The 116215-nt window shown below is 44.4% G+C and overlaps 2 protein-coding genes across 3 annotated transcripts; one reads left to right on the top strand and one right to left on the bottom strand.

Moving 5' to 3' along the window:
- Positions 1 to 4490: 4490 nt before the first annotated feature.
- Positions 4491 to 19742, bottom strand: MFSD9 (major facilitator superfamily domain containing 9). Of its 2 annotated transcripts, none has more exons than XM_074983259.1 (6): positions 19629 to 19742; positions 13882 to 13969; positions 12047 to 12090; positions 10655 to 10784; positions 9110 to 9319; positions 4491 to 7668 (listed from the first exon to the last, which is right to left on the bottom strand). In XM_074983259.1, the coding sequence occupies exons 1-6, from the start codon at positions 19728 to 19730 to the stop codon at positions 6881 to 6883; spliced, it is 1362 nt and encodes a 453-aa protein (XP_074839360.1). In that variant the 5' UTR covers positions 19731 to 19742; the 3' UTR covers positions 4491 to 6880. The 2 variants fall into 2 exon arrangements, with proteins under 2 accessions (XP_074839360.1, XP_074839361.1); XM_074983260.1 differs by lacking the exon at positions 19629 to 19742 and adding an exon at positions 11786 to 11867 and having other exon boundaries at positions 13882 to 13970.
- An 11935-nt stretch (positions 19743 to 31677) lies between these two features.
- On the top strand, positions 31678 to 77662 carry TMEM182 (transmembrane protein 182). Its single transcript, XM_074991370.1, has 5 exons — positions 31678 to 32025; positions 32431 to 32527; positions 33278 to 33376; positions 53956 to 54093; positions 76330 to 77662. The coding sequence occupies exons 1-5, from the start codon at positions 31885 to 31887 to the stop codon at positions 76557 to 76559; spliced, it is 705 nt and encodes a 234-aa protein (XP_074847471.1). The 5' UTR covers positions 31678 to 31884; the 3' UTR covers positions 76560 to 77662.
- Positions 77663 to 116215: the final 38553 nt, after the last annotated feature.

Here is a 116215-nt window from a genome sequence, read left to right as displayed (position 1 = left end):
CTATTGCTGCAGGCTGTACATGGGGCCTGGTGGGTGGCCGTGTAGACGGCTGAGAGTAAACCCTGCCTATAGCTTCCGCTTCAGTGTTCCAGATAGGCAGGAAAGTCTCCCACCTTGATTCACATCTGTTGTGCAAAATAGAGCACACTGCAGTAGAGGTGGGCACGTTAGCTTTAGAAACATCCAAATCGGTCAATAAACATCTGAACCTCACTTTCAAACATCCAAAGGAGCATTCCATGATCAGTCTGCACTTGCTCAGTCTGTAATTAAAGTTTTCCTTGCTGGGGTCCAGGGCTCCTGCAAGGGGTTCCATCAGGCAGGGAAGCAGAGCATAAGCAGAGTGGCCCAATATAACAACAGACATCTCCATGTCGCCAATACTGATTTTCCGATGAGGGGAAAAAAGTCGCATCCAGGAGCTTTTGGTACAGTCCCGAATTTCGGAATGTGTGTGCATCATGAATGCTCCCTGAGCAACCAATGCTAATGTCGGTAAAATGACCTTTGTGATCTACCAATCCCTGCATGACCATGCAGAAGTACCCCTTTCAATTAATACACTCTGAGTCCAGGTGGCCTGGGGCCATGATGGGGATGTGCGTGCCATCTATTGCCCCACCGCAGTTAGGGAAGCCCTGGGCAGCTGAGCTATCCACTGTGGCCTGTACATCTCCCAGGGTCACAGTCTTCCTGAGGAGACGCCGACAGATTGCATGGGCCACCTCCATCACCATGAACCCCACCGTAGATCTGCCCACCCAAAACTGATCTGCCGCTGACCAGTAACTGTCAGGGGTTGCAAACTTCCATGGTGCAATTGCCACTTGCTTCTGTACCGTTAAAGGTTGTCTCATTTTGGAGTTGCTGTGCTTCAGGGCAGGGGTCAGCACATCACAAAGTTCCATACAAGTGGACTTGTGTACGCGAAAGTTCTTCACCAACCGCTGGTCGTCCCAGGACTTGAGAACAATGTGATCCCACCAGTGTGTGCCTATCTCTCGAGTCCAAAAATGCTGCTTCACTGTCATCAGTGCATACATGGCAGCCACCAGCTCTGCGTCCTTGGACTGCAACTGGCACAACTGCTGTTCAAAATACCAGCCTCGTCATCACCATCAGCAGCACCACCACTAGGATAGACGAGCATAACTGAGCTTTGGAATTGAAGGACAAATTGCGTGACAGCTGCTGTGGTTGTTGAAATGTTCTGTCCTATGAGTTAGAGCATTCGGGGTTCCATGCTGGCACTGGAATGCTGCAGCAGGAAATGGCGTGATCTCCAGTTTTTTTTTTTTTTTTGCATGGTTAGTGATGCAGTGAATTCTGGAATAGTGCTTGGAATTCTGGGATTTCTAACATGAAACACCCACAAGCAACTGGGGCAAAGGCACTGTGGGATAGGTACCCCCAATACAGCGCTCACGCTGTCAAACTTGCATGGGGCAATGGGGGCGCAGAGATTCAACATGGAGAAAAGGTGGGTAGAATTTCAAGAAGCTTTGTGGACCCTATTTGAATTCATAATATCAGGATTAAGAATTCAAATTTATTATATATTGATTTTTATCTCATAGTGTAGATTAACCCTTACTCAAGTAACTTTTTGGGTACTTTTTCCATCTCTGCCTATGGGTATTAAGAAACGAGAAGCCAGATACACATAAGATTGCCACCTAGCACCATCTATTGGTGGTAACGCTGTACTGCCTACACATCATTCCTTTAAAACAAATCAACCAACCAAAAAGTAAAAACAAACCAACAAAAAAAGCCAAAAAACCCCCACAACTCTGCAGTGACCAGTAATTTCTGTCACAAAGTAGCAAGGGGAGACCTCTAGGGAGACAGAATTAAACTGGCTAGGATGGTGAAATTAACACACTGGCCTTGTGAAGAATATTGTGGGATCTAAACTGACCGTGATGAAGAGAATACTTCTTGCTTGTGCCCACTTAGCACATAACTGGGCACTAAAGGTAAGTGGAGTCCTGGGTTGGGGCTGCCACTCCCCACACTAGAGAGCAGTGGTCAGATTTGGAGCTGTCTGGCCCCGCACAATAAGTTCTGGGGTCAGGGTAACTGCCTGGCCTTGTCTGGCGGGGTTGGCGTTGAGCCTGCCACTTGGCACCATACAACAGAGGCTGGGATCCCTGCTGCCTAGTTCCACCATTGGGGAACTATTCCTGGCCCCACTCTGTGAAAGGGTCTCTGGGCTGGGAGCCCTGGGCACAGGAGTGTGGGTAGGGGGGAGGGATGGGGCGTGCTGTGGTTCTCAACCTGTAAGCTAGGTAACACCAAGGCTCTAATAGGACAGCGCATTGGGGCATTAACTCTGGAAGTGCATAGATTGGAGCCAGAAAACAGAAGAGCTGGAATGGCAGTGGAAGGTGGCTGACAGGGCTGCCTGGTCACTCTCAACAAAACAGCCAACCAGAAACACAGCAGACAGGGCTGCCTTGTGTCCCGGACACCCTGTCTGTTCACAGAAAGTCCCCCAGAATGTCTAGACTGACTTTGTCGACAGAATCTGTTGATAGAGGCATTTTGCCTCATTGAGGAGTGACAGAAGCCTGTCAAAAGAAGTGCTGCATTCTGTTGATTTACTGTTGACAAAACACCTTGGGATTATGGACACTCTAATGTAAACATAGCCATAGGGTAAGACATAGCCATAAATGGCAAGTTTTCAGAATGGAGAGAAGTAACTAGTAGAGCCCTGCAAGGGTCTGTACTGGGACCAATGCTATTCAACCTATTTATAAATGATCTGGAAAAAGGGGTAAACAGTGAGGTGGCAAAATATGTTGATAATACTAAACTGGTCAAGACAGTTCAGAACAAAACAGACTGAAGAGCTTCAAAAAGATCTCACAAAAGTAAGTGACTGGGCAACAATATGGCAAATTAATTTTAATGTTGATAAACGTAAAGTAATACACATTGGAAGAAATAATCCCAACTGTACATACAAAATGATGGGGACTAATTTAGCTATAACCACGTGAGAGAGATCTTGGAGCCATTGTGGATAGTTTTCTGGAAACATCAACTCAATGTGCTGCAGCAGTCAAAAAAGCAAACAGAATGCTAGGAATCATTAAAAAAGGATGGAGAATGAGACAGAGAATATTTTGCTCCCGCTATATAAATCCATGATACATCCACATCTTGAATACTGTGTAAAGATGTGGTCGCCTCAGCTCAGAACAGATATATAAGCATTGGAAAAGCTTTAGAAAAGGGCACCAAAATGATTAGAGGTTTGGAACAGGTGCCATAGGAAACAAGATTTAAAAGACTGGGACTTTTCAGCTTAGATAAAAAGAGACTGAGGGGTGACATGACAGAGGTCTATAAAATCATGACTGGTGTGGAAAAAAGTGAGTAAGGAGAAGTTATTTACTTGTTCCCATAACAAAAGAGCTAGGGATCACCAAATGAAAACAATGGATAGTCCGTATAAAACCTACAAAAGATCATATTTCATCATGCAGCGCACCGTAGGTCTGAAGAAGTGGGTCTATCCCACGAAAGCTCACCTAATAAACTATTTTGCTAGTCTTTAAAGTGCTACTTGACTGCTTTTTGTTTTGATACCATAGGTCTGTGGAACTCTTTGCCAGAGGAGGTTGTGAAGACCAAGACTTTAACAGGGTTCAAAAACAAAACAGATAAATTCATGGAGGTTAAGTCCAGCAATGGCTATTAGCCAGGATAGGTAGGAATGTCTCTAGCCTTTGTTTGTCAGAGACTGGAACCAGATGACAGGAAAGGGATCACTTTGAGTTGCTTAACTTTAAGTACATGGAGAAGGCAGTGGAACTAACACATGCATTTCAAGTTAAATTTCATGTTTAAATGATGTCCTGAAAAGAGATGTTTTCCTGAACGGGTTCCTAGCTACCCGGCATCTGGATGCAAGAATCAGGTAGGCAGAGGAAGACTGAAGAACTGGGAGAAGGCAATCACAGAAACTAAATACTGTATGAGATGTCTATTTCATCTAACTCTATTGACTTGGCCACCAGTATTCTGAAATGCACTGGAAGGAACACTATGCAGTAAACCCTTGATTTAATGGACACTGATATAATGAACTTGAAGGCTGCTGCCCACTGGCAGACTGGGACTGGCCACGCTCTACCTTCATGCAGGCGCCTCAGAGCTGGGGGCTGGAGATGTTGCAGCAGAAGCTGAGAGCTGCAGGAGGTGGAAGGATCCAGGCCGGCATCCAGCTCCTTTCCTGGTAATTGGGAGAGGGAGATGGAGGTATGAGGGGAAGAACGGGGAAGAAGGCGGGGGGGAAGAGAAGTGGGGCAGAGGACAGTAGTGAGTGATGGGCTGGGAAGGTCAGTGCAGCATCAGACGGTATAATCATTCGGCTATAATGGATTTTCGGCATTAACGGACACCCCTTCCCCCCATTAATCTGTTAAACTGAGGGTTTACTGTATACAGTTAACAGAAAACAATTACTGAAACAGGAATAAAAATGGAATGTCATTTCACTTTATTATCTTTAGAAATCAATCATAGTGCAATTTTTGTAACTAACACCACAGAGAGTAATTCTTTCTGATGTACTTCAAAACCAGCGTTCACTATAAGGTGCCACAAGACTTCTTGTTGTTCTATAAGTAAAAGCCACTTTGTCCAAGAGCATCTGCTAGAGTATATCCCTGAGACTACATCTTCAAAAGGCTTCTCACACCAAATATTAGTTTTCCATAGTACACATTTAGACAACAAGACAAATACAGTTTTCCAAGCCAAAAGTCACATATTAAAGCAAAAACAAAAATGGTCATGGATAGTACAAAGTGTTTCAACTTGTGCATAAACATAAAAAGTGAAGTGTTGAGTCCTATTGCCAAAGACTACCAAAGTAGTTAAATCCTTTACACCAAGTAGAAGTACACTATGTTTTATTTCCACTTCATTCCAGGTGACAGCAGCAAATTAAAGTTACCTGTTCTGGGGAATTATGGGTTTTTTCACCCTCATTAGATGAAAAAGGGCAAGATATTTACTGAGCGCGATGTTTTGAGGCTGTTACCTAAATGGTCACCAGATATGAAATTTTAAAATGTCTTAGGTGCCTAAGTCTCAAGTGAAAACCAATAGAACTTGGGCTTCTAAGTAATCAAGTCACTTAGAAAACTTTACCCCAATTCATAAAAATGCAGTCGACAGTACATTGAAAATAAGATTGTACTTTCTGAACGAAGTGTACCTCTCACACAGAACTCAAAGGAAACTCCTAAAAACAAGTGGAAACAGACAGACAGACAGACAGACACAGAGTGCATGCACATAACATTTCAAGTAATTAAAATATTTGTAAGAGTTCCCACTATGGTACCATTGAGATCAAGGAATTTGCCAGCAACTGCAAATAGGAACAGGTACTCTAAGTGAAGACACCTGACTGAAAAAACAGCAAAAGTTGATTTAAAAACAAAATTACAAAGCACCATCTGGATTACTATGAAGTAACATTTGAAGATCTGTGCACTTAATACATATTAAATTTCAATAAAAAAAATCTACAGAGAGACTTTGAATGCAACATCAACTAATTAAAGAGGAAATGCTGTGAAACTTTCAGATAAATGGCATTACAGAAACACATTTTTAAAGAGGATCAAATGCAATGATCATAAAAATGAACTCATAACAGTAACATAAATCTGTCAAAGTATGGACCAGTGCTATGGAAACCACCCCCCTAAACCTCTCAGGGCATTTCAGTCTTTAACTGCAATCTTCACCTGAATAGACTCCATTAGCTTTAGCCCTCTAAAATGGATGCAGACAAATGAAGACTAAGATACTAAACACACACATTTTCCCATATTTCCTATACTGGCATTTATATTAAGTCTCCACAGATGAAAAATAATGGATTAAACCTACAAGAAACAAAAGATTGATGACATTAAAAAAACATTTAAAGAACCAGAAAGGAGTGGTTATTCTTAAAACAAATGTAGAGAAAAATTGCACAGGAAGTTCTGGAGGTACTTTAAAATACCTAATGAACACAGAAGGTTGCCAGAAAGATATGCTTGAGATGTTCAATAGTGGAGCTAACACTAGAGCAAATTTCACTATAGTTTACACTGTCCCATCTTCGCTCATCCTAATTCTGCAGGATGGTATTTTCTCTTAAAATATGCAGTATATGGTATATAAAAGAAACACAAGCACTAGTGTATACACAGCTCTGTTTACTAGACATGTTAAGATAGAAGAGTGAGAGGAGAATGAACCAACCAGTTGAGGGTAGGTTATTATCCTATTTGGGAAAGCTTCTAGTCAAAGTATATTCTACAAGTTATATAGTTACCTCTGATTTATCAACATGCCACTGTCACTGGTCAGCCTTAATTTCTCATACTGGTAATGTGCACATACCAAATTTTACTTGTTTAAATTTAAAAAAAAAAAAAAATCACCCATCTCTCTCAAAGAGCCTATCAACCTGTCATGCTTTGATGTGGGACTGCAAACTGGATTATTCAGCAGCCATTTCTTTATAGTCAGAGTGACAATTTTCTTTTGCAGTGATTTCCACCTTATTAACACAAGAAAATACATATTATTTTACACAAGGTTTTACATGGTACCTACACCTTTGAAGAAGAATTTCTCTCTGGACTACAGCCTTGAGCATTCATCTCTTGATGTAGGATCCTGCAGCAGACAAGTCTGCATGAATCAGAGGGCTCAGTTAGGCTGCTGTTCTTTATAAAGTAGCCTTTTGTTACTATTCAGGCTTCTGTCATGTTCACTGCTCTTCAGTACAACATAACCTCACCTATTAGAATTACTTTGCATTTCATTGACAGCACACCAGCCTGTCCAAAATTAGGGGTTAGTCACTTTTTAATTTAGGATTTCTACCATTGCAATATCGCGGTGTGTTCATGAGCATTATCAGAATAGCCACCAGCGCCAACCCTGCCCCAAAACTTGGAGGGCCACAGGGACTGAACTCCTGTGCAATTCCTGAGAGAAGAGGGGCAATTATACGTCCCACAGACGTCACAGATTGACCAACTCCTATTAGCGTGCCACTAGCCTGCTTCCCACCCAGGCTCAACTCAAGGTCAGTGATGCAAGTACGCCCTACAGTAGTTGAAAACGCCAAAAATGTTGATGATAAAACGACTGCCCATATGCTGAGGGCTGTGGAATACAGCATTATTAACACACAGGTGAGAACAGTGGAATGTAATAAAAGTGCATGAGTGTTATGTTGATAAAGTCTTGTTATTGGTCCAACCAGAAAACCAGCAAGTGCTCCAAGGGTGCTACCATAGCTTATGAGGTACCCTGTGAGTTTAGGTTTCACCCCAAATCTCTCTTCAAGTGCCAGAACAAAATTGCTATAATACAGCATGACAGCTACAGACATTAGTAACCGTACTAAAAATATATCCCACAGATCAGAACATGCAATGATTTTAATCCTCATCAGCACGGACACAACTTGAATCCACAGGGATGAGAGGGGAGTATCATAATTCATTGCTGCCCTGGCTAGTGATGTGGCCTGAAGGTCATCATTTGCCTTTGCTGTCACTTGGCTGTTACCGGTGGGCCGCTCATTTTCGTTATTATCTGTGTATTCTTCAGTCCATGGTAGCATCCAGACAACACCTGTGTAGGTAATGCAATGTGATCAGTTAATTGCAGAGTTACACTTTTTTACCCCACAAGTTATTTTAATGATTTCTCAACTCCTGCCCAGAAATCAATGACACGAATGAAAGTATTTTGGACTTTGTTGGCAACGGTTTATCTTCAAATAATCACAAAACAGTTTACAAAAACTAAATCATAATACAACCAGTGTAGTTTACTTAAAATGCAGTTCTATAACAAGCAAGAGAAAAGTCAAATGATGTGCTTCATGCCACATATAGGCCATGTCTATACTAGCCAAAAACTTCAAAATGGCCATGCAAATGGCCATTTCAAAGTTTACTAATGAAGCACTGAAATACACATTCAGTGCCTCATTAGCATGTGGGTGGCCGTGGCACTTCAAAATTGACACGGCTCATCCAGATGGGGCTCCTTTTCGAAAGGACCCTGGCTACTTCGAAGTCCCCTTACTCCTAAGAGCAGATAGGAATAAGGGGGCTTCGAAGTAGCCGGGATCCTTTCGAAAAGGAGCCCCATCTGGACGAGCCGCGCGGCGGCAAGCCACGTCAATTTCGAAGTGCCGCGGCTGCCCGCATGCTAATGAGGCGCTGAATATGTATTTCAGCACTTCATTAGAAAACTTTAAAATGGCTATTTGCATGACAATTTCAAAGTTTTTGGCTAGTGTAGACCTAGCCATACAGAGCAGATCTGAGAAATGAACCCTTTTGAGTACCATTTTCTGTCTCTAGACACAAAAACAATGCTCCCTCTTGTATTTGGATGTTAAAAAAAATACATAACAAGGGAGAGAACTGTCTTAAATGAACTATATTCAAAAAGTCTTGGGCGGGTAGAAATGTTAATCTGTAACTTCACAAATAAGCAGTCCCTGTGGCACCTTAAAGACTAACAAATTTTTAATGTCATAAGCTTTTGTGGATAAAACCCACTTCATCAAATAGAGTGGAAAAACAGGATTTATATAGCAGGAGTACCCGTTGCTAGTAGGACCAGTTAGTGAAGCAAATTAAGTCGGGTGTGTTTCATTCCAGCGAATAGCAAAGGTGGGGAGGTTAAGATCTTTAGTCTATCCTTGGCCTGAATAGAGATCTTAACTTGCTTATGCATCACAAGGGCAATCTTCCCACCTTTCCTATTCCCAACGTACTATCCTAGTAATGACACGTACGTCCTTACTCCCCAGTCCCCGCTCCCTGCTATATAAACCCTGGATTCTATTTTTCCCACTCCATTTCCATCTGACAAAGTGGGCTTTACACATGAAAGCTCATGATCTAACAAATTTGTTAGTCTCAAAGGTGCCACAGGACTGCTTGTTATATTTAAAATTTTTGAGAAGTTCAAAGATAAATTTGAATGCTCAGAAGCAGATTATAGTTAAATCACTGTCCAAACATGAACACAAAGCATTTCAAATGCTACAACTTACCAGCATTTAGAATGAAGATGGAGGAACAGATGAAAGATGTCAGGAAAAAGCCATTCTCCAGCTCTGTAAGGTAGCCCCCAACCATGGGACCCAGAATGAAACCAACACTGGAGGCTGCACTGAAGTGTCCTATCACAAGTGGTCGCTCTTTCTCAGAAACCAAATCAGAAAGTAGAGCTTTTGAAATGGACAGGGTGTGTTTGAATATACCTGCAAGTTATCACAAAAAACATTTGTCTTATCATATTTATTTACCATCTGATCTTATTTATTAGGTTGTGTGTAATTATTATTTGAAAATTCCATAAGTTACAAATCATGTGACACCAGAACTACAGAGGCTGTATTATGCTAGGGTAAGGTGGGCATGTGACAAGTTTGGCAGCAACCAATACCTCATCTTGTTGAGAGCTAGGAATTATATTAAACAGATCTGAACTGAGTGCGTGGACCAGCTCCAATAAAACAGAAGCAGCAGATCTGAATGGTGGATCCCATTAGATGTGAGGCAGCTGCCAGAGACATAGCATCTTGTGGTCAGTCTTGGGGAAAAATGATACTGTTAACTACAGACGCTTGCATTTGGCACAGTATATTACCAGATTGTTAGATGAACAGCAGGTGTTGGTGTATTGAGAGAAGTAATGATGTGCGACTTTTGGAGCATTCTAGAAATGCTACATATGTTCAGTGAAATATCTTTCTCTGCCCCTTCCTTAGAAAAGGATGATATTACATGTCAGTCCACAACCACTGGCACTACATGACCATTACAGAGGTAGCTAAAATTATAAAGCTTTATCAAACAAATCACTGAAGTTCCTTTACCATAAACACAAAACAAATAATTTGAGGAAGCCATTTTTTTTTTGGAATGAGGCTAAATAACCAGTATTCTCAACGCCTATGATCAGAGTTTTATAATAGAGATACGCTGACAGAAATTTAGCTTTAGTGGCACAAACAAATATGCTTATATACAACATATATATTCAATTAAAAAGTGAGTCAAGCTTTTTGATGATATCCTATTTGGAGTCATAGGTTTGGTATGATGACAATGTACTAAGATGCTATATCACATTATGTGGTACACACTGACTAACATTTTTAGAATTTACTAGTGATTTTGGGAAGTCAACTTGAGAAACACTAAAGTGGCCTGAATTTCAAGAAGTACTAAGCACCCACCTTCTGGGAGTGGAGGGGGGGAGTAGTTTCTACTTTAACGTAGCTGAAGTCTTATACATCTTCTCACCCTCAAAAAAATCAATAACTGAAAAAAATCACTTGTCACATTCTTCTCATTGTTTTTAAAAAAAAGCAGTTAAAAATTAAATAAAAAGATCAGCTTAGAGATCATTGCGTAAGAGGGATTTAGTGGATACCAAAGAACCACTGCACCTGTGATGATAAAATGTGGTAAAACAGTACAAAGCTGCTGCCCAGCTTGCTCCCCTGTCCAAATACCATGATTTTCCCAGCAATACTTCTCTAAACAACATTAGACTAAATATAAACCCAAGAACAAAATCATTTACTCACCTACAGTGACCCTAGCAATGGCAAACACACACATATTGGTGGACATGCCAAGGAGAAGATAACCCAGTGCACTGAAGAGGATACAGACAAGCAGGGAATATTGTCTTCCTATGACATCACTCCAGCAGCCCTGGTAAAGCAATAAATGAGTGTTTTTATAATACTAAACTACCCATTATGAACAATATGCATGTCTGAATTAAACAGATTACCCCCTCTTCTCAAAGGATAGGTCCCTGAGGGACCATCAGTGGAAATATTTGTGAACAGATTGGACACCATTCATAATAGCCCTATGTCTAGATGTCAGAGGCTGAACATGGACTGAATTCAATCCTGAGGTCAGTGGGAGAAGCAACAGTTTGCACCAGGAATTAATTTTACTAAATGAGGTTTGAAACCCAAGCTTCATTTAATTTAATCTCTCATTTTAGTTTTATACAAACCTACGACAAAATGTAGTGAAATATTACTGGCAAGTTTCTAATGAAAACGCCACTACACCAACACTGAACATTTACTATTAATTTATGATAGCAGCTACTATGTGCTAGATGCTGGGCAAACATTTAGAATGGGCAGTCCTTGCTTGAGGGAGCTATCAGTCTCAGGGCAAGCAAACAGAAAGAGGTTATGTGAAGGGGAAAACTAACAGATAGTCTATGTACAACAAGCCAACTTGATTCACAACGTGCAGCATGGTAGAACTGAATCTTTAAGCAGGAGAGGGTAGGAGCCATACACAAGTCCAGGGAAGGTGCAACAGCAGAGGAAAAGATGACTTTGTGCCAGACCAGTGGATGAAACCTAGAAGCACAGATTGGAAGTGTTGGTGGGTACAGAATGCACTTCTGAACTAGGGCTTTTGGGCTGTGTGTTTGTGCCTAGCTGCTCTGAGAAAAGGGTGGGAGTAGAATAACCTATGCAGGGGGAAAAAAGTTTGAGAGGTGATGCTTGACTTAAAGTCAATTGGCAAATTGCAACAGACTTCATATTAACCAGAGAACGGGAAACAGCTTTGGAGGTCTAGTCCATGACATTATTTCTTGTATGCAAACTACTGCATTGAAGAAAACCGGTCTAATAGCAACAACGTTAAATGGAACCATGCATGACTGACATTTGACTTACTAAATCACTACTTTTGAAGGTAGACATTTGCTTCTCAGCTAAAAATACCATCTGGGGTAGCAGTCACCTGAAGGATTAGATCCTACAATTGCAACAAAAAGTTCAACATAGATAAGCCCTTGAAGTTAGTGAAGTTATTCTTACGTGAATACTAGCAAGTATAGTTTCACATTCCCCAAAATGCTACCATTAATGTTACCATTTTCTCACCACATTAATAGAAACACCAATACATTTTACAATATGGTATTCAAAACTTACCACAAATGTGCTGGAAAAGAGCTGCAGCAAACCATAAAAAGATCCTAAAATGAAAAGAGACATTCAGAATTAAACATGAAGGCTATGTTTGCATGAGAGGGCTTTTTCAGCAAAACTGGGCTTTTGTTGCAAAAACTGGTGGCATATTGACAGTTTGTTGACAAAACTCAGCACACCCATCAGCAGCATTATACCTCTCCATGTTCAGGAATAATGCCTTTCTTGACAGTTTCCTGTAAACAAAACAGCTGTGTAGACGCTCCAGGGCCCTTGTGTTGAAATAAAGGACTTCCAATTCACCAGGCAGCCCTGTTTGCAGAGCTTCCGATCAGCCATTCTACCGAGAGAGGGCCAGGCAGTCTGGCTGCTCTGTGTCAACAGAGCAGATTGCTCTTTCAGTTTCCTTTTATGTGTAGATGCAATCTGTTGACAGAAGTTTTGCTGGGAAATCCCTTTCAAAAGTCACTTCTGTTGACAGATGCTTCTTGTATAGACATAGTTGAACAGATTTGTGAAACTGACTTAAAAGTGGTTATGCAAAATGGGGAAATTAACAGAAAAATTCATTAGACTGAGGAGAGGTATAAAGGGGAAGTAGGAGTCCAGCATGAACTATAGCAACAAGAGTTTCATCATTTAGATGAATGAATGTTCCTCCTTTTCTGTGTGTCTCAAAATTGCTACACTATGGCCGTGTCTACACGAGCCCCAAACTTCGAAATGGCCATGCAAATGGCCATTTCAAAGTTTACTAATGAAGCGCTGAAATACATATTCAGCGCCTCATTAGCATGTGGGCGGTCGCGACACTTGGAAATTGACGCGGCGCACCGCCACGCGGCTCATTCAGACGGGGCTCCTTTTCGAAAGGACCCCGCTTACTTTGAAGTCCCCTTATTCCTGTGAGCAGATGGGAATAAGGGGACTTCGAAGTAGGCGGGGTCCTTTCGAAAAGGAGCCCCGTCGGGATGAGCCGCGTCAATTTCGAAGTGTTGCGGCTGCCCACGTGCTAATGAGGCGCTGAATATGTATTTCAGCGCTTTATTAGTAAACTTCGAAATGGCCATTTACATGGCCATTTCGAAGTTTGGGGCTAGTGTAGACATAGCCTATAATTCAGAAGTGTGGATGTAGAAGTATGTTGGTTTGCCAGGAGAAATAACTGAAACTGGGGCAGTTGGCATACTATACCAAACATCACGGTAGGGCATTGTAGCAGCAGCCTAGGAAGAAACTGCAAAATCCTATCCTTTAAAACGAAGGGTAGTAGGAGAGAAAGAACAGAAAGGAAACAATTCCAGGATGGAGCCAACAGGACAATATTTGTCAGCTGGAAGAACACCCCAGATCCCCGCCTTTTTGTGTTATTAAGTCAATGCAGAACATTGAGGTGATAAAGTACCACAGATTAGAGTTACATTTCTGTCATCCAAACTCAGAACTGGGATAAGTTTCAGAAGGAGCTCAATTCCATGCTAACTGAAAAGGCAGGCTATTAGTAAATCTTCTAGTATGGATATAAAGAAGATATATTTACATCCTCATTATTGTTTTTAAACTGTGCATGAGACCCTATTTGTGTGGAAAGCAAATGCCTCAGAATCACTTCAGTGGAGGAGAGGAAGCTACGGCCCCAGAAGAGTCATCGGGTGGAACCCAGCATACAGTAGCTTCTGAAGACAACTATGAAGGAATACAATGACTTACTATGGGAATTATAAGAAGAATCAGCTGGGATTATATGGCTAATGAAGGTTAGTTATGCTACATATCTGACTTTTATGTCAGATCCAATATTTCATTCACATGACAATCAGTACCCAGTCCGTACTCACCTACTACTCCTGCAACTGTTGGGCTTGCTCCTAGAGACTTGATATGAAGACTTAAGAGAGGCACCACCATACTCACACCAAAGAAGTCCTGAAAGAATAGGGAGAACGAGTTTCAGTGACTGAGCAGATTTACAATGATACAGAAAGTCAAGATTCAGGAGTAAATTATTTTGTACTTTATACAAAAGGTATTATATTTATATTTTAAATGATCAGGTCTACAACTTGGAAGGCTCCAGCCCTACCAGCATACTATGCCATTCAAGTGCTTCTAACATGAACATCCCTGACTGTTGGAATATAGTTCAAGGGTTGGCAACTTGCGGCTCTTTAAGGAGTCAGTTGTGGCTCTGGACACTGTTGCCACTGACTCCTCTTGCGGCTTCCTGCCCTGCTGCTGCTGAACTAATGGAAATAAATTTAATTGGTTTAATGTCTTGCAGGGTGATGGGAGGGGTCTACCCATTAAACCAATTAAATTTAGTTCCCCTGTTTCAGAGGCGGCAGGGCAAGGAGCTGCATGCGCTGCAGGTGGGCGAAGTGCTGAGCCCACGGGAGAGCTGGGGGCAGGGCAACCGAGTCTGCTCCTGATGGAGCAGCCCCATTGAAGAAACAGTGGCTGTGGGGAGCACTGGCAGTGTGCACAGCTGTAGGGGCTTGTCAGCTGAGGCGGGTTAAATCTGGGGGTGGGGTTGGGGGCTGAAAGGGATTAATCCGAGGGATGGGAGAGCATGTTTGGGGCTGAGGGGGGTAAGACTGGGGATGGGGAGATGTAAAGCTTGGGGATAGAGGGGCAGATTTGGGGGCTGAAGTGGGTAAAGTCTGGAGATTGTAGGCAGGTTTGTGGGCCAAGGGAAGTAGAGCCTGAGAAGGGGATGGTGGTGGAGGGTTGATGCAAGCATTGCTCTGCCCTACTTAAGAGCCGATCCCCAGGAACAGTGTTTTCCTTCTCCTCGTTGGCTCTCTAGTCCAGGAGTGAAAGTAACAAACTTTCTCACTGGAACAAAGCACTGTCTGTGCACGCTTCTGAAAACAGGGTTTGCAAAAAGTATGGTTTGACATTACTTACTAAGGACTGTCTTGTATTCATGTGCATTGTGGCTCTTGCAGTAGTGATTTTGTAACTGAATTTGAAAAAAATCTCTCTTTTTGCTATTGTGGCTGCAGATCCCTGGTATAGTTTATGCAGCTGCCCTGAATGAAACAAGCTGTAATAGTAAAAGCAGTTTTGCTGGCATAACTGCATCTACACTAGTGGTTCTAGAAAACATAAGCTATGCAGTTATGCCAGCAAAACTGCTTACAAATCACATCTGACCAACCCAGTTCTACAGCCAAGTTTGCAGTGTAGACCTGACCTACAAGAAATAAAAAGTTCCGCATGACAGAGAACACGTTTGGTTGTATAATTGTTACTGGTATGTTCACAAATTATCATTTTTTAAACTTAAAGCTATGAAAGGCACTACTTATCTAAAACAAAGAATTCTATTAAATGTTTCTAAATGCATGAAAAAGAAAGGGCTATACACTTTAAGAACGCCTAGTTACAATATGTAATGCTTTTATTGTCATAGGATATATTTAAAGTTGAATAATTATTCTGAATATTTTGAAAAAGATAGGTTTGCACTAATAGCATTTTTAATTCAACAACATAAATAATCTGGTATATCATGCTAATAAGAAAAAACTCCTCTGTACAAATAATTAAGTAATGGAAACAAACACATTTAAAGCACTTTGGAAAATGCATGTAAAATGTAGTCGATCAGTGGAAGAACAGCATTTACAATGGGAAAAGAGGCTTTCAGGACACACAGGTTGAACCTCTCTAATACAGAACTCTCCTGTCCAGCAACATCTGTTATCCAACATGATTTTAGTTAGCCGGATAACAGCTCATCATGGGTGTGACCAAGTTTCCCATGGTCCTATAAGGCTTTTTTCCAGCCACCAGTCCTGGCCCTCAGTGTTCTGTGATGTCACTTAGCTATAATTTACCCCTTTATGTCTTCTAAGAGCCCAGTAAGTGGTGAAAGTGTTGGTAACGTGCTAGACCAGTGGCCTGCAACCTTTGGCCACACTTGGCTCTTTAAGGACATCTTTGTGACGCCTGACACTATAATTTCAAAGCTTAAAAAAAAAAAAAAAAAACCTGATTATTTTTGATAAATAGTGAATGTCTAAAAACCAACAACAAACAACTCATATCTAAAAAGCAGATGATATGTGATCTTGAAATGTTGCACAACTCTCACTTTCGTATGTGCAGTTCATTGTGGGATATCACACTGTATTGTGTTTTGATCGTATTGCTAATGAAGTTTTGATTCTGAAAAAGAAAAAACGAAGCTTGCAACATTCCTGCATTTTAAGAAAGAAAACTGTAATTAATGTGAAGTAAAACTGACATATTTAAAGTGGATTTGGGAGTGAAAGTCAGGAAGACAGTGGTATACACGTGTACAGTGTGAGGAAATAGAATATGTAAAAAGTTTGTGAATATCCTGCAGTAAACATATATCGCATTGCGTGCGTGCTGTTTTTAAAATAGGGGTTACAAAAAATATGGTTTCACATTACTTATTAAGGACCATTAAGTATTCAAATGTATTGCTGCTCTTGAATTACTAAATTTTTACCAACGTTGAAAAAATGACTCTTCTTGATATTTTGGTTGCTGACCCCTATGCTAGACAATACTGACTTCCTGTGGTCTGGCAAATTCTCTCATCTAGCACTGCTCAGGTCCTGAGGGTGCCAGACGACAAAGGTTCAACCTGTATCTAAAAAGTCAAGATCAGCCTATTTCTGTAAGTAGATTGCCATTGTAAAATAACTGATAAGTAACAAAATGTTATACAAGACAGTACAGCAGTAGGGCACTGCATAAGGGAAATAAAGATTTCCTCAATAGCATAAGAGAAAGGCAAGACAGTACACAGCGGGGTGCAGTTCCTCACTCTTACACTATAGAAGGATCTCCTGGAATATCCTTTCAGATTTTTGTCTTTTGTTAACTTACTACACTGACCTGCTAATTCTTTTATGGTACAATGCTGATTGCATGATGCATCTACATCAGAGTGAAACTGCTGAAGGACTACTGAAGTAGCATCGTCTTTTATCAGGGACAACTGCAGCTGGAGTGAACTAGCAGTTCACAGTCCATTCAACACTAATATAGAGATGTCGTTATAAATGCCACCGAGTCATATGAGTCTACTACCTCACTAAGCAGTCATGATGGCCAATTTATATATTTTATATATACTCACACACAAAATCAAAACTATTAAATATTTATTAGCATGACAATAATAGACATATCCAGGAGTCAGCAACCTCCGGAGCCACATGAGAACCTTTAAGGAGTCACTTGCAGCTCCAAGTGCTGCCATCCTGTTGCCGCTAACTCCTCTTGCAGCTCTGGAGGCTGCTGAGAAGTTGCGGCAGAAGGAAAGCTGGCAGGGCAGGGATCTGCCCGCACGCTCCACATGGGGGAAGCCAGCCTGCAGGAGAGGTGGGCAGAGGGGCGGCCCAAGCCTGCCCCGTCAGAGCTGCACGGTTGTGCTGAGGCGGCACCGGCGGGGGGGAGCAGCAGCAGCAGCAGAGCCGTGTGTGGAGCTGGTCAACTGAGGCAGGTCAATCCAGGGATGTGGGGTGGGTTTGGGGCTGGAGGGGTTAATCCCGGGGGTGGGCGGGTGGGTGGGTGGGTTTGCAGCTGAATTGGGTAAAGCCTGGAGATCGGGGATAACACCTTTCTAACTCACACTGTGCGTTGTTCTTACATAAGGGTGACAAAAAGCACAGTTTGACGTTGTTTATTAAGAACTGCCTTGTATTCATGCGCACTGCGGCTCCTGAAGTATAGATTTTGCAACTGAACATGAAACAACGGCTCTTCTCATTATTTTGGTTGCAGGCCCCTGCTCATAGCTGCTCCCCAGTATCCCTTAAGCCATACAATCTTTAAGCCCTGCAATTATTGCTACCACTTGCATGTCACTGAAGAACAGTAATTATAAAGAGAAAAGCGTATGTTATTCTAAACTCTTTTTGGCCACTGGAAGCTTATGTAATAGACAATATGTAATAGCTCAGTGACATCTTTCAGCTCCTATACACAGCAGTTCCCCTTAGCAATGTGCAAAATACCTTCTATGGCAGATAGTCAGAGCCATAGTTGTACTAGTCTGTAGCTTCAGAAATAGCACAGCAGTCCTGTAGCACCGTAGGCTATGGCTGTACTCAACAGTAAACCCTCGATTTAACGGACTTACGGGGTGGCGGGGTGTCCGTTAATGTCAAAAGTCCATTAAGGTCCAAATCTGCAGGACTGGAGGCTGGGAGGAGGCTGAGCACTCTCCCCCACCAGGCCAGCAGGTGGCTTGCAAGGAGGGACAGCAAAGTTCACCGCTCACCTGGGATTAGTGTAGTCATGTACGGGGCTGGGGGAAATAGAGGGGGACTGCTTGGAACAAGCCCCCGGGCCCCTCATACTGCCATCACCGCTGCTGTACAACATGGTTAGGAACAAGTGGGTGAGATGGATATGCACAGCATCCCAGTCTCACATGCAGCATGTTAGCACATGCCCCCTGCCTGTGCACACCTCCCACCTCTGGTGGGAGGAGCGCACAGTGGCTCCAGCAGGGGCCCCTCTGGCCCCAGCAGCAGCTCCAGCGGCACCAGCTGCTCCAGGATTTATCTGGGGGCGGAGGGAAGGCTGGCAGACAGCGTCTGTTATTGCCTAAGCCCATTAAATAGGGGTCCGTTAAACCAAGGGTTTACTGTAGTTGCCATTTTGTGATACAAATGTGTCCCAAAATAGCAAATCTGAGGCTAAAGACCGCACTCGAAATGCAGCGCTACTTCGAGTGTGGCATTCTGGTTGTGGTACACATGGCTCTCTTTGCATCAAACCACTGTGATACTACTTTACAAAGGCCTGCACAGGATTTGGTGTGTGCACTCCACCTCCAAAATAGTCCACTCAACAGGGGCTTGCTGCATAGCTGCATGAAACGGAAGACTTGGGAGGACAGGGCTGGAAGCTCTACAGCCAAAGCATAATCAAATCCAGAGAATTTAAGAGACTCATCCAAGGCCACACAGCAAATCGGTGACAGAGCCTGCATTAGCCTGAAGAGTTCCTGAATGCAGCTCCCTTTCTAAATTCACAGACCCACTCCTTCCCTTAAAATATGTTTTAGGCCCTGTGAAAGTAAGATATTATGAGTTAGGTCAACAGATGTAACTGACATTGTCTTCAGTATACTTAACACAAGATTTTGTTTGACAGTAATCCTGCACTGCAGTATTAGCACGCTAACTTGAAAGTGAAAGAGACTAGATTATTTCCTTAAGGGTACCTCACGGTGTTAAGTTTGGGGAACTGAGGGCCGATGGCAGCGAACTGCCTCCCTGGATGGGGGCACTGGACACTGGGGAAAGGGAGAGACCGTCCGTTCCCCAGACTCAGGCTTCTGGGAATCTCAAGCGGTTTTTGTACTGTAAGGGCCGGGGGAGGCTGAAGCATGAGATGAGGCCAAGCCCAGGCTCAGTACGGGGCCGCAGGGGAGGGGGGCAGCCGGCCGGGCCGGAATCAGGCAGCTCTGGTGGGGAAGCTGGCGGGTCACTCCCAGCGGGGCACCGATGAGATGTCACACGCCGATAACTCGCCCCGCCACCCGCAGAGACCCGCCCGGGGACAGCGGCTCCTGCGCCCCGCCCGCACTCACCAGGAAGCCCACCAGGTAAAGGCACCGCACGAAGCGGCTGGGCCGGGCCCCGCGCGGAGCAGCAGGACGGGGCGAGCCCGGCCGCAGCTCCGAGGCCCCCATGCTCCAGCCAGGCCCGGCGGCGGCCGCAGCTGGGGGAGGAGCACGCGCCGCACGGGATGGGGCGGGGCGGGGCGGGGCGGGGCCGGGCCGGAGGAGGGCTGACTGACGCCGGGAGCCGCCCAACAGGCAGCAGAGTGCGGGCTCGGCGGGGGCCCCAGCGGGAGGCGGCGCCAGCACAGGGAAAAGGGTGGGGGTGGGGGTCGGGGTCGTTGATCGGCCGTCAGGGCTTGAAGCCTTTAGGGTTCCGGTTCCCCAAGCTGTTCTCTGCACTCCCCTTCCCCGTGCAGCTGCAGCCTTGCTGGAATTGTCACCCCCATCCCGGGGCTCCAGGAGCAGGGGCTTTACCAAAAATCCGCGTTGTAGGAGCTTGGTGATATTCGTCCCCCGGGCATCAGCGCCTTCCTGCAGTGTCCAGCGCCAGGCTGCCCGTTACAGCACTTGTGCCCTCTCACTTCTGGCAGTCCCACTTTTGCATCCATGACAAACACGCAGGCTGGGGCTGTGCTGATGGGCCCCAGCCGAATAACCTTGTCATGGGGCATATGGATTTTTTTGTTGGTCAGCATAACGACCCTGGTGTAAGGGTTGTGTTGGAAAAAAAGAAAGGGCAGGAGTAACAGTGCACGCATGGTCCTTATGTGCCAAAACTCGAGACGGCTCAAAGCCACCCTTCCCTCAGTTAACACACCCATTTTTTACATCCATCCCTGATGAGAGGACTCCTACCACACAAACTAAATATCTAAGTCTGGTCCTTTTTCTTGCCCTCCCTGACCTGTCAGGTACACTGCCTGGTGTTTAAAGCAGGCTGAGATGGTTGAACAGGTGGGCACTACAGAAGTGTGCTACAGTTTTGGCTTACATTTTTGTTGTTTATTTGTGAATTTCACAGCTCTGATAGGCATTGCTTTATGCTGCCTTTCCATTCAAACCATGTTTATAAAGCACTTTGAGATCCTCAGATGAAAATTGCTCTAAGGATGCAATGCTTCATCATCTGCAACAGTGAAATAAAAAATTAGACTCCACCTTAGACTTGTGCTGTAACTGTGTTCACAAATCCCCTGGACCTCTTGGCTATCTGTTAGGATACAATCTGTCCTAGCACCTAGTGCCATCACTTTTCTAGCCATGGCCTCTCATGGATATTTCCACCCCAACTTAATAAACTGGCAAGAAGAGACAGTATTTACTCTAGCCGTTTGATAAAAATCAAGACCTGAACAATTGATGTCTGCCTACAGGCTTCAAACATCTTCATGTGTTTTGAAGAAGGCAGTTACAGAGCTGAGGTCTCGCTGAAGGCTAGGGTACACAGTAGAAGATAGAGTTGCATTTGTCTTCTGTGAAGAATCAATCTAAACTCACAGATCTCTAATCTTAATGGCAAAGGCCCAGGTGTGGGTGGAAAGATGAAGATTTCCATCCTAAGATCAGGAACTAGTGTCTCTACTGCCCTGATGGAGGCAAAGGGTTGTGACTCACTGCCATGGCACCTCCTGTGAGCCAGTCTGAATTAGCTCTTTGGCCTCAGAGCATTCTCAGCTGGCCAGTGCCCCTTCCCTCAGAGTTCTGCTCTGCAGCAGTACCCCCACACGCTGGGGTCCTCTCCTCCCGGGGAACCCCAATTCCCCTATCTCCACCTTGCCTCAATAATCCTGTACATCTCAGGTGCAAACTACAGTCTGAAGTGGCCACTTACCACTCCCAGCAGGAGGCCTCACTGCCACCTTCTACACTCGCTAGCAGTGCCAGGGAAGACATAGCAAGGTGGTTACAACTGCACCACTCCATGGGAGGGGTGGGAACACCCTGGCACTCACCAGCAGGAAGCAGCGTGGGTAGAGAGCTGGAGCCGCTTTGCAGTGCTTTCATCCTCCTGCTGCTGGCGCAGCCTCCATAGTCCCCCTGCAAGTTCATGTGCCCCACACTCACCAGCATTGGGAAGGGGAAGTACAGCAAGGCAGCCCCACACCTGTGCTCTGCTTGGCTGTGTCTACACGTGCCCCAAACTTCGAAATGGCCATGCAAATGGCCATTTCGAAGTTTACTAATGAAGCGCTGAAATGCATATTCAGCGCTTCATTAGCATGCGGGCGGCAGCCGCGCTTCGAAATTGACGCTCCTTGCCGCCGCGCGGCGCGTCCAGACGGGACTCCTTTTCGAAAGGACCCCGCCTACTTCGAAGTCCCCTTATTCCCATGAGCTCATGGGAATAAGGGGACTTCGAAGTAGGCAGCATCCTTTCGAAAAGGAGTCCCGTCTGGACGCGCCGCGCGGCGGCAAGGAGCGTCAATTTCGAAGCGCGGCTGCCGCCCGCATGCTAATGAAGCGCTGAATATGCATTTCAGCGCTTCATTAGTAAACTTCGAAATGGCCATTTGCATGGCCATTTCGAAGTTTGGGGCACGTGTAGACACAGCCCTTGTGAGCAAGGCACAGAGGCCTACTGCTGTCACCAGTACCCAACCCCCCTACTGGCTGCTCACTAGCCCCTCCCTCTTTTCAGGGAGAGGGCATGAACCCCCTCATGTCCCCACCCCACATCACCCAGGGCGAGGGGGTATGGACCTGCTACCTTCTCCTGCTCTGTCTGCCTCCCTGCAGTCCTAGTACCTCCTAAGCCTTGAAAGCAAGGCTTCAGCTTGCGAGTTTGCTTTGCCAGAGCTCCCCAGCACTGCTCTACCTCAGGTACTCTCTCTAGTTACCCAGCAGTAAGATCTTCCTTATTCCACGGCTAAAACAAGAATTACCTTCTCCTTGCCAGAAGTCCTCCTTATATGGCCTAGCCAGGCTCTGATTGGCTGTCTCTAGCCCTTTTCTGATCGGGTCCCAGCCCCAGCCTTTTCCTGGGGCTATTTTAACTTTTGGACCAGCGCCCCCCCCCCCCGCGCCCGATCAATACCCTTTCCCTGGAGGTGGGAGAAGGGCTGCTTTTGTATCCCAGAGATGCCCCTCCAGGCCCACTTGCCCCTTCTTCATCTCTTCTATCTGCTTATGTGGAGGGTTGTTCCACAACAGCCTCATATTCTCTGGCCATGTCATGATTATCTGCCTGTGCCTGGCAACATGCCTGGTCTACTGCCTCCAGCCATGCACGCAGGCTGGAATCCTCTGTACCCTCTACTCTTCAGGTCAAGGTCCCTTCTGCAACCTGTGCCACAAAGGTATTCATTCAGGCATCTTGTTGGGTTCTCTCTGTCCCCTTCCCTGCTACCACCTTGGACGGCTATCAGGCAGGTCCATTGCTGACACTGTGGTGTCCACCTGGCCTAATTTTGACCCTTTGGTCCTCAGGCACCTCTTTTTTTCCTACAATGTGCCTGCAATATGGCCCTGCTGATGGCAACTGAAGTAAGTTCCCTGCCTCTTATTGGCCTGGAGCCTCCCTTGGTCCTTCTCCAGTTCAGCCCCCTCCCTGTGGCTATCTTTGACACCAATCCCTGGGTCCAAGCAGTTTCTCGGTAGGTGCTGTTTGCACCCACCAGACCAACATGTCCATTCTGTTGTGGCCCTCTCCAGGTGTAGTCTTTTCTGGGACTTGCCCTTTTCCCTGCTCCGGATGAGGCTCCCTGCCCACATCCCAATAGCAACAATCCCTTCTATGCCCCTGCCTTCTGCAGGCATAACACGCTCTCATTTTCTCTGCCACTTGCCTCCTGGCCCTGGTGCTTGACTTCTCCCCACACTCTTGGTGGCTCCTGAATTCCCTCCTAAAGAGTTTTAGCAGGGCCTGCTGCTCCTCCACCAGCTATCCCAACTGTTCACTCAGGGCCCACTGTGCCTCCCAATGCCTGTGGTGAGTCTTCCCTATTTCGCATACCAGGCTTTCCAGCCTCTTGTGCTGCCGACCCACCACTTTCATCAGGGGAACTGACCCTGGAGCCCAGTCTGGAAGGGTGCAGTAACCCTCTGCAGAGAATACTTCTATGTATCTGGGATCCATCCTCCCTACTTCGGTTATTCAACTTCCCTCCAGGCAATAGTCCCAACTCTTCCCTTTCTGTCAGGGGAGGACCACTTATGCTAGCATTCTCCACCAGGAGTAGGAGATTGTGACTCACCTCCTGCTGGCCAGTGTGGGAATTAGATCTTCTTAGCCTCAGAATGCCCTCTGCTGCCCTTCTCCTGTCCATTACTTGCCCCCGTTAGCGTTTCCAGCACTTGTTAGGTCCCATATCCCTCCTGGCTCATGGTGCCCCTTCCCTTGCAGTGCTGTCCCACAGTAGCGCCTTCACACTCTGGCATCCGCTCCTCCCAGGGAACTCCAACCCCTATTCCTACCTTACCTCTTTATCTGTCCGCTAGTCATCATCTAGCTCCTGCCTAAGGGGCAAACCGCAGTCTGAAATTGCCACTTATCATTGGCAATGGCTATGGACCAGCTGCCCTGACTGTCTCCCTGTAGCTCTAGTACCCCCACGGCCTTGTAGCCTTGCCTTAGCCTGGCAGTTTGCCTGGCCAGAGCCCCACAGCTTTACCTGCCTTTCCCCAGCACCCCTCTGGCTTACCAGGTAGCCAAATCCTTCCTGTTCCACAGATAGAGCAAGAATGAACTTCTCTCCTTCAGGAGATCAAGTCCCAGCCCCATCCTACACCCAGGCCTGTTTTAACTACTTATGGATCAATACAGGGTAATGGGCGCATCACAGGCTGGAAGTCATGTGTGCTAACCACTGTCCAGCCCTCTAAATCCCATTACGATCACATTCTAAAGTATTTGAAAACATCATTAGTTCTTCAGCAAGAGAGACAAAATTTTAAGTCTAATAAATTTTCAGCTAAAGTTCTTATAATCATTTTTGGAGACAGATCTCAGACAACGAATACAATTTATTACTGTAAATGGAACATGCTCTTTGATTTCATCATTACAAATAGGCAGGATCAAGACCCCCAAATGTACCATTTATCATCAAACTTACCAAGTCTAATGACTTATTTCATTCTGGTTTACAACTTCCGATCGTTAGAGTGCATTTAGCAGTCATTTCAACTTTTCATATACAGATAGAGCCTAGAAGAAAGACTCGACAATCCATTGGTCCAGAAAATTTTGAGGCATTGTAAGTGAACTGGAGTTTTAAAACTGCTGATAATATTAATGGGATCCAAAGACTGATCTCTTCTAAGAGGCCTGAGATGTGAAAATAAGTCTTTTTTGTGACTGCAATCTCAAAGTGATACACTTTGGTGAATTACTGTGAGTTTCAAAAGGTAAAAGTGAGACATATGCAGTAGCTCTTTCCCTGCACCTGACCGTGCCTTTTCATAGAATCATAGAATACTAGGGCTGGAATGGACCTCAGGAGGTCATTGAGTCCAGCCCCCAGCCCAAAGCAGGACCAACCCTAACTAAATCATCCCAGCCAGGACTTTGTCAAGCTGGGACTTAAAAGCCTCTAAGGATAGAGATTCAACCACCTCTCTGGGCATCGCATTGCAGTGCTTCACCACTCTCGTGGTGAAATAGTTTTTCCTAATATCCAACCTATACCTCCCCCTCAGTAACTTGAGACCATTGCTCCTTGTTCTGCCATCCCTCATTACTGAGAACTCTTTAGAGCCCTCCCTTCAGGTAGTTGAAGGCTGCTATCACTCTTTTCTGCAATCTAAATAAGCCCAAATCCCTCAGCCTCCCCTCATAGGTCACGTGCTCCAGTCCCCTAATAATTTTCATTTCTTTCCGCTGGACCTTCTCCAATGTATCCATGTCTTTTCTATACTGGACAGCCCAGAACTGGATGTAGCACTCCATATGTAGCCTGACCAGTGTCGAATAGAGGGGAATAATAACTTCTATAGATCTGCTGGAACTGCTTCTAATACAGCCAAATATGCCATTAGCCTTCTTGGCTACAAGGGCACACTGTTGACTCATATCAAGCTTCTCATCTGCTGTAATCCTCAGGTCCTTATCTGTTGCACTGGTACTTAGCGAGTTGGTTCCCAGCCTGTAACAATGCTTGGGATTCTTCTGTCCCAAGTGCAGGACTCTACACTTGTCCTTGTTGAACCTCAGATTACTTTTGGCCCAGTCCTCCAGTTCATCTGGTATCACAGGGGTAGCTGTGTTACTCTGTATACGTGAAAACAAAAAGAAGTCCTGTGGCACTTTATAGACTGATATTTTGGAGCATAAGCTTTCCTGGGCAAAGACTCACTTCAGATGGATGAGACTATATAGTTCATATTTGTGTGGCTGAGACAAAGAAGCTGCATCTACGCTTGCATTCTTCTTTCGAAAGAGGCATGCAAATGAGGGAAATGGAAGATGCAAATGAGGTGTGGATTTACCTATCTGGTGCCTCATGTGCATATTCTCCTTTTGAAATAAGAAAAGCCGTGTAGACATGGCTTTTTCAAAAGTAAACCATCTTTGAAAGAACTCCTCTTCCTAAAAAAATAGGAAGAAAGTTTCTCTTGAAGATGGTTTACTTTTGAAAGAGCTACGTCTACACTGCTTTTCTTCTTTAGAAACAAGAATATGCGAATGAGGTGCCAGGTATGTAAATCCACACCTCATTTGCTTTTCCATTTCCCTCATTTGCATGCCTCTTTCAAAAGAAGAATGCAAGTATAGACGCAGCTTCTTTGTTTCAGCCACACAAATATAAACTAGATAGTCTCATGCATCTGACGAAGCGGGTCTTTGCCCCTGAAAGTTTATGCTCCAAAATATCTGTTAGTCTATAAGATGCTACAGGACATGTTTTTGAAGACAGTCTAACTCGGCTACTCCACTGATAGATAGGCTGTGTCATTTTGTCGATACGAATTTGTTAAGCATTTATTTAAACAGAATCTAATCCTTCAAGAAGTCAGATAGATGCAGAACCATCTTAGGACATCTCAGGATAGAGTTGTCATAATTGCAGGCCTAGATGCACTTTTGCACCTTTTCTGGTTTTGGTGAGCATATCTCAGCTGTTGGACCTTGTTCCTTTGTCTATCTTGGGGTGGAGTTCTGCAGTTCTCCCACTCCTAGACTAGGATTGCTACAGTACCCCATATGTGTGGTCTGCTTTTATTTGGGAGTCTGTACCCAGTGGTATATTGCGATCAGATAGCCTTAAACCAAAGTATTGTTTGTGTTAGTAACAGGAACAAAACATTTAGGCTATGGCTACAGGACAGCCCTATTTTAAAACACGATATTTCAGAAGATATTTCAAAATTTGAAATAAAATATTTTTATTTTAATAGCGATTTTGAATAGCATTTTTGGGTCCATAGCGCTGTTGCGAAATAGTGCCATTGGAGTCCATTATGGCCTATTTCAAAATAGGCTTTATTCCTCAGGGAGTGAGGTTCACTGCAATTGAAATAATGCACTGTTATTTTACATTTATTTCACAATAGCATGTGTGTTATTTTGACAATGCTGAAGTTATTTTGAAATAACTGCTGTTATTTCAAGATGACTTGGCCGTGGAGACATAGCTGTAGTGAGAAAGGATTTTAAATAAGTCTACATATGTCTTACCTGAAATATTACTTTTCCTTGATGGTAGCCCAGGCAGATATCCCAGCAGGTGCCTGTGTCTTAATTTGGTTCCCCCCAGACAACTTGTCCTTGACTCTTTTGAAACTGCTGTAGTCCTGTTCATCCTATGTTAATTCATTTAGCCAATAACCATACAGTACTCACAGATTATTACAGAGCAGCTCCACTTCTTTTACAGTATTAATGTCTTAATTTCTCAGACATGTTCTGTTAACATCTGCCCTGCATATGTCTGTAACACGGATTCACACTGGAAAACTTTTCACCTATCCTACCCTTCTTTCATACAGCTAGTGCCCACAGTGGCATCAGCTGGCAGCAGTGCCTATACAAAATATTAATCCACTTTAATACCTCTCTCGTATAAACACACAGGGAAGGATCATGAGTCCTACAAAGGTCACTTTATACTGTACTTCCAGACAGTGCCAAGTGACCTTAAAGATACTGCAAAGAGACAGCTGAGGATTCAGCATCCCAGCTGGGATGGGGCACCCTGAGGCGGAGTGGGGAAGGGATGGGATGGGTGCAGAGCCAAAGCGTATTGTGCTCTGCTGACCTCCTGTTGGTGCAATGATCTTGAGGGGATCATTCTAGCCGATGCATGTTAGAGCAGCTTTGACTTGTTTAGGAGGCTGGTTCTGTGCCCAGGATTGGAGGAGAATAAATGGACTTCAGGGCAACCTTTCTTTCACCCCCAGCTGAATAAGGGCATGCAATCAGTACGGCTGAGTGAGGACTGAACCACTTGCAAATCCTTGTGTGAACAGGCTTAAATTTACTCTGGTGCAGAGGGCTAGTACGCAGTTTGTGCACCACCTTGATCCTGTTTTAGACTTTCTGTGAGGACAATTCCATTTACAATAAGACGTCCTTAGGTTAGATGGTTTTGCATGCCCAGTATTCTGAATGATGTAATGTGTAACAAATAATCCATCTGGGGGTGACTGCTGTCTACCAGTTTCTGTATGAGTAAGTGAGAACTTCCAAAGTTATTTAAAATATCTTTCTTTAGCTGTTAATGGGCTATGATGTCCTTAGAGGATTCAACTATAGGAGCAATTTTCTCAGCAATTGCAATAGTAGTTTTCTTGGTATATGTTAAGACACAAACCAGTAAAATGCTGTTTTTAGATCATGTCTGTATCTGCCAGCACAGATAAGGAACGGCTTGCCAAATCTAAACATACACACAAAACACTGACTCAATCACACACAAACATAAACAAGCCAAAAACCTCCTCCCCCCCGCCCCCGCTATAAACAAATCAAGCCCTTTCTACTACACACTGGGAAGGGAAAAAAAGAGACTGAAGACTGCTACTTACAGCAGAACCATATAACACAAAACTAGACAGAAACAGTTTCAAGCCTGTTCAAAACAGATGGAATAATAAACATCTTGCCAGTTTTGTTAAATGATGTATTTGAGTTAATCCTTTGCATTAGGTCCTTCACTAAACTCTACTGCACTAAAAAACAACAAAATCAGTTAACAAAAATGAGGCTTAATGGGATAAATTGATCCGTAGAATAAACTCATTTGAGCCAGTGGAATTTTCTGTAGCAGAGATTAATTTGGCCCAGTAACTTTTATTTTTTAAACTCCTGGTCTTATAACAGGCATTTATGGGCATTAGATATTATGAATCAAGGACTGATCTTAAGAGTAAGATTCAAAAGAATAATTCTTTTATTTTGATAAGACTGATTCTCTCTTCTTTGCCTTGATTTGATTTGCTGATGATTAACCTTCAAGGTTTAATGCAATTAAAAATTACTATAAGATATTTTTCATGAATGTTCAAGTTTTGGATAACATGAATTTTCATTAGGACATAACATGGCTTCTAGTTCATTCCCAATTTAGAATGACATAATACCGAAGCTGTTAGAGTATTTGGAAGCTATCACTGCCAGAGCACATGTCATAAATAAAGAAGAGAATAATCAGATTAGACCCTTCAGAATGAACATTCTAAATTAATAACCAAAACATGACATGTACTGTATTTTAAAACTAATCACTTGAACCACACAGCAAATGATGTACAGTATCTCTCAGTTGAGTTCAACGGAAGTTACTCTCATGTGGCTGTGTGTGCAGGATCAGACAGCCATGGGTCTCTCTGCTCCTTCCTGATTCAAGTGTAAGGAATGTGCCAGCAGGAACTCAATGCTGCTGAAGGCTGGGAGGAATGTATCTCCCAAAGATCATTTGCATGAGAATGCAAAGGTGTGCATATGTGATACCTTGCAAACAAAGCCTGATGGATAGCAAGGAAGCAATAAGATTTTGTCTGTTGTAAACACATTGTTGTAAAATCACAATGTATGCTAACACTCAGTATAAGAATTGTGAAATGTCACCAATGCTCCAAGTCATTGTGGGGGACAGGGCAGGTCATCATAACTGTATAACTCATGGATTACTCACGGCTCCCCTGGTTCAAAGCATTGCAAATCAGAAGAGAGAGATGGTTAGAGCTGTTTACCTGCATGCCTTGCTTAAGCCTTGGCTATGTAGCTATAAGCCTGCTTTAATTAGTCTTCCCCACTTGTTAAAAGTTTGTATCTTGTATGGGACTCTACTTTGGTAGATGCTGTGAGCTAGAATCACAGGGTGGTGGCTATGGCCGCTAAAAGATGAAATCATAGGGTTTTGCCTCAGGCCAAACTCCCAGCAGTAGATGGATGGAGTGACTGGTGGACGGCCAGTAGGAGGAGCAGCAGCAGATGGATGGTGTGACTGATGGACGGTTGGTAAGAGGAGGAGCAGCGGCGGATGGATGGTGCGACTGTTGGACGGCTGGTAGGAGGAGCTGTGGACAGATGGATGGTGCGACCGGCTGCCAGCCTGTAGGAGCAGCAGCGGATGGACGAATGGAATGGCTGGCTGGTAGGAGCAAGCAGAAAGCCAGATCAGCGCAAAGGTGGCGTTGTCTCAGGTTCCATGAGGGAATGCATCAGCATGAGGTATCAGTGCCTGCACGGACTGGACCAAGTTGTAAACTGGGCATTTGAATTGGGGGTGCGGAGAAAGTTGGGTGTGTGGATTGGCTGTTTACAGTATTGGACTAGTGAGCCTGAGAGGCCAAGGACATTACTTAATGCATTTGAGCTGGGACATTTACTTGAGGATTGATTATGAACTCTGTGGTATTTTCCCAAACTTATGCTAACTGACCTTTCTGCCTCTTTTATTAAAAGTTCTTTTCCACACTCAGACTCTGTGCTGGCGAGCGGGGAAGCATTGCCAGGGGTGTGCGAATTTCCCAGGCTACTGGGTGGGGGCTCAAGCCAGTTCTGTGTGAGATGGATGAAAAGGAACCCCTAGATGCTGAACCCGGCCCTGGTTGCTGCCAACTCCTTCTGGCAGGAGGGTTACATAAGCATGGCCAGATTTTGGGGCAGGCAACCCATGTAATCACTTAGGGTGCCACACTTTGGGGGAGTTGGTTTAAGGTGTTGTTTTCATTGTTATCAAGAAAAAGAAAAATAGAATATTGAGGTCAATGGTAATAACATCAAGACTTGCTGAGCTGTGGGCATAAATGCTTTGTAAATTGATAGTTCCCAAGGCAAGAGAATAGGTTTGACTTCAAATAATTGTTTCTTGACACTTTCCTTGGTTCTTTTAGTAGAACACACCATTCTAATCCAGAACAAATCCCTTAATAAAAGTTACTTTAGTGTCTTTTATAACTGAACCACATTCCTGGTCTATGCCTCTTTGAAGTACAAAAAATAAATATAAGTAACTCTAAAGAAAAGAAAATATTGACAAAGAATCCCCTTGACTGAAATATTCATTTAGATGCATGTGTCTAAGTTGTCCAGTGTAAAAGGGCTATTGTAAAATAAAATCATGTGTTTTGCACTGTTTTATATATATATATATATATATATAAAAATTTGTAGTAATGATGTCTTATAACAACCTGCAAATGTGGCATTGCTTAGATATACTATATTGTGTAAAGTCTTATACAGACATTAACACATCGTTTACCACTCAGATGTGGCTTTTTTCTGCTATGGGTTTAACGTTTGTTGGCACAGGAAGCCTCTTTCACTTTCTTTCTCCAAGCAAACTGAATTTACAACAAATGTTTTCATTCAACTTGGAATTTTGTGTGTGTTCTCTTTCCTGCTAATGGCAGGAGAAATGTTCACTGCCAAATTTACACATTAAAAATGCTTATTGTAACTATGGGCTATAATCCCACCCATGCAGAGTTATGGGGGTGCTGCAGTTTCACCCCCCCCATCCACTTTTGTTGATGCAACAACTGTAATAATATTTCAAGACACTCCCTGTCTCTCTGGATAGTTAGGGGAAGGTCATCTATTTTTGACTAGCCACGCCTTGACAGAGAAACAGAGTAAAGCTCTCCCATCAATATCCTAAAATAGAAGGCCCTTTCCATCTGTTGGCTTGAATTCAGCCTTGTGGAACACAAGTCAGAAACACGTATCAAGGCACAGGGGACAGCATAAAAGCAAGGAAAGAGAAATTTCTTCAAACACAGCCTGCATTCTCTAGTCAGCATTTATTGTCGGCTGGCCTATTTTTTTTTTATTTTGAGAAAGTTGATTTTTAAAGTAATTTGAAGATATCCATATTAATTTGGAAACAATTCAACGATGAAACTGAGTGTGGGGATATTTTTTGGAGGCCTCTTTGGGGCACTGGGAGTTTTGCTCTTTTTAGTCGCCTTTGGAACAGACTACTGGCTTCTGGCCACAGAAGTTGGAGGATGTTCAGATGATCCCAACAATACGAAGGTGAGTAGTCATATTTTTTTTTAGAAGAATAGCCAGTGTTAGTTTCACAGAAGTGTTCATTCTCCTTCATGTAGGAAGAACTTACTGAATGAATACTAAGTCTGACTCTGGCATTTATGGGCCTGACCCAAAAGCCTACCGCAGTTAGCAGATTTGTATTTACTTCATTTGCATTTGATCAGGCCCTTTGTTCTCAGAACCACAAGATACGATCTGATCTTTTGCCAAAGGAACTATAATTTTACAGGTTTTATTTAAATAATCTGCATTCAGATATGCTGCAGTTTCTGATCATTTTCAACTAAAAACCAGTGCTTAATGGGATTTGATTCCGTCAGCTAGCTGAAACATGCCTTGGCTTTGCTCATATATGCAGGCTACTAAAGTTGTGTTTGTTTTGTGCAGGTGGAGATCACTTTCCATCATGAAGGTTTCTTCTGGAGGTGCTGGTTTGCTGGAGACGTAGGAGAAGAAACTAACAATATTTGGAAATTCTGGTACAGTAAGTGTAATTTATATTTTTACATTACTGTACTTTTACCATGTTGATGCCAAGGCTGAAATTTTTGTTAGGCAGTTTTAGTCATCTGGTGCTGTATATATCTCATATTGGATCGGTGCTCTTAAATATAGTACATAAATCTGAATAAATTAGTAATGCACTTGAAGACTTAATCTAGCATAATTAACTAAAGCTTCATAATTGTAAAATTACTCAATTTTAAATACAGTAGTTATTTTAAAAGTCAACCCTCTCAAAATAAAAAATTAGGCAAGCAAACAATAAGTGCTGGCTAGAAGATACAGTCTGTGTTGGAAGAAATTTCTCTTTCCTAGCTTTTTTATTTTTCCCTGAGCCTTGTGTCTTGATTTGTGTTGTATCTCATGAATAGGGATTCTCTCTCATTCACACACGTATACAGACACTTGCATCAGATCCTGACACCCACCATGCAAACGATTGTTTTACTGCTCCAACGGTGCAAGTCATCCTTGCAGCTGTCCTACCAGGGCATTCTCCCTAGGCAGAGGAATCCCCAGATGGCATGGAGATGACAGTGCTGGTATCCTTCACTCAGTCAAAACTCTCACTGTGGTTCATGGGGCTTTTGCTGGAATATGAATTTGGAGGCTGGATCTATAGAATTCAGTCTGCCACTTTAGAAAAAGTGTTGAAAGTGTTCTGCTCAGCACAATGCGATGCCCAATCATATAAATACTAGACACTAATGTTTAGACTTTTTTCCTCCAGCCAACCAATCACCATCTAAGAATTGCACACACGCCTACCTTTCTCCATTTCCTCTGATCCGAGATGAACACAACTCAACCGCCTATGACTCTGCAATAAGTAAGTACTTTCTCGGCCGTAAGTGTATACAGTCCCTGTAGTTTCAGGAAAACAATTTGGATACTTCACTATGAAGTAGCTTGATCACTTCATGTGGTTTAATTAACAGAGCTTTGAAATTTCATAGTCTAAAATTTTAAAATGTGTTTAAAAGTAAAAATGTAAGTAAAAATTCTATCATCTAATTTCACCAGGGTTGGACTGCTCATTTCTAGAAGTCATAATATTTAAGTTACTCTTTAGAAAAGACTTAAGAACATGTTTACCGCTAACCATGTGGGTAGTCTTATAGAAGTCAATGAAATTACTCACATTTTTAAAACTGTGTGCTTAAGCCCTTGCTGCATAGGGGACATAGTTTCCAAATGTGAAATTTCCTTTTTAAGAGTCTGTGTTCTTAATAAAACAAGTATCTCCTCTGACCCCCAGAACTGAATATAATATATAAAATATCATTTAGTAGTGTCTTCAAAGAGCAAATCTATCTTAAATCCAACTAATCTAGGGACCAGTCTCATAGAATTAGACTGTTCATATGATGAATTACCCTACTTTATTTATGTGTGCTTTTCTCTGATTGGTTGAGTTAGTGGTTCCCTCCAGAATAATGGTTTTTGCTCCTGTGTGTTTGTGTTGCGCTTTGTAATGGTGTTAGTTCACTGCTGGGATGCCTCCTTGTGTCTGGGTCCAGAGATCAGCTTTAGCTTGGTCTGGCTTCCCCTTCCATTGGTTCCTTGCACTGTGACCCTCCTCCCACCTCACAACTCCTCTTCCCAGACAGTTCACCATTCAGTCCTCCACTTCCAGGATTTCAACATCCCATTGGACAAGCTAGAAGGCACGCCAGACAATCTTCCAGTCAAAGTCCAGGTCCACTGGCTAGTAGGGGAACCCTGTTCTTTCCCACTTGCCCCAGTGTCTCCAGATTCCAGCCCAGAGACCCAATGCCTAACAACCAGCTCAGTCTCAAACCCTCTTGCTGTTTTCCTGGCCACCTTCCTGCAGCACTTCTTTGTCTTCTGCCCCATCTCAGGATTTACTAATGTGAGCTTCTTCTATTTGCAGTGGCTGCCCCACCCTTCTTGGCTTCTTACTTCTCTGTAGTCCATGGCTTACTCTCCCCATAAAACTCCTCCTCTCTTGCCAATTCCCTTTCTTTCTCAAGAGTAACTGTAGAGCTTCTCTCTGTAGCTCCCTCCTGCTTCCAACTTCCTGGCTTTATACAAGCTTCAGCCTGCTTCAGTCCAGCTGGGTTCATCTTCAATTAGATTTTGATCATGGTTCTTCCCCAGGTGCAGCCTAGGAGATCAATTGGCCATATTTAACCAGGGTGTATATGGTGTAGGGTAGATACTTACGAGCTTATGGGGATGGGTGTGGGGGATACCTTCTATCATGCAGTTGCTGAAGTTGGGCCTGCAGGTCATCTCACTTCAGCTTTGGGTTTCCCACCATGGGAAACTGTCTTCTCTTCCATGGTCTCTGGCACTCCTGCTTACACTCTGCCTTGTGAAACCACTTCCCTGGCTTGCTCTACAGCTACCAACTTCTCTTGTAACTCCTGCCCTTGCTTTGCACTTCTCCTGTTACCCTTTCCTCCGGGTCTGAATTCCCCACTATATATTGGGGCAAGTGCCATTTAAAACAAATTGGGCCAGTATTTGATATCAATGGCCAAATCAAGGATTTCTATGGAAATCTAAAGGAAATTATTTTTCAAATGATATACGGCCAAATGTCTCTCAGTCTCATAATGATCAGTGACACATGACTGCTGTATATCCTAGAACCTGCACTATTCCCATTAGTAAATGAGTTCTGGATCTGATTCTTATTGTATATACTGCAGACAATAACTGTATGGTCAACAATTCTGCTGACCTTTTGAAAATATTATTAACAGTCCAGAAGGAGTTCCAATCTGGCCAGTCAAGGTCGTAGGTCAAATCCATCAGCACAGCTAGAGAAATCTGTCTTTTCAATGACATATGACAGAACCTTCCTTGCCTATTAATGTACGAGGAGTTTGCATCCAACCAATCATTCGTAAATTCATAAGGAATCCACAAATTACATGATAGAAGTGGACAAAGAATACAAGGGAAAAAAAGGAACACCATCAGCTTTTCTTATTAATTGTAATTAACATTTCTCAATAGATCCATTGCTCAAAAATAATTTGTCCAGCTATATTTCATATGAGGAGATTAAAAACAGAAAAAATTGTACTGTAGGTGATAGCCCAGAAACTCAATATTCAAAGCCATCCCTACTATAAAAATAAATACAGTTGGATTGGTTTGGAGATCTTTAATGTTCTGGTAAGAAATTCTGCATTGAGTTCCTGCCACACAAGTTCATTTTCAGTATCTGAGTCTAATTTTTTTATTAGAGACAATATTTACATTCAAGAATCTTTTATAGTTATCAAAGCAACCCTCTTTGCTATTTAATGCCTTTATACATTATCATAATTTTTTTCTAGTACAGAAATTTACGCCCCATTAGTCTAGCACTGCCCTATCCACACTGCCCGAAAATTCTTCTCCATGTGCTGAAACGGCCCTACTGTTTAACTTAACTGCTGTCTCAAGGTTGCAAAACAAGTCTAACCACCCCATTTTCACATTCTTATAACAAACATTCATTCTTGATGGTAAAAATCTTCCATAGTTGGTTTCTTCCTGAAGGTGAACCTGTGGTGAATCCTGTAAGCTGTATTTTAACTATGAAATGGTGATGGGTTAAAAAAAATCACCTTTCCTTCTTAAAAAAAAAATCTAGCTACCTTTTTGGAACATGTGTATTGCAAATGACATGCTCTAAGATCAAACACAAGTTATGGGCTACATGCAGGAATTAATGGGTGCAACTCTATGTCCTGTGTCATGCATGAGGTCAGACTAGATTATTCAGGTTGTTCCTTCCAGCCTTAAAATATATGAATTTGAGTAGAAAAAACAGCAGAAGTTTTCAAGATAAAATTTGTGTAAAAATATATTCTGCATGTATGTATGTAATTTTCAAAGGTGCTTAAGTTATTCCCTAAGTTATTTTTCAAACGATTAAAGGCTCAGACTTTGGCCCTATATTTGCTCTTTGACATGTTGGGCTTTGAGTCTTATCAGAATAGTTTGGCACTAACTTTAGGCTGTGGTGAAAACACCAAGGCTATAGTTACACTGACCCAAACTGTCGGCAGCAGTAGGCAAATGGACAGTCTTGAAAATGCAAATTGCTGCTTATTTGCATATTTGCTCACTGGCAGAGGCTGCTGCTGGCAGAAAAAAGCAGTGTAAATGTAGTTTTGCTGGTGAACCACCCCTGTTTGTCAGCAGCCTCTTATGCCTGGAAAAAATCAGGCATAAGAGGCTGCCATCAAGGGGCGGGGGAGGCGTTTCACCGGCAGAACCACATTTACAGTGCTTTCTCTGCTGGCAAGCGAATATGCAAATGAGCAGCAATTTGCATTTTTGAGACCACCCCTTTGCATACTGCTACTGGCAGTTTCATTCAGTGCAACCGTAGCCTAAAAATCATGCTTTGCCTGTCCCACATGGAAATCCAGTTATTTGTGAACCAGTTTCCCCCACTAAATCTGTTCAGGAAGAGGAAAGAAAATGGATTCTCAAGGAGTAGATTTAAATAGCTCACACGGGGCCAAATTCCCTGCTGGGATAACTCTCCAAAAGTCAGTAAAAACTTGGCCCAAAGCATTTTAGGGCAACATTTCCAAAGGGCCTCAATTCACCCTCCATTTGTTTGTTCCTCCCTTTCTGTGCTCAGTTTTCAGCCTCTTATCCTTCTACACTCAGGAAACAGAGATACAAACTGTGCATGCAGGTAGAGGCCTTTGAGTCTATGTCTTTCTTTAAACACCGCTACAAACATTTACAACAGAAGTGTACAAAACATCAGGCACAGAGCTCAGTTCTTTCTGCTGCTAAAGTCAGGTTGCAGAGCCCTCTGGTTATGGGTATGCTATTGAGGTATTTCGAAATAAAATATTTCAAAACAACTATTTCAAAATATCTTATTTCAAAATAACACGGATACACACAAAATGCATTTTGAAATAGCACCCAGCCGTTTTGGACACATCGCGCAATTTTGAAATAGTGTAATTGGACACTATTATAGCTTACTTTGAAATACAGCTATTTCATGTCTCAATAGTGCCTTTTTTTGAAATACCTATTTTTAAATAGGTGTTATTCCTCCTGAAATGAGGGTTACAGATTTTGAAATAACACACCTAGCATTTTGAATTTTTTTCAAAATAGCATGTGCAGACACTAGGAAAGTTATTTCAACATAACAGCTGTTATCTCAAAAGAACTCTATAGTGTAGACATAGCCTCAGTGAGCACCTTGAGTAGAGATGGGGAGACACACACCACCCAGAATCTTGGCTTTTCTGGAGATTTAAATGTACACTGTCGTGTTCCTGCTTTCTTGTGTTGTTGCCCACACATGCACACACAGGATCTGCTTTCAACAGTTAGGCTACGTCTACACGTGCACCCAACTTCGAAATAGCTTATTTCGATGTTGCGACATCGAAATAGGCTATTTCGATGAATAACGTCTATACGTCCTCCAGGGCTGGCAACGTCGATGTTCAACTTCGACGTTGCTCAGCCCAACATCGAAATAGGCACAACGAGGGAACGTCTACACGGCAAAGTAGCACACATCGAAATAAGGGAGCCAGGCACAGCTGCAGACAGGGTCACAGGGCGGACTCAACAGCAAGCCGCTCCCTTAAAGGGCCCCTCCCAGACACACTTTCATTAAACAGTGCAAGATACACAGAGCCAACAACTAGTTGCAGACCCTGTATATGCAGCACGGACCCCCAGCTGCAGCAGCAGCAGCCAGAAGCCCTGGGCTAAGGGCTGCTGCCCACGGTGACCACAGAGCCCCGCAAGGGCTGGAGAGAGAGTATCTCTCAACCCCCCAGCTGATGGCCGCCATGGAGGACCCCGCTATTTCGATGTTGCGGGACGCGGATCGTCTACACGTCCCTACTTCGATGTTGAACGTCGAAGTAGGGCGCTATTCCCATCCGCTCATGGGGTTAGCGACTTCGACGTCTCGCCGCCTAACGTCGATTTCAACTTCGAAATAGCGCCCAACACGTGTAGACGTGACGGGCGCTATTTCGAAGTTACTGCCGCTACTTCGAAGTAGCGTGCACGTGTAGACGCAGCCTTAGAGTCGCAGTTTCAAACCTGCAATTTGTTATGCTTTATATGGTCTCCATTATTGTGTGCTACTTTGTATGTTCACTTATGCAAACACCCTGTGCCTTTCAGAGATGGAATGATAGTTTGCAATGATAGGGTGCTGATAATAGGCAGACACCTATAGACTCTAATTGTGCTGCCACTGGATCCATTTGGCACTGAATTTTGTAAAATGATAACGGTATTGCTTACAGATGAACAATGGAAAAAAAACCAAAATTATTATGTAAATAATTAAATTAAATAAAGCCAGCAAACTACATACTTTGTAAACATGTATCCTCATTTGTAGCCACAGATAACATTGCATGCTTCTTTGACAAAGTAAGGTAGCAGTAGGAAGCCTCTTCCACTCCTACATCTTGGAGCATAGGCCATTGACAACCATTTGCCAGGGTCCCCTGTACTGGGTGATCTTTTCCAGTCCTGACCAGGTATACCCTGCCTTTTTAGTGTCTGTCTTCAGGTCTCTGTGACAGATTTTTCTTGGGTGCTCTTTTTTCCTGTTTCCTTGTGGGTTCCAAATTAGCGATGGTGGCGGTTGGTTTTCTAGAGATATGTACAGTCCTTCACCATCTTCTCTTCCTAATTTCTTCTTTGACAGGAAGTTGGTGAGTCAGTTGCACAGGTCTTGACTGTAGACAGGGGTCCCGGAGGATTTTACGGAGGCAATTATTAATAAATGTCTGGATTTTTTTGACAGTCCTCTTAGTTGTTCTCCAAGTTTCTGCTCCATACAATACAATTTGACATTGGGGTTGAATAACTTCATCTTAGAATTTTAGATGTGTTTCATGAGGAGAAAAGCTGTTCTTGCTTTCCCAATCCTCACCCTCACATCAGCATTGGTGTCCCTCTCTTTATTGATGATGCTGAATTAAACTAGTAATGTATTTATATAACTATTAATAGCAACGAAGGGTCCTGTGGCACCTTATAGACTAACAGAAAAGTTTTGAGCATGAGCTTTCGTGAGCACAGACTCGCTTCATCAGATGCTGGTCTTGGAAATCTGCAGGGCCAGGTATAAATAAGCCAGAGCAAGGGTGGGGATAACAAGGTTAGCTCAGTCAGCAAGGGTGAAGCTTACTACCAGCAGTTGATCTGGAGGTGTTCTTGCTGACTGAGCTAACCGTGTTATCCCCACCCTTGCTCTGGCTTATTTATACCTGGCCCTACAGATTTCCAAGACCAGCATCTGATGAAGTGAGTCTGTGCTCACGAAAGCTCATGCTCAAAACTTTTCTGTTAGTCTATAAGGTGCCACAGGACCCTTAGTTGCTGTTACAGATCCAGACTAACGCAGCTACCCCTCCGATAATTATTAATGTATCTCATTACTTATAATAGATCATTTAACACAAGCTGCGTCTACACGTAAGCGCCCTTTCGAAAGGGCAAAAGTTGAAGTTTGGCTTTCGAAAAAGAGGCCATCGAAGGAGAGCACCGGCGTTCCGATCCGCTCTTTTGAAGCACCGCCCTGGTCTTTCGAAAGAGAGCGTCCACACGGCTCCAAGCCCTCTTTCGACAGAAGGGAGGCAGGAAATGCTGCGGACGGGGTCCCATGGCTGACAAACCCTTCTGGGGTCACAGCCAGCCGCCTCCTTTAAAGGGCCCCTCCCTCCGCCCTCCCCTCTGCACGAGCTGAGCGCTGCCCAGCCTGTTCGTGCCTGGTAGAGCCCACTCGTGCCCATGGAAGCCCAGCGACCGCTCCTGCAGGCGGATGCCCTCATCACGGACGCCCTGCTGGCCGTCTACACGTAAGCGCCCTTTCGAAAAGGCAAAAGTTGAAGTTCGGCTTTCGACATCGGGTGGCTGCAAGGTCCCCCCAGGGCCGTGGGGCTCCCCCCCCCAGGGCACTGCCGGGTGCCCCCTGGATGCCCCAGTGCCTCTGGACCCACCCCAGCAGCACTGACTGGTGGGAGCGCGTGGTGCTAGGGGAGTGGGGAGAGGAAAGGGGGCTGCAGAACTTCCGCATGTCGAAGCAGAACTTCGAGGAGATCTGCCACTGGCTCGTCCCCGCACTCCGGCACCACGACACCTGCATGCGGCCAGCCCTCACCCAGCAGAAACGGGCCGCAGTCGCCATCTGGAAGCTGGCCACCCCAGACTCCTATCGCTCTCTGGGACAGCAGTTCGGGGTGGGCAAGGCCACCGTTGGGGCTGTGCTTATGGAGGTAAGAGGGGAACGGGGCCGGGGGGGGGGAGGGCTTGGGCAAGGGGAACCCTCGCCTGCAAGGGGCTGGATGGGGCAGGGGCTGGACAGGAGGGGTCAGGGGTTGCATGGGCCAGGGGCCGGATGTGAGGGGGACAGAATGGGCCCAAGGCGGAGGGCCACGGCTGCCACACCCACATTACAGCACGTGTCCCCCTTCCCCCTCTGCAGGTCATCAGGGCCATCAACGCGATGCTGCTCCATAGGGTCGTCCGCATGGGGGATGTGGACAACACCATTGCCGGCTTCCCGAACTGCATCGGTGCTTTGCACGGCACACATATCCCCATCCACGCCCTGCCACACAGCACCGGCCAGTACATCAACCAGAAGGGCTACCATTCGGTGGTGCTGCAGGCCCTAGTGGACATGAGGGGACGGTTCACCGACTTCTACATAGGCTGGGCCGGCTGCACCCACGATGCCCGTGCCTTCCAGAACTCTGGCCTCTGCCGCCGCACGTGGACCGGCACCTTCATCCTCCAGAGGGAGATCCCCGTGGCGGAGGACTTCACCATGCCACTCTGCATGGTGGCAGATGTGGCGTACCCCCTGCAGCCGTGGATCATGAGGCCCTACACAGGACACCTTGACCCCACCCTGGAGGCATTCAGTGAGCGCCTCAACCATGCCCGCAATGTGGTGGAGCAGGCCTTCGGGCATCTAAAGGGGCGCTGGAGGTGTCTCCTCACCCAGCTGGAGGTCGGGGTCCCCAACGTGCCCAAGGTGGTGGGCGCCTGTTGCATCCTTCACAACATTGTGGAGGGAAAGGGGGACACGTATGTCCCCGGGGGGGCCCTCCGGCTGGCGCTGTCTATGAGCAGCCGGGCACCGCCCCCATCCGCCAGGCCCACCGGGACAGCCACCACATCCGGGAGGCCCTCGGGCAGGCCTTTGCCGATGGCCACCTCTGACCTGCATGCATGCCCACATCCCATGCACATCTGTCACCCACCATTCCTGCCACCCCCACCCCCACCAGCACCGCACCCGCACATCCACCACCCACCAGCCACTGAAGAGCACAGCATGGAGTGGTGAATAATAAAGAAACGTTTATATAACTTGTGCGTTTGGAATAATATGTGCAGGGGGAAACCCAACTCGGGCGCAGGGGAATCTAACTTGGAGGGGGGTGGAGGGAACCAGCTTGGAGGGGGGTGGAGGGAACCAACTTGGAGGGGTCGAGGTGCTCATTGCGGGGCAGGGGTGGTGGGCCGTGAACCCCGTTGGCCCCTGGAGCCCCTACCCCCCCCGGGCATGGGGTCCCCGGCCGGGGGGGAGGGTGCCGGTACCACCAGCAAATATTGCCAGTAGGTGGGCCTGGTGGGGGCAGAGGGGGCAGGCTCAGTGGGAGCGGCGGGGGCAGGGCCAGCAGGAGGAGTCTCCAGGGGGGCCAGGAGGCGGGCCATAGTGGCTGTGTGCTCCCGCACAGCCTGGCCAATGCCCTGGAGTGTGTTCAGCAGCCTGTCCCAGGCTGCCCTCCACCAATCCATATCCGCCTGGGCAAGCTGGAGGTGCTCCTCAGCCACCTCATTCTGACGGTGGCTGGCGTGGTCTTCCTCAGCCCGGCGCAGGGCCCTCCGGCCACGGCCCCGATGGCGCCCTGCCTGGGGTGGCATCCGGACGGCTGCAGCTGGTGGGCTCTCCAGCATGACGGATGGTGCGGGGCTCTCCCAGCCCCAGATAGTGTGGCTGTGTGGAGAGGAAGAGAGCATGTCAGTAGTGTGTCCCGGATGGAGGGAACCCGGCTGTGGCCTACCTGCCTGAGCCCACCCCATGGGGCCCCCACCCCCACAAGGGACACTGATCCCCAGGGAGCACCAACGCGTTCCCCCCGCCCCCCCAGGACCGGGCCTTCCAGCCTGGGTGTGATTCCAGGGGTCTCACCCGCAGGTGGCCCTTCCCAGCCTGTGGTATGCGGGCCCTGGGCGTCGTCCGGCACTGACCAGCCGCCACCCCTGCACGGCTTTTGGTGCTGTCCACTGAGGGCGGGTGCTGGGCATCGCTGATGTGCCACCATGGGGTGCCGCATCCCCTGTGGGGGCTGGCCTGTGTACGGTCCGGGACCACCAGTCCCATGTGCGGGCGCCTAGCCCTAGCGTCGCTCCCACCCTTGGAGTAGGTGTGCTCCCCTCCCTGTACGTACCAGAGGGTCCTTCGGCAAGGTCTGGGGATGGCTGGCCCTCGGTCGCCCAGCTGGAGGAGCGGGAGGGGATGAGGATGGTCAGCTCCCCCTCCTCGCTTGACCAGTCCATGGTCCCCTTGCCCTCCTGGGTCCCCGATGTGGGCTGCTCCTCCACCTCCTCCATCTGCAGCTCCTCCCCGGAGGTGTCCAGGGAGGCCATGGAGGGGAGCTCTCCTGGGGCCCCAGGAGGCTCTGGAGCTCCCAGTAGAAGGGGCAGGTCACTGGACCTGCCCCGGAGCATCCGGCCTGGTCCCTGGCCTGGGCATATCCCTGCCGCAGCTCCTTCACCTTGGAGCATGCCTGGTCTGGGGTAAGCTCTGGGTGACCCCTGCTGCGGAGGCCTGTTGCCAGGCAGCCAAAGGCTGCGGCATTCTGCCGCTTGACCCCCATGTGGCGTGGGACCTCCTCGTCCTGCCAGAGGCCGAGGAGGTCCCCGAGCTCCCGCTCCATCTAGGAGGGGGCTCATTTTTTTTCTCCCCCTGGGAGCCCTGGGATGCTGGAGAGGGCTTGGGGGCGGGCTGTGGGGCTCTCAGGGGGTCTGGCTGCTGGCCATGGCTGGACCGTGCGGCTGGAGCTCATGCACACACTGCTCGTAGCATGTTCTCAGCTTCCTGCCACGGGTTTTCTGTGCGCATGCAGCTTTGAGGCAGCTGAACGCAGGGACCATAGAGTCCCGCTGCTGCCGGCTAGAGCAGCCCCGCGCTCCAGCTGATCGGCGCCATGGCAGACCTGTATTTCGAAAGAGTGGGCTGTGGAGCGTTTACACATGTACTCTTTCAAGTTATTATTTTGAAAGGGAGAGATCTTCCTGATACGGGATCGGGGTTCAGATTTTGATTTCTGAGCCCCGTACTTTCAATTTTCTTTTGAAAGACGGGTTTATACGTGTAGACGCTTCTCCTGCTCTTTCGAAAAAGTGCCTCTTTTTTCGAAGTTTTTTGAACGTGTAGACGCACCTACAATGTTCAAGTAGTTTCTACTGTGTTGTTGAATAACTCTTCCTATAATATGTTTTTGAATTAAAGAAATATATATTTCCAAATCTGGGCCTGCTTGTGCAGGTCCCTCCAATGCAAATAGTCTTAATTTGCACATTGACATCTCTGGGACTATTTCCAAGAATAAGAGTTGCAAGATTTGGTCTTTAGTCAAGGCATTCATTTGATTTAAAAATTGATCTTTCCAAACTGATTTTTTTTTAAAAGCCCATTCCTTATCTGTTGTAAATCAATATAGTTCCTTTGAAGCAACTCAGAAAGCCACTACATTTCAGGAATTTAAACTGATGTATACTAGGAGAATAATCTGACCTGTAGCCCTCGGTGTTTTTTGTTCCCAACCCCATCTGACCATTTATATTCTCTGTAGTGTACCGTACTGAGCACATTTGCTAAGCAGTTAACATATAATGCATAATTATATGAATGCAGAATGTTGGGAGAGCGAGAGAGAATTTCATCTTTTCAACTATTATGTTTTAATGGCCAAATCAAAATTTTGCCAGGTCTATTTTTTTAGACCAGCCTAGTAGAACTAGCTTGCGTTTCCAGTCAGTTACTCTGTGAAATATTAGCTATGGCATCTGAAAATAATAATTTTATATGTTTGCTCCAAGGTTTCAATTTCCAAGGCGAGAATTGTTTTATATAATACAGGCACATGCTGAAGCTCAACAGCTTGCAGTGTATTATGTTGGTGAAGGAAACCTAGCTCTACAGTCAAAGTGAGAAATATTTTACAGAGAAATGGATCAACATCATGAAAATTATATGTGTTTTACTTTTGAGATTCAATGTTATTTTTAAAAAGAAGCAATTATTATTAAGGGGGTAATTACTGGTAATGGAAATCTTATGAGAAAAAAAAATACTGTCTGACAAGATTTATGGTGTTTCTAGCTGTGTCTCAGATCAGATAGGCCCAAACCAATAGGCTGCGGTTACAATAAAGAGTTTTGTAGACAAAACTCACGGAGCATGCACAAAGAAAATGTGTTTTCCCAACAGAAACTGTCTACAGAAAAGCTGTGTAGATGCTCGGGGGGGAGGAGGGGAGTGTGGCACTTTTGTTCAGAGAGCGGCTCAACAGATCGATCCAACTTGATCTGTCAACAGAAGTTTTGTTGGAATATCTCTTCCAATAGTAACTGCTGTAGACAGATTGCTGTAGTGTAACGGTAGCCATACTTACATTATGGCCCGACTGATCTCCCTTACATTGGTTTTGACCTCAGAGGGAGAGACTCCTCATTTACACTGCTATATCAGGCCCTCTACAACTAGCTTTTGTCTTATTTTTTATTTTGAGGGACGTATATTTACTTCCATCCCTGGCAGAACACAACGCAGTAAAAAAAACAAAAAACAAAAAACAAAAAAAAGATTTAGCTCAGGGTTGGAGTTTTTAGGTTAATGTTCAGGTCAATTCTTGTCCAAATCTGTTAGCATTTCTTTAACATTATTACCTACAGCTGGACCCAAACTCATGACAAAAAGAGCTTCAGCTTTGCAGGTTTAAGAGTGTTTTAATTTATCTTTTGCTTTAAATTGTTTCTTTCTATAGACTATTAGAAATGTACTTGGTAAGTTCTTTGAATGTATCAAATTTTAACATGCTTGCTGCTAGAGTAGTTGCAGAAGGATTAATAAAATAATTGGCATGGTTTCATGAAATTATTAACATCTCCAGCTTAAGATTTAGGCACTTCCTTGTTACACTTGTGTCCTCAGCTAGCCTGTGCTTAAACATCTTATTTTATAGTTTGAGGTATGCCTCACTCTTGCACATGATGTGTGTGTTGTGAATTTTTCAATCCTGATTCTCAGCTGCATAACATTTCACAACATATTACTCACCAGTGATACTTTGGATGCCCTCTTTCTTTGGAAAACCCTCTCATACCCCTTGATGAAAGCTTTAAAACAGCTGAGAGTAATGCTTAATGAAGCCACTATGAGCATGTCATATCATGTTTTTCTGTATCAGTGACACTGTTGTATTGCTATCAAAACAAAATGCAGTCAAGTAGCACTTTAAAGACTAGCAAAATAGTTTATTAGGTGAGCTTTCGTGGGACAGACCCACTTCTTCAGACCATAGCCAGACCAGAACAGACTCAATATTTAAGACACAGAGAACCAAAAACAGTAAGCAAGGAGGACAAATCAGAAAAAGATAATCAAGGTGAGCAAATCAGAGAGTGGAGGGGTGGGGGGGAAGATCAAGAATTAGATTGAGCCAAGTATGCAGACGAGCCCCTATAGTGACTCAGAAAGTTCCAATCACGATTTAAACCATGTGTTAATGTGCCGAATTTGAATATAAAAGTCAGCTCGTCCACTTCTCTTTCTAAAACGGAGCGATAATTTCTCTTCAGTAACACACATACCTTGAGGTCATTGACAGAATGTCCCATTCCATTAAAATGTTGACTAACTGGTTTGTGGATCTGGAGTGTTTCGATGTCTGTTTTGTGCCCATCGACCCTTTGTCTAAGGGAGTTAGAAGTCTGTCCAATATTGGACAAAAATAAGACAATATTGGACAGACTTCTAACTCCCTTAGACAAAGAGTCAATGGGCAAAAACCAGACATCGAAACACTCCAGATCCACAAACCAGTTAGTCAACATTTTAATGGAATGGGACATTCTGTCAATGACCTCAAGGTATGTGTGTTACTGAAGAGAAATTATCGCTCCGTTTTAGAGAGAGAAGTGGACGAGCTGACTTTTATATTCAAATTCGGCACATTAACACTCTCTGATTTGCTCACCTTGATTATCTTTTTCTGATTTGTCCTCCTTGCTTACTGTTTTTGGTTCTCTGTGTCTTAAATATTGAGTCTGTTCTGGTCTGGCTATGGTCTGAAGAAGTGGGTCTGTCCCACGAAAGCTCACCTAATAAACTATTTTGCTAGTCTTTAAAGTGCTACTTGACTGCTTTTTGTTTTGATAGTGTATAGACTAGCACGGCTTACTCTCTGTTGTATTGCTGTAGTTCCTTTAGACACTCTGTGAGTCTTCTGAGATCAAATATACCACTACTTTTCTTCTCTACCTGTGGAACGAGTATATAATGCATTAAAGTAAGAGATCATGAATTCCTTTGCCAACAGAGGTAGGAATCATTTCTCCCAGCTACTGGAGGAATAAATGGTGTAGAGAAGTTCTGAAGGAGATCCCTTTAATCCTCGGGTAGAAGGATGATGATCAGAGATTTTGGAATAAAGAGGGGAAATGAGGGAACAAGAGAACCTGAGTGCTTCACTATTAAGTGAAGATGCTCTTCTTCAGAAAAATAAATAAAAATACAAAAGTATATTCCAAGCAATTTGGAAAACACGTGACATTAAAATGTTAATGTTTCTGTGCTCTGTTATGAACAGAGCAGAGCATAGAGACAGACAGCTTGTTTTGTTCCAATCATATTTATATGTTCAGGCTTGCTTGACTCTCCCAAGGGAAGTTCTGCATTGAGATGAAGGAAACATTTGCTGAGCTGATTTATGGAACTCTTCCGTTTTAAATTATTGCACCATAAACAGGTGGTATAGAAGATACGTACAGTTAATAGGATTATTCAGAATGTGCAGCGTTACCTTGTTCTTTCTTACTTTGTAAGAAATGTCTTAAGTACTACAAATACTGTGCTGAACTGAGCTAACTCAGTATGTCTGGGAAATTAATTTATTTAGGGCTTCTCTGGACTTACTGGGAGATCGACCCATTCAGGGTTGATCTTCTGGAATTCGATTTTGCACATCTGGTGGAGACACATGAAATCAACCTGTCTGGGGTCGACAGTTCACCCCTGTACTCCTCACTCCTTACTCACCCCTCAGTGAGGTCAGACCTTCAAATCAACTGTAGATATGTCGATTCTAGATATGCAATTGCTGCAACTAGAATTGTGTATCTGCATTCACCTTTAAGGTCTGGCGTAGACCAATCCTTAGGGTAGGAACGGGGAACCTCTGGCCCACAGACTACATATGGTTCTTCAAGATTATTTTAGTACTAACAGGACTAGTAAGGATCCACTAAATCAAACACAGTGGGCACCCCGTCGACTCTGGTAATCCTTGCGGTGGAGAAAGGGAAATGGACAAGAGAGACTTCTGTGATGTGAGGAGGGCTCAGAAAATTAATGTAAAATACGTTGACTCTAGCTACATATGCTAAATCGAAGCCTGGAAGATTGGCCTCATGAGTGTTGACCTTCTGATAAGTAGACAAGCCCAGAGAGATGGTGATTCAGGGAGTTATAATCTCCCCATCCATCCCAGTCTGCTTCTGCTTCAGGCAGAATAACAATACTGTCTCTTTCTGTGGGCTGTATTACAAACTAACATCCAAGCTCCTTCCAAGAGGTAGTTGATTGAGTTGTAGAATAAGATATTCAGTGTGAAGCAAAGATTTCATAATTTGGCCCTTAGTTTTTCCAAGTGATTGGCAGGTTTTTATACATCACTAGTGTGAGGTTTGGGAGTATCTTGTTATTTCCTTTTGAGCACTTCTGGTAGCACAGGTCCATAACCAAGAATGCCTTAATGCACAGCACTTTGTATGTAATTAGTTTAAAATAAAATGCTACAGGTAAATTTTGAAACATTTCACTCTTGGTTCTTATACAGGCCCCATCACTGTGGTTTCTAAACACCATCTAAAGTTTAAAGTAATGACACTAATGTGTTTCATGTAATCAGAATAAAGATATTCTCTATTCTGCCCCCCCAGAGGAAGTGAGTTAGGTGGGATTTGTATGTATTTATGATTAAGTGTTTCTGTACGGGAAACCAAGGCAAAAGAAGTGGGATATGCATTTGGATCTGGAGGTAGTGAGGTTCACAGAGATTCATAGTTCCCACTGGAATGCATTTGAAAGTCAGTGGTCTACCACCCAGAATGATCTATCTCTTGCACACACAAGGCTTTAGACAACTGCATTGTTCTTTAGAAGTGGATTTGATGAGATCCTGGTGAACCAGGGAGTCCTTTAGTTATTCTCGGTCTAAGTGCTTAAGGATCTGGAAAAATGAAAATGGAGATCCTAAAGTCAACTCGCCGTTCAAAAGGAACCCAGCAGAGTGGAAAAGTACCGGGTAGACTGTGTTGCTGGTGAGGCTTGCTGCTCCATTCTGTGACAGTTCCAGCCTTTTCGAAGGATGATAGTTTCAAGCCATCATAGATGGAATTGCGTAATGAAGGTGTTCATGGACACCTGACCAAGTTGGTGTTAAGGCTGAAAGGTCTTCTTGCTCATCAGAGATGAAAGAATACGTTTCTGTGGCTGACACTGTGTGGAAGGCCAGCTTCAGTAGACAGTCCAGAGGGACTCCTGGATTTCCAACCATCTTAGAGTCTGGGAGACACCACATCGTGACAAGCACTGTAAAGCCTTTCACTTCACCAGAATAAATTCATTTTTGCTGGAGTTTAACTTCAGCCAGGCCCACCAACGGGGGAGGGAGAGAAGGGCACAATTGCTCCTGGGCCCAGCGTTTCAAAGGGGCCTGGAGCTGTAGCTACTTTGGCAGCAGCAGTGGCTGGATCTCTGGGCCCCTTTGAAATGCCTTGGCAGCATTGCTCCATACAGCTGTGAAGGAGTGGGGGTGGGGAAGAGCAGCACCGCGGTCCAGGTGGCATTGAGGACTGACTGGCCTTGGCCCCACCCCTTCTGGGCTGCTGAGCCACGGCCACCTTGCCCCAGGGCCCATGGCAGCTTTCAGTGCCACTGACTTCCATCAAGTCTTTTGCGGCCATGTGCTGATCTTGGCTGGAAATCAGGATAGCAGAATGACAGAGGGGCTCACGGATGTTGTGAAAGATAAACAGTTGAGTTTCCTTTAGCTATTGTTGACATGTGAGTCCAAAGAGACTCAGTTTGTCTACATGCCACTTGTAAATACTGTATAAGCTAGGACAGTGGTCTGAGCCTGTGGAATGCTACAGCTGAGCACTCCAGTGCCAGGAGAGAAGTTGCCTGCTACTCTTTCTGGATGCAGCCCCACAGGAAGGAGTCAAACCATTTTTGAGTGTTTTCCCAAACTAGTACCAGAAATGTCATCGACAGCTTAGCATTTTATTACCATAATGCTTCCTTCCATGTATTTACTATGACTTCTGCCTTTTTCCCTTTTAGGAGACAATAGTTAGGATAACTTTTGGCAAATAATGTGTTTGAAAAATCTCAATTTTTGGTTTTGCAAAGTTACGTACTCTTGACTGTCAAGTTTGCTTCACTTAACAGTTTGCAAAATTGGCAATTAATGTGTTGATCGCTACAAGAACTGAGACTGGGAGTGTCTTAGAAGTTTGTCATTGTATTTACAGGCTTCATTGGTAAATACTTTAAACAAAAATGCTAGTGCCATACATACAAATACACACGGACGCAGACACAGACACAGACACATCACCTGTCACAGATTTAGTTTATAGCTAACTAGCAGATGTACCCGTCATTGCCCACATCTTTAACTGAAGTAATTTTCTGAAAATAAATTAAAAATGTACATGTTTACAATGGTAGCATTTTTGGAGAATGAAGGCTGGAGTGAGGGTTCTGGGGGTGAGGAAGGGCAGGTGTTGGTGGCTTAGGGCAGAGAATGGGGGGCAGGGCTCAAGGCAGAGGGTTGGTGTGCAGAAGTGAAGGTGGATGGGAGATGCAGCAATTAAGGCAGGGTCTCAGGACGGGGGGCTGGGACGTGAGTGTGTTGTGTGGGGGGTGTTATTGGGGCCAACAGTGGCAGTGAGGGTGGCACTGCCGTGGTGGCAGCTCCTGCTAGAGTGCCAGGGCAGTGTTCCCCAGCCAGTGGCTTCTCCTCAGAGGGCCGAGGCTGCACTCTGGCCAGTGACTCCTCTTGGGAGGGAAGGATCTGGGGCTGAATGGTTGTTGTGTGGGGGCTGGGCAGTTGGCCCCGGACTCCAGCTGACCCCTCCTCCAGCCTGTCGGGATGCGGGCAGCACTCTGGGGGCAGTGCCCATCCTGCTGCTGCCCTCCAGGCTTGTAGCATCTCTGGGGGTGGTCTTTGCTTCTGGGGGTGGTGACCCCATCCGGCAGCTTGCTGGGGCCAAGGCAGCGCTCTGCAAGCTGGCCTCGGCCTCCAGCACCTCCCGGCATCAGCCAGGCACTTGTTGGAGGGGGCAGCTTTTTGGGGGCTAACCTCAGCATCCAGTGACCCCCTCCATCCTGCAGCCTTTTGGGGGCGGGCCCAGGGGCTGGCCAGGCTTTGGGGCTGCCCCCCGCCTTACATGCTGTCTGGGGGCGAGGTATCAGGCTCTGGGGCTTGCTCATCTCCAGGAACAACTCCATCCTTCAGCAGCCCCTTCTGCGGCCTCTAGGCTCTCCAAGGAAGGATGGGCTCTGGTTTTGAGGCAGGCAAGACGGTGGAGCCCCAGCCCTGCTGGCCTCTGTGTTGCAGCTGCCCTCAGTAGCCACTCTTATTATCGCGTCCTTCTTGTCTGTGCCCCTCTCTTTCGCTTCCTTTTGCCCCCTCCCTTTCCATGTTCTGGAATTCTGGGATTTCAGGCCAAACCACAGCCGTATCTGGACCTTGGTTTAAGTTAGGGTAAGAGAAACTGATGACCACATTTTTATGGTCATAGCTCTGACAGTTTAAGACTAATTTAGCAATTTAGGTTTTAAATGGGGAAGCAATGTCCATTGGGCCTGCAGGCTGTGATGAAGCTTCCTGAATGACTCATGTGAATATCACCATATGACTCAGAGACTTACTAATATTTAAAACTCTGATGACAAGAAGGTATTAGTTAACATATTAAACTTACACGTTCTAAAAGTCTAGTCTGGACCAGGAAGCGTATATTTCAACACAGGCTAAAACTGGTCAAGTTAAGGACTGTAGACTTTTAGAACATATAACCTGGATGGAATTAACTAATACCTTCTAGCAGTGTACCTTAAAACCCTTGTCTAGACAAAATCTGAGTGGCTGCTTCTAAAGAGCTGTAGAAAGTTTCAGCTTACAAATCCAAATGTTGAAAGCTGCTTAGTAGTGTCGTGCCAAAAAGAGTAATACCAGTTAGTCAATGGTATTAAGAAGTCACTTTTTCTTAGTTGCTATCTGGTTTGCATGGTTTTTCTTATCCAGGTGGAAATATTTTTACTGACTGTATTTCCAGTCTTTGCAATTTTCAGATCCAGAGCTGGAGGTTGTAACAACTCCAATTTGGCTGATGGGCTGCATTATCTCACTCCTTACATTTAAAAGAGGAATTTATTTTGCTGTGTTAGCCTTAGTCAAATGATGATTTAGCTTGAGGCATGTAATTAACCAGTTAAAAATTATTGCTAGAAACACTTTTTTGACCAATCTATGTTCAAAACTCATAGCCTATTTATCACCAGCTCCATCCATTAATTCAGCATGGCTTGTCCTTTAGTATCAGGGTTTTCTGAAATGTTACATTTAATAAAGTACAAAGGGCTTTACTGGCAGAAAGGGTTTGATTAAAAGCACTTAGTTGTTCTTCAGAAACATCATTTATATTTGTCTTTCTGGTTTTGCTGCATTAGGTTTTCTTAAAACTTATTCAAGACAGGATCTTAGATGGTTAGGGGTAGTGTTGGCTCAGCACAAAGGATTTCAATAAGTTACTAGTATCAGAGAGGTAGCTGTGTTAGTCTGTATCTTCGAGAACAACAAGTCCTGTGGCACCTTATAGACTAACAGATATTTTGGAGCATAAGCTTTCGTGGGCAAAGACCCACTTTATCAGATACATGAGTGGGGGGATGATGTCAGAGGGGTATTTAAAGAGTGGGGTCCCAGTAAAAGGGACCCCATTCTTTAAATATGTTACCACTTTTTCTCAGTCTTTAACTTTGAGAAAGCAATTGTATACAGTCAAGTTGAGCAGTGATCCAAATGTTTCCTGGCTATTGTTTTTATGCACCATTTTTTAAACTACTTAAATTTGGTCAAGTAAATGAATTCATTAAGCATGCATGTACTGTGTAAATACAGAGACCATGTTTTCATGTTCCTCTACTATATGATTCATGAGCTGTGTCTACACGTGCACGCTACTTCGAAGTAGCGGCACTAACTTCGAAATAGCGCCCGTCGCGGCTACACGCGTCGGGCGCTATTTCGAAATTAACTTCGACGTTAGGCGGCGAGACGTCGAAGTCGCTAACCTCATGAGGGGATCGGAATAGCGCCCTACTTCGACGTTCAACGTCGAAGTAGGGACCGTGTAGACGATCCGCGTCCCGCAACGTCGAAATTGCCAGGTCCTCCATGGCGGCCATCAGCTGGGGGGTTGAGAGATGCTCTCTCTCCAGCCCCTGCGGGGCTCTATGGTCACCGTGGGCAGCAGCCCTTAGCCCAGGGCTTCTGGCTGCTGCTGCGGCAGCTGGGGATCCATGCTGCAGGCACAGGGTCTGCAACCAGTTGTAGGCTCTGTGTATCTTGTGTTGTATAGTGCAACTGTGTCTGGGAGGGGCCCTTTAAGGGAGTGGCTTGCTGTTGAGTCTGCCCTGTGACCCTGTCTGCAGCTGTGCCTGGCACCCTTATTTCGATGTGTGCTACTTTGGCGTGTAGACGTTCCCTCGCAGCGCCTATTTCGATGTGGTGCCACGCAACGTCGAAGCTGAACATCGACATTGCCAGCCCTGGAGGACGTGTAGACGTTATTCATTGAAATAGCCTATTTCGATGTTGCTACATAATAAGCTATTTCGATGTAGGCTTCACGTGTAGACCTAGCCATGATCTGCAGATAAAATCTAAGCTTCAAACATAATTCAGCCCATATGGTAAAATATATAAATAGAAGTAGTCATGGAATTATTGTTTGGATAGATAATAAGAAAAAAGAAAAGAGGAAAAAAACCTTTCCTACAAAAGTGTATTTGAGTTCTAAGGATGTTTGTCTTCTTTTCCTTTTCTGGGTATCCAGTTTATCGTGGTGTTTGGACTGTGCTCATGCTCCTGGGAGTGATCACTGTTCTGGTGGCCAGCTTCTTCATCATCTGTGCAGCTCCCTTTGCCAGTCATATTCTGTACAAAGCAGGTGGAGGCATTTTCATTGCTGCTGGTGAGTATCCTCTCACTCAGTCAATGGTAGCTGTCAACACAGTGGAGCCATTTCTCCCACTTTTAAATATTAATCTGATCAACCACCCTAGTAAAAACATCATTTATTTCAGCATTCTGGGCATGCTGAGCATATGACTTTGAGATGAAATTTCCAATGTTTCTTAGGCATAAATCCATGTAAAAGTTAAATTTCTGTTAAGATTAAGACCCCAAACATTAAATTAAATTACAGAATTACATTTCATTTTTAAACTAATTTTCACAAACAAAATTAAATAATATGTAGTAGCACTGCCCATGCTAACAGTCTTCCTGTGTGCTTGATTTAAGGTGATTTTTGCAACGAAAATGATCATAATGGACTTCATTGAAATTGCAACCCACAATACGTTACATATGAGTATTAGATCAGAAAGATTTTGAATGAGATTGGAGTGCATGGGACTAAAACTTGAATAAATAGTATTCCAAAAAAAATTATCAAAGAAGTATGTCTGATAGCTGAGTTCCCATATCCTTGTGAAATTGTAACCCTAAAGGGTCTTCGGACTCTCTTATGGCCCTAAATGAACCCCATAGTAAAGGTTCATGTTTTGTTTTATATTTCATTTGTTACACACACAGCATATTGCCATATATTTACATTTTCTTTATGGAAAAGGTCAATTACTATACAGGAAATATGATGAAGAGGAAAATATAGCTAGTTTCAGGAATAGTAACAGCCCAGTTAACTGAGCCAAACAATACAAAACTGAAGAAGTTTTTATGTGCTTCCATTGACTCTTGCAAATCAGAGTACAAAAATATTTTTTTCCAGTGATTGTGTCCTGACATACATTCAAGCAAACAGAAACACATATTCAAACCTGCAGAGGAAAAGGGCATTTCAGCCTATGAAATGGGATGGATGTGTGTTGAGAAAATTGCAAACCTGTTGGCCAAATTGAAGGGTCAGCTGGGGAGAGTGTACACTGCAGTGTAAGCCCAACATGAGTGCGATTTGAATCTGCTGACTCATGTTAGAGAACCTGGGGCATGAGTGTCTACGCTGATTCTAAACCCTACCTTAAGACTTTTCTAACGGGAATGGGGACCTGGGTCTCTGCCATCTATGTCACACTTTGCAGACCTGAATCAAACTAGCCAGACTTGCTAGTGTCCTTGTGAAATGTGGTTGCTGTGGTCCCTTGGATGTGGTTCACAGTGTGAGAGCTTTACTGCCTGCCTGGCATATTGCAGGAAGGTTGAGCAGCCTGCCAGTACAGCCTCTCGAGCAACATGGATACCCTTCTCCAAGAAGGGCTCTTGGTTGTGCTTTCATTTGTGTGTCAGAAAACAGAAAGAACTTCTGTGAGGTGCTGTTGAACATTTTGGCAGCATTCTATGACTTACTAAAGGAAATGGTAGAGCTTTGGATGAAGAATGAAGGAAGAAGGAAGAGTGTGCTTACATGTATCCCCTCAGTATAAATGTAGACCAGCACTTCTTGCATCATGCAGACCTGGGATGATGCAGACCTGGGTCCAGAACATTTGCATGAAGAAAGCTACATTTCTGGAGCTTTGTGATCAGCTTGTCTCAACCACCAGCTTGAAGATATATGCATGAAGCCTCCCTTGATACAGCCATCTGTATTTAGGATGCTGTAAAGGTTGATCCTGTCTAGTCCAGCACCCTCAGGACTGCACTGGTACAGAACAAGAGACTTTGCCAAACCACAGAAGGTCAATACTGTTGACCAGCATTACCACTTCCACTGCTCACTGGGTTCTTCAAAGGCATTTAAGGGGTAAATTACAGCTAAATAATAGCACAGAACACTGAAAGGCAGGACTGGTGGCTGTAAACAAACTTTACAGTGCCACCCATGATAAGTAGTCATCTGGCTAACTAAAATCATGCTGGATTACAGATGTTGCCAGATAGGAGAGAGTTCCAGACTAGAGAGGTTCAGCCTGTATTTTGACATCAATTAATAACATGGATGATGTCCAGCTGAAATGGATTAGTTCTGGAAATGGAAAACATTTCCCCAGACAGACAGTTCACTGTATTGAGGCAGCTTCCTAGGCCATTGAAGATTAGAGCAACAAACTTAAATGTATGCTGACATGTTGTTATTAGTTTTAATAAACATGAACGGCCTTAGCAACAGTTTGTGCCTTTCCAGTAAAAATGCTTTTTAAGGGTATACTGTATGTTTTCTCAGGTACGCTTTTGAGCTCCATATTGTGATGGTGGAAGGAGGGAGACACCAAGGCACTAGGATTAGCAGATGCCTTGGCTAGCACTTGGTTCCTCAGAACTTGCACATTGGTTTTTAGAGCAGAAATATCTGCCATTAGTGTATCAATAAACACTAAAATGGAGTCAGAAACTTATCAGGCACAGAGTGGCTTCGGTCCCTTCAGAGTCTGCTGCAGGCTCAGCAGTGGGATTTTTTTCTTTCTTTTGCTCCAAATGTACCAGTGCAGACAATGTCACAAGTCCTTGAGGTGTTATCAAACAACTTCTCTGAGTATGGACCCAGGATTTTCTGCTAATACCGTTTGAAAACCTGCTCTAGGACCATTTTCAGAAACAGAATGACTTTTTAGTCCACAGTCACTGTATGTTGCTGGATCCTTTCAGACTCCATGCTGGATGTGGGGGTAGCAGGGCACCATCCTGGCTGAGCAGGTCGTCATGTACCATGGCTGGCTCTGGGATTCATTTCTGGCTCTGCCTTTGACCTCCAGCATGACCTTGGGCAAACCACTTTATCCTTCTGTGCCTCTGACTCAAAACTTGGTAGGGATTATTATCTCCCCTTCAAAGGACTTTGAGATCTACCTGAGGAAACCCCTGCATAAGAACAAGTATTTACATGAATATCACGTTCTTTAGAAAAATGCATTTGTTCCTCTAGCTCCTACTTCATCAGTCCTTTTTTAAGTTAAGAATTTATGTGAAATCATAAGGTATATTACCTACCTTTAAATGCTTTGTAAACCTTTATGAAGTGATGTTGTAGCCATATCAGTCCCGTGATTTTAGAAAGACAAAGGGGGGGAGGTAATACCTTTTACTATCCAATAAAAGATGAAACATCACCCACCTTGTCTATCTTGTAAAGCTTTATTTTTTTAAAGGCTAAAATTCAGGGGAATTCTGCTCCCTCCCTACCTGCCTTTGCTCATATTTCATAAGGCATTAGTCTGGACTTGTGAGATAGCGGCACATTCACATTTGTGATGAGACAACAGGAAACCAGTACGATCTAGTGGATAGGGCATTGGAGACACTTGGGATGGGTTCTTGACTGCCACTCACCTGCTGAGTGACATTGGACAAGTCATGTCACATCTCCCCATTTCTTCTCCCCACTTCTGTCCATGTCAGTTGTAAACACGTTAGGGAAGGCAGTACCTCCCGTTTGTTGTTTGTACAGTGCACGGGTCACTAGAGTCCTAGTCTAGGCACTATGGAAGTAGCAATAGTAATGAATTGAAGCTAGGAAATTGGGTAAAAGCCCACTTTGAGTTGTCAGGAGTGTTACATAAGAGAATGGCTTGTGACATTGTCTGGACTGGTACGTTTGGACCAAAATACGGCTGCCAGCACCACTGCTAGAATAAGTGTGTGTATGTGTGTGTGTGTGTGTGTGCGTGCACATACTCCTGTGCCTGAAGAAAGTGGAGGCAGGCAGTATGCCCATGGAAAGAATAATGCCAGCTGAATGCTTGAGGAAATGTGCTGAGACAGGTGACCTTGCAGCCAGAGCTACTCTTTTAGCATTCTAGTGCATGCAGCACCAAATGTTTTTTTATCATGCCAGCAGTAAGTAGCCGTAAGTATAAGTATACATTATATAAGTATATGCTATATATAAGTAAGTAAGTGATTTCCTTCTGTGTGAATATATTACCCAAGGAAATGGGAGCATTCCATAACATACTGGTAGTAGTCAAACATATTTATCATGGGCCTAAGCCTGCAAGGTTGTGTGTACCCCCTGAGATTAATTTAGAACTAATTTAGTCCCCAGGAGATTTGCAGAATCAGGCCATGTAGGGGCACTTAAGATGAGGAATGAATTGAGGACAGTTTCACTTTTTTTGCTTAGAGGCTGTGTCTACACTAGCAAGTTCTTTCGGAAAACCTGGCCCTTTTTCGAAGGAACATGCGGAGCGTCCACACACAAAATGTGGTCTTTCCATCCAAAATCGAAAGAACATGGCTCTTCTTCCAAAAGCCCTTTTCCACTCCCAGATCAGGAAGGGCGCATTCTTTCGAAAGCTTCTTTAGAAAAAAAAGCATGTGGAGATGCCCCACGGACCTTTTTTTTTGGAGAGAGCAGTCCTTATGATGCTGGATTTTTCAACCCCTGGCCTGTTCTTTTGAAATGGCGAGGGCTGTGTGGATGCTCTCTTTCAAAAGAGCAGAATAATTTTTTGATCCACTTTTTGTATGTGGACAAGCTCTTTCAAAAGGCGTTTTTGCAGAGGAGATCTTCCGGAAGAAGTTCTTTTGAAAGAGCACTGTAGTGTAGACATAGCCAGAGAGACAGAATATTTGAAGGAAAATGATGTCTTCTTTTTATCTGCTTAGTTAGGGACAAACTCTGCCACAGATGTATATGCCAGCTTTTGTTATTATAAATGAGATCAGGTGCACATATCTAAGAGCAGAATTTGTCCCTCGCTGTCTCCTGTAAAGGCCTCCTGACAATGGTTAGTGTGAGAAAGAAGTCTGAATTAAACTTGAGGACTAAGCCCCCCTCCCCCCCAAAAAAACCCAGATATTATAAAAAGTTGCCCACAAATTAGAGTTTTAATCTCCTAGGCACAAGCAAAAGGCTCACATCACTTTGTCCAGCACCTGTTGTCTTCATGTCTATGTAGTGAAAGATTTGTTCTATAAACAGCCGTTTGCCATTGACAAGTGAAAGGCATTTCTATGTGGGAAGAATGAGTACTAAAGGCCAGCAAACTGCCTCTTTAATTCATAGACATTTCTAAAGGTTCTGTATTCTTTTTCTTTTGCAATATGCGGAAGTATTTGCTTGAAAGAAATTCAAAAGAACAAATGCTTAAAGGCAGAAAAGAGTGACCTCAGAGAAGTCCATGTCTTATCACACTACACAGTGCTGTGTATCAAACGTGTGTTCTTAAAAAATGTAAAATGGAAGGAAAAGGAGGAAAAGCTATTTATTTATCCTAATCTCTCTCTGACATATTTCATGTTCTATAAATAATTTCACCCATCATTCCTGTTTCATCCTTCTGTTTTATTCAATGCTTTGCAAGGGCAAATGGACACCCCACACCCATTTCAAAAGGTCTACAAGCTGAAAAAAATAGTCTACCACAGTCTGAAATGCTGCTTAAGTGTCTTTTTTCATTAAACTGTGAGGCTTTCTTTCTTTCTTTTAAATCTCAGGCATTTTGGCTACAGGCTTGGCCAACAGAATTCAAATCATGACAAATTATCAGCATGATTTTCCCTATAAAGATGTTCATTTTGGTACATTCTTCCTTGTAATGAACTGACATTCCAATTAGACTTGGAATGGATGCTTGCTAGATTTTTATTGGCATGACTAATATTTAGAATGAGAGAGATAATCTAGTGGTGAAAATTTGTGACTACACAAAATAAGATGGAGTATCCATAGCAAATTATTTAACAGGAAATTATTTCCTGCAAACCTCCACAAGTGATATAAACTTTAGCTAAATAAATAATCATTACAAATAAATGACATAATTCGGATCTCACTTATACAAGGTTTTCACTGACTTTGTTATTGCTCATGATTTACACTAGTGAATTAACTTCAAAATTAGGACCAAAGCTTGTACATGTTAGGGAATATACAAAATTATACTGATTTAGCTTGCTGTCCAAGGGGTTTAAACACCAAAACTAGTTATATTTATCTCACCACTTTGCAAAGAAACTGCCTTGAGAAATTATTGTATTTTCGATATGTAAAATACATTACAGATAAACCCAGAATAAACACAAATCACAGCTGCTTGGTAAGATTTTCAATAATTTCTAATCTCTTTGGTTTCCATTTAGTTAAAATACTGGCTTGTGATACTTACACAGACTGTTATGCGATGGGGAGCTCTGCTCACTGGTACCTCCTCCCGGCAGTTCTGTTCTTCACCAGGGCGACGCTCCTTCTTGTGGTTGCACTCCATCTCTTTAGCCCACAGTCCTTCTTGCTTCAGGAGCTATTGCTTCCTGTTCATGAATCTCACTTGCCTTTGGCCGGGTTACTCAGTAGTTTTCCCTTTAGGGGATGTGTGTTCAAGGTGTCCCTTTATAGGCAGTCCTCGTGCCCATTGCTTTATGTCACTCCAGCAGGTGTTGTTTCTATTGCCCTGAGCTATTCCACTCTGCAGAAATTGATAAAGTAAGCCAGGCTTAACCTCTGCTTTGGTTTCCAAATCAGAACCACCTCAGGAGCAGTGAAGGTCTACATTTACATAAACTTTACTGCTCTTATTCCTGGACTTCTTACCATGCTACTTCTCCACTTTCCTCTCGCTCCCTTCAGGTTGGGGAAGGGAACAGGGAAGGGAAGTTCCAACATTGTTGCCAGCCTCCCAACTATTTCCTCACAGACGAGCTTCTTTCTAATTAACTTCTGTCACATGCCTAAATCTACCCCTTCGCACTCTAACTGGCTGAATGGATCCACCTGACTTAATTCAGCTCTCCTAGGGCCAATGAGGGAAGTACGCTCCATCCCGCTGTGATATGTGTCAACAACTACTTAAAACTGATGCAACAGGTTGGCAGCTTGAATATGGCATAAGGCACCATGGTCTCGTGCACAGGTTGTAGGACTGAAAGTCAGAAGACCCATCCAGGTTTTATTGTTGGCTCTGCCACTGCTTTGCTATGAGATTTTGAGCTAATCACTTATGCCTTGCTCTTCAGAGGAGCTGAATACCCATAACAGATGTCAAGAGTAAAGGGCGCATGCTTAGCATGTCTAAAAACCTAATAATTTATCTCTGTGACTCATATCTTTTTTCTATCAAATGGAAATAATTATGCTAATTCATATTTATATTTTTTTTTCCTGGAGATCTCCAAGCACTATATAAATTTTGAATGCTATGTGAAGTGATTCTGTTCATAATTCTGATGTCTGCAGTTACAGAAAACTGTTCTTACATGCTGTACATAAAGTAACAGCTAACTGTGTGAGTCCACAGGGTTATTATTTTTACTTTGTGTTTGATGCAATTTTTGTGATTATCTAACATGTGACTATTTCACACCTTGTTTTGCCAAAAAGATGTGTTGCAGAAACACATTAGGTTGTTTCATCTGAACCTAGGAAATCCTTATATAAGAGCCAGTGCCTAACCATATAAATGCTCAGGGCTCAAGTCCACATTCAGTATGCACAAAGTTCTGAGTTGTTCATTTTTTGCCTGACTTTAAGTCAGCAATTAAATGAAAGATAGAATAACTAAGTAGTCCTTATTACCTGGTAGGGGCACATGTCTTTGAATCAATATCACCAGAGCTACATCTACATGTGAACACTACATCGAAGTAGCTTTTTTCAATGTAGCGACATCGAAATAGGCTATTTCGATGAATAACGTCTACACGACATCCAGGGCTGGCAATGTCGACGTTCAACATCGACGTTGCGCAGCACCACATCGAAATAGGTGCTGCGAGGGAACGTCTACACGCCAAAGTAGCACACATCGAAATAAGGGTTCCAGGAACAGCTGCAGACAGGGTCACAGGGCGGATTAGCACTTCCGGGGCGACAGCTAGCCGCTCCCTTAAAGGGCCCCTCCCAGACACACACAGCCTGCACAGCACGTGGTCCGCAGAGCCATAGGCACGCACACCTCGAGCGACGCAGTCATGGACCCCCAGCAGCAGCAGCAGCAGCAGCCAGAGGTCCACACAGCCACCCCTGCAGGAGCAGTGCTCGCCCTGCTCAATGCCATGCAGGAGGCAGCTGAGCACCTCCTTGCCACAGAGGAGGAGCTGCCCGCAGGGGAGGAGGACTCAACCCCCAACCCTGCAGCACCCTGCCGCCCCCCCCGCCGCACACGCCGCCGGCTGTGGAGCTACCCCACCAGCACCGACTGGTGGGAGCGGCTGGTGCTCGGAGAGTGGGACGACGACCGCTGGCTCCAGAACTTTTGGATGAGCCGGCAGACATTTCTGGAGCTATGCCAGTGGCTCACCCCCGCACTGAGGCACCAGGACAGCGCCATGCGGCGTACCCTCAGCGTCGAGAAATGGGTCGGCATCACTGTCTGGAAGCTGGCCACACCAGACAGCTACCGATCTGTGGGCAAGCAGTTTGGCATCGGCAAGGCCACCGTCGGGGCTTTCCTCATGGAGGTAAGAGGCCCCGGGGGGGCGGGAGGGGGAGGCAGCCCTGGCAGGGGAGAGGAGGGGAGGGGGGCCCTGGCAGGGGAGGGCCACACACACCCTGCACACCCCTCATTGGTGCTCTCCCATGTGCTTCCCCTGCAGGTCGTCCGCGCCATCAACGCCCTGCTCCTCCACAGGCTCGTGAGGCTTGGGAACCCGGATGCCGCCATCGCGGGCTTTGCCACCCTGGGCTTCCCCAATTGCTTCGGGGCTCTGGATGGGACTCACATCCCCATCCGCGCCCCAGAACACAGTGGAGGATGCTACATAAACCGGAAGGGCTACCACTTAGTGGTCCTCCAGGCCTTGGTGGACAGCCGGGGCCATTTCCTGGACATTTATGTGGACTGGCCTGGCACCACCCACGACGCCCGGATATTCCGGAACTCAGGCCTGTGCCGCTGGCTGGAGGTGGGGACCTACATCCCCCAGTGGGAGATCCCTGTGGGGGACACCACCATGCCCCTCTGCGTCATCGCAGATGCAGCATACCCCCTCCGGCCCTGGCTCATGCACCCGTACACGGGCCATCTGTCTGCCAGCCAGGAGTGCTTCAACCAGCGCCTGAACCACGCGCGCCAGGTGGTGGAGTGAACATTTGGGCACCTCAAAGGGCACTGGAGGTGTCTCCTCACCCGCCTTGATGCGGGCCCCACCAACATCCCCCAGATTGTGGGTGTGTGCAGCGCCCTACACAACCTGGTGGAGAGCAAAGGGGAGGCCTTCTTTCAGGGCTGGGCTGTGGAGGCTGGCAGGGCTGATGTGCAGCCACCCGCTGCCCCCAGTCGCCAGGTGGACCCCGAAGGGACCCGGGTCTGGGAGGCCATGCGGGCCCAGTTCGATGAGGCCGCGGGGTGAACGCTGGCAGGCCCCCCACTGCCCCCCCATCCTCCACAACACTCCCTGCCGCTACGCCCACACCACAGAGCACCCAAGAGCACACCCCCCCACTTTTCTTGTAAAAATAAAAGCAGACAGTTGTTTCTCAACTCAAACATCTTTACTGGAACTCTTATTATTATTATTATTATTATTAATATTATGAACAAGACAAACTATGTACAGGGGAAATCTAACTGACAAATATATATACATTATAAAAATCGGGATAACATGAGCGGGGAAGACAAGGAAGGGGAGAACTATTTACATGGGGGGGTAAGGATCAGCATAGTAATGGGTCACAAATACAAACTATTTACAACAAAATAACAATAAACGGTGGGAGTATATATAAAGGGGGTGGGGGGGGGCCACGTCCTGGGCCCCACACCCCTACAGTCCAGCGCTGGAGGTGGGCGGCTGGGATCCCCGCCTCGGCCTCAGCTCTGGCCGGGGCTGGCTGGGGGCCGGGCGGACTGGGAGATACGGCCGGCGAGTGTCAGGTGGCCCCAGGTCCCCCTCGGCGGAATGGCCCTCGGTAGCGGGTGGCGGTGCGACGGCGGACAGCACAGCGGCTGGAACAGCGGGTGGAGCAGCAGGTGGAGCAGGCAGGGCAGGCGCTGTGGTGGCTGGCGCGGCCTGGGGGGCCAGGTAGTCCGCGATGCGGTTGCGGGTCCGCATGTTGGCCCCCCATGCCTCCTGGCGCTAGGCCAGCGCCCGCTCCTGCAGGTGGAGGCGGCGTTCCTCCACCCGCAGCCGCTGCTCGGCGACCTCCAGCTGCCGACGGTGGAGGGCCAGCAGCTGGGGGTCCGTCACCGTCGGCTGGTGGTGCTGCGTCTGCCGTTTTCCCCACTGTGGGGCTGGTCGTTGCTCTGCTGAGGGGCTGGCCTGGAGTGATGGCCCCGGAGGGCTTTCCGGGACCACTGATGCCTCGCTGGCGCTCTCCGGTCCTTCCGATGGTGCAGCTGCGGAACACAGGAGCGGGGGAAGAAGAGTGGAGACAGCCGTTAGTGTGGGCCCCGAGCCGTGGGCCTTGTCCCCCCACCCCTCTGCTGCAGGCTCCCCATCCCCGTCCCCGGGAGATGCTGCTGTGATGGGGTTCATGGGTCCCCCTGCACTGCACCCCGTCCACTGGCAGCAGTGACTCTCACTCAGCAGGTACAACAGGAGGTTTATTAGGCAACAGATGCCCAGTTTCTCACAGAAGCGACAGTACAGCAGTCAGAGACAGTCCTTCCAACCCGTCCTGGGCAGAAGACCCCGAGGGGTGCCCCTCTGGGGTGTAGCTTTCCCCCTCCTCAGGCTGGCTGCCTTCCAGCTCTCCCTTCCCCTAGCCTCTAACTGCCGCCCCCGATTCAAACCCAGCTCGGCTTCTCCCTCCTCTTTGTTCAGGGCAGAGGCGTAACCTGCCAGTTGTAGCCCCAGGATCATCCTTAGCCACTGGGAGCTATTCAGCTTGTTTCTCATATCTAGCCTGAGTCTCGCATTTGCACTCCCCCCACTCCATCACATGCTGCTGCTGCTGCTGCTGCTGCTGGGTGTCCCACCCCCTCCCCCCGGGGGACCCTAGAGGTTCCGCTCCCCCCAGCCCCGGGGATGGGGCATGGCACTGTCATGCTGGGGGGGGCAGGGGCTGATGCACTCTTCTGAGGGACATGTCACTGCTGTCCTTGGGGACCACGGTCATCTGGGCATGTGGAGGGCCCTGGCCATATCTATTACCCCCTCCCCTCAACCCCGGGGGTGTGCACCGGGGGGGTACATACCTGTAGGTCCACTCCCACGGTCGGGGGACACCTGGGGGGCGGACACCCGGCTGGAGCTCCTGGATGGGAGGATGATGTGGAGGCCGGCGTCACTGGAGGAGAAGTTCCTCTCCTCCTCCTCCTCCTCCTCTGGTGCCCCGGGGGTGGGCTCCTGGGGGGGCCCCCAGGGTGCGGGGCTTGCCTCTGGGGAAGACTCCACCTCCGGGGCCTGCTGGGGCTCCTCGGCCGAGGTATCAAGAGTGGCCGGAGGGGAGGAGGTGTGCCGGGGGCCCAGGATGTCCCTGAACTCCCTGTAAAAGGGGCAAGTGACGGGGGCGGCCCCAGATCGGCTGGCCGCATCCTAGGCCGGGGCGTAACCCTGCCGCAGCTCCTTCACTTTACTCTGGACATGATCCGGAGTGTGGGCAGGGTGACCCCGGGCGGCCAGGCCCTCAGCCAGCCGAGTGAACGCATCCGTGTTCCGCCTCTTGCTCCCCATTACCTGGAGCACCTCCTCCTCGCTCCAGAGCCCCAGCAGGTCCCGAAGCTCGGCCTCTGTCCAGGAGGGGCCCCACTGCCGCTTCCCCACCTGGCTGCTGGGCTGTGAGCCCTGACTCCCCTTGAGGGGGGTCCCCTGGGGGCGCTGGGGGGGCTGGCGGGTGGCCATCACGCCGGGTGGGGGTGTGTGTGGCTGCGGAGGAGCGTGCAGGCTAGCCGCCTGTTACTGCTGCTGCCTGCACGCTCTCTCAGCTTCCTGCACAGGAAGGCAGGGGGCGGGGAGCTTTAAGGGGCTGCTCCACGTGGCCACCATCGAGCTCAGGGGCTGGAGAGGGCATCTCTCAACCCCTCAGCTGATGGCCACCATGGAGGACCCTGCAATTTCGATGTTGCAGGACGTGTAACGGCTACACGTTCCCTACTTCGACGTTGAACGTCGACGTAAGGCGCTATTCCCATCCCCTCATGGGGTTAGCGACTTCGACGTCTCGCCGCCTAACGTCGATGTTAACTTCGAAATAGCGCGCAACACGTGTAGCCGTGACGGGCGCTATTTCAAAGTTGGCGCCACTACTTCGAAGTAGTGTGCATGTGTAGATGCGGCTTATGTGTTAAGTAAGGGTAACAGAAGGAAAGTTGCAGTAAAACCCATAAGATTTAAACATATGCTTAAAGTTTAGTGCACATATGTGCCTTACTCAGCTGGGCTAAAAGGAAGCCTCCATCCCTAATGTCAGAAGTTTCCAAGCAGCTGACTTAGGGCAGGTCAACGCTGCAAGGATAGGTTGACTTAAGCTATGCAATCTGAGTTACATTAGTAGCATAACTTAAATAGACATAGCTTAGATGTACTTGCCGTAGGGTCCACACTGCAGGGTATGGGGAGTCAACAGAAAAAACTGTCCTGTTGACTCCCTTATTCATCTCATTGTGCTGGAGTACTGGAGTGGACAGGAAAGTGATTAGGGGTTGATCTAGTCATCAGAGGATGGATCACTGCAGTGTCATTCCAACCCGTAGTGGAGACAAGCCCTTAAAGATAAAGCAAATGCTGTATGTTGATGATCTGCTTTTCAGATTCTGACATTTCTATTAATAGAGTTGTTTTTCTCAAATGTGTCTAGTACTGCAGAATATAGACTAAACGGTCAAAAATGAGGTTTACCTCTTACTAAGTTCTGCTCAGCAACCATTGTATATTCTCTTCTATGATGGATTTAAGTTCTGAGTTGTCCATTTTTTCTGATTTTAATTCTGCTATTAACTAAAGATAGAATAGCTAAATAGATTTTGTACCTGTTGGGGGCATTTAGAAACAATAAAAATGGCCTTAGGGCTTCTGATAACAGACGTGGTTTATATTTTGTCCCTTTCTTTTCCTTCTCACTTTTCCAAAATGATTTTTCTCTCACATTTTCTTAAGTAACTTTCCCTGCATTAAAATTTGGCATAGAAAAGTTTTAATGCCCTTCAGTGAAATCACACGAGGATACCTGAGTTAATCTATATTGCTTCAGTCGCCTTATGCAATTTTTCTCCCCTCTCGACAGCTAATTAGGGTTAGGACTTTACTTAACAATTCGTAAGCGTTGTTTGCTATTGCTGTAAATATGAAGGGTGCCGATAATAAGATATCACGTGTTCCAGGAATCAGTCATATTTAATGCCTGCAGCTCTAACCATGTTATCTAGTACATAGCTGAACAGTGCACTAGAGATTGAAAGTGCTAGAGGTACACGACTAGTTATTTTTAGCTGTTGTTACGATCAAAGCTCTTATATCGCCACTTTTCATTTATCTTTACTTATTGTTTTACTTAGTCTTGATCTAGGCTGCCAATTGAGCAACAAACTTTTGTCATTCACAAGTGCTTAATCCCCACCCCCACCTGGAAAAAAGTTTTGATGTGGCAAGTGGTAGTGTAAATGGCTCCTCTCCACAATGCACACCCTGCTCATGGGGGCGGGGATGGAAGTATTTTGTCTGAAAAATGCCAACAAACAGCATTTACACTGCCCTACACGTATCGCTAAAAGCTGTGTAGTGTAGTCAGAGCCTTAATCTGGGTAAAATACATCCCTGTGGAAAGGGCCAGCTCAAGCCCTTGAGCTACTGAGGGATTTTGAGGGACGTAATAGATATATTGATATATATATTGTTATATAACATAATTTATTGTGTTGATATAACATGTAGGCCCCATGTAGTAAAGGTCCCCTGTTCTTGGCAAGCAACTTTGGTTTCAGACTTAAACTCACTACACCAAACACATTTCTTGCATGTTATTTATCCAGGAGGGGTAACATAAGATATCTACAGGAAGGTCATAACTTATCCAGATTCAATTATTGTAAAAATGTGTGTATTGCCTAGGGAGGCTGTGGAATCTCCATCATTGGAGATTTTTAAGAGCAGATTAGGCAAACACCTGTCAGCTATGGTCTGGTGCTTGGTCCTGCTATGAGAGCAGGGGACTGGACTTGATGACCTCTCAAGATGCCTTCCAGTTCTATGATTTGACATTTCTATGATTCTAACCATGGCAAATCATCAGAGACAACTACAGACAATCAAAACCATTTGGAGATAGGCTCTGACTCCCTGGGTGCTCTGGGGCTGGAGGACACATGGGGAAAAAGTAGTGGGTACAGAACAGCCGTCAACACCAAGATTCCCTCCATCTGCCTCCCCCCACATGCCTTTCATGTGCCAACAGTCCTGTGCTTACCTACTGGTCCTCTGGCCTCTCAGTGTTCCAGAATTCTGAACAGCTTATTCAAAGTGTTCAGGCTGTGGAAGGGAGAGGAGGAGCAGGGACGGGGAACTCTGAGGGCAGGAGGTGGGGAAGAGGCAGGGCAGAATTGGGGCAGGGCTTGGGAGAAAGGATGGAGTAGAAGTAGCACCTGCAGCTGGGAGCTGGGGGGAAAGAGGGTTGGAAGTCAAGCACCTTCCAGAAAAAAATGAGAATTTGGCATCTATGCACTTGGAGGCAAACAAAACACATTACAATAGACAGGAGACTGCCCCGTCTTTGTTCATAGACAGGGGATTGCCCTATCTATGAATAAAGGTGGAGGACTGTTTCAGTATAACATACCACACTCTGTATCCATTTACTGAGGAGATATATTCTAGAGCAGAGGGATGTTCATGAAAGTTTGCACCCTTGTTTCTATAAAACCAATCAGCTTTCCAATAGACTGAGCATTGAAGAGAATACATACTTTACCATGTGGAAAAAGCAACCATTATTAAGTTTAGGCCCTAGTTTGCCTTTTATGATTTTGCTTTGTTTCATAACCACTTATTCTACCACTCATTTTGTTCTAGAGGAATGTCTAGTCCTTCTTAAATAAACATCTTGTTTTAGAAGAAGTGCTGTTTATCATATAAGCCGTGTCTACATGTGCACGCTACTTCGAAGTAGCAGCACTAACTTTGAAATAGCGCCTGTCACGGCTACACGTGTTGGGCACTATTTCGATGTTAACATCGACGTTAGGCGGCGAGACGTCGAAGCCGCTAACCCCATGAGGGGATGGGAATAGCACCCTACTTCGAAGTTGAACATTGAAGTAGGGCACGTGTAGCCGATCCGCGTCCCGCAACATCGAAATAGCGGGGTCCGCCATGGCGGCCATCAGCTGAGGGGTTGAGAGACGCTCTCTCTCCAGCCCCTGCGGGGCTCTATGGTCACCGTGTGCAGCAGCCCTTAGCCCAGGGCTTCTGGCTGCTGCTGCTGCAGCTGGGGATCCATGCTGCATGCACAGGGTCTGCAACCAGTTGTCGGCTCTGTGTATCTTGTGTTGTTTAGTGCAACTGTGTCTGGGAGGGGCCCTTTAAGGGAGTGGCTTGCTGTTGAGTCCGCCCTGTGACTTTGTCTGCAGCTGTGCCTGGCACCCTTATTTCGATGTGTGCTACTTTGGCGTGTAGACGTTCCCTCGCAGCGCCTATTTCGATGTGGTGCTGCGCAATGTCGATGTTGAACGTCGACGTTGCCGGCCCTGGAGGACGTGTAGACGTTATTCATCGAAATAGCCTATTTTGATGTCGCTACATCAAAATAAGCTACTTCGATGTAGGCTTCACGTGTAGACGTAGCCATAGTCACAGTGAGTGAAGGTAAAGCTAGTAGATTAGGGTGAAGTGCTCCTGTGGGGCATGGGATCTGGAATTTCTGTGAGAAGCCAGTGTCAGGGATTGGATATCTCAGGTAACACTTAAGAGGGGTGTGATATGCATCTTATTGTTCACCTGCAGGACAAAGCTGGCATAGCCTGGAAGGGGTGCTTGAATGACAGACAGGCTGGTGATACTAGGGAATTAACATTCAGCCTCTATGGGCAAGGCCACCTCTCACTAGAGGCAGAAGGTAATAAAGTGACTCAAGGTCTTGGGTATCCTGAGAATAGTCACATTTGACCATCTGCAGAGTGTTAATTTCATCATTTATATGGATTTTGTCACATTATTATTGCAGCATCTTTCAAAATCTGGGTACTGACTGGGGCTAATGCCATCTCTGCTGTACACCATTAATGTGTTTGACACTGAGATTTTTATCTCATTACTCAGAGAAATACTAGACCTTGTCCTCTATAGCTCTGTTTGGTTCCAATTTTGCCCTAGTCTTCTGCAGTATCTGTTATTGTTAGGTATTCTTGCTCCGTTTCACTTTCATTTGGAGAGTCTGCATTTTGATTTCTTGTTGTGCACGTTTTGCCCTGAGGTGATCCTTATAGCTCTGATTGAGTCACTCACACCAGCTGTATGTCTAACACAACATTAGTATGAAATTTAATCGAGATTAGGTTTATGCAACATTTTGGTTAAAAGATTTTCAAAATTTAATTTAAACCTTGTAAGGTTGGGTTTTTGACTTTGTCATGAAATTAAGCACTTGGAAAATAAGTAATCCCGAATGTGTATTTCATAGATGGACAGCATGTATAGAGATCTGCCTCATACTTTATATAGCAATTTTGCTTGCCTTCAATCTCATTAAAATTGCAGATCCTTTGGGAATTTAAGTCGTGGTTTGATTGTGCCTCAGGTTAACCACTTGAGCTCTCTTTTGGTAGAATCTACTTTTCATAAACTTTAAACAGTTCTGAGTTCTCTCTTGTCAGATCTTCATAAAGCATTGTAAAAGTATTGTGTTTTGGCAATAAAGGATCCTGTCAATTCACTTAACTCTCTGACTTCGGGGTGACTAATGATTCCAGAATAGAGTTGAGCTAATTTTAGATCTTTCATGTTTATGTAATTGATAGCAATTGATTTCACACTTGGAGACCTGGAAAACCAGGCTCCGGCTATAAAATAATATACTTCAAGTTTTCACAAATGTGCTGCCACATTCCAGAAAAGAGTATCTGTCTGGAAATACCCTTATTTATTTAATAACATGCAGCACTTGTTTTTTTCAAAGTATCACTAACAGTAAGTCTCCCAATAAACCTGTGAAATAGGGAAATATTATCTCCATTTTGCAGATGATGCACATAAAAATTCAGGTTAAAATTTTACAGAAAATGTCGGGTGCCTATCCTTGCTCTGATTTTTTCAGACATGGCCGGCATTCACTGTGCAAATTGAAATCACAGGATGCTGTGAAAACTAGTACCTGAAGTGGCTCAAAACGGGCACCCAACATATCAATATACTTGAGCTTAATTTATTTTTTTCAACCAATTTATCAGCAGTATTTAGATAAAACCCAGAAGAAACCATTGACTCCCACTCCCCTGCGCTTTTCTGTAGCGTCTCTTGACTGTCACATTTTGTTGCAAACTTCCCCATGAATGTGTATTCTTTTTATGTTATTGAACAGTGGGATCTTCATTTTAACATCATTGAATGGAGATTTAATAAGTAGTATATTCTTCTAACATTTTTAGCATTTGAACAAATGGAAGGCAGCAAATTGAGGGATGGTCCTGTAATCTCAGTGTAGCTGGAACTCCTACTGTCATAAATGGGAGTCTCGAGTATGCAAACAACTCAGGATCAGGACCTTACCTGAATGGATGATCTTCCACTCTGACCCAGCATCCAAGCTGCAGAGCTGCATCACTGAAAGACGTAACACTCCATTGGAGGAATAAACTGTAGTAGTGGGAATCTAACCAATTCATCAGCCAGCACTGGTGGTGTTTTGGCTACACCTACCTGTTTCTGGTACCTAAAGTAGTAGCAAAGTGATTAACTAAGTTTGCAGGAAGCATGTTGACCCGCAGGAGCCTTCTGAAAGGGGTTTGAGAGGGACAGAAGGCGATCCCCTGCTGAACAAATCAGGTGAGAGCTTTTGGGTGAGTGAGTTTGCTGGACTGTTTGTTCGAATTTGAATTTCAGTTTCTGTTTGATTTCAGTTACTGTGGCGGTTCGTGTGAGCCCCTCACCAGTGGGTAGAAGGGACCAAAGAGCGAAGGTTTTAAAAGCCAGAGGCCAAGTGACCAGCCGGGGTGTGTGACCACTCAAAAGAGGGCCGCTAACGGGACTTTGTGAGAGTCCTGCTATGGTTAGGAAGACTCATATCACCTGTGCCATCACTGCTCCTGTCCTATCCACCTGATCCTGTAGCCAGACAGACCACCTGACTCTGGATGCCTCGACCTAGACACTGCTATGGTTTTGTAGGTGCTGTGTCTCCCATTTCCCACGTACAGAAATCCAGGCCGGGCAAAAACATCCAATGTGAAAAGTGCCTGCTGGTGGAATCTCTCAGAAAGCAGGTGGGAGAACTGCAGGAGGAAGTGGCTAGACTGAGCAGCCTCTGAGCCCACAAGAAATTTCTTGAGATTATCCCTGTGGAGACATCTAAGGCTGAGGTATCTATTCAGCTACAGAGCATGGCAGTCACACCACTGGTGGAGGAGAAGATAGCTCTGTCTCAGAGGGGCACTGGCAGCTGGGTACTTCTTGCAGCAGGTAGTGCTCCATCCCTGCTCCCAATTCTCCCACCACGGTTCTGGAGAACCATTATGCTTTCCTGGATACCAGGGCTGAGGAATCATCCCCTAAGGAGGATGAAGAAAAGCCATGTACCCCCCGCCCCCAGGCTGGGAGTTCTGCAACCCCCAATGTGAAGACGAAACACAGTGTAGTGGTGTTTAGAGACTCTTCTGAGCGGGATAGTGGCACCCACCTGTCATCCTGACATGGTGTCTTGGGAGCTTTACTGCATGCCAGGGACCCATATCTAAAATGCTATGGAGGGATTGTTCTAGATCTTCCAGCCGTCTGACTACTACCCCATGAGACTCATCCGTGTGGGATCAAATGATATTGCAAGGTCCCTGAGAGGCCTCTTCAGCCTCTGAGTCAGGTTGAGGCCACTGCACCTCGGTACAGCAGAGATGGGGTTCACCTATCTAGGAAGGTTTCCAGATCTGAAGAAGTGGGTCTGTCCCATGAAAGCTCACCACCTAATAAATTATTTTGTTAGTCTTTAAAGTGCTACATGACTGCTGGTATTTTTGTGAAGATGCAGACTAACAAGGCTACCTCTCTGTGACAATCTAGGAAGGGTAAGGGTGTTTGAATACAGACTGGCTAAACCTACAGTAGGTCTACACAGCATAGTTATTTTGAAATTACAGCTGTTACTTTGCATCTTAGAATACTTAAGGAGCTGATAGAAGAGGTATCTGAGCCGCTAGCTATCACTAGCCACCCAGCTACTAGTTGTGGAAGTCAGGAGAGATTCCAGAAGAGTGGCAAAGGGCAAATATAATTTATAAAAAGGGTAATAAGAACAACCCAGGAAACTACAGACCAGTCAGTTTAATTTCTGTGCCAGGAAAGATGATGGAGCAAATATTTAAGGAATTTATTGGCAAACATCTGGAAGATAATAAGGTAACAGCATGGATATCTCAAGAACAAATCCTTTCAAACCAACCTGGTAGCTTTCTTTGATAGTATCACAAGCCTTGTGGATAAAGGGAAAGTGGTGGATGTGGTATACTAGTCTCTAGTAAAGCATTTGTTACAGTGTTACAAGACCTTCTTATCAGTAAAGTAGGGAAATGCAACCTAGATGAGGTTACTATCAGGTGGGTGCATAACTGGGGGGATAACTGTTTACAGAGTGTGTTATTAATGGTTCACAGTCATGCTGTAAAGGAATAGTAAGTGGGGTTCTACAGAGGTCAGTTCCGGGGCCAGTTTTATTCAATATCTTCATCAATGATTTAGATAATGGCATAGAGAGTACACTTATCAAGTTTGCAGATGATACCAAGCTCGGAGGGGTCAGAATTCAAACTGATCTGGACATACTGGAGAAATGTTCTGAGGAAAACTGTATGAAGTTTAATAAGGACAACTGCAAAGTAGTCCACTTAAGAAGGAAAAATTGGCTTCATACATACAGAATGGGAAGTGAATGTCTAGCAAGTACTGAAGAAAGAGATTTGGTGGTCATAGTGGACCACAAACTAACTATGAGTCTACAGTGTGACAGTATTGCAAATAAGCGAACATGATTCTGGGATACATTACTAGGAGTGTTGTGAGCAAAACATGGGGAATAATTCTTCTGTTCCAATCTGTGATGATTGGACCTTAATTGGCATACTATGTCCAGTTCTGGGCACCACATTTGAGGAAAGAAGTGGAGAAATTGTAAAGGGTTTAGAGATGAGCAATTAAAATGATTAATGAGCTAGAAAATATGACCTATGAGAAAAGACTAAAAGAATGGGGTTTGTTTAGTTTGGAACAGAGAAACCTGAGAGGGGACGTGATAGCAGCTGTCAGGTACCCAAAAGGATGTTACAAGGAGGAAGAAGAAAAAAAAAATTCTCCTTAGCCTCTAATGATAGGCCAAGAAGCAATTGGCTTAAATTGCAGCAAGGGAGATTTAGGGTGGATATGAGGAAAAAAATTCCTAACTGTCAGGGTGGTTAAGTAGTTGAATAAATTGCCTAGAGTAGTTGTAGAATCTCCATCATTAGAGATATTTAAGAACAGGTTGGATACATATCTAACAGGATGAAATAGATGGTGCTTCATCCTGCCATGGGGGCTGGGGATTGGAGTTGATGACCTCTCTAGGTCTGTCTTAGTTCTAGTATTCTCTTATTCTGTGTTGCTATTTTTCCATTTGTAAGCAATCCAGGGGATCCCCAGAATGGTGACTGGGGGAAAAACCTATGTGTATTAAGGTGGATTCCTTTTAGGAGGCTATTGTAAATTTGATATAAATATTAACATGTAGCTCCATGTTTATTATTAACACTTTTAGGTTTTTTGTATTTCTGCCCTACTCCGAAGAGAATTCTGGGGAGTTTTTCAAGTGAAATGCAACAGGATTTGCTCATAAAGGCTATTACAGCATTGGACACTGTCTAAACAATGCCAAATGTTGAAATCATCTACTATTTTGAAGCATCTCTTATTCCTTCTGCAACAAGGAATACAGAGATGCCAAAATAGTGCACCCATTATTTTTGAAAAAATATTTCAAAATAACGGATGTGTTTCAAAGATATGGATATGGATATGGAACCTTCTTAATAGAATACATCCTAAATAATGCCATTGACGTTAGGGGATGCAGGACTTTCCCCTCCCATTCTCTCTGTCCACACTCTTTTCACATCCTATATAAGATCTAGACTGATATGCCCTATATAAAACTATGGTACGCCCACATCGTGAGTACTGCATGCAGATGTGGTCTCCTCACCTCAAAAAAGATATACTGGCATTAGAAAAAGTTCAGAAAAGGGCAACTAAAATGATTAAGGGTTTGGAAAGGGTCCCATATGAGGAAAGGCTGGAGAGACTGGGACTTTTCAGTCTAGAAAAGAGGAGATTGAGGGGTGATATGATAGAAGTGTATAAAATCATGAATGGTGTGGAGAAAGTGAATACAGAAGAGTTATTTACTTGTTCCCATAATAGACGAACTAGAGGACACCAAATGATATTAATGGGTAGTAGGTTCAAAACTAATAAAAGAAAATTTTTCTTCACACAGCACACAGTCAACCTGTGGAACTCCTTGCCGGAGGAGGCTGTGAAGGCCAGCACTCTAACAGAGTTTAAAGTAGAGCTTGATAAATTTTTTGAGGTTAGGTCCATAAATGGCTATTAGCCAGGCTAAAGTATGGTGCCCCTAGCCTTTAGTCAAAGGCTGGAGACAGATGGCAGGAGACAAATCCCTTGATCATTGTCCTCGGTTCACCTCCTCTGGGGCACCTGGGCCTGGCCACTGTTGGCAGACAGAATACTGGGCTGGATGGACCTTTGGTCTGACCCAGTATGGCCGTTCTTATGTTCTTATGAGAAGAAATCCCTGAACTTGAGAAACAGTGAGGTATCTCTAGAGAGTCTTCAGGGATTCAAGTACAATACAATAGCTACCCAGCCAGATCCAAGACATAAACACGTTTCTGTTTCACTTCATTGTAGCTTTAAACTGTACACCAGAACCAGGAGCCTTCTTGCAATTTGCTCCCTTTGGGCTGATGCTCCTCTGTGCTTCTCCCATGCAGTTTAAGAACAAAAAAATGGGAAGTCAATACCACTCAGAGCAGCAGTAAGCAAAAAATATGGGGATATGTGCTTAGAAAAGAAGAATGAATCATGACTGATTTGTTCTTATGTCATACCATAATAAGGAAATCTAATAATTATGTATTTTATGTGCTGTAAAAGTAAATCTTTAATGTTTCTTTTTCAGGCATCTTGTTTTCACTCGTGGTGGTGATGTATGTCATCTGGGTCCAGGCAATGGCTGATCTTGAAAACTACATGAACATGAAAAAAATCGATTGTCCAGACTTTGCTGCTTATGTGCGCTATGGCTGGTCTTTCATACTGGCTCCTATAGGAATATTTTTTGCTTTGTTTGCAGGAATGCTGTTCCTATTAGTAGGGCATACTATTAAAATACACTCAAATGGCTACTAATGAGTATACTGGGATTGTGGTAAAACTTTTAAACTGGAACACAAATGATGTATGTTATTGCCACCACTACTGTATGGAGTGTATAGAGGCAGTTTTAGAATTGCTTAAATTATTTGTTTAATTAACAAGGTTCGGGGGTAGCCATGTTAGTCTATATCTTCAAAAACAATGAAGAGTCCAGTGGCACCTTATAGATTAGCAGATATATTTGGGCATGAGCTGTCATGAGTAAAACTCACTTTATTAGATGCATCTAATAAACTGTTTTCTACCCATGAAAGCTAATGCCTAAATATATTTGTTAGTCTTTAACGTGCCACAGGACTTCTCATTGTTGAATTAAGATGTTCCTATTGGATACAAAACTCAATCTAGCAGGGGAAAAGACCCTTTCACTCCTTTCCAATTTCCTTAGCTCTGTATGGAACAGTTCTCTACATAACATTAGTTGCAGCATTAGATCTCCTTGCAAATGCAGTAGGGCAACTCCCTCCCCAAACAACATAAAAAAAAGGGCCAGATCAGGGTTTTCTTAGCCATTTATTTTGTGTCACTGTCAGAAGAAGTCCTAACAGAGAATAGTAAAGACATAGAAAACAAGTGTTCAACAGAGTAATTTAATCACCTCCTCTCCCCCTTTCCATAATTTTCCTTTGCTTTAATATGAACACACAATTCGGCACTTAAAATAGAATACAGTTCATGCAGTATTCATATAAACGGAGCAGTAGAGAAGACTATTCCAGTGAATAATGATTCAGGGCTAGTATCTACATGTAATAGCTTAATAATCAATAAATATGCTAAGTTTTATTGCTCTGTGAACATTTGAAAGCTGTATTATCCTGAAACCTGTGTTCATTTGTTGCATGGTTCTCTAAGCCAAAATAATATAGTTAAACAACTAATGAAAGGTATGCCAGAATTATATAATAAAACATATTATTGTTATTGTGCAGCTTTTTTAAATCAAATTTGTATCTGGACATTCTACAGGCCTGTTTAATGACTGGCTTTTTTCAAACAATATCTGGGATCTACATACTTTAAATAGTAAAAAATTGCTATATAATGAGTTTTTTAATTAAAAAGTTTATTATGAACACAATATAAAGTGCTTGAATGTTTGTCTTCTTCAGCTCACCATTTTCTAAATATTTGCATATGAAATATACAATGACAGACCAAATCCTGTGAAAGCAATGAGACCAATGCTGAAACCTATGATAGCAGCGTGCCACTGAATTTTTTATGTCCCTCTGCAGAATGAATTGTTATGAACTTCAACATGGAGATGAAGTGCAACACGTCACCTCCATATTGATACACATAACAAAATTCATTCTGCACATGGACAACCTGTAGCAGGGTGGGTCCAAGAGGAATGTAAGCAACGGAACTGCTCCAGTGAGGAGGGACTCAGCATTTGGACCTACCTCATACGACTGGTGATAGGTGGCTGTATGTGTTTGTGCATGTGTGCCTGAGTATAGGTGTCTGTATTCTTTGAGTGGAGGGGCAGAGTTCTAATATTAGGGAAATTTCTTTTCGTTCGTACTAGTTCTAGTTGAAGTTCAACCCACTGGAGAGCACATGGGTAGAGTTTGCACGTTGTATGCAAACAAAATGCCAGGTAGCCTTGGGATGATGGAGAAACATAAAGATTGTGTGTCAATTCCTCTAGTGCCCAGCACTTCACTCCACAGCGGTTATGAATACTAATGACATCTCTAAATGTCAGGAAAAGCTGTGTCCGCTTAGACATGGTGTCTGTTGTTTCCACTTCAACAACAATCCGCATTAACACACCCTGACCCATGATCCTGTTCTGAATTACATGATCACATGGTGCTCTTGTACCGATGTGAGACCTGGCATTCTAAAAAGTTTTCAGATCACAAGTTACAGACATTCGTAAACAGATGCCTGAGATACATCCTTCACACCAAATGGCAAGACTTAGTCAAAAATGAGGAGTGTTGGAACAGAGCAGGACAAGAACCTCTTGATGTTCAAATCAAGAGAGGAAAGTGGGGATGGCCAAGCCACACTCTCAGAAAACCATCATCCAGCATAGTCTGTCAAGCTCTCAAATGGAACCCACAAGGAAATAGCAAAAGAGGAAAACCTTGGACAAAGTGGAGAAGATCTACTGAGACTGAAGGACAACAACTGGGGTACTGCTGGAATCAGCTAGAAGTTTTGTCCTGAGACAGACTGAAGTGGAGGAGACTTGTAGATGACCTAAGCACCACCTGGAGTACAAAGGTTTAAGTCAAGTAAGTCATGGGGTTTCTCAAATAATACAGTAGGTCCTTTTTTTCTTATACAGGCTTAGATCATGAATAGTAATTGTGTGAGTCAGTTTGGTGGTCAAGATCTATGGTACTAGCAAACACTGGCAAACTTCGTCCAATGCTCCTCGGGAGGGAATCCTTCACCACAAGACTTTCAGAGGTCAACAGAGATGACACACTTCCCTACTGGCTTTAGAAGCCGTGGTAAACTGAGATGCTTCCGAACTGAGCTCCTTCCTAAAACCTTTGTGCAGCTGCAATTTGCAGATTCTTCAAGAAATGAGCCAAAGCCTCCTGTGGAGTCTTTAATTCAGCCTATGTGCGTTTTGAGGACACTTTCCATCATGCAGTTAAATAGGTTAGCTACCTATGTGCAACTCAACACTTTGTGCAAGATTGTGGCACAAGCTAAACAGGAGCATAAAGGGGAGATGCACAATATGTTGTTCCCATAGCTTTTACTTGGAAATGCAGTGGGACCTTTTTACTGAACTTTGGAATCTTGCCTTTCTCTCAGTGCACTATGTCATCCACCTCTCAAAAGCATACCAATTTTTAATAAAGGCTTGAATATTCCATTCAGCTGGTCACCCTCACTTTCTAGTACCTTTGTGCCTGTACCAAATGCCTGAGATTCAGGACATTTTCACTCTATTTTGGAATTACGCTACCATTGTGATGTAGCAGTTACTTTAATTTCCATATTTTTCTCTGCTTTTATGGCAGAGCTCTGGTGGTATACAGCAGAATGGTGGCTTCTTTTGCTGAAACCCATTTTTTTCTTATTCATTCAAAGCACATTATTCAGATTACGGGATATTTCGTTTAGCCGCCACAGGCCAAATCCTCATCTGGTGGAAAACAGCATAGCTCTTGTAAGGTCAGTGAATCACTGTTGGTTTATACCATTCTGAGCTGGTTGGTTGATTCTACTGCTGGTTGGGAAATGCAATTTCCATAAAAAAACATTGGAGCCCAATTGTCACTTCAAGCCTATGCAAAGGCTAAAGGGAGAGAAAGACCCCCAACTTAATACCTCTCATACAGGTTACCTGGACTAATTGAGTCAAGAATGGCTTTTTATACACACACTCACAATACAGCTGTCTGTGGAGCTGAGCCGTTGGACAGAATGTCATGGTATGCTGCTGTTGTAGACCAGCAGCAAAAGGGGAGGGGAAAAGGAGGAGAAAAAGTGAATTGTGCTCAGAGATGCTGTTTGCTGATGTGTCAAGCTAAGAATGGTCCTTTTTCCTCAGAGGTGTGCCTAGAATACTTCGTTACTTTTATTTTCAATAAACGTAATTACAGAGAAATGTCCTTGTAAGCCCACCAGAAAGGGCAGGCTAGCTAGGAGTCTTACGCTGTAGTATTCTGCAGATTTAAAGTTTATGTAGAAACACTGGGGTGACACTGGTATTTTCATGATTAGAGCAGAGTAAAAGATTTTTAAAAATGGTTAAATGCTTTAATTCTCTGGTGAAATTTATCAAATGAATTTTTCCCAGCTGTGTCTGTATTTTAGTTGACCTCTCAGATGACCTGTGTATTGGAAATAGTAAGAAAATAAATTTATCAGCTAGTTTATTTGAAAAAGATTATGAAAGGGGAAGAATAAATAATAAAAAATACTCCCATCAAAGTAATATGTAGGAGGCTGACAATGTTACTAGGAATCTTGTCCCGACGGAAAAGGAGTCTGCAATGGGCATTCACTTGTGGAGAAGAATACAAAGGTAACACTGTGGAGCAGTGCCCTCTGCCAGCCATTTGGTACAGCTATTATTGATTCCAGAGGAAAGGACCGACACAAATGGCTAATATCTTCATTAGGGAAAGTAAGTCAATTGCAGATACATAATTCTAGCTATGGAAATTGCATAGCTTGAATAGTCGTATCTGCAATCAACTTCCCTGGATGTCCTCACTGAAGGTCAACGGGAGTGTTTCTCTTGTCCACATCCCTTACTCCTCAATATGTTGAATGCCAACCCTGACAGGTCAATTTCATGTGTCCCCCTACTAGAGGCATGAAATTGAGCCCCAGATCGTTGCTGAGCGGGTTGATGTTCCAGGGTACTGTAGACATAGCCTGAGATTCCAATGAAAGATTCTACCCAGTTTATTCTAGTTTCTAGGTTGGCAGCTGGAGTTCTTGCTGAGTGTGATCTTCATTAAGTTCTGATAACTTATTAATATTTAAATTAGTGAGAGAAGGGAATTATCTCCTCTGTGGAAACAAAGAATCTGGCTTTATTACTCTGCAGGGTGTGTGGCTATTAGTCACAAAATCCAAAGAGAGGAAGCTGTACTAGTCTATGACTGCTTTTTGTTTTGAAAATCCAAAGAAAGTTCCATGATGTATTAGTAAATTGTTAACAACAAAACAGAACGCAAGTAAAATTGGTATTGCTTTCCCCATCTTTGAGCAGCTTCATGTTCTCTTTTCGTAGGTGATCCCAAGTATTAAATCACACAGAGGTATTATTTGTCTTTCACTGAAACAACTCGGTCTCCTTTTGGCTTTGTTTTGGTTTTGCCTTTATCAGAGTTTTCAGGTAAGAGCTGTGTCAAACCAACAAAGTCAGTGGAACTGTTCCTGGGACAGGTTGTCACAGCCCTTACTCAGTTATGCAAGGAAGTGAGGAAAAGTTAAAACTTGTGCATATTTAATCTTGAGAAAAAAAGATTGAGTGGGGACCGGATGACAGTCTTCAGCTGTGTTGAGCTGCTATTGAGAGGGTCATGATCCATTGTTATACATGTCCACTGAAGGCAGGACAAGAAGCAGTGGGCTTAATCTGCAGCAAGGGAGATTTAGGTTAAACATTAGGAAAAATTTGTTAACTGTAGAGATAGTTAAATTCTAGAACAGATTTCCAAGGGAGATTGTGAAATCCCCATCACTAGAGGTTTTTATGATAGAGGGTTGGACATCTATCACTCAGGGATGGTCAAGGAGGTTTGCCCGGTCCTGCCTCAGTGTGGGAGGCTGTACTAGATGACCACTTGTGGTGCCTTTCAGTCATACATTTTTTGATTCTAAGCAAGAAGAAGTAATCGCCCCCTGTCCCGCCCTTATGCCCCTGCATGGCCTTGTTCAGCTTTCATCCCGAGCTGAACAGTAGGGAAGAGCAAGAGCTATCTGTGCAACATTCTCCTCTGGGCATGGAGAGGATGGAGGCAGAGTCTCCATGAAGTCCAGCAGTCTTGGATATCTAATTGATCTTACGGGAAAACTACTACAATGCTGGGCAGAGGCATAGCACCTTAAAGCAGGCAGAGTGGAAAGAGCCCTGTCACTTTTCCTACTTGTCTGTCACTCTTCTGCTGGGAGGAATTGGCAGCAAGCAGGGCTGGGTTCAGCATCTAGGGGTTCCTTTTCATCCATCTCACACAGAACTGGCTCGAGCCTGCACTCAGTAATCTGGGAAGGTCACACACCCTCTAAACTGCCTCAGGGTTTAGAGACACTGTTTGACTGTGGCCCGACCACTAGACCTGCTGATCCCTGAGCAAAGCATTCTAAAACCTGGTGGACAATGTGGGCATTCTAGAGAAGAAGAGGAACATGCAAAAGATGGATTTTGACAACCCACTTAAATGGTTTATGGACCACTAGCAACAACAACAGCAGCAGCGACAGCAGACCCAATTATGTTATTTCCATATGAAAAGGGAAATGCAGACAATTTAGGGAGTTACAGACCAGTCAGCTTAACTTCAGTACCCAGACATATAGTGCAGAAGATAACTAAATAATTACTCTGCAAGCACCTAGATAAAAATGAGGTGATAACAGTCATCATGGAAGTTATCAAGAACAAATCATGTCAAACCTGCCTAATAGCTTTCTTTGATAAAGTAACAAGCCTTGTGAATGGAGGAAGCAGTAGATGTGATATATCTTGACTTTAGTAAGGCTTGTGTTACTGTATTTCATGACTTTCTCATAAACATATTAAAGAAATACAACACAGATGGAGCTACTATAAGGTAGGTGCAAAAGTCGGTGGACAACTTTTCCCAGAAACTAATTATCAGTGGTTCACAGTCAAGTTGGAAGAACATATTGAGCGGAGTCCCATAGGAATCATATTTGTGTCTGGTTCTGTTAACTATCTTCATCAATGATTTAGACACTGACATTGAAAATACACTTACAAGGTTTGCAGTTGATACCAGGATAGGAGGGATTACAAGCACTTTGGATGGGATAGGATTAAAATTCAAAATTATCTAGACAAATGGGAAAAATGATCTGAAATAAATAGGATAAAATTCAATCTCCATTTGGGAATGAAAAATTATCAGAAGGTACACATACAAAATGTGAAATGACTGCTTAGGAAGGAGTAAAGGAGAAAGTGATGTGTGGGTATGGGTGTGGTCATAGTGCATCACCAGCTGAATATGAGTCAACAGTGTAACACTGTAACAAGAAAAAGCAAGCATCATTCTGGGATGAATTAGCAGGAGTGTTGTAAACCAGACATGAGAAGCAATTCTTCTGCTCTACTCTGTGCTGATTAGGCCTCAGCTGTAGTATTATGTCCTGTTCTGGGCATCACATTTCCACAAAGATGTGAAAAAATTGAAGAAAGTCCAGAGAAGAGCAATAAAAATTATTAAAGGTCTAGAAAATATGGCCTAGGAGGGGAGATTGAAAAACTGGGTCTGTTTAGTTTGGAGAAGAGGAGACATGATAATAGCTTTCAAGTAGCCAAAAGGTTGTAAGGAGGTGGAAGAAAAAATATTGTCCTTCAACTGTGATGACAGGAGAAGAAACAATGGGCTTAAATTGCAACAAGGGATATTTAAATTGGATATTTGGAAAAACTTCCTGTCAGATTAGTTAAGAACTGTAATAACTTGCTTCTACAGTCAAGTGTGCATGGCTGAATCAAGGCCCCCAAAAGAGGCTAGCAAACTATTAAAGCCTATGCAGGTCAATGTCATGGAGGTACAAGAATAGACTGGTTTGAGTTGCCACCAGATTCTGGAAAGGAAGAGTCCAGAGTGGTCTGAACCATTTCCCACAAGGGCTGTGTCTTTTCAATGCACTAATGGAGATATCTACCCTTTCCCCACTAAGAATGTGCACTAAGGCTATGTCTACAGTCCTTGGTAAATTTGATTTTAAGGCAGTTAGCTTGATTTTACAATGTCACTGTCTTTGCTGTACATGCCATTAGGTCACTTTTAGGGAGCGCTAAGGCTGATATTATAACACCCTCAAAGTGAGTTGACGAAGTGTCACGTTTGAATTAAAAGGTCAACTTAAGGCTGGTGTGGAAATGCCATTTCTTTAAATTGACTTTATTAGCCACCTGAGGTGTCCCGTATGTGTCCCACAATGCCCCATAGTTGTCCTCTCTGGCTGCTTCCATCTCTGCTGTTCTCCAGGTGCACAGGAATTAGGCAATAGGAAGCCTGGGAATTGGAATTTGGCACCAGGAAGCCCAGCTATGCTGTGGGGGTCATGCTTATATGAGAGGCAGACAAACTTCTTTCTTTATTACCATCACTGCAATTACATCTATGCATGAAAAAATAGCCCCAACGTGGAGTGGTGGCTTCTTCCCGGCACAGGATATAGCAGGAGAGGCTGAGATTTTTTTTTCAGTGCTAGTGCCAGCTGCTGCCCCACCACACCACATGGCAGCTAGGCTGTGGGGGGTCATGCTTGTATGAGAGGCTGAGAAATGTCTTTTATGTGTTTCACATTTATATAGGGGCAGCCCCTCCCCTCCCCCACAGGCGCTATGGAGTTGGGATCTATCTCATGCCCAACCACATCATGTGGTTAGCTCCCAACCCAATAAAAGCATGTGCCTGTGGCACTGTGCAGACCATGCTGCCAGACAGCACCATGTCCTGGCTTGTGCGCGGTCAGGGCTCCAAAGAAGGGACAGATGTTTGGGGGTAGGCTGTCACTGGGGGGCGGGGGGAGTCTCCCCCTGCAGCAAAGTTTTTTGGGGCTGGCAGTTGACAGGTAACAGATGACAGCTTAAGATATCTGGCACCCCCATGGCACCACTTATAGACTTTGAGGGGGCTGGCATCCACAGTCATAGGCATTTGGGACTGGCCTCCCTGCCAGAGCAACCCGCTGAAGGGACAATGTCAACTGACCCTTCAGCCAATTCCCTCCCACACCCCATGACACCCCTTATACATTGTGGGGCGTGGGGAGCAGATATCACAAGCTGTCATCGGTTCCTGTAATATTTTCAGGGAGGATGTTTCTCATTTCAAGGGTTGGGGGAAGTGGCTGGAAGGCCAGTTGACATGACACAGTCACCTGGGTGATCCCCCAGGGCAGTATGGCAATCCCATGCCTGGAACGCTAGTTGGCTTGTTAGGTAGAAGCCATACCATTCTGCCCAGGAAAGGGTGCTTTCAAGGAGGGAGAAGTGGCTGGAGTGCCAGTTGAGATGACACAGACACCTGGGTGATCCCAGGGCAGAGTCATTCTGGCATATGGAAATTTGGCAAGCTCCATGCCCAGCGTTGGACACATCTTTGTAGTGAAGTGGGAAGCCCAAAATCCTTTCTAACTCAGTGAACCACAAATTGTCTTCTTTCCCCTGCTAGAAGGAGTTGGCTTCAGTTGTTACTGTTTGCACTTTCCCCAACTTTACCATCCTACTCTGTCCTCAAGGAGTAATCTATTCCTCTAATATTTTCAGGGAGGATGTTTCTGGTTTCACGGTGGGGCAAAGTGGCTGGAGGGCCAGGGTAGTTTGTACAGTCGCCTGGGTGATCCGAGGGCAGTATGACAGTATTTTGCCTGCCATGCTACTTGGCTAATAACATAAAAACTGTACATAAAGGTGTTCTTTCTATGGCGGAAAAGCAGCTGGGCAACCAACTTATGTAGTTCTGTCACCTTCTGATTCCCTACTTTTCCTTCTTTCCTTCTGAAAAAATGGCTGTTTGCTTTCCACGGGACGGGAATGAGGGCAACACAATGTAGGAATATGATATCACATACTCACAACCACTTGCAGGGCATTTTTTTCCCATACTGCACCAGCAAAAAAACTCACAATGCTGAGGGAACTGTAGAATAGGTTCCCAAAATGCACTGCTGCAACAGTCAATGTCTGGCAATTCAGTGTGGCAGCAGTAGTCGATTTTGTGGGGATTTTGTGGAGAGGTGAGGATACTGAAATTTGAATTTATAAAACCCAGCATTATAACATTGATTTTAATAACACTGAATTTATATCATAGTGTAGATGTAGCCTGAGTATGGCAAAGAGGCCTTGGCAGTAAAATGAACCACTGAAGCACTTTGCTGTTATTACGGCGTGAGCTGTTCCATGCTGTGATGGATTACATACTCCTCTGGTGGGTGAACACAGAGAAGGACCAGAACCCATGGATTATGTGCTGGTACCATTCACTTCAGCCATACAGGCTTGAGATACTTCACTGAATGGGAGGTGACCACAAGAACACACATTTCTTTTCTCAGAACAGAGGAGATCAGTCTGCACAAACAGATGTTGTGAGGCTCAGTCTGAGGGGAAGGGTTCATGATGAGGTTTACAGAATTTACACTAAGGTGAGAGAAGTGGTGGAACAGCCCTGGTGAAGGAGGCCCTGCCTCTTATCGGCTCTGAGGCAGTCTGGCAAGAGGCAGTGTGGAAGTGACAGCTGCAAGAAGGCAAGCAGGCTGCAGCTGCTGAGGCAGAGCAAGCTACAGGGGAAGAGCTGGGACCGTGAGTATGACTTGGCTAGAATACTGCTTCACCCTAAGGAGGGACAGCTGAATTGTGAGGGTGAGCTAAGAATTGTACCCATGCCCATCTCCAGCTGAAGCCCTGAATGACACACATTGGGTAGGAAGAAAGCTGGGGTGCGCACGGAAGCTGGAGAGATAACAGGAAATTGTGCAGATGTCCAGGGGAGGCTGAAAATGAGAGGCAGTCAGAAGGCACTAAATCACCCCTTGCCTCTCTCCCCTTGGGCCCTGAGCCAGGACATTTAAAGAGAGGGACTAGTGTGCCCCTATCCTTTCCTGTTCCCCTAGCCGTCTGAAAGATCCTGTGTACTCTGGAGGGACTGGGAGGACTGGGGGGAGTGAGGAACAGTGCCTGGCTCCTGGACTTCTCAGGAGAGCAGCCTCAAGGTTGGGTAAACTGGCTGTGGCCCATCCACTTGGTCTGTGGGGTCCTAAGTGAAGCACTTTACACTTGCTTTGAAGAACAGACAGTGGTAAAAAATTGGATACATAGAGATGGTCTCTGGGATGACAGTTCTACATACAGCAAATAGTTCTTCCCCACCCCCATACAGTGCCCTAAAGGAAAGCAGAGAAGGGTGGCATTGGCATCATCAGTGAACCTGTGAGAGCACTACACAAGGACATTTCTCTCTAAAACAACTTAGGTGGGATTCTGACCTCAGACTAACCAAGAAAAATCTTGGAATTAGGTGTCCCTTTAAGATGGAAACAAAAGTAAATGAAAGAGAAACCCAGAGAGATACTGAAAAATGTTTCCTCTCGACATCAAATTGACTTATCCTCTGTAATGTGGCTTTACTTTGAAACTGATCAGTCTCACTGCAACATATTTAATGTTGCCAGCCACCACATGCTTATTTGGCAGCTATTTAAAGCTCATATCATATTGCTCTGTTGCAATGCAAAGAACCCACATTCCAACTGGTATACAACTGATCTAAACAGAAATCAGCTTCAGGTTTTGTTCTCTAAAATTAAATATGATAGCATGATCTCCATGATCCTTTTCTTTTGCATTATTATTTTTAGGATAGTGTTTTGCTAGCACCACAGGGGAAATTCAGCCGGGTGTCAGTCTGATATACTGCATTATCAGATCCATTAGCTTTTTTTCCTACTTCTTACATTTGCTTAAGAGCTTATAAACCACAGAGAATATAAAGTGCTAAATAGAATGAAATGACCTGTCAAAGATGGATACAGCATTTGTGAATGACTTAGGAAAATGTACCAGCTTCAGGCACTCCAATCTGACTGAGTCTCTATGCTAACTCTAAACTTGGCCTTTTTCTTTTTTTCCCTAGTTAAAGTACTTTAATGATAATAATAATAATATATGGAGATACACATCTCATAGAACTGGAAGAAACTTCATTAAGTCCAGTCTCCTGCTCTCTTGGCAGGACTGAGCACAATCCCCATCCTTTTTTTTTTTTTTTAAATCTATTTGCTTCAGATCCCTAAATGGCCTCCTCAAGGATTGAACTCACAACCTGGGGTTTAGTTGATGGCCACTGTTCTTTTATTATTGCTTCTTGAAAAAGACCCATTCTTTCTTTCCAAATTAAGCCCCACGCTCAGTTTCATGGGAAGACAGGGCAAGGATGGCTGCATGGGAAATAGATTTGAATTCCACTCAAAATAATGAGTCTGATCTTAAATTTAACAAATCATTCAAGGGAGTCAAAGACAAGCAACTCTCAAGAAGAATTAACCAATAAGCATTTTATACTGTAGGGGATTTGGAGGTTTTATTATTGGAAAATTAGGAGGATTTTCTATGAAGAGTAAAGTGACCAGTCTTGCCTTTATGAAGATGTTAACCCTAATGGATAAATGGAACTGATGAGTTATGGCGATCAAATGCATTCAGTCCATCTCAGAAAATATGTGGTAATGTATGCTGAAGCACCAGAAGAATGGGAGGAGTTGGTAAGGATATTATACTTTTGGGTACTGTTCTGCTTTTTAATTTTTTAAGGGTTGAGCAAGCAACAGCCATGTAAAGGAGACCAATTAACTCAGAAAACTTTACAAGTTGTAGGGCTTTGGCTATGGGTGCTATGGAATGACCAATGGGTAGGGTTGGCAATGAGAAAGTTTACCTTCAGTTGCTTAGGTGAGATCCTCACTCATCCTTTTGTGGCTCTTTATGCCACCTATGAAGGCCAGAACAGCACAAATAGGGCCCTAAAAAAGGAAGCTACGCACTTGCAGTAATGGTTGTTCTTCAAGATGTGTCCCTGTGGGTGCTCCACTTAGGTTTTGCGGCACACCTGTGCTGCTAATCAGAGAGATTTTAGCAGAGCAATACCCCCTCACGCTGCACATGCACACTGTGTCTCGCGCCCTGGTCTCCCTGGGGAGTGAGAGCACAGTGCAAGCATTCCTGCTGTTCCTTTCCTACCTGAAGTCCCTGTAGATTACAAGTAGAGAGGAGGAAGGGAGGGTAGTGGAGTACCCACAAGGACACATCTTGAAGAACAACCATTACTGCAAATGAATAATTTCCTTCTCTTTGAGTGCCCTGTGGGTGCTCCATTTAGGTGACCCTGTAGCAGTACCCATTGCAAGGAGGTGGGTATTGGAGTCTCTATGTGACATGAGGAAGGACTGCCTCTGCCAAAGTTGCGGTAGGTAATGGCCCCTTCTGCAATGCATAATGCTGAGCAAAGGTATGAGGGGAGGACCATGTGGCCACCCTGCAGATATCTGCTAAGGGAACATTATTCAGGAAGGCCGTCATTGCAGCCATCGCCCATGTGGAGTGGGCCCTAATAGTCTGTGGCAGCTGTTTGCCTCTGAGTTGGTATGCAGTACGTATCGATTCTGCAATCCACTTGGATAGATCGTCAAAGGTGATTCCACCATGAGGGCAGTGACTGCTCCTACCTTTCTAGCAGAAGTTATCTCTATTAGGAAAATAACCTTCATCAACAGATACTGTGGTGATGCAGTAGCTAAATGCTTGAAAGGTGGTCTGGTAAATGCATCTAGGACCAGATTGAGGTCCCATGGTGGTATGAGAGGACACACAGTTGGACACTTCTTTTGCAGTCCTGTGAGGAAGCGTTTTACCATGGGATGTGTGAAGAGGGAGTGGTCATTCACAGAATCATGGGAAGCTGAAGTCACCTCCAGGTGTACTCTGATGGAGCTGATAGTCCTGTGACACTGAGGTACATAAGGTAGTCAAGCAAGGTAGGTACAGGCACCGTACTAGGGTGTAAATTGTGTACAGTGCAAGATTGTTGAAAACATGATTATTTGTTTTGAGAGGTGCTTCTAGTAGAAGGAGCCCTGCTGTTTAGAATTACTGGTTTGACCCTGTTTGAGCAGGTTTTCTGGAACCATGAAGAAGCCATGCTGTGAGCTTCCATGGTCCTTATGTTGAGGTGGCTTGTTCTTCCCTGATGCTGTGTCAGGAGATTCGGAATCATAGGCAGAGGGACTGGCTGATCTATTGATAGGTAGTGTCAATAGGAGAACCAAGGTTGTCTTGGCCAGGTTGGAGCTATTAGGATCACCGTAGCCCTGTCCAAATGGATTTTGTTGATCACTCCAGCTATAAGCAGAATGGGTGTGAAAGCATAGAGGAGAAGGCCGGTCCAGAGAATGGTAAAGGCATTCCCTAGTGGTCTCTTGCTTAGCCCTGTTGGGGAGCAAAATCTGTGGCATTTGCAGTTGTGAAGCACTGCAATGAGGTCTATAGTTGGAAAACCCCATTTGCAGAAGACTGAGAGAATATCGGTGTTGATCTCCCTCTTGTGTTGAACTGAGAAGTACCAGCTCAGCCTATCTGTTCTCACATTCTGTTGTCCCATTAGGTACATTGGTGTTGGGGTTACTTGATTTTTAATGCACCAATTCCAGAATCTGAGAGTTTCTTCACATAGAGAGTTTGGTCGGGCACCCCCCTGTAGGTTTATGTAAATGATAGAAGGTGTGTTGTCTGTGAGGACACAAATATTTCTGCCTTTTGTCAGTGGAAGGAAGCAGGTGCAGACCCTGCGAGTGGCCCTGAGCTCTAGGATGTTGACGTGTAAATGCCTCTCTCACTGAGACTATGTTCTCTGTATTGATGCTGTGCCGCAGTATGGTTCCACCCTACAAGTGATGCATTCGTTGTTATAGTCACTGGAGGGTCTGGTTGATAGAAGAGGGTACTAGCAAATAGGTAGGCAGGGGATGTCCACCATTCCAGGAACTGTAGTAATCGTGAGGGAAGCACAAGTTGCTACTCGAGATTGTGCCGTGCAGGTATGTAATTGAGTACAAGCCAACGTAAACAATGCATATGTAACTTTGCAAACTGAACTACAAATGTGATTGCTGCCATGTGCCCCAGTAGCTGGAGACATGTCCTGGTGGTCAAGAAGGGAGCCTATGTTACCAAGTGAACAAGATCACCGATCAATTGGAACCTTCGTAGTGGCAGGTAAGCTCTTGCTTTGATGCAGTTTAGGGCTGTGCCAATGAATTCTATGTTTTGTGTGGGCTATATGATGGACTTTTGTATGTTGCTTAGAAGACACAGGCAGGAAAAACACTCACTGTGATGAAATTATTGGGTGATATCGCATCTTCCAAGAGAAGTTGTCTTAGGCCACTGCAGATGTAAGCAGTCTAAGAAATTTCTGTAGACTATCCCACAATTTTCACACTTCATCGGAAGCACTGGGCTCTGGCCACTGTCACAGAAAGAAAACTTGATTCAGTAGAGGACTATTGCTAAGATTTTTCCAGTCTGAATCACATCAGAGCTGCGTCTACACGTGCACGCTACTTCGAAGTAGCGGCACCAACTTCGAAATAGCGCCCGTCGCGTCTACACGCGTCGGGCGCTATTTCGAAGTTAACTTCGACGTTAGGCGGCGAGACGTCGAAGTCACTAACCTCATGAGGAGATAGGAATAGCGCCCTACTTCGACGTTCAACGTCGAAGTAGGGACTGTGTAGACGATCCGCGTCCCGCAACGTCGAAATTGCCGGGTCCTCCATGGCGGCCATCAGCTGGGGGGTTGAGAGATGTTCTCTCTCCAGCCCCTGCGGGGCTCTATGGTCACCGTGGGCAGCAGCCCTTAGCCCAGGGCTTCTGGCTGCTTCTGCGGCAGCTGGGGACCTATGCTGCAGGCACAGGGTCTGCAACCAGTTGTCAGCTCTGTGTATCTTGTGTTGTTTAGTGCAACTGTGTCTGGGAGGGGCCCTTTAAGGGAGCGTCTGGCTGTTGAGTCCGCCCTGTGACCCTGTCTGCAGCTGTGCCTGGCATCCCTATTTCGATGTGTGCTACTTTGACGTGTAGACGTTCCCTCGCTGCGCCTATTTCGATGTTGGGCTGAGCAATGTCGAAGTTGAACATCGACGTTGCCGGCCCTGGAGGACGTGTAGACGTTATTCATCGAAATAGACTATTTCGATGTCGCAACATCGAAATAAGCTATTTCGATGTTGGCTGCACGTGTAGACGTAGCCCAGGTGTTGTCTTATTCTATGAGTAATTCCACTGAAGTGAAATCCCAAATGGTCAGAATGAGTAAGGACAGCAGAAACAGACTCTAAATGAGTAAGAGCCAGATTGTGAACTCCTTACTCAACATGCTAAGCATATACTCAACCAGAAAAATCAATTACACTATTTGGGTAGCTACTTATTATTGTAAGTGGTTCGTAATCTGGTTTTATTAGAATATTTCTTAATTGTCATGCAGAAAATGTTTCAATCTCTTTTGCACAGAGAAGTGCCTGAAAAGATAAGTATTTCAACTTCTAAATAGGCATTTTTGGAGATATGTATAGCAAGATAGAGGATCTGACAAAAAAATTTGAAGGATCTTTTATGCCAAAGAGTCTTTTTGCTCATTTTATTAGACTAGGTCTACACTCAAAAGTGAAGTCAACACAGCTATGCTGCTCAGAGGTATGAAAAAAGCTTACCCTGAGTGATGTAGTTCAGACAACTTTACCTGTGGTGTGAACAGAGTTAGGTCAATGGAAGAATTCTTCCATCACTCTAACTACCAACTCCTGGGCTGTGGCCATACTTGGCCAAAACTTTGAAATGGCCATGCAAATGGCCATTTCAAAGATTACTAATGAGACGCTGAATTGAATATTCAGCGCCTCATTAGCATAAGGACGCTTTTGGCCGTGGCACTTCAAAAGTGCCACTTTCAAAAGGGTGTGGCTTGGCGCGGCTACACGGAGGTCCTTTTTGAAAGGACCCCACCCATTTCAAAATCCTCTTACTCCCCTCTGCTGAGAGGAATAAGGGGATTTTGAAAGGAGGGGGGTCCTTTCGAAAAGGACCTTGTGTAGCCGCGCGGAGCTGTGCGCTTTCAAAAGCATCGCTTTCGAAGTGCTGCGGCCGGAAGTGTCCTAATGCTAATGAGGAGCTGAATATTCAATTCAGTGCCTCATTAGTAATCTTCGAAATGGCCATTTGCATGGCCATTTCGAAGTTTTGGCCAAGTGTGGCCACCGCCCTGGAGATGTGGATTAACTATGGCAATGGAAAGAACTGCTCCCCACTCCCCACCCCGTCACCATGGTGACACAGGAGCGCTACAGTAGTTGCAGCTGCTCCAGGGGTGGATTAAGAACAGACGAGGCCCTGGGTCAACACAATCACAAAGCCCACCCCTAATATATTAAAATATTAACATGCTATAATTATTTATGCCTTAAAATCTATTCATGCTTATTATTACTCATGATACATAATAAAATTACACATAAATTCATTTTAAAATAAGAACTTCATGACCCATTCCTTTTGTTCCATAAAGCAAAGTGTTTAAACAAAATGGAGTTGTGGACCCTTGGGTCCCCTTGTGCCTGGGGCAAATGCGCCTTTCACTCTTATGTTAATCCATCACTGTGCTGCACTGATTTACAGTGGAGTGCTATTCGTGAAGTAACTAATTCAAGTGGACACCAGCCCTTATGTTATATATGAGTTAAGCACATCGCAGTTAAAAAGCAAACATACTTGATACACAATACAGGCATATCCAGAGTGGTTTCTTCAGAGTACTGTGCTGAAACTGTTGCATGATAGACGGACATTATTCAACTCTCTCTATCTTAAACCACTTTTGTCTATGCTGAAACTCAGTGTTTTCTTCCACAACTGGCTTTGCACACAGATGTTGGTTTTAAAGATAGTTCTTCTACCAATTATCAAATTACACATTTCGGGACAAGTTTTTGAGAATGGTTAAACAGCAGGTGCACTGAGCCCACTGCCTATCAGGTCAACCCAATACCAGCTCACTGTTTGCTTGTTCTCTGTGTATCTGTATCAGTCTCATCTCTTAGCTGTATATTAAATTGTAAGTTCCTTGGATCAGAGCCTGTCTGTCTTTTTCTTCTGTGTTTGTAAAGTTCCTAGCACAATGGAATCATTGTTTGTGTTTAGGTCTTCTAGGTGCTACAGAAGTGTAAATAATACATTATACCTTTTTCTTTTAATAAAACCTATCCACGTTAACTCACCTGAGCTTTTGAGTGTATATTCTGTGGCCCAATGCTAACAAGTGTGAACAAAATGTTAGCCACAGTGAAGGAGAAATAACTGAAGTTTAGTGCAGTGAGGGAAAAATAAGACGGAAATTTAACAAGAGGATTTAACCTATGTTTCATCCTATAAAAATCTCTGCCCCAAGATGTTGTTGGTAAGCAGTTGGAGAGATATAGCTAAGGACTACAAAGAATATTTATGCCACATGAATTTCTGAACTTTTGATCCTTAGAACATGAGGTTTTGGAAATGAAACTTCTTTGCTGTGTATAAGTATACACACGTTCATCTTTATTTGTAAAGGTGAACTACAGTATCTAGTTCATACACCTTCACTCATATTTGATATACAGGTTACACCTCCTAAAACCAGCACTCTCTGGTCTGTCAACATTCCTTGTCCACCTGGTAGGGCACAGCAGGGCTGGGTCCAGAGGCAGCATCCCCCAGCAGCCCTGCAAAGGGTCAGGGTCAGGGCTCCAGTGCCTCCCAGCACCCCCTGAAGCCATGAAGGACTGGGAAGGGGAGCCCACTGCTGAAGCAAGCCACATATGCAGTGCCAGAGAGCAGCAACTGGCCGGTGGGGGTGCACAGGAACCAGAGGACATTAACCTCCCCTGGTCCAGCAAAATACCTTGTTCAGGACCACCAAGGGCCTAATGAGGCTGGACCGGGTAGATGCAAGCTGTGTAACAAACATGAAACATCTCTGTAAAATATATCACACTCTGTAAGGAAGACAGAAAGATTGTCAGTCTTCATATGCAACTGTGAGTGAGATACTATTCTGACTCATCAAATGGGGCAGAAATTTCTCTGTAGAGAGGTGGAGTATCTGAGACAATTTGCTTGAAACCAGCTCTATCATGAGCCAAAGTATAGCACATAGTAAAGCAGAAGTTGTAGGTTTATGGCAAATGTTGAAATGAACACAGAATTGTTCTAGGGAATAGGAGTAATGACGGAAATGTAATTTAGGCTGATTTTTAGTGAAATCCAAATTCTGCTGCCTTAGTTGGGAGAGAGATTTGTGTTTTTCTTGCTGGGGTTCAGAAAAGGAATAAAAACGTGCTGCAATTCTGCTGGCAGCCACCTGAGGGCTTCATTTCATCCATATAGGAAGCTTTTTGCTGAAAATCCTAGTGGGTCTGTGTGACACTGACAGAATCTCACTGATGAAGTCCTTAAAAAGGAAAAGAAAGCCAGAACATTTACAATTAAAATATGTTCTATTTTCTTTTCAAATGTCTTTATCTTTGCCTGAGATATCTCAGCCATCACAAGAAGGCTCATCACAAGTCAGGGGATGAAAGACTGTGGGCTCCACGAGCCATCACAGTGGGAAATTTTAAGACTTTCTTGGTATAAAGGTGGCCAGTGGCCATCAAATGGCCTGTAGTCCAGGTTCTAGAACCTCAAGTCTGGCACAGGTTCCAAAAAATAAATACCAGGAAGCATCCAGTTCAAAAAAGGAACATGATTATGGAAGCTGGCACTGTCCTGATGGAAAAAAAAAAGGCAAGAGATTGGAGTGGTCTGGGAATTACTTTGATATGCTTAAGGTGTTTCAGGATCACTCAAGAGCTGAAACGAGGAGGAGCTACAAAAAAGCCAGCTACCAATTAAAGGAGCTGAACATTTCCTAAGTAGTGTACAGCACAAAGATCTTTCACAGCAATCAAAAGGACTTTTGTCCTTCAGCCTGCCAAGAAAAATGTTCCCAGCAACACAGGGAGTTAAAGCTCTAATAAGAGGCTTCTGATTTTAGAAATTCTCTCCCTCAGTTTCTCAATGTTTTTTCCAGATATGATATTGTATGAACTCCACATTCTTAAAGATACATTATGCAACTCACTATCCTGCCTAGTATTCTGGCATCTGGCGTCTATTTCTCAAATATTTTGGCACTTTTCTTCTAAAATTCTATTTTCCTTCAGTTATGGGGGGATTTTTCTATTTCCCTTGTTATTATGTACTTTACAATACTGCAGTCCTTTATTCAGAAAATATTTCTGGTGCCAGACACGCTGGTATCTGGGAGTCAAAAACTAAATAAGGGCAGTGGCTACAGGCATGAGATGGGAACATAACAGAAAACGCCTCACAAGTAAGGCAGATTCATTCCTGCTGTAATAACATGGACACCTGGGATGAATTTGGCCCATGCATTTGAACAATCCATCTAATCTATTGGACTCTTTTCTCTTTCAGGTCTCTGGTTGAAATACTAGTGCTGCTCCTGAGGACTGCAGAGTCGTACAAAGAGTTTCTGGGTATTAATCATTCTGGCATGGATCCGTTTTCCTTGTGATAAGAGAAGAGCTAAATCTGGAAGAAAGGAGGAGAATCAATCTGCCTGATTGCCAGAGCCTCTTCATTTTGCACTCCACAGCCCCTTGCCAAGCTAAGCAGCAGGGGATCCTGCATCTGATCAGCTCAGTTCTTCCCAGCAGGTGTCACTGTGGAATGGGGAAATGTGTTTCGAGTCCTACTGCACTGATTTCCAAACCACCGATTACGAGCCCTAGCTGCAGACCAAGTGTACGCTGAAAGAGCCATGAAGATAACAGGCCATTACATTTGAAAAACTTTCATAATTAGATCTGATAGGTACCTAATTTGCACCCCCTTTTGCAAAGGCAGCATCAATAAATACTAGAGCTGAGTTCTAAAATGTTTCTGAGAAATTGTCTCAGAGGCACACAGTTCACATATGAGCATACTGGGTAGTAACACAGGACCAGAAGTAAAATTTCAGAATTTTTGGTAATTACTGATAAGCTCAGTTCTGTCCTCAGTTACATGCAAAGCTGGGCAAACAATGGAAAAAAATTAATTAGCAAGCATGTTTGCTAAAGCTGGCGAGTGATTCCTTCTAGTCACGTTTCTGCCCTTTTTATTCCCTTTGCACAAACATTTGGGTGGCCAGTTTTTGTTGGCACCTATGTTTGGAGGAGGAGTTTTAATTTGTGTAAATACCAGTATTCACCCATGATTACAAGGCCCCTTTGTCACCAGGGCTAGGACACTCTCCCTTCCATCAACTGGCTTTGTGTGCTCAGCTGTGAGGATGTTAGGGAGGAAAGGGGAGAGTTTTAAATCACTGGCTCTCAAACAAAATCAGAGAAAGCAGCAGCAGGGAGAAGAGGGGGGAAACTAGGAGGGGGATGTTTGAGGAGTGCAAAGGACATTTGTCTGGAAAGGTTTTCATGTTTCAGGCCCAGACCATGTGAGAACAGATCCTAAAGTGTTGGAGAAGGAAAATCAGCACCCTGTGTGTATGTCTACACTACTGGGAAAATCGACTCAGTCAGGGTTGATCTTTCGGAGTTCGATTTCACATGCCTGGTAGAGCTGTGCAAAACTGAACTGTCAGGGGCCAGCAGTTGACCCCAGTACTCCTCAATATTATGGGGGGGGGTAAGAGAGGTCAATGGCAGAGGTTCTCCCATCAACCTCCCTCTGTGAGGATGGCCAGGTAAGTTGATTGCAGATGAGTTAATTACAGTTATGCAATTACCGTATCTAGAATTGCGTATCTGCAATCCACTTAACTCCCTAGTGTAGACCAAGCCCAAGAAAATTGCCCTGCTGAGCCATTTCTTCACATGACACAGGACTGTGTATGTGGTCATGAGGCTTGACAGCAACCTGCTGCTACAATGCTCTTGACAGAGAGGATGCCCACCACCTTTGCTACCATCATTCAGGCAAATGGAGGGTTAGCAAGAAGCACCTCCAATTAAGGAGGAAGGGAAACCAAGTTACTTGCAATGATTCACCAAGAAAGAATGAACTTTTTGCCATGGGGCCCAAACCATTGAGAAATATCTCCAGTGGAACAAGGCCATGGGTTGCGAATATCAGGATATCAGCCTCTGGTTGAGAATATCAGGATCAGGTTTTGGACTCTTAGCAAAAAAGCACCAAATCTTATCACTGTTGGTTAGCAGCGAAAGCTGTAGTGATCTCTGGCAGTAGTTGTCACTCTCCAGTAGATGTCTGGCAGATGGACCCACCGTCCATGGTATGCAGGCCCCTGCCCAGCCTTCCAGAATCCTTCCTATTTCTACAAGCCATAGGGGTTCCAGTTTATCCATGCCCCTTTCAGCACATGGAGGAGGGGACGTGAGTTGCAGAAGACAAAGAAAATATATTGAGAATTTCAGGATTTCATATGCAGTTTTCTGGCATTCTAAGTCTGCAATTGATCTTTCCTTCACCCCCCTTGAGCTAATTTTAAACAGAAAATCGCCATGTTAAAATGCATTTCTTCTATCTTGAATGTAGTTGCTGGATCTGAGCAATATTAATTAAATGGCGAAGCTTTTCTATAGTGAGCACCAATGTAGCTGAAATCAGCATCAAGCATTACACAAGTTATGTTGTTTCCCTCACATTTATCAGCGAGTTTGTAATCTGCTCTGGTACAGGGAACTGTAAGGAAAAGATCAGTTCTTATCAATCCCATGGATGTCTTCAAAACTGAGACCATGCTTTGGCTGAATGTATCAACTGGTAAATATGAGTGGTACTTTGCTTTAAAGAGCCCGTATAAAAATTGCTGTAGAGACGCAGCCTAGGGGAAGACCGCTATTCCCAAAACATCCTTTTTCAAATTATGGGATGGATTTGGTATTATTGAGTGAGTAAATCTTCTGCAAGGTGCTCCGATTTAGTAGAGCAAAGTCCTACTCTGTGTTCATTAGTGAAGTCCAAGACACCAAAACTACTGCTGTCCACAGCATGGGAGGTCTGAGACCATCAAAGTTCACTTACAAGTGATACAAAAAGAATCTAATCACCAGTTGGTCATTTGCTGTTAGTAAACTAACACATGTGCACTGAAGAAGCAGTTGCTCCTGGTGAGATTGCCACCGTGAACAGACACTCAGCTACTACTAGCGTAGAATGGCAAGATATGCACATTACACAATGGGCATCTGCTCGGAATACCGGGCAAAGCTGCCCATATATACTGCACCTATGTAAGGAGTCATTTGAAAGGGAGAGTGTATCTTTCTATAGTCCTTGTTCACAAAGCAGTGTACACAAAAGGACATGGAAGGTAGGGATGGAGAGATTAAACAGCATCGTTGTGATTGGATGTTCAGGTTTTTTTGATGCTCCAGGATGAAGCATATAACCTTGCAGCACTTCACCCCAGCAGTGTCGTAGAGGGAGATGACAGAAAGTCAGCCAGCAACCTGGACTTGGGAGGGTATTTCCCTGCCAGAATTCAAAGGCAGCATGGGGTAGAACTCACAGATGAGAACACAGTGGGTGCCGCTGAGTCAGGTTAGACTAGGTTACCCTCAGGGCACTAAGGGATGCTGGAAGTTGAGCTGATTGGAAACCAGAGCAGGGCCTATGGGGACACACAAGAGTTACCTGTGTGGTTTCCATATTTCCCCTTTGACAATGTTTACACTTGCATTCCTCTTTTGAAAGAGGAATGCAAATAAGGTAAATTGAAAATGCAAATGAGGCATTAATTTACATATCTTGTGTTTCAATTGCACAAATCTCTTTTCTTTTCTTTCCTGAAACAAAATAGTAAGAAGGGTTCTTTCAAAGATAAGGTTTATTTTTGAAAGAGCCGCCTCTATACTGCTTTCTTTCTTTTGAAAGAATCTCTTCCGAAAAGCAATTATGCAAATGAAGCAGAAAATATGTAAATCAGTGCCTCATTTGCATTTTTGATTTCCCTCACTTGCATTCCTGTTTAGAAAGAGGAATGCAAGTGTAGACATAGCCTCTGTGTTTACTGACATTTGCTGCCTGTGACCTTGTATGAAAGAAACAGAACCAGAGACATGGGCCAAGTTTGCACCATTTGGATTAAATGTGAAATAAAACTGAACCCACAAAAAGCACTGATCTTCTAAACACCATTGAGGATCTGAGCCTGAGTGGCCTAACCTGGCCTTGCCATAGTCTCCTGTGGGGACTCTTGCCACTGTTTGCTACACAAGTCCTTTTACTGCAGCAGGGAGCTTTGAATAATGGTTCTAGGAAACAACACACGCACTTGTAGCATGACACAGTATGGAAATCAGAAGGGAGGAAGTGGGAAGGGGAGAAGGGCAAGACAGGAAACACCAGTTCTCCAGATTAACATATCCCCTTTTTGTGCTCTAAATTATCGAAATAACTTGGTTCAGCACATGGGCTTTGGGGATTCTGCCGCAGCTATTTAGCACAGTTTTCACTCAACACAGTTCAGTGTCTTAGTACAAGAAATAATGTGCAATAGCTTGTCTTAGAGGTTCTGCCCCAGCTGCCTGTAGTCCTAATACTGAGCTTTATGTTTGTATACTGTACAATGTAGACACATCCCAAACTGCAGAGGAGTTGTTCTGATTTCTGCCATTGGGTCCTCTTTTACAGGGGAACATCTGCTGCTTAGCTTGTACGTATCGTTTGATGACATTGTGACAAGGGCATTGAAATGTGGAGGACAGAGTAGAAGCAATAAAATCTCTCATAAGAGCATTATAAGCCATTAGAAGTACCAAACTATCTATATTTGGCTGATGAAGTGTAATTTAGGGACTATTGTTGTCCTTTATTTCTGATTGCTGGAAGAGGATTTTGGCAGAAGATCTACTTTTGTCCTGGACAAGGTGAAATGGCTGTTTGGTTTAACAGCAAAAAGCCACAGTTACAGCACATAGCATATACTATTATTTAGGGCATAATTCTCTGCACCTGGCCCTCAGAGATCTCTGAGGCACACCAGCGTAAGTCAGGCAGAACTTGCACGGAATTCTGTTTCAGTAAAGTTGGTGTAAATCGGCACCAGAAACTGGTCCCACATTTCTGGTTGTCAAAAAAGGCAAGAACTAGAGCATGAAAGGACAGCTAAAATAAAACTACTTGATGCTGTCAGCTCCGGAGGGGGAGAAGCTGGCTCCTGTGACACATACTTTGATAGATTTGCTTTTCTTTTGGTTCTCTTCTGGGTGATTTTCAGTACACTCAACCCGTGATGTCTGGGACCCACTTAAATCAATGTCAGATAGCCTACTGATTTTAATTGGGTCAAAACTTTGTCCATATTAGTCACCCACCGTGTACTAACGCTGCGAAAAGATGACAAACTTGCTTTGTGCAAGAACTTGGGAGAGACACTCAAGTTTCCCCATGACAAAGACCAAACTGTGTAGAAAAAATTGAAATCCATTCATAATCGTATGCATGTAATTCTGTTATGGGTAAGTGCAAATAAATTACAAAAAAATCAAAGGCCACATTCTGATAGCTTAGCTGAAGCTCATGTCATAACATGAACAGTGCCACTGATTTCAATGGGACTACTTGCAAAAAAGGTGCTACTCATTGTGAGTGAGGAAATCTGAAAGTGGCCCCAGAGCTCAATTTGTAATGAAGAGGTAGCTGGGCTCAGTCCTTGCAACCCAGTAAAGGTTAAGTACTGATTCACCACACACCCCATACACCCAACCCTGCCTGTGCCTCATACACCTGCCATTATGCAGCCCCGCAACCCATTGACATCTCCCCCATCCCTCACACTCCCCTAGCCCTGGCTATCTCCAATGCCACTCCCAACCTACACCCCATCATAATCGCTTGACCCAAATTAGCCCCAGGCCCTGTGTGAGTGTCCTGGTGCACTGACTTCTAAATGGTGTTGAGGATGCAGGAGATTACCTCTGCTCTCCACCCCCGCCCTGCCCACCCCTATTGCTTTTTCAGTGCTGGCGGGACATGTGTGTTAATTTTCCACCCCATCCCACCCATCGCTCCTGAACAAAAGGGCTGTAGGCCCCTCCCCCTGAGCCTGGATCACTCTGCTCTCAGCCTGGCTCAGGGCACCTGCGCAGCTGGAGTCCCCGAGGGGGATGGGGAAAAGAGCACTCTGCCCCTTGCTCAAGACGGTCAAGGATCAGGCCCAGCTCTCACCTCTTCATGGTGCAGGTCCCTGGCAAGTGCCAGACTGGGCAGCATCCCCTATCCACTGAGCATGTCTGCTGCTGGGGGCCACAGCAGCCAGGCTTGTCAGCACCATTTCCTAATGTGTAATAAAGGAGGTCCCAGCACTTAAGCAATTAGGTGCTGGGATCAAGCAGTTTTTCACTTAATTAACCCAGGTGGCTACCCAAGAATCAGAGGGGTTATGAGGCGCTGTGGCTTACCTCTCAGCACAAATTAAGCACTGGGTAGTGCCCCTTGACTGGAGCACAGCGCACCTACACCCCATCATAAACACCTCCCACCCCGGCACTGAGAGAGCAATGGGGATGGGCATGGTGGGGGGCAGAGTTATTCTCCTGCATCCCAGACCATTTGGAGACCAAGGCACTTGGACAGTCACACAGGGGTTGCGGGTAATTTGGGGTAAGTGTTTACGATGTGTTGGTGCAACTCATATAACCTGCTCTCACTGTGCCCCAGCTCCATGGTCTCCTCCCCAGTCCTTATAGAAGACTTCTTGTTGTTCTTGAAGTTACAGACTGACATGGCTACCTCTCTGATACCTGTCCCCAGTCCTTGACACTTCACTGCCAGTGTTGGGGACTCACTGCCCCTCCTGGGCCTGGATCACTCTGCTCTCAGCCTGTGGGTGCGGGGCCACATTCTCCCCACAGGAGCACTTCAGGAAGGAAAGGGGTCACCGATGGGCATGCTGCCGGGTGTTGCGTCCCTGGTACCCAAGGAGTTGCTGCCCAGCATGCGAGAGCTTGGCTTGCCCCTGTTTAGCTGCAGCTGCACTTGCTGGGTGTTGAGCAGGCTCAGCACACTGCTGATTTCACGTAGGAATGGCAGGTGAGGCAATGGCGCTGGAGCCTGTGGTTGTGGTGCTTGCAATATCAGTGCAGAAGCACGAGCCTCCTGCAGCCCACACTGAGGTTGGTAACTGATCTGGCAAGCCCAGAGGGGCAGGGGCTACGACCTGCCAGCCTGAGAGGCACAAATTGAGCCCCACTGCAAATTAAGCACTGGCTATCCCTATGCGACCGGGCACAAAAAGTTGCCATACAAATGTGGTAGAGAACTAGTATAATTCAACATCTGAGACATTCCTGTGTGACATGCTGACAGGTGCTGTCATGCGCTACCACGTTTTGGTTCTAGCAGTCTAATAGACTTCAATTACACTTTACTTAACATGATATGACAGAAGAGGTGCAAGTGTAAGATAACACGTCAGTCTCCCTGGTAAAACATGTTGATACAACAACGTGGGGTAAATGCTGTTCCCACAATCCCTGCGCTCAAGCCTACGTTGAAATAGGACCTTCTTTCGTGTTCTGTTTTTCCAGTAAAACGTTCACACCCAGCCAAACGAGCATATATTTTCATGTTATCAGATGCCACCATTGCTGCCTGCAGTTGTGGCCCCCAGCACTGCACAACCACAATAGGGGCAAAAGGAAAGGAGTAGTTTTGAGGAATGGCTGTGCCACTTACAGCTTCTGGATTCACAGCACACAGCAGCCACAGGTCTGAGTTTCGTTTTTGTTTCCTGCTATGCCTCCAACAGAGCTGGATATGGAATCTATTCACTGGAAGGTGGGTGGCCATGAGAGACAAAGACTGAGATAATCTTCCTCACTGGGAACTGAGCTTTTGTGGGTAAAACCCACTTCTTCAGATTATTGGAGAAGACAGGTGGAATCCAGGGTTTATATAGTGGAGGGGGAGAGGTGCAAAAAATAAAGAGGATTACCTCTCTGAGTCTACGACCACACTACCATGGAAGATTGACCGGCTCAGAGGGGGTGAAGTCCTGGCCCCACTGAAGTCAATGGGAGTCTTGCCACTGATTTCAGTGGGGTCAGGATTTCATCCAGAATTTTCTCAATAGCCTTCTACAAACTAAAGGCCTTGTTCTGTAATGAACTGGTTTTCTTCAGCTCCAACTGAATTGAAATGAAAGTTGAGGTCATCGGTGCACCAGAGGAAGCAAACCGTACTTTGCAGTATTGGGCCCCTAATTTAAAAAGGAACAGTAGGATCAGCAGATGAACTTCACAAATTTGTTAGTCTTTAAGGTGCTACAGGACTGTTTATTATTTATCAAGCTACAGACTAACTCAGCTATCCCCCTGAAACTATTCCTCATCGGGACACAGTCATCAAATGTAGCACCCCCAAATTTAGGGTTTGTTAATCAGGAATGAAAAAGCTGAAAAAGTTAGTACCAGTAAAAATGTTTGGAAGCAATCAAACAAGTCCCTTTCATCTTTTGAATGTTAAGCATTTCTCAGTAGTGTTTGCATCCACACATTGTAGGATGTTACTGAGACATGAAACTAACTGGAAATTTACTTTCTATGAAAAAGAAATGCTGGTATGTTTTCTTTGACTAAGCTGCACCAAGTGGAAGAGGTGAGCAGTTTCAGTATCTAAGTGGCTTTGTTTAAAAAATACAGTGTTTATACTGTCATTGTCAGCTATTTTCCCTTTGATTGGTACTGGGAAATGTTTAAGACCTACATTCCTGGCTTGAAATACCACAGTATGGGACAAAAGGAAAGGAGTAATCTTGAAGAATGGCTTTGCCCTAAGCTGTCCTAGGGGTTGGCCTTGTGGGCTGCTTTCTGAAAAGGCAGAACTGTGGCCTGTGCTGCAGGAAAAAGGTAAGTACATACAGGAGGGGAAGTGCAGTAGTGGCTGTGCATAATTTGACAGGTATCTTGGCCGGCCTTCCTATTTCATCTGGTTTCTGACACAGAATCCCCACTCAATTCTCCAGTCACCCTCATTATTTATAGCACATTTGTCTTTTGCCTAGGTGGATGTTCATTCACTTAAACCTATTTTCTCTCACAGCAGCAGATGATAAGGTTGTGATACCCACTGGAGGGATACGTACATGTCTTCCTCCTCCTCCTGCTCAGAATGCAGAAGTCCAACATTGTGGGTTGTCACTGATTTCCTCCCTACCCACCAAACCGTGCCCTAACCGAAACCGATTAGCTTTCTCCTTTGTACACATCTAATGTGTAACCATCCTGCCCATCCTAACACCCTCCGAGAGTTGTCGCTAGTACCTGACACAATCTCCTCTAAGTTAATCAGGCTGTTGGATTCCTGTCACTTTCTTTTTGTACCTGTGCTACACGCTCATCAGCCAATGGGGAGCTAATTTGGAGCCAGCTTCCACCTGTGCCTAGTTAATCAGAAGTGTTCTGACCACACCTGACTTCAAGTGTCTAAATGTAACTTGGGATGTCTCTGCCCAGCTTGAAAGTCCCACCTGGATGCTTATGCCATGGGAATATGCACAACGACACACACAAAAGGCACCACAATATTTAGCCCTGTTGCAGTACCTCTGCTCCTTCTAGATCCTAACAAGAAGATAATACATTAGAGGATGTAACTAGCAGGGTACTTTGTTGAAAAATAATTATATAAAAAAGGCTAGTGAATTATTTTACAATGTTCCATGTTGTTGTGTACTGCAGGATAGACCATACACTGTAAGCAAGAAATGAAGGTAAGATGTATGAGGATTGGAAAGGAAATAAAATAAATACTAATATAATGCCACTCTTGCCTTTGGCATTGTTGTTTTGGAGATTTTGAAAAGCACCTTTGGGCTATGAAAGCACAAGTCCCATAGAAATGTAATGGGATTTGATCTTCTAAAGCTCCTTTTAAAATCTCTGCCTATAATTTCCTTGTGGTTTTTAAGGTATTCTTACGTTAAAGGTAGAAATGGTGTGTATGGTAAATTGCAATTCCTCACTGAGTCACTAGGTGGCATTTGAAAATGTGTTATACTGATAACAGTTTTGACAAATTCAGTAGATTAATTGACAATAGCTGTTTTCTAATTTTTTGACTTAAAGTCAATCCATTGCTTCACCAGTCTGATTTTTCTCATTGTCTTGATTAAACAGTATAGATATTGTGCTGACTTCTTGGCTGCATACACCAAGTGTATTATAAAATGGGAGAACCTGGTTTTGTTCAACAATAACAGTGCATAGTTAAAGTACCAGGAGCAAGGATATGCAAAAATTAATATTCCATCAGCAAAATAATCTGTGCTATTCTATATGTTGAAGTGTATAGCATGAATTACACGTAAGCCATGTCTACATGTGCACGCTACTTCGAAGTAGCGGCACTAACTTCGAAATAGCGCCCGTCACGGCTACACGTGTTGGGCGCTATTTCGATGTTAACATCGACGTTAGGCGGCTAGACGTCGAAGCCGCTAACCCCATGAGGGGATGGGAATAGCGCCCTACTTCGACGTTCAACGTCGAAGTAGGGACCGTGTAGTCGTTGCGCGTCCCGCAACATCGAAATAGCGGGGTCCGCCATGGCAGCCATCAGCTGAGGGGTTGAGAGACGCTCTCTCTCCAGCCCCTACGGGGCTCTAGGTCACCGTGTGCAGCAGCCCTTAGCCCAGGGCTTCTGGCTGCTGCTGCCGCACCTGGGGATCCATGCTGCATGCACAGGGTCTGCAACCAGTTGTCGGCTCTGCGGATCTTGTGTTGTTTAGTGCAACTGTGTCTGGGAGGGGCCCTTTAAGGGAGTGGCTTGCTGTTGAGTCCGCCCTGTGACCCTGTCTGCAGCTGTTCCTGGCACCCTTATTTCGATGTGTGCTACTTTGGCGTGTAGACGTTCCCTCGCAGCGCCTATTTTGATGTGGTGCTGCGCAACGTCGATGTTGAACATCGACGTTGCCAGCCCTGGAGGACGTGTAGACGTTATTCATCGAAATAGCCTATTTCGATGTCGCCACATTGAAATAAGCTACTTCGATGTAGGCTTCACGTGTAGACGTAGCCGTAGTAAGCTACAACATAACAAGAAAACCTAGAAGAAGGAGATGCTACATATATGTCCTCATTGCTGACACTCAGTTTACACTAGGCAGGTAAGTCGGTTACAGATACATAATTCTAGCTACTGCAATAGCATATCTAGAAATGACTTATCTGCAATCAATTTATCTGGCCATCTTCACAGAGGGAGATTGACAGGAGAAACTCTCCCTTTGACCTCCCTTACTCCTCACAATATCGAGGAGTGCAGGGGTGGGCTGCCAACCCCAGATAGTTCAGTTTTGCACAGCTCGACCAGGCGTATAAAATCAAACTCTGGAGGATGGTCCCTGACCAGGTTGATCTTCCAAGCAGTGTAGACATACCTTGAGTTAACACTACAGAAGCTTTAAGGTATGCATCTCCTGTGTTTTGCTGTTTGGCTTTTAGAACTAACTGTAAACCCAGTGATACTTAGCATTCCCACAGACCCACAGGCTTTGCTCTGACGGAGTTCTCCATGTGCGTAGTGCTTCCATTACTGAAGCTCTGCAGTGCTCTCATGGGTTTTCTTGCCTACAACTGAAAAAAGATCTTATCACGGGAAAAGTTAGGAAGGGCATGACAATTAATGCTGCTTGAAACGGCAATGAATTCTAAGTAAACATCTACCGGGATAGTCTCCAGGGAAGCATACAATGGCATACACTCATATGCCCCCCGCTCCCTATTTTGGGATGTTCATTCAAAGTTACTGCAAAGAGCTCTCCATGGAGGATAGTGTGTTTTGCCCCCAGGGCATTAGGGCAGAACATTAATTTTCAGTGCATTGAGCTAATGGTTGAAGATAAAACAGTAAAAGCAGCAAAGGAAATCTTCCCTGCATTTTTAACTCCTGTGATTTTATCAAGAGGACATCTATTTATGTGAATTCATAAATGACAGTGATGTCAATATTATATTTAGTGGAAAAACAACAATGTGCAACAAGAGTTCATGGCTCTCTCTCACTCTCTTATGCTTATCTTTTATCTTGTCTTAGGGTGCACTCTGCCATATTCAGTGCTTGTGTCATTGGAGATGCAAAATACCAGAGCTGATTTCCAGTGACATGACCATACCACAAAACAGAATGCTATGAATTGTTGTCACTTGGGTTTTCATAAATGTTGCTCCTGCACTCCCAAAACTTACCAAGTGATTTTGGAGGCTACACTAACCTGTCCTTATTCTTTTAAAATAATAATATTGTTGCCAATTATATATTTAATTTAATTTTTGGAATAAGAGCTCTCAGAGCTCTATAAACTCACCTACAATTAATTAATTCCATTGACTTGTCAAGGGCAAGGTCAGAATCAGTGATTTTCCTGTTCAGTTTCTAAAGGATACAGTTCCTTAATTACTAAAATACTACTAGGGGTGGTGGTGGTGGCAGTGAGGGAAACCTGCTCTTTTGAATTTCACTTTGCTGAACACAACAGTGTAGTCTTTTCTTAACTTGGTGTGCCATTTGAAGCAAACAAGCATAAAGACCCAGATAACTCCCCCACAAAAATGGAACATTTCCTCTAATAACAGTCCAATAATCTTATGAATCTAATTTGGGATAGGTTTTGAGGGGTGGAATTCTGGGCAGCAAGTCATGTAGAGATTTTAAATGGACTCACAGAAGAAAAATCAACGTTCCAAGTCAATTCTGGGCTTTCTTTATATTATGTGTTCCCTTTGGACATGAAATACTTCAAATAAAAGATCTATTAACTAAAGCTCTAACCTGAGATTAAATATTTCTGTGGACATTAATTGACTGATAAAATCAATTTCAAAGATCACATTTTAATAAGGTATTACAAAGCATAGGCAGAAACAAGCTAATCAAGCCCAGTTTCATATTCCCCCCTCTTTTGTAAAATGATAAGTGAATTTAAAGCTAGGCTTTGCGTCTTTAATATCTGCTAAATATGGATGAATTACTGAATATATATTTATTCTTAGACTCATTTGAAGGCAAATATTTACAAGGCTTTTCTCTTGTAATCTGATTTTAATATCTCAACTGAAAATAATTCATAACATGTGGCTTCAAATACCCTGTAGTTAAAGAGGCCAAAAATTAATTAGTGGATTCTAGCAAGGGTTTCTTGAAACTGACCTTGAAAGAAAAAAAATTTACTTTTTATCAGATTGTAGTAGGTTGCTGTTATCAGTGCTAAAAATTTCAGTGTTAAATAACAAAGACGTAGAACAACCCAATTTTGATTTTTGAGTGTGGATGCGTGTGTGTCCTGTGGTTTTCGGTGGATCTTGTATGAGTGCTTCTGTTGTCCAATGTGTTTTGACTTTTTTGCACTGAAATTGTTCTGACGTGTGCTGGTACATAGATGAAGATCAGTGTATTCTTCAGTCAGTTGCAAACACTTCCTTTTCTCCTTTTGACCAAATTACACTGCAGAATGTATAGACAAAGTAACAGAGTTCCTGGCCCTTATTCTACATCCTCTAAATATACCCCAGAAGCCAAGGAGAATAGAAATACCCATACAGTATTGATGACCTCAAAGACAAGTAACCTGAGGACAGTTTCTCTTCTCCCTCCAAAAAAATATGTTGCTATTGATGCTGAGTATTTGGGGAGCAGTTCCTTTTAGTATCTAGAGTTTCTGGTGCTGTATTCCAGTAAGTTCATAATGAATGTATGTATTATTATGTATACTAATGTAGAAATATATAATTTATTCAGTATAATTATAGCTAAGTGGTTCTGATTCTCTACTCTTATGCCCCACGTGTAGTCAGTCATGGCTGTGTAAAGGAGGCCTTTCAAGAGCTACTGTATTCTTTCGTAGGAAGCCTCCTTCTCTCCATGTTGGAGGAAGGTCTATATCATTCAGGGTGCAATGCCCCAGAGATTACCCTAATGGCATTACCACAATGATATCATTTAAATGGCAGAGACCTGCGGTGGCACATCTTCTCATTTAAATCATGTGAAAATCTGAGCAGCATTGTGCCTAAATCTAATTTGTTTATTTCTAAAGCACCCATTGCCATTTTTTCCTACATGTTCATCCTCACCTGAGAAATCAAAGTTTCCACAAATACTTGCCAGGATATTTTTGATAGAATTCAGCTTTGTTTTGAAATGAAAAAGAGTAGACTCAAAACTCTGGGAAAAAAATTCTCTCTACTCATTGGAAGAACATCTGAAGGTGGACAAAGTATGCCACATGACTCTGTTCTAATTTCCTTACTGAAACCTAACCAGTCTGGCTTTCAGGTTGCTACAGAAAGTATTGGGAAACTGAAATGTCATCAGTGGATCTGACTCTAGGAGACATTTAGCCAACGAGAGGAGAGTTTTCCTCATGGGAGTAGAGGTAGGTCAAAACGGAGTGTTTTTAAAAATCTAACTCAAGATGCCTCGAGCTGCAGCATCCCTCATGTGTGGTAAAATTAGTTTATTCCAACAATACCACTGTCATGTGAAACTGAAATAAATACTTAGAGCAGCTCCAGAGATTTATGAATACACATCTCATTTGATGAGTGTGTCTGTGAGTATGTGTATCTCAAAGGTGACCTTGAATACTTACAGCCTTGGACCATAAAAATAACAGCACAAGCCAGTGTGCCAATGTCACAGATGAAGCTGAGATTGTATGCAAACTCCCTGTGTCCCTAGAAGTCATTTCTTTAGGTATCCTACCACATAATGTTTGATTTGCCTGCAAGACTAGCTAAACTGTCGTATGTTTAGATGGATTTCTGGGATGCTGCCAGTCAGCGTTCTCCAGTGTGACACTGTTATTCCCCAAAGTAATGCTTTTAATGGTAGGTCTTCTGGCAGTGATGGGAAAAAAAACAATCAACAACTTGCTAGTGACCTCTGAATTCAGATTTACTGTACTTCCGCTGTTAAGAAGTATTGTGGCATTGTACATGTGTGAAGGGTTCACACTTAGGCCACTACTTTGGATCATTTCAATTCATATCTGAAGCAAGTAGTAGTTCTGTTATGCATGAATGGGGCCACTTAAAAAAGGTATTCTTCATTTTCCTGTTTCTGATATAATTGGAAACCTTGTATCTTAATCAGAAATCACTTCTGCAAATGCTGGTTACATTTCATTTGTGAATGAAGTCAGGGGATGGTTTTAGCCAGTCTCACATAGTTAGATAAAGGCTGTTACATTCTCTTGAGTAAAAGCTCCTACTGTATACAGCTCCAGCTCTTGCACTTTATCAATGTGAAGTAATCTCACAGCCACAATAACGAATGAGTATCATAAATAACTGGTAATTGCTATAGTACAACATTGCTTGGAAAACCCCCTCTTGTGAGTGCTAATCTTGGACTCAGAAAACACAAATTTAAGATACATGGCATTGTTTTTGCCAAACTTTGTTTTGTAACAATGTCATTAAGCCTGAACTGTTCACATTCTTCCCTGTTAATTTCTAATTAACAAAGAAAGTAAAAATTTGAGTGGATGATGCTTTATGTACAATGTCTTTTTCGGAGTTTACTCTAATGGCCATCGTTGTACTACCTACACTTTTTACCTTTCACCGCAGGATATCTAATATCTGCCACATTTGGACTGGCGTGTATTTTCTTTCTCCGTGATGCCTTGCATACCAGGTTTTTAAAGATACATTCTTCTCCTTGCTGGGTAGAAATAAGATCATAATGAAAAGTATACGCCACAGCAATGCTAGAGAACTTGCTGCCACCTCTGAGAGAGTTTTTTCCACTTGTGTTTGCTGCTTTAATATTTTCCTTTTCATAACACAATCCGTATTATTAAAAAAAAAAAACTGCAATGCATTGAAAACCGGGTTTGGAAACCAGCAATGTAGATGGTTAAACTGTTGTGACAAACATAGCTGCATGGAACTATCTAAATACACTGTGTGAACTGCTCTATCAGTTAATGGAACTTGGATACAGTCTCTGCTTGTTGATGGTTTACAGCATTAGTAAGTTCTACTACAGAGTTTACAGGACAGCGTGTGTACTCCAAGGCCTGTTACAGCCATAATCCAGTTTTTAATGCTTTGTGTCAGGCATCCCTGCTGCTACCTAACCATGCTTTAATAATAAGACAAAAGTGATATTTTAGGGTAACAGTTAATAAATAATGTGACTTATCCAATCACACCTTTCACTAAAATATTATTATCTTTTGACAGATTCATTACTGTAGAGACTTCGGGCACTGATGAAACAGTCTCTAATTCTACCACTAGTACATTTTCTGTAGTTGTCTTTCTTTTAATTTAATTCTCCGACTTTGAAAGCCTACTGTCCATTGCAATTATTGAATGAGCATTTAATCTAGCATAACTAAGGCATTTTAATCTTTTCTTATGGAAAAACAATTAAATGATCATAACATCCCTCTGATATGTGTGTTCATGTACTCGCGACTTAGAGAAGCAAAGTTTCCATTGTTCTGAAATCCAAACCTCAAGTAAAAATAAGGCTTCAATGCTGAGCACAGGCTGATCATACTTTAGGAGAGTTGTTCTTTATTTGGCATTAGCAAGTTGTTAACTTGTTTTTTATTCTATATGGCACCATTTGAGAAAAATATATTTTTACCACCCAATTCTGGCATAACTGTTCCGAGAGATGGGCAGACGCGGCATATGCCAGAGTGTTTGCCTGGATGAGTTTTGTTTTATTATGTTTTGTAGACTAGAGATAGATGAAGAGTGTAACCTTCTCCCCCCCAGCCCACACACACAGAGCCCCTTCCAAAATTTTCAACAGATTAATACGAGGGTTAACATATTTAACCCTTCAAAAAAGAGGACACCACTGAGCGGAAGTGTATCTGTATCAGTATTTACTAGCTTACATTGTGCTAATGTACTAGATATACTAGAACACATTAACACAAAGTGAGTTGGTAGATACTGATATAGATACACTTCCTCTCAGGGTATCCTCTTTTTTGTATGATAACCCTGTTAAAACAGTCAAGTTTTTAATGAATTCATGCTTGTATTCTTTCTCTGTGACATTTCTGTAGTTAAGGTTTACTGGCACACATAGCCATGGAAAGTGAATTCAAAACTTGCACACAGGAATATCCACAGAAATGAGCATTTAGTTGACATGTTTCCTGGAAGTCTCTGCACAGCCTTCCATTCAAGAAGCAAAAGCAACACCAGGGCTGTGTCTACACTTAGCAAAAACTTCAAGAAGGCCATACTAATGGCCAAATTGAAGAATACTAATGAGGTGCTGAAATGAATATTCAGCGCCTCATTAGCATGCTGCTGGCCTTGGCACTTCGAAAGTCCCACATTTTGCTCATGTGCGGCTCGTCTACATGGGAGTCCTTTTCGAAAGGACCCTGCAAACATTGAAATCCCCTTATTCCTATCAGCTATTGAAAAGGACCCCCTAGCTATCACCTTTCTAAAAGGACCCCCGTGTAGATGAGCTGCGTACAAGCAAAATGCGGCACTTTTGAAGTGCTGCAGCCGGCAGCATGCTAATGAGGTGCTGAATATTCATTTCAGCACCTCATTAGTATTCTTTGATTTGGCCATTAGCATGGACATTTCAAAGTTTTTCCTAAGTGTAGATGTAGCCCAGATGACTTATCTGACTCGTCCAAACTAACCATCACAGATCAGTGCAGTGATTCTTAACTGTTTCCCTCTTGGTACCCTCCATTCCTGTTCAGCTAGAATTCCCCCTCTAATCAGCAATATGGTAAGGCTAGGGTGGAGATTATCACTCAGCAGTTTTTTTGCAGCCCCCCGATCCCTGAAAATGAATAGTGTACACAACCTACCAAATATTTGTAGAAACTTTCTTCAAATCAATCCTTAGAGTTAAAAAAAGGTCAAATAACTTTGAATAATGAATGTATTTGAGCAAAAGGAGGTTAAACTTGTCAGGTAAAATATTTCTTGTAAATTACTCACTCACTTTACCAGAGGGGTAGCCGTGTTAGTCTGGATCTGCAAAAGCAACGAGGGGTCCTGTGGCACCTTATAGACTAACAGAAATGTATGAGCATAAGCTTTTGTGGGCAAAGACCCACTTCGTCAGATGCATCTCAAAGGCTGCGTCTACACGTGCACGCTACTTCGAAGTAGCGGCAGTAACTTCGAAATAGCGCCCGTCACGTCTACACGTGTTGGGCGCTATTTCGAAGTTGAAATCGACGTTAGGCGGCGAGACGTCGAAGTCGCTAACCCCATGAGCGGATGGGAATAGCGCCCTACTTCGACGTTCAACATCGAAGTAGGGACGTGTAGACGATCCGCGTCCCGCAACATCGAAATAGCGGGGTCCTCCATGGCGGCCATCAGCTGGGGGGTTGAGAGATACTCTCTCTCCAGCCCTTGCGGGGCTCTGTGGTCACCGTGGGCAGCAGCCCTTAGCCCAGGGCTTCTGGCTGCTGCTGCTGCAGCTGGGGGTCCGTGCTGCATATACAGGGTCTGCAACTAGTTGTTGGCTCTGTGTATCTTGCACTGTTTAATGAAAGTGTGTCTGGGAGGGGCCCTTTAAGGGAGCGACTTGCTGTTGAGTCCGCCCCGTGACCCTGTCTGCAGCTGTGCCTGGCTCCCTTATTTCGATGTGTGCTACTTTGCCGTGTAGACGTTCCCTCGCTGTGCCTATTTCGATGTTGGGCTGAGCAACGTCGAAGTTGAACATCGACGTTGCCAGCCCTGGAGGACGTGTAGACGTTATTCATCGAAATAGCCTATTTCGATGTCGCAACATCGAAATAAGCTATTTCGAAGTTGGGTGCACGTGTAGACGTAGCCAAAGCCAGCTGCTTTAAAGCCAGCTGCTTTTTAATGCCATTTAAATGATTGGGTCTATATTCTTTAAAATAAAGATGGAAGTAGATTCCATATCTATGAAGCTTCTACACAGATCCTAACAAAAAAACCAACCAACCAGCCAACCAACCAAAAAAACCTTTGTTGGTTATTACTCCACAGTCTTTGCACATAACTTAGGGTAGGTCTATCCAGCAAAGTTATTTCAAAATAGCAGCTGTTATTTTAAAATAACTGTCCTAGCATCTACACAATGCAACTGCTATTTCAAAATAATTTTGAAATAGCAGTTGGCTTATTTTGAAATGGCTAAACCTCATTGCATAAGGAATAGTGCCTATTTCAAAATAGCTGTTTGGAAAAGATTCTGTTAAGACAAGGAATAGAGCTTATTTCAAAATAAGCCGTAGTGCCTCCAATGGTTCTATTTCAAAATCCGTGCCTCGTTAGCATCTTCCAGATAGCTCATTACCATGCCACTTCTCTTCTTCCAGAAGTGGCATGAGTAGACACAGCCTATGTGTGCAGAAGCCATGTTTTTAACAAAATTTTGGGGAAGAAGGGGCTCCCGGAAAGAGGGTTTCCTTCCGGAAGATCCCCGCAGGCCGTGTGTCTGCATGAGTACTTTGGAGTCTGGAAGAGCTTCTTTTGGATGCTGAACCATGTGCCGATATGCTAACAAGGCCCGGAAAATTTGCATCTGTGCCTCATTAGCATCTTCCGGATAGCTCATTACTGTGTTAAGTGTTATTTCAGACTGCATTTTTGTGTGTAGCATCATTATGTCAAAGTATACTCTTCTGGAAGAGTTTATTTCAAAATAAGGCTGCTGTGTAGACATACCCTCAGACACACCCAAAGTGGCTGTATTACATGCAACAAACCATGGTACATTCACTTTCATAGAACATGTCTGTGGTAAAATACATGTAAATACCCACATTCAAACCTGCAACTTCTGGAGATTAGTGCAGGAACCTGTTCAGTTTTAGCTAAAAGCCACATGCCACTCAGCTAAGGTTGCAGCAGAGACTGATGCTGCTGCTTTGTAAGTGATCTAAATTACATTACATGGGACAGTGACCCACTCCCCTAGGTGTGTCTGTTGCATTCAGATTGAAATGTACAACAGTACCATGTATGGAACATTGTAATATACCTATCTGGAGCATCTCACCTGCTTCTGCACCTCCCTGGATGGGTCTTTGACCACAACAGCTTAAGCGCCAATACATCTGTTAGTCTATACGGTGCCACAGGACTTCTCATTGTTTTTGTGGATACAGACGAACATGGCTACCCCTCTGATACTTGAAATCTTAGATATAGTCTCCAGATACAAACAGGTCTGCAGACCACAGGTTGGGAAACCACTTGGACCATCCCTGACAGATGTTTGCAGTGGGGCTGACAGACACCATGAACCCTAGCACAAGGTGGGAAGGGAGACTGGCTCTGCGCCCCAAAAGGAGTGGGCCCAAGGGTGGAAGGGGCAGAGTCATGGGCAGTCAGTGCTA

Source organism: Carettochelys insculpta, chromosome 1, assembly GCF_033958435.1.
Source record: "Carettochelys insculpta isolate YL-2023 chromosome 1, ASM3395843v1, whole genome shotgun sequence".
Classification (NCBI taxonomy): domain Eukaryota; kingdom Metazoa; phylum Chordata; order Testudines; family Carettochelyidae; genus Carettochelys; species Carettochelys insculpta.
Note: the sequence above shows the minus strand (reverse complement) of the source record. Positions and strands in the feature narration are given on the sequence as shown.

Coding starts and splice junctions, on each gene's coding strand:
- TMEM182 (XM_074991370.1), top strand. CDS start 31,885: ATGAAACTGAGTGTGGGGATATTTTTTGGAGGCCTCTTTGGGGCACTG. Junction 32,528..33,277: donor TATTTGGAAATTCTGGTACA/GTAAGTGTAATT, acceptor TTTTTCCTCCAG/CCAACCAATCACCATCTAAG. Junction 33,377..53,955: donor CGCCTATGACTCTGCAATAA/GTAAGTACTTTC, acceptor CTGGGTATCCAG/TTTATCGTGGTGTTTGGACT.
- MFSD9 (XM_074983259.1), bottom strand. CDS start 19,730: ATGGGGGCCTCGGAGCTGCGGCCGGGCTCGCCCCGTCCTGCTGCTCCG. Junction 13,970..19,628: donor TTTACCTGGTGGGCTTCCTG/GTGAGTGCGGGC, acceptor CTATTCTTTCAG/GACTTCTTTGGTGTGAGTAT. Junction 10,785..12,046: donor TCTTTTCCAGCACATTTGTG/GTAAGTTTTGAA, acceptor TTGCTTTACCAG/GGCTGCTGGAGTGATGTCAT.